Source organism: Haemorhous mexicanus, chromosome 4 (assembly GCF_027477595.1).
Source record: "Haemorhous mexicanus isolate bHaeMex1 chromosome 4, bHaeMex1.pri, whole genome shotgun sequence".
NCBI classification, from domain to species: Eukaryota; Metazoa; Chordata; class Aves; order Passeriformes; family Fringillidae; genus Haemorhous; species Haemorhous mexicanus.
The window spans coordinates 5,546,282-5,690,460 of record NC_082344.1 but is presented as its reverse complement, the minus strand read 5'-3'; the positions used below and the strand labels follow the sequence as shown (position 1 = coordinate 5,690,460).

At 41.7% G+C, this 144,179-nt stretch overlaps 1 protein-coding gene across 2 annotated transcripts; it reads left to right on the top strand.

The window, feature by feature from the left end:
* Positions 1–55,741: 55,741 nt before the first annotated feature.
* On the top strand, positions 55,742–95,869 carry ANKRD50 (ankyrin repeat domain containing 50). 2 transcript variants are annotated; one of them, XM_059843750.1, is made up of 5 exons: positions 55,742–55,894; positions 56,711–57,996; positions 78,161–78,390; positions 87,158–90,705; positions 92,869–95,869. In XM_059843750.1, exons 2-4 carry the CDS (start codon positions 57,518–57,520, stop codon positions 90,700–90,702), a joined length of 4,254 nt encoding a protein of 1,417 aa, XP_059699733.1. In that variant the 5' UTR covers positions 55,742–55,894; positions 56,711–57,517; the 3' UTR covers positions 90,703–90,705; positions 92,869–95,869. The 2 variants fall into 2 exon arrangements, with proteins under 2 accessions (XP_059699733.1, XP_059699734.1); XM_059843751.1 differs by having other exon boundaries at positions 55,854–55,998.
* The last annotated feature ends 48,310 nt before the right edge of the window (positions 95,870–144,179 follow it).

The following is a 144,179-nucleotide window of genomic DNA, read 5'->3' as shown; positions in this document are numbered from 1 at the left end:
TATGGGGGGAGTCTCTCTTTTGCTTAGAGAATTCCAGGCAGGGCTGGAACCCAGACAGCTGTCAAAATTCATGTTTTTGTAAAAAGCCAGTGGAAAACCCACACTCACTTCCTTACCCTCCTAGCCCCCATCCTTTCCCCACCTCTCCCCTGACTGCCCTGCTGGTCAGGCTGTCTCTTTTACACCTACTGAATATTTAACCATTCTAGCAAAGCCCCAGCAAGGCTCAAAGAGGGAAAGAGAGTGACTGGCCCTGAGGGCCAGCAATTAGAGCTCTCCTCTGGTGTGGCAGAAAGGAGATGGTTGTTTCTAGCCCAGGGAATGTCTAATAATAGCTTATAAAGCAGAGCATTGATCCCAGCCTGGACTGTGAGAGCCAGTGATCCAGATGTGAGAATTCACAACCCAATAGATACAAGGCTCTCTTTCCTAAAATTGAAGCAGTGCACAAGCTCAGCTTTATTTCATGTCAGCCTCCTTCTCCCCTTGCACCACTGGTTCTGTAGGAGGCACTGAATAGCCAGCCATGGCATCATATAAAAACACAGGCAATTCCAGATACCCACCAGCCTGTATGGCTTCTCAAAGCCCAGCCCTTCTCCAGAGGACATTTGTCATACTTAACTGGCAGAGATAAATTTTATTATTTCTGTCAGGTTTTTTGCAGAAACCAGGATGTTATTCAAACAGTAGTCTGGGTTTGTAATCCTCAGGAAATGGCCAGTTAGGCATTTATGGGTGATCATCCTGGCATGCCACATTACTACACTTGTACCTCACACCACTCCATCCTTTCTTTGCTGTATCTTTTCACCCAACGAAAAAGAAATTTCTATTGATTGAGAAAATATAGCTGATGCTCTGACATGAAATTCTACATCCTGTACAAACATTTCATTGATCTAACTCATCTCACTGCATTTTTTTATTTTATCACTGTGTGCTATTATTCTTGTTTCACTGCATGTGTGTTACCTTCCTGAGAGTTGTGCTCTATACAGCTTATGTTATTCAGGTAATACAGGAAAGGGAATAACAATTAAAATTTACAGAAAGAAGTCATAGAAATGGATTGGTCCTAACAGAGAAATCCTGACAGCCCCAATAACTCTCAGGTTTCCTGCAGGGTACACTGCAGGAAAAGTAAAATGCTCAATGAAGGGGAATAAACGAGTTTGTCTTGGCACCACACAGCTCCATGAGTCACCTTTTCGAGGAAAAAGAAGCGAAACTTGCAGGGCATTTAACAGCCCAAGTGCCTGGTTCTTGTACTGTGTATGGAAACGAATTTGGGACATGAAAATAGCATTTCCTGTCTCGTTTCCTTCACCTTCTGCTCCCTCTGAAGCCTTGTCAAGGCAGCCAGTGACTTTCTTCATTTCAAGGAACATATGACTCCAATCTCTGAGTGTGTTCATGGACTATTTTCATTTTTGGAGCATCTTTCTGAGAGTAGTAGCTTTTCTCTGGACTGAATCTAAACTTTGATCCTTCTGTGACTTTTCATTTCTGCAATAAGAGAACAGAGTCACAGATTCACAGAATGATTTTGGTTGGAAAGACCATCTTGTTCCAGCCCACCTGCCACGGGCAGGGACACCTTCCACCAGACCAGGCTGCTCCAAGCTCTGTCCAGCCTGACCTGGAACACTTCCAAAGATGGGACATCCTCAGTTTTTCTTGGCAACCTGTGCTAGGGCCTCACAGGAAACATTTTCTTCTACCCCTTGCCCTATCACTTGTGATGTATGCCCTTGTGAATTGTCCCTCCACCCACTGCACCCTTCACACCTTTACAGAGGTGCTGAGTCCAGTCCTTGGCCTTCAGCTTTGTTGCTTTATCCTCCTTTATCCCTTTGAAACCCTTTTCTGGGTTTTAAACAGGAATGCTGTGTCAGTGTGGACTCCCTCACACTCACCTACCAGCCTGCCTCAGTTCTTTCACCTGTAAAATCCCTGTGGCTTCCCACTCCTCTGTGTTCCAGAGATGAAATCCCCCAGCTGGGAGGAAACACAAATGTCTGCAAGTCCTGGCCTGACTTCTGTTTTGGGACACTCCTCCTCAGCTCTTTAGCTGGAAGTCTGGATTCTCCATAAATCTGGCAGGTCCTGGCCTTTTCACAAGGAGCAGTTTCAGGAGTGGGAAGATTTGCCAGGCACAGACAAAAGCTGAGGGTGTGATGGCCCTGAGTGTGCTGCCCAAAGGAGAGGTGCAAGGACTGCTCAGACTTCCTGAGCCCTCCAACACTGCTGGGAGGGATGCAGGAATCAATGGATCACAAAGCTGGGCATTGCCTAGGAAAAAAGTTTAAAACAAGGTAAGTTAGAGACCAAGGAAAGGAAAGAAAACAACATCAGTATCCTTTAATCAGACTGTCTGACTCTTCTGACAGCGTTGTTTCATTTCATGTTATTTTCTGGAAAACTCCACCAAATGAGGCTGATCAGCAAAAGGAGAGCTTTGCACTTCTTCTGGATGAGTATTAGAACTCACAAGCCATTTCAAAAAGGAGGGTTGAAGTCCACTTTGACTTCAGTTTGTCATTGCTGGAGGTTCCAATCTGAGCTGGTCTCACCATCAGGTTTAAAGCCTGCAATTTAGGTGAAGCAAGCTGAATTTGGCATTCCTGGAATGACTATAGTGTAAACCTAAATGCTTTCATGTTGTGTTTGCAGTGTAAATGTTAAAAAAAAAAAACCAAAAAACAACAAACAGCCCAAACCCAACAGTCAGCATGTTCCCAAGCCCATTTGCTGAAGAAACACAAACACAAAAAGGGGGCAGAAACATGCAGATCAAAGAAAATACATGTATTCATCTATTTCCCATCATCTGCATGCTCTCATGCTTGAATATGCGGCAGGAAACATGGTGTGGGGGGGGAAGGCAATAATTTTCTTCATTTCATATTTTGTTTTATTTTACTTCCAAAAACATCCTGTGAAGAAATGAGAGGGGCGAAAGGAAAGCTTTTGATTAATGCAGGGATTTGCCTTAACACACAGGAAGCCAAATTTGATGTCCACCTTCCAAATCAGGCAGAGCATGGATGGGAAAGTATCTGGAGTGGGGTGACAGGTGCAGTTCCAGGAGATTGCTTATCAGATTTTCTTCCCAATATGTTGGACCTTCCTCTGTCTCTTCCATTGCTACCAAAACCCCGTGATGGGCTTTTTCAGCAGAGCCCTGCAGGATTAATGGAAAAGGGAAAAGGGACTTTCCTCTTCCCACCAGGAGGAGAATGGGATTACAGGGGCAGGCCCAGGGTCTGTTGTGAACAGATTCTGTCAAGGATGTGGGCAGTGAAGAGAAATGCATAAACTATGGGAGCCTCTGCAAGCTCAGGAATAAGAGAAATATAAAGACCTGTTTGGGTTTGCCAGGTGAAATTCTCACTAAGACAGTGGTGAGTATCCTGACCCATCATTTCTCTGGCTGCATTCTCTCTGACACTAATGGGGCCATGATTTCATTCCTGGACTTTACAGGGAGAGGGAAGCAACAAAAAGGATGACTGTTCCCCATCTGCAGACACTCATCTCTTTATAATAGCTTCATTCATCTTTCCACAGAGGTCATCTGGTTTGTGCATTTCTTAATGTTCCCAGGATTTGTGGGAGGAAGGGACTGAGGGGGAAAGGATTCCATAAGAGAATTCATATTCCATCAAGAACAAGCCTCGTGACAAGCTGGTGGATGCTTCTGACCTTTCATGCTGTAACACCTTCAATTCAGACCCTGGACTAGGTTTAGGTGGTGGTGCCTCCACAGCCCCAGCCTGTCCAATTTGCTCTGTTTCAGCTTAAATTAGCATTTATTATGTCTTCCCTGAGTTGTCCTATAATGTGCATGTTACTGTTCTTGTTTTACAACAATTTAGCAAAGAAAAAAAAAAAATATCAGTGTTTACAGTGGGTTAAGAAGCTGTTATTTCCAGTCTATAAATGCTTTAATGCATGGCTGCTCCCTGATTGCTAACTTGCTCTTGAAAATAGCTGCATAATCCCCATGTTATTCCACTGCTATTGACACACCAGGCCATAGATTTTCTTGTTGCCTTCTGTCATGGCCATGTCACTTGGGTGAGCTTAATCCCATTAAGAACACATTCTGAAGGGAGCTGTAAGCCCTGTTGAAGTCCCTTTGTGGAGCCAGGTCCCTTGGCAGCACAGCCATCACGGTCCCCTGGGTCATTCTGTGTCACCTGGCAGGATTCACTCCTGTGGGATGCTGGTAGGATCCAGGATGCTTCTTTAAATTGCATCCAGCCACTGCAGCTGGATGCAATTTAAAGAAGCCCTGGGGGGGTGCTCTAAACTCACAGCTCCTGCAATTCTGGGGCATAAGGAAAGCAAAAAAAAATCATGGTTTGAAGGCATGTGTTCCTCAGCTGTCCCCCTGCTTCCCCCAGCACTTGCTCCCCAAGCCACAAGCCAAGCTTTTACACAGACAGCAATCTGGCTAAGCATGGGAAAAGAGCAGTGTACTTGGATGTGGTGTGTGCTGAGTGTAATGTCCAAATGCCCTCCAGCTGTATCTCCTGACCATGAAGCAGAGCATGCAGAAGCCACATGGTCCCTCGTGGGTCCAGGGAAACACAGTTGTACAAAACAAACTTTTATTAATAGTGGGTACCGAGCACTGAGCAGAAGGAGAGTGAGTGTTAAAGCAGATTGTGTTTATTCAGTTTGGCATAAAAGCAGAGAGCATCAGGCATGGCAGAAGCTACACTTTTCAAAGCACCAGAGACTCCTTGAAGGGGACAAGACTCCTATTAAAGGTTCCAACTAGCTAGAAGTTAAATGTATGAAAACCAAATTTTTGGCTTTTGGAGATGAAACTTGCTGCTGGCATGAGCTGATGAAAAGCAGCTCTCAAATCCCTCGCTCACAGAGAGCAGGTCCATATCCCAGCCTGCCTGTTCTCCTCTCCACTGCTCTCCTTTCAAAGGTTTCTGGCTTCTTTATGAGAACAGCTGACAAAGATGCTGCTGCCTGCTTGCACTTTGTATTATTTCTGTAATTATTTGTATTATTAAATTCTGTGGGCGAATGGTTAGCAGCAGCACCAAGTTTTTCCTCATCAACTTGGGCTGTCATTTAAAGCTTTCAAAATTAACAGCCTCATTTTCTTCAGTTGAAGCAACAAACAAAAACCCCAGGGCAGAGGAATACTTCCCCCGATAAAAACAGTCTCCACACACACATATTAAAAGCATGTTTCCACACCTTATACTCTAGATTAAAGCTTCACATTAAGTTTATAACCCCACCTGCAAAATTCTTGACCTATCTTTAATGCTAGATTTGGGAGAAAAGGAAGAGGGGAAGGGAAAAGGTTAATAATAGGTTGAACAGATTTATTTCCTTTGTAGATTTGCAGCACACTGAATGACCAATACAGTGGGATCCTCCAAATATCCAGGGATGTTGATCTGCTATTGCATTTCTTTATGTTGTGCATTTCATGATGAGTAAGATATTTGATGTTGACACAAGTAGTCCAAGAGGAATCAGGAATGCAAACTCCTCAGGTACTTTCCAGCTGCTTCACTTCCATTTTTTTAAAATGGGCACACCTTTCTTTTTGTCAAATGTTCTCCTCCTGTTGAGCCCTGAAGTCTCATGTATTTTTTACTGATGTTATTTCTGAAATACTCTAAATGATTCAACCTTGTTTGTTGAGGAAAAAAATTACAAAAGGTGAAAGCTGCCTGCTAAGCATCTGCTGACCTGTGTTTGGTCAATAAACACTCCCAGAACATCGGCGCAATGTTCCTGTGTCTTAAAATGCAATGCAGATCAATATCACAGCCTGACAAAATGCAAATAAAAATGGACTTAATGAATTTATTTTGACTGAGGCACATCAGATTTGGCTCGTTCTACACCTCCCATTAGGAAGTAATGGAAAGGATGAGGACATGTGTCAGCCAGCACTCATCGTTTTGAAAATTCACAAATACATGCTCAGCTGATGTCAAGCTTTGACCAAGTTTCAACTGAACCCATGCCAATTAATGGGTTTGAGTGGAAGCCATGTAAAACCCAGTGGTTTAGACTGAATTTGGAGGGTCTCCAAAAACATAACAATATCTACACCAGTAAGAATTTGAGCAAAGCCAATGGAGTTCCACCCTTGCGAGGTGGAGCATGGAAATCCGACCGAAGGGCAGTAAATGTCTGCAGGCTAAAAAGCAGGAGGAGACACCACCCTTGTGCTTCCAGAGGCCAAACCTGGGTAGCTCTGCTAGGTAATTACTGCTTCCATCTGTCTGCAGGCTCCTTACTTACCCCTCTCTTCCATTCACCTCCACTTCCCCAAGAGGGGCTCTATGGAAAATTTTTAGGAAGTGTCAGGATAAGATGTGTTCGCGCAGGACAAGAGGTGTTCTTGCAGAAAGGATGGTGTCATCTCCACGTTTTCTGAGAAATATTTATAAGAGGAAAATATCACCTGGCCCATTCTGGAGCAGTCTGTGCTTTTTGCCTGTCTCCTGGAAGACAGAGGGATGACTGCAAAGGAGCTTTTACCTCCAGCTCACAGCATCCATCTCAGCAGAGCTCGGGAGTAACTAAACATTTGGTAGTACTCTGACAGCCTGTGTCAAACAAGTTATCAGCCTGCATAAATCTTTTGCATGGAAAACAGCCACTTTTGGGAAATCATTGTCAAAAACTGCACCTTCAATGACAAACACTTTCCAGGGAAATACATTGTTCCTGGGGAATAACATTTGAGTATATCTAGAGGTACAGTCTCTCAATATACAGCACACAAATATAAGCACATTGAGACAACACCTGGTATTGGAGGAACAATTTTAGCACAGAATCTGAAAGTACAAACCATTGCTTCAAGCAATTTTTTCTGAGCCTAGTAAAGTGAAGACTGCACAAAAAAAAAAGACTGAAACAGCACTGAAAACATACACAACAAACTTCATACAGACCAACTTTTAAAACTCATTATAGACAACTTTCTGAATTTCAGGTTTTGAATCTAAGTAAAATCTAGAGTTCTCAAGTTGATTTCATTTCATTTTCTGTCCAAGGTCTATCTGTTTTGTGGTATCAAGACTTCAGTCTTTGAAGAACTGAAATACCCATGCAGGGTTTGGAGGTTTTCCCTCTGAAAAAGCAAATCTGAAAGGTAAAAATTATCCTACCTATTTTTCTTTTTCTCCTTTATTTTAGGGAGAAAAGAGCTTAAAGATGTCAACTTTATTGCTGACTTACACTGTAATTCTGTTGACTTTCCCTTGACCACTTTGATTCTTCAGTTGCACATTCCTTGTGAGAACACACACAAGGCTGGCACCCAGGAGTACAAGGGTAGCAGCTGGGCTCAGGTTCTGTGCAGTGCACCAATCTGAGCTGTAGTTAATCATCTGAGAAACATTACAGGATCAGACAATTCCTAACTGCTATGGGTGTCAAATATACATGGCCACCTCTGCATTTGGCATAACGTAATTGCACTCCAGGAATTTATCTTTTACTGTGTTTTGATTGTTTAATGTTATTCTAAGCTAAAACTTTTCCCACCTCTCATACCAATCCAGCTTTGCATTTTTTATTGGGTGCTATCTGAATAACTGACTAGGGGGAAAAAAAAATTGAAAGATTGTGTGATTCTTTTTCAGAGCCCTGTGAGCCAGAGATGTTTAATTTTTCTTTTTTTTCATTTTTGGAAGTATTCATTTAATTTATTAGTTATGAAAGTTCAGAGCTAGATACAGAAGGAAATAAATCCTTCATTCCCTCCCTGGAACATGTGAGGCTGCCCTCTGGACCACCCTCAGCTGCAGCTTTCCAGTAGCAAGGGTGAAGCCTGCTCTCCCTCTGCCTCATCAAAGTTGTCTCCTCCAAAGCAAGGAGGGGTGGCAGCTCTGCTGGAGTGGTTTTTCTGCTGCTGCTGGGACTGGGGAGAGCTGAGAAAGCAAGCAGACACTGAGTGTCCCACCTCGCTCCCAGTGCTGAGGGGAGAGCCCTGGCACGGGCTGGGAGGTGCTCTCACAGCAAGCCCAGATGCCATTTCTGCTCACATTCCCCCTCACAAGCCTTTCCTCCCTATAGAAGGGCACATGTGGCTTGGGAAGAGCATTCCCCCCACCAGCTGTAAGCAAGGGAACTTCTTCTTGTGTCACAGCCTGACAACACAGGGGTTTATTTGTGTTTCATGGGCAGAGCACAAGAGACTGGCTCCAGAAGAGCCTGGGCACTCCTAGGCACAGGAAAATGCTCTGACAGAGCCCACAGATGCTGTTTCTCCTGTGGGAATGACTGAGGCTTTGCTCAGGTTCAGAAAACTGTGCTGTAAGATTACATCTCTGCCTGGTATTATCCTGCAGAACTTTTCCATGACATCCTCCAAAGCGGGCACCTCCTATGGGGCCATGTTTCTGTGAGCAGCAGAAAGGAAGGGAGGGAGGTGGACTAGTGACAGCAGGGGGGAAAAAAGGAGACAAGTCAGCTTTTCACAGATTTCCAGCTTGATCTGTGTGCTGGGTTAAATTTCCCTCCTCTTGCTGTGAGTTGTTAATAATCCCACCTCTGTTTAAAGGGCACCTGGATCCCCATGGAGGCAGGTAAGAGTTACCTGGGCTATGGGTGGCTCCACACAGCCTGGGAGCTTGGAGGAGAAGAAAATGAGAGGGAAAAAATGAACTAAACTCATTTGGACTCCTATGGAAAAGAATAGTGGCTTTTCCCATTGAGTCATGGATCAATCCAGAGTCCTTTCCTCAGGGAATGGAATGCTGGAGGAGGAAGAAATGAGGAATAACTTTAATCTGCTATTTTATGCCAACAGCACTCGATCTGAGATGAGCATTAGCAAGGGCTTGGCACCCTTGGCAGGTACCAGAGGCACAAGGCCACAGGACGTGCCCAAACCATGGAACAGCAGCCTGCTGGCACCCTCCTCTTTGTTATTCCTGATGAGACAATCCCAGAGAGAAGGCAAAGGAGAATTTCCACACCAGACAGAGCCACCCCAGCTCAGTCTCCTGGAGCGTAGAGGAAGAATCAGCGCCTGGCTGAGCAGGCTGCCCTGGTTCATGGAGGGCACCTGGAGATCTCCCTGCCAGGGTGTGGGGTAGGGGCTCCTCAGAGCCATGCCCACTGCTCCTCTGGCACGCTCAGACTTTCCCCCTGGTTGTAACCTGTCTTCCTAAGAGAGGCAGATCTTGTAAGGAGCACCAGGGTGCTGGGTGTGAGCCAAGTTCCCCTGATGGCCTTTAAGTGGGGTTAAAGACCTAAAGGTGGCCCACCAACTCAGTCTGGAAAATGAAACTAAACAAAACACTATTTTAATATAGGCAGAGAATACTTCTGAAAATGCTGCTACTTTACTTTGCTACTACTTTACTACTTTATTTTACTAATGCTACTTTCAAAACCTGCTGAAGCATCAGTACCTTCGTATTTAAGCACAAGAAACAGCTCAGCCTATGGGAAAGGGAAAAGTGTTGTGGACTTGGAAGTGATGGTTTAACAATTGGAGTCAATGACCTTAGAAGTCTTTTCCAACCTAAGCAATTCTGTGATTGCAAGAGAGGACTGGACTTGTGGCAAGATGCACCAGAATCTGTCCCTGGGAATGCTGTAAGGATGGTCCCTGCACTCCCTTCTCAGTGACCTAAGCACTTCCTTCTGTGCCTGGGTCAAGGAAATAGCTGGGGCTCTCAGGGAAAGCATGGATCAGGGATGGACTTTGGCTGTGAAACCTGGTGTGCCATCAGCCCATGAGGAGCAGTATTGAGGAAAACAACTTATAGCTAAGCTACATCACTGGGAAACTCGAAGTCAAAAGCTGCTGGGTCTTTGCAATGGATTAATGGACAAAACACCAGGAGAAAATCCCAGGGATAAATCTATGCTACAACAGCAGTTGTAGTTCCATATCTGAAGATTTAGTTTGCTATTAAAAAACACCATAAAAGCAGTATATCTCCATGTGTTTAGGCAGGAGCTAGCACAGAACAAAGTATAAATATGTCTCAAAAGTTCTACAGGCAGGGAATAGAAGGAAAAGGATTTGCTAATGGAGCAACACCTTCTAAATATAGTTCAGCATGCAGAAGAGAGCTTAAACATCTGCCAAACTCTAAATTTAGGAGAGTGCCAGGGCATGTCCATGCCTGCACATCTTGCATGTGTGCTCTGGGATGGGGTAAGGAGTGCATGGCCAAACTGGAGCTCTGCAGAGCTGAACTGCAGCGTTCTCCTGAGGCAGAGCCATGCCCTGCTCCTCTGCACTTCCTTACCCAGACAGATATTTCTTCAGCCCAAAACCTTTCCTGGAGGGTCTCCAAAGCACAAATGAGTGCAATGTGTAAATACCCTACTGGCCTGGCTGGGTATTAATGGCTTTTTACATCCCTGTAAGCACATTCATCTCGCTAGAGTGAATTCAAAGCTGCACCAGAGGCTCAGCAACCAGAGGCAAGGTTACAGAAATATTAGCACTCCAACTCATACACAGGGGAGAAGATGAAGGTTCAGGGAGCCTCTGACAGGAATTGTCTCATTAAACAAGCCTTTAAAATTTCATTCAGTGCTTTTTTTTTATTGGTATTATTATTTTAGTTTGGATGTGCTTTGAGCCAAGGTGGAAAAAAAGCCACAATTAAATTGTTTCAAACTACATAGGACACTACATGAGCCATTTGAGATGAAAAGACAATCCTATTTGACCAGAATTCTTCCACCATTCTCATTCCACGCAACTAAAGCTTTAAAATTATTTCCTTGCCATACATTCACACTGCTGTGCCAATCTTTCCTAGTCCTTCTTCTGGGATGAGGAGATGAATCCCACAAATAATGGTCCTCTTCAAAAAAAACGTACCAGTGTGTGCATTGCTGGATTATCCTGATCTTCTGCAGGCTTAGATGAGAAAAAGCCCCAGAGGGCTCACCACACCCCATGGAAATGCAATCAATATGCAATGTACAGTCTATGAAGTGACAGCCAGGGGGTTGCAATAGCCACACAGCCTCCTGGTCCATAGCATATTTTAAATCCCTTCCTCTGTGAGCAAAGTTGGTGCCCATGAAAGCAGGCTGTGCTAGGTGTGACCACACTTCATGGCTTCACAAGGCACGTGCTGGTTTTAGCCTGGCTTCTCCTTCATTCCTCTTGGACACACTGCCTGTTGTTCTGCTCCACATCCTCCAGGTGACTCTGAGGCTGCCAAGTGTTGATGACAGCCTTTTGCTTTAAATCCACCTTGTCCCACCCCAAGTGAGCTACAACAGACTCTGACAGCCCCTGGGCATGGGGAGAAAATGGGAATGGTTCAAAACCATTTCTCCAATGAGCAGAAAGGAGATGCTGTGAGGGAAGAGAGCTCATGAAGATGAAACACCACATTCAGAGCAATGTGAGTTAAATGTGGTGTTGATGAGGGAAAGGAGAAAGGAAGACTACTAAATTTTGTGGCATTTATTGTCCTGAAAGAGGCAGAAAGGTGCACTGGCAGTGTGATGGCCGCATGAAAGATGCTGTCTCCTTGGTGCACTGTTTTTCTCCTCCAGCCCTGGTGGGTGCAGATGTGTGGGAGTGATTCCATCTAACACAGACAGCTGGACATGATCCTGGCAAAAGCAAGGGACCTGAGGTGTCACAGTGTGAACTCACCCAAATCATCCAACAGCTTCCAGCAGACCTGTCTCCTTCTTTTTCTTTTCCTCTCATCTTTTACCAGGCCTAGTCCACCACACTGGAGGGGCAGTGCCCAATCTGCCATGGAACATTCCAGAGGGATCAGTGCCTTTTCCCTGCACAGCCAAGGAGGCAGACTAGGAGCAGTCTCCTCCACCCATCCACAGGAGATCCAGACTGAAGGAGTAATGCTAACTATGGCCAAAAATAAAAAGCGTTTAAGCATAAGCTTTGCTGGTAAACTGCTCATTTGTCATCTGCTCTAGAAAAGGGGATTCATCAGACACAAGTGCACTTTTTTAGAAATGCACAAAAGTGAAACCTTCAAAGATTTTTGATATAGCATCATCTCTTTGCTGTAAATCACCTCTTATGGAAATGAGCTACTAATTACATTTGCTTTCCTAGCAGCAACTTGACTCTGCAACATGATAAACATCTTGCCAATTTTGCATCACCTATCTTTTGGCAAAAATGCTGCTTTTTTTGACCAGAGCTTTTGGGAAAACTGGGATGACAACACCTCCCCGAGCCCCATGTCTTATCCTCCAGCATCAATATCTCAGGATGCAGAGACAGGAGCAGGCTGTGAGCTGGCTTAGCACTTTATAGCCCTTCAAACTATAGCTGGGCTGCCTTAAATTATGTCAGAAACAGCAGTTCCCAGAGATAAAAATATGACCAAGACTTATGGGGCTACCCAGAAGCTTCTTCCATGTCCTTTCCTTCTGCACCTTCCCATAAAGAAGGGAGAATGGATGTGGAGGCTGGCTCAAAGCCTCCTGTGGATCCATCCCCTTGCCAGAGAGGGGATAACACCTCCCAGAGCCCTGGGGGAGCTCCTGCAGAGCCTTGGTGCTGCCAAGGTGTGCAGAGCAGCCTTCAGGGAGCTGCGGATGAGGCTGGGTACCAGCTCACATGGAGCTGAACTTTTGCTGCTGGCAGGAAAAACCATCCTTTTTGTGGCTCTGCAGATGCTTGGGGTTTGTTTTGTGTGCAGTAACAAGGGCTCTTCTGGAGTTCAAGGCATGAGAATTTATAGCAGTGCATTAAAACATCGATGCTGAAGCACTCAGAGCAGAGCTGCCCTTGCTGGAGGGCTCCCAGCTCTGTAATACACAAATTGCTCAAATGGTGCCTCCTCAGCCCTCCCCTGTGCCCCCAGCCCCCAGCTGGACCATAGGGATGGAGGAAATTGAGGGGAATGCAAGAAAGGTTTGGAGTGCCCCAGCTCTACTCCTAGATGCTCTGTGGCTTTACTACATGTATTCATTGTTAACTTTCAACATCAGCTTATTATAGAGAAAGTGGATGTCTTGAGGGCTAAATTTGGAATTGCTGAAGCAAGAAAATCCTAAAATTGCAATTGCAGCCTACTGAAACATTGGATTTGCTCTCTAATTACAATTTCTCATATAAACTTGAGCTACTTCAGCATGCAGAGCTTTTTTCCTCTCTCTCTGCTTAATGTTTATACATTCAGCCTCTGCAGAAGATTAATAAAGTTTTCTTTTAGGAGACCACCCCATTTTAATTGCAGCGTGGTCTTTTTCAGCTGTAGTCTGTGCTGCCAGAACAGTTTGGGTGCTTCCATCTCCAAGTGACATAAACTTTCTGTAGTGCAGGGGATTAGGAAGTTTATATATATTAAGGAGTTTATATATATTAAGGAGTTTATATCTATTAAAGAATTAATACTATATATGTCTGTGTGTATCATATGAGTTTATATATATTTGCATTTATAGCTATACCCACACATACACATGTATGCAATATTCATATTATTTATAGCTAATATGAAGACCACACCTGGGAAACAGAGACACATTTTTTTTCTTTTTTTTTTCTGTCCAGAAGGGTGTTTGTACCCTGTGTGCAGCTGGATCTCCTTCTGCAACAACCAGAAAATGACACACTTCTCTGACAGTGATGCCACAACTGTGATTCACATCTATTTATATTCCATCCTGTCTTCTCTCAGACTTTAGCTTGCCCTTCCCCCTCCCCTTTCAGGTGGCCTCAGCGCTGATTATTGCCATTTCCAATGGCAGAGGGAGGCTGTGGGAGGCAGCAGGAGAGCAGCAGAATCAAAGGGCTTTAATGAACTGCCCGTGCCACCGAGAGCTGCCTTGGCTGCGGCGGGAAGCCAGGGCTCCAGGAGATCAATTAAAACATTCCCGCCGCAGAAAAATTATAGGAAGGGTGCTTTGAGTGAGGAAGGGAAATATCTGAGGGGATTACAGGACTGCAGGCTTTGGTCTGGAGGAGCAAAGTGAAGCACTGGAGTAGTTGTGCGGACGCGTGCGGCTGCTGGACGGGGACGCGCACCAAGGCCGTCCGCGAGCGGCGCAGGCAGCGGAATAACCCCGACGTGGTTTCTGAATGTATCATCTTCCCACAGCAATGCACAGCCACCAGAAAGGGATGAGGTCTTAGAAATAAGAACTGCAGAGGGACTCCGAGGGCGTCGTGCAATTAAGAGTGGTGAATGCTCTGGCTATCCTGTGAGCTGCTCTGGAGGTAAAGCAGCAGAAAGCTGATGAACGGCAGCGGTCCTGGCCATAGCTGATACAGGTCCTCCTTCCCAAAAAATCCTGGACACTGGCATGTTATAGCTGGGCTTGTATGCAGAAACATCATGGAATCATGGAATTGTTTGAGTTTTAAGGGACCTTAAAGACCATCTCATTCCAACTCCCTGGCCACGGGCAGGGATACCTTCCACTAGACCAGGTGGTTCAAAGCCCCACATCCAACATCCCTTGGACACTTCCAGGGATGGAGCATTCACAGCTCCTCTAGGCAGCCTGTTGCAGTGCTTCACATCACTCATTCACCTGTACTTTGTACATTCTCTGGGGTGACTGCTAGTATTCTGTGAACTGGAAGGTTTGGGAGGCAGAGTCTTGCTGTCAGTTTGTTTCTCCATCACTGACTGGCACCCTGGCAGTTATGGAAGTGCTCCTGAAGGTAACTCAGAGAAATGTCTGCCTCCAGCAATCTCTGCTGAACTCTGACTGCTCAGGAAAAGCCCCTGGCTGTGGAATTTTAGGTTGGTTCCCTACCCATGACAAGGGATGACAACTGATTCAGATCCTGATCCCAGTCTGGACAGGAGCACAAGCATTTCTGACACATCCCATGTTCAGTCTGAGATCTAGAAATGCTTGTGTAGGTACTCTGGGACATCATTCTCTGGCCACTAGAAAATGTCCACTGCCCAGATTTCCTAACGAAGCAAAGGAGACTTGCTCTGCTTAAGCCAAACTCAATTTACTAAAGCTTATTCTGAGCTTGTAAGTACAAAATTACCCTTTTACCGGAGAGAAGAGAGTGAAAAACACCAACGTGATTGTTTTCATAAATAATGAAAGCAAAACCTCACCAGGCACTCAGCAGTGAACTGTTTTTATCTGAAAGAGAGGAAGATTTGGTTGGTGAATTCATCGCTATAGGAGACCTATAGAGCCTGTTAGAGACACAAATAAAAATGCAGCCAGAACACACAGGAGGCAAGGCAGAGGAAACAGAGAAAACAGAACCAGTTATTTTTAACTGTCATTAATATCACAAGAGGGACTGTGACAAAGGGAGCAGCTTCAGAATTCAGAGTGTTCTCTTTAATGCCAGTAAAATAGTATCTAATGAGAGATGTCATATCAAGAATAACACAAAATGAAGGCAAGGACAGATATCTTATTAAGAAAACCACAGCACCAATTATATATAAAAAAGTATTATTGTGAGACTGTGAATAAAATCTTGATTTCATACAAGTAACAGACATTGCTGTACTTCACGTTTCAGTCTCTTAGTTCTACAAGAGCATAAACATTTCCAAGAAGAGGAGGTGGTTTACTAAGAAATACAAGCCCCTGAGCATTTATTTATTCTCAGCTCAGAACCCCAAAACAGACTTATTTGCTTCAAACCACTGATTGGGATGACAACTTGAAGAATCAAAAATGCTTTACAAAACATTTGCAAAGAATAAAAAGAGAAAACCATTCCCATCGTCTCTGAGCTCTGATAAAGAGGCTGTTCAGAAATTCAGATGCTAATTTGAATAAGTGGCATCAAAACCACCTGCATATGTTTACTTTCTGGGTGTGTGGAGAGACAAAAAAACATGACTAGGATCATGTCATCTGAACATCATTTCAAAGCCCCAGATGTCCCTGGAAAATGCTCCCAACTGGAGTCTGGCCAGCCTCTCACCCAGAGAAGTTAGCACGTAAATGGTGTCCCTTCCCTGTCAAATCATGCAATTTAACAACTTCTTGTTGAAAGGGTTAAGACAGAGCAGGATCCAGATTTTACAGGTGGTGTAAGCATTTCCTAAAAATTTCCACCAGGAGCTGTGTATTTCTCAGAGTTCAATCAAAGCTGATCAATCAACCAATTCATCCATCTTTCTCTATCTGTCACAAAACAGCTTTTGATAACAGAAGCATCTGCTCTTCCTTTCTTTCCAGCTACTGTTCCTGAGAGATTATCCCAATGGGCTTTTCTTCCCAAACACTTGTGATAATAAATTTAATTAATATCACTAGACTACAGGAAAAAGGCAGTATCCTCTTCGATAATCACAATTACATAACTCAAGTATGAGCCAGGCTGTAAAGAAGCAAATATTCACAGCAAGATTGGTTCACAAACCATCTATTGATGAAAAGATCATGATAGTCAGCTGTGAATATTCATTTACAGGCTATCTGTGAACTCAAGGACAAGACTAATTAAAGATGCTTATCTCCTGAATTACTTGCTCATCTCTGGCAATTCCTGTTCTTACTGTCAAACACAACAGTTGTACAGGCAACTTCCTCATTTCAGGCCACTCCACTGCAAAAATTATCTACCACTGGTGTACAGCATGAAAACCACAATGCTTCATAAACACAGCACTTTTAAAATAACAGGAAAACAAATGCCTCTGAATGAAGTAGCCCCTTCCCTAGGCTCTCATTTCTGAGGTGAATTAGCATTTATTAGCATAAGTGTTTCTGGTGGTCACTCAGTTGGATCAGAAAACTGATTAAAACAAACCTTGACAAGGAAAACAAAATTTCAGCATGGATTTTAAGGATTATCTCAATTTCTCCTGGGTGAGGCACTTCAGCCTCTTGAAGAGCACCAGCCTATCTACTTGAAAGGAAGAAAATTTCTAATTTTTACTCTAAAATAAAAGGAAACTACTTAAATCTCTTGCAGAGAAGTGTTATTATTTTTCAGCTAAAATATGCTCAGGTTTCAAGAGTTGATTTTTTTTTCTTCCATAGCTTTGTAAACCTGAAACTCCATCAGACTCCAATCTCCTAAGGATATGCCCAGCATGGGGGAAACCCCTGGCCAGATGAGTTTTTCATACAATATCTCAGCCCTGCTGTAGTAGAGGGAAGCAGCCAGAGGAATGGATTTCAGCTCAACCTCTACCTGTCCTTCACAGCCTCTTGCTGTGTGCACAGCCCCCGAGGAGCCAGGCAGGTAAACCCAATTTACAGCAGCCCCAAGGAGGTCCATAATTGTCACAGAGGCCATCCCAGACTCCAGACACTCCTGATGTGAGAAAAGCAAGGAGGTGGCCATCAGACACCTTTCCCTTTTTGCTCAGGAGGAGACTAATTATTCCTATGGAAGCACTCTGAGTTCTGAAGCAACAATCTCGTAAATGGGAAACACTGAAGTGAAAATAAATCATAATTATGTTTTTGTTTAAAACCCTGACTCTTTACAAGGCTATGAATAAGATCAAAGAAATCAGTGAGGACAGAGCACTAATTCCTGAGTAACAAACCATTTCTATGTGGTATTAGTTTCTGTGAATGTCTTCATACAGACACACTTAAGGGTGACTTGTCTTCTCTAATTTTTCTCACATGGGATCTAGATTTAATATGCTTTGAAATATAAATAGTAATGAGGTCATAAAAGATGCAGAAATGAATGAGAGTCAGAGAAGGAAGCATAAGGAGAGGATTCAGGAGGATGAAAAAGTTGGTAATTTCCAAATGACATGGAGTTGAGCTTGACAGTAACAGCCCTCTAAAAAGAAGAAACCCCCACGACAACCCCAGTAGTTTGTAGTTAAAAATTCCTGTCAGAAAAGGCAGATGATGAAAAAGAAGCTCAGCACAAGGCAAAACCCACTGCAGAGAATAATTCAAGGCAAGGTGAGGCAGAACAGAGCCTTTAGCTTGTGGACTCCAAGCCCCAGCACTGGAGGGTTGTGCCTCTTTCCCTCTCAGTGCCTTTTTTTTTTCCTGTTTGTGCCCATTTTAAGCCTCCTCAGGGTACAATCCCTTCTGGGCACTTCTCTTGCAAGTCTTTCTATGATCAACTAAAGTTTCCCAATAGGAAATGCTGGTTTCTGCACAGTCAAATTTGGAAAAATTCAGTTTGTTAGACATGATTTTATTCTGTTGCACTGTCAGGAGTATTCCACTCCCCAAGTTTTGCATGGCCTATAGGCAGCTATGAAGACATTCCTTAGAGATGTTGCTACAAAATGTATTCAGTTCCTGCATTTCATTTTAAAAATCAAGTGCAAGAAAATCTTATTTTATTATTGAAGATGCTACTGAACTAGTTTTCCTACAAATGGCATGCCAGTGTGCTTTCTAACCCAACACTTACACTGGCTAAAAAGGGAAATGCCTCCCAGCACCCCCCATTCACCTTCTCTGGCCTTCCCCATGGCCAAGGCTGGCAGCTGCCAACCAGAGGCAATATGTGGGGATTGTTTTGCATTTCACACACAGTTCCCAGCTGGATCTTTCCCTCGTGGCCAGGTAAAACCCCCGTTCTCATCATCCTGCTCAGAACTGGTTCCCCAGAATGCAGGTTTCACTGCAAGGTTAAGGCACTAAAATGAGTACACCAATTTCTCTCTTCCACTGGAGTATGAAGACATGGGCTACCACAACTCCTCAGTGTTATCCCAAGCCATAAAAATAAAAGAACTTTGCAAGGAGAGAGTTAGGAGGGGTAGTTGGGGTTTTTTATGTTTGGTTTAGGGCTTTTTCTGTTGTTGTTTTTTGGGGTTTTTTTGGTTTTTTACTTTGAAAAACAATCTCTGTGTGTGAAGATGGTGATTGGTGACTTGAAGAATATTTTTTAACCCAGCTAATGTAAAAACAACATTCATTCTGCATCAAATCAAAGATAATTCATCTAACTCAGCTAGGATATTTGCATCCATTGGAGTGATAGTTACAGTGTGAAATGCCATAAAAAAATACTTCCCATACTCTTCTAAATTAATTTCTTGAATTTAATTGTCTTCTATTAAGCAAAACAAGAGTTCATGACTCACTTTTTTGATATCATACTTTGGTTTATATTTCTTCTCCTCTCCAAATGTAATTAATATTAATATTTTAAATTGCTTCCAACATAGAAGACCCCTGTGTCTTTAATCATGCTCATTTCTGGGTCTGTTTAAATTCTTCTCTTTTTTTTTCAGTCACAGGACATGACTGAAATTTTAATGCTGTCTGAAAATTGTGTGAAGCCACTGCTTCATCACATGTAATGATGTTCTGCTTCCATGCCAGGGACAATCCTCATATTAAAGAGGGATTTTGAAAATGACCATGTCTTTTGGCCCCTGCTGAAACCAATAGATGGCTTCTGTTTTGTCATCAGGGACTGGGGAAGAGGCAAAAGCCAGCTCCTGGACAGACAAATGCCCAAGAAAAGGATGATTCCAATTAATTCAAAGAGTCCAAATTAATGTCTCCACGCCAGGAGTTTGGGAATTGCCTTGCTCTCTCCCTTTCATGTCAGGAGGTGTTCAGGGCACCTGGCAGCACAGCAAAGCAGTAAATGTGGGGGGACACAGAGGGGCATGCTCTTGTCTTTTCCTGCTATGGCATCATGGAATCATTCAGGCTGGAAAAGGCCTCTAGGATGGAGTCCGACTGATAACCCAGCACTGCCAAGTCCAGCACATTGTTTTAATTTCTAAAACATGAAAAAGCAAAGCTCCTAGTAATATTTTTTTTCCTAATTTCTGACAGAGTTTGGACTGCTGGGAAACGTGCTTTTCATTAGCTTTATCTTTTTGAGAAACTAATGAAACTATGGAGGCCTCAAATTTCACCAGATGCCAGCCCAAAATTATGGTTTCCATGTCCAGCTGAAAAAATGAAGTGGCACCAGTGAGTGCACCTCAAGGCAAGCTGTTTGAAACTGATTTGTATGGGAAGAAACTGCAGCAGTGCCTGTATAATTGTTCAATTAACAGCACAGCAATTAATAGCACCATCGATTCACCAATGACAAAAAAAATTGATATGGTTTTCTGTCATTCCAACAGAATGAGCAATTTTTGTTGGTGTGGGAACTCTTGCCTTGTTTTGAGCTAATTATTTTCTGTCTTGAGATTCTCCCATCAGTCTCTTTTTGGCACTCCATTTCAGGCAATTATGATGTCTGTAGCAAAACCAGGCGGCCAAAAATGGCAATTGGTAAAAATACCCTCCCCCTTTTAGAGAAAATGACTCAGCAAATTCTGCTCTTTTGAGTATTAAAAATCCTCATTTTTCAGAAATGCACAGTAACTTTAAACTACCTGACAAGAATTCCTTACAAGCTTGATGCTCAGGAACAGCCCAAGGAATGACATTTTGTGTGACAGGGTTTAGTATTTTTGCCTGTGAATATGGGAATTTTGTCTCATTTGTCATCTAAATTTTCATGTGAGCACCAAAAATAGCAGTCATTGCCAAAACCAGCAATTTCCTGATGGACATCCATACCTTGGCATTCCATGACTTGGAGGTGGCTGCCTTTACCACCTACCAAGTTTCACAGTCACTTAACAACAGAGGATTAGGATATAGAATAGACAATATAGAATCCATTCAATATTTCTATTTTTATATAGATATAGATTATATAGATAGCTATATATATAGATTATATTTATTTAGATTAAATAGACTGTATAGATTGTATAGATGATATAGATATATAGATTATAGATATACAGATATAGATTATAGATATATAGATACAGATATAGATATAGATATAGATATAGATATAGATATAGAGATAGATATAGATATAGATAGATGATATAGATAGATGATATAGATGATATAGGTATAGATATAGATATAGATAGATATAGATATAGATATAGATATAGATATAGATATAGATGATATAGATATAGATATATGTTGGTGTGTGTGTATTCTATATTTGATGGGGAACAGTGAGCATGGCAAAATTTCATTTATTCAGACCAGCAAGACATTCAAGCCAAGGGGAAATACCACTGGCTACATTAAAGTGATGAGATACAGTTCACTGCCTGGCTCAGGAAATAAAAGTCAGATTTTTCTGGGAGTTTGCTCAAGTAAGAGCTCTCCTATAAGAGCTGGGAATAAGCCACATATTAACCTGTTCATCAGGGTCATTCAGACCTACCTTGTGCTCCCTGGGATTCAAACTGCTCAGCAAATTTTCTGCAATGCAGAAAACCCTTCAGACACAGCAGCAGCGAGGGGTGCTGCTGTACAAAACCATTCAGATATGTAACAATTCCCTGAAAGGAATTGCAGTCACCTGCATTATGCAGCCTGTCTGCCATTTGATAGATGGCATGCTGCAATGAAATATAGACTTGTCCATGTAATTTTATAACTTGAACAATGATTATGATATGCAGTGCATTTCCAATTATCTTCCATTATGTTTCATGTGCTGTACAGATTTCAATTGGCGTTTGCAAGGCAGCCAGAAAATTACAGCAATTATTGAAAATTATTGTGATATAAAAGCAATGCTTCCCCCTCCTCCTATCAATTTTCTTTGTATTGGTATATGAAACAGACTGCTGCTTCAGCACCTAGGAAGACAAACTATATTTTGCCTTCTTAACTACACAAAGAGAATGAATGCTACTCTAGTTTTAGGGTTTTCATAGAAGATATACAGTCAATATTAATTCTGAGATTTTCTTAGTGTTACACTTTTAATTATATAGTCATTTACTTGACTTAGGTTAGAATTAAATCCACAGTTATATAGATATAAGTGCACTCACATATATTGCCATGTGTATAACAGTCAATTCTTTATTCTTCTTTAAAATCATAATCTATTTTTAATTTCATTCCTGCTGCTTTCATTCAGATTAAGGAGATTTTAACAAGAACGTCTTTGACCAACCTTTTTTTATTGCTTAATTTATCTTAATGGCAGGGACCTGTCCTATAAACTCATCTACCCATGGTTATTTTTACATTCATGAGTGGTTTCTTCAAACCCTATGGGTATGCTCATGTACACCAAGCTAAACATTCATTAATTTATAAGAACAAGGCCTTATTTTCGCCTGGGCTTTCTTAAATACAGAGCACTAAGACTTCATTGTGTCCCTTTAAGGGGAGAAACAATTCCAAAGTGTTTGAAAAAGAGGATTACTGTTTTTCATAGCATATATAAACAACAGTAATAATTTTTGTCATGTGTGCTTGACTATAAAGCAAAATTTGTAATGCAAATGTCTATGCTATAGCATAACAAACTTGTACTTTCTGTGTTCCTCTGAGTTTAATTGAACCTGACATTGGAAATGGCAGGAATTTTAATTACTTAAAATAATATCTGTATTCTGACCTAACATGCTAGTTAAAGAGGATGCTGTTTGATTTTAATTCAGTTCTACACGTTTCTTTCTTCTTTTATTTTTTTATGCTTAGAAAAGAAAATACATCCAATGTCTTTGCTGTGACAAGAATGTGTCTCATGCTAGTTGCTGGAAAAACAAACCAGAAAATAATACAAGTACAAAAACTGTGTTAATATCAAACAAAATTTCAAAACAAAAGCACAAAAAAAGGAGAAGCAATTCCTGTTTAAAACCTTGATTTGTCTCTGTGTTATATGCACTGCAGGACTGCCCCAAAAGGTCCCTAAAAAAGCTCTCAGATGTGGAATGCTGGGTGTGCTATGTCATGATAACACCAAGTCAGGGCCTTAAATTAAGCAGGACTCTTATTTATTTACCTTTTCCTTCTATTGTGGTTCTCTCTCTGAACTCCCTTTTTTTTTTCTTCTCAAGTTTTGACTGTCAAAAAAAAAAAAAAAAAAAAAAAAACACCAAGGCCATTAAGAACACAAACACAGCACAGCCTATCCACAAAGTTAATTTGGAAAAGCCAAGCACCTCTGTTGTTTGGTCAATATCAGTATCCTAACCTGGAAACAAGAATGCTGTGACAGCAGAAAGCAATGCTGTCACATTATACATATACATATATATATATATATTTATTTATTTATTTATTTATTTATTTATTTATTTATTTATTTATAAAGAGATTTATATAAGATATATAATAGTATATATTATATATAAAACATATAATTCTATATAATTATAGTATATAGTATTATATTATTATAATATATATAATCATATCATTTATAAAGAGATTTATACAATACATATAACAGTATATATTATATATAAAATATATAATTCTATATAATCATAACATATAATATTATAATAGTATAATACATATATTATAATTATATATGGAATAGAATATATCTTTTATATATTTATAAAAAAGATATATTCTATTCCATATATAGTTATACTATATAATGTATAATGAATAATGCATAATGTATAATGTATAATGTATAATGTATAATGTATAATGTATAATATATAATATATAATATATAATGTAGAATATAGAATATAGAATATAGAATATAGAATATATATTTTCTATCGTATATTATATATTATATATTATATTTTACACATTAAATATTATATACTATACATTAAATATTATATAGTATTATTATATATTACACATTAAATATTATATATTATACACTAAATATATAATTTATATTATATATTATATATTATATATTATATATTATATATTGTATATTGTATATTGTATATTATATATCGTATATATTTTATATATGATAGCTGGAGGGCATTGTCATGGTCTGGAGGATAACTGGAAGCTACAAGCAAGTCATCTCTAACATTACTGAACATTTCAGCCTCCACTAATTCCAGCTGATTGTTTTGACACCATTTGTGGCACTAATTACATTGCTTGAATTGCTGGGCTTCGTCGTGCACACGTTTCAAGGTTTCTGGAGATTTCCTTTCCCTCTATCCCCCACTTCTTTCACAGTTAGACATAGTCAGACCTGTGTCCTGCACAATATAATGTCAGTTGTTGCTTGCCCCAGTGACTGCTGACCAGTGTCAAAGCAATTCTTAGCATTGCACTCCACTTTCTCACTGCTTCTGAAAAGTGTTGAGCTAACAAGTCCCGGGAAGATAAAGCTCCCAGACCAACAAGTTTAATCACTCTCTTCTCTTTCCTTCATCACTCCTCACCATGCAAAAAAAAAACCACCCCCAAACTCCTATATTGGTGTAATATTCAAATCTTATTTTTCCAGTGGTGTCCTAAGCATTGGATGGAGCATGTCAACCTAAAAACAGCAAAGAAATGAAGCACTGGCTCTGAGACACCACTCCAAGCAGTGAGTGTACCCAAGGACCTGTGCTCACAGCATCTTTCCTCTTGTGGAAAACTAAACTCCCCTTTTCAGGGCTTTTATTGAACATTTTAATGGAGCTGGTGCAGCTCCCACTCCTGCTGTCCCTCTCATTTCTACAACCTCATAGGAAACTTTCCACCCCCTCATGGGTTATTTGGATAGGGAGGAGTTAAAGGACAGATGCAATGCCTGGGTGGTTATTACTGTGTTCAAGCAGAGGAGCATATGTTGCAGAGCTGCATGATTTAAAAATAGACATGTATTTATGCCAGCTTTAGTTGTCACAGGTAAGTCTAAATTGTGCTTTGTTTTCTTTTGTTTTTTTCCTAAACAGTGCTTTGAGTTATGTGAACTCAAAAACCCTAAGAAAGCAGAATCCAGCCATGTTGCACTAAAATATTTGGTTTTTTAAACGTGAAGTACTGCTGACAGAAATGCACAGCGTGGCACATGCACAACCAGGCAGTGTGACAAAGGCTAAGCTACCAGTGTCCTGCATCTGTCACCCACAAAGGAAACCATCCCCACTTTTTTATATCAATATAGGTTACTATAGCAACACAGAGCTTTTATTTTTCCTCAGGTTTATTATGTAGGAGCCAAGGAGCATGTTCAGACACTGCATGCATTCATAACCCCACAGAAGTGTCTGTTGACTGCACTCTCCAAGGCACCTCTAATGGACTTGTTAACTGCTAACAACTGCAGCCTGCACTGAACAACTCCAGCAACAAAAAGCAAACACCCCCAGCAACAATAACACCCATCCATCTCTCAGGCTTGTACCCCTAGCTCAGCAAAAATCAAATATTTTCTTAAATGTTAATAATTTGTGTATCAAATAATTATTGTTTTATCAAATCTATTTAATTATTTCATTTTAATTATTTATATTAATTCTATGTAATAATAATTAAATAAAATCCCTGGTTTCATTTTTACAGGGTAAACTCAGGGGACAAGCTCCTATTGCCAGGACCTTTTCATACTTCCTTACTTCCAGCAAATGAGCAATCCTGAGGAGATGTGAAATGTGGAACACCCTCACTTTACTCCACAGACAGCTCTGATCTTGCTCCCTGCATCTTGGTTTTACAGCTGGGTGCCACAGCTTCAGTGCAAAAGTCACAAACAGGTTTTTGTCAGCCTCCTCTTGCAGAGCTGCCCAGTGCAATGGAGACTGGGGAGCCACTCGACAGGAATGATGAAATACCCTGGAAAGATGACTCTTCTACAAACACATCCATCCTTTTAATGGCTCGTGTCTTTCCACATCACTTTAAGCACCATTTAATTTTAAAACTGAAAATTTTATAGGCAGCTCCAGGGCATCATAGACAAGACAAACAGAAAGCAATGATGCCCTGGGATTCTATTTGCTCTTACCAAGGGAGTTATGGAGAACCCATCCCTAAAAATACAAGACCAGCCTATTTAAGGCATCCCCACATTTGCTCACTCTTTGGTCTCCACTATGCTGTGGCTGAGTTGAGAAGAAAGCCCTCAATCTTGTGGTGCCACAAGAAAGGCAGCTGAGGGTCAAATTTAAGTTTTATGCAGCTGTATACAACACTTTGGGTGCTCTGGAATTAAAGGGGAAAAAATCAACCTGACTTTGATTTCCTGCAGTGAACTGTTTTATGGTGGGCAGGAAGGATAGTCCAGGGTTTAGGAGCTGGCTGCACACTTAGAGGATGAAAGTTCAGCTCAGAAGAACATTGCAAGAGTGCTTGTGTTTCCACAAGGAAATATTCCTAAAAATTAGATTTTATTACTGTACATATTCTCAGATTATAGAATAAAGCCTAGTTTAGCAGCTATGACTGCCTGGCACATGCTGGGGTAAGAAAAATTCAAACTGCAAAGTTTCCAAAAGCCTTCCAAGAACTACTGACATGGTGGCACCTTGCCAGGCTGATTTATAGACAAGGCTCATTTTTATTTTGCCTGCTATCACTCTGGACACCCAGATGTCATACATTTATGAGTCCTGAAGGAGTTCAGAAATAAAAACGTGAGCTGCTTGCAAAGATATGTGATCTCTCATTAAAAACAACCTCGGGTTTGGAGGACTTGTGGATAGCTGATATTTAAAACAAGAATTCAGAGGTCAGCAAATCATTAGTGTGGGTAACCCTGATGTCTGTATGTTTGAAAATCTGGTCAAAATGTTAGTTATAAGCAGAATATGGAGTTGTCTGGTATTGTAGCAGCAGTGAGTTAAACCAATAGCCTTTGCAAGGAAAATGTCAGCTCATTTTCTATCAGAAGATTCAAAGTGGAAAAATCAAGTAATTCATAAAACAAAACCTGGTTGACACTACAGGCACAGGCTTACCAAAACACCTTGTCCTGGAGCATTTGCCACATTAAAGTCAGAACATTCTGATGACTCAGAAGCACAGTAGGAAATTGAGGAGTGGTTTAGGTTTACTTTTTAAAAGTACTCCAAGGCTCTGTGTTAGATTAAATGCTTAATATATTTCCTAATCATGTGAAAGGAAGGTGAGCAGCAGAGTAAGGCTGCTCACTGCTGATGGAAAGTTATGACATGAGAAGTGGCAAAGTTCAGTGCCAGAGGGAACTGTTTACTTGCTGAGGTCCAAAAGGCTCAGTTTAAGAAAGGGACCTGGCAATAACCCTGCAGCTGTTCTTAATGATGCAGAAGTATCCCTTTCTTCCTACATACAGCCATACCCATCCAAAAGGGAATCAATTTAACTAGTGGATCAGATGACAAAGTACACAGGGAAAAACAATATCAGGATTCAGAGCAGGGCTTCAGCTACAAAAGTTGTGTAGAATATTCATTAGGTGGTTTTAGAAAAGATATTGCAGACTGAACATGAAAGATGCTGAGAGAAGGGTAATAAGAATGGTCAATGGGATGGGAAAACCTCTCCTTTTAAATGACTTTAAAATATTGGGACTGTTTCTCTAAAGAGGTTTTACAACACTGGATACCATAGAAATATTTGAAGTAAGGAGTCATAAGTAAAGAAGCATATGAGAAACTTCTACTTTTTTTTTTTTTTTTCTGTGATTATTTTAAAGTTATGACCATTTTTGAAAATGGAAAGCAGAGAATTCAGATTTCATTAAAAAAAGATACTGGAAAGTTGAATCTGGCAAGGTGGATTTATAGGAACATAACTTAAATATTGGAATATTTGACAGCAGAGATATTTTTCAGGTATTTTCTAAACAGCATTGTAAAAAATTCAAGTACTTCAAAGTTTATGGCCATCTTCAAACAGCAGAATGACTAAGACAAGAGTGTCCCAGACACTCATGATCCCTCTGAGATGTTTTCTGCACATTCTCCAGGATCTGGCTGCAGTTTGATGTGCTGATTCTGCATGGCAGCCTCTCTGTTCCTAAATTATCTATTGCCACGAGTGAATGAAAACAAACAAAAAAGAAAAACCTCTTCCAAGACACTTAAGTGTAAAAATTAAGTCCAACTACTAAAATAAGATGACATCAGCTTCACTCAAGGCACATGGTGAGGCATCTTCTAATACATTCAACCAGTTCCTTAACCTTGATAAAGATGCTTTTATAAATGTATAATATATATTTAGTTATTGGGTATTTATTTTTTGGCTCTGCCAGGTGAGAATAGGATCAGAAATCAGGAGCCAACATGAAATATTTATGGCAGGCATCCAGAAATGCACAGCATAATTGATAGGGAGAGCAGGAACTATTGCTCATTTGGTTTTTTTTTTGGTATGAATGCTGGTCCTATATTTAGGAATTTTAGGGCTGGGATGAGTGATCTCATCCAATCACTGGTTTCCTGATTGCTCTTTGGATCAGGGTCATAAAGGATCGATGGATGCAAAGGTATAGCTGGAGGTACAGAGTGCTAATGTAACTTGAGGAGAAGAGCTCTTCTGGAATTCAGGCCAAGAACAGCCCAAGATAATAAAAATAATATATGCAATGCAGGGGTATTATAGAACAAAGCCTATGCTTGGCAGTATTTTTGAACCTATTTTTCTGTTAACATATTTAAATATCTGTCAGCCTGAGTTCTTATATACAGTGTCACGAGGCATTAATCTCCTCAATAAAATGTTATACTTTCCCACAGAAGCCATCAACATAAAAATAAAAGGGAACCTGTGCTCATATTTCACAGTAAAAGTGATCCTAAAGAATTGCTGAGTGCAGGGTTTAAAGAGTGTAAGTCTGCTGGCTAACCCCCTCCTTGGAGATAGGGGCTGTACTGAGGATACCCCGTGAAAATCAGAGGTGGGAAGAGCATGTGAGCTGAAAACATGACTGGAAGGGTTAATACATGATTTTTGGAGTGCTTTTGTAGACTTTTGGCTATTGCAAGTTCCCGTGTCTCACTGCCATCAATAGAGGCACCAGAGTGAAATCTGTCCCTGGCTGCTCACAGAAAGGGCTCTGAGGGTTCTATGTGCAAAAAATTCCATGAGCTCATGGTGGCATGGCTGTGCCTACATTGACACAGAAGTAAACTCCCAGTGTGGCAGGAGAGTTCAAGAAGTAGCTGCAATGCTCACTTGAGGGTCAAGAGTTTTACCCTTTGAAGCTTTTCCCCTAAGAAACTCTTTTTTCCCCCCTCTCTTTCTGGCCATCACCCTGCTGTGTGGCTTAGCCACTTGCAGGCTCCATCAGAAATCCCTCCTGGCACACAGGGAATTATCTCAGACACTGCAGGGAGCAAAGAGAGGACTAGTGCTGTGCACAGACCTTCTGTCAGCTGGGGGCTGCTCCTGTACAAAACCAAGAGCAATGAAAGCTTCCTGACACATCTGCCTGCTTCCTGATCCTTGAATACTGTGGCAAAGCACAGAAAAGTAAGAATGACCATAAATTATTCATTTCTGAAGTGGATGAGTTTGTCAATGCCATACATAAGATGCTATAAGGCACAGCAGATTTGTTGCCCTTAATTCCACTGTGCCACATTCTGCTAGGGACGCTCAGAGACCCAGTAAAATGTGTAAAAATGGAATGGGACTGTGTGACCTGAACAAGGCAAAAAACCACATTTGAGTCATCATTTATATTAGATGATAGATCCTAGGGTAGTTTTCCATCAAAGAAGTCATTCTTACGCTCCCTGAGAGAATGCTTGTTTATAGGAGCCTGTCTGTTCTCCCCATCTCTTTTATTGATGCAGCAGGAAACAGGAGGAGGTTTGCCTGTGACCAAAGTATTCACTGCATATGCAATATGTGCAGGTCACACACAGGGCACAATGTATGGCAAAGCATTCTTCTCCAGAATTTAGCAATGTGAAATTGCTTTTCAAGTTTCTTGCTTCCAACAGCCTCTGGTAGAGATTCATGTGTTATTTCCCCGAGATTATTTCTGGGCACAGATAATGATGCTATAAGCATTTGAAAGCTGTCATTTCTGGTTAAATCTCCACCCTGAAAAGGATTATTGCACATTGGTATCTAGGCAGCTTTTGTCAGCATAATTCAGCTGATTGGGGACTGGATATTCTAATTCTGCAAATTGTCACAGTCTCTGGACAAGTCAGCCTGACTTTACAGCAGGGTGTTCATAGCTAGGGATGCTTGGGCTTAGCAAATCTTTTCCTTCCTCTTTGGTTTTTTTTTTTTTTTCTTTTCCCCTCTTATTTATTTTTTCCATCACAGGACCCCTGCACAAGCAACCATTACCTCCCAATTTCAGGGAGTAATTTCACAGGTATTTTCACAGCCAGACCTATTGTGACCAAGGAGACAAAGTGATCTCCAAAGCTATCATGAGCAGCTGCTAGCTATGCAAAAAAAAAAAAAGTGAAATATCTTTTGCTACTCTCCTTCTCTCGGGAGGAATGGCAGCTCATTCCCAGTCTGTAGATTTAAGTAACAAGTCTCTAAGCTGCAGATTTGCTTGACCCAAAAATCTACCCTGCTGTGTAGTGAAGCACAGTCAAATGCAACAGCAAAATCAGGATGAGTCCATAAGGGCTGGCCTCCAAGATATTTTCAGAGAGATATTTGGTGTGAGCCTTAAGTTTGAAAAATCAAAAAATATTCATTGATTAGACTTGACTTTTTATGACATCAGAATGACCAAAGCTACTGACATCTTCTGCAGCCCATTACTTTTTCCTTTAAACATACCACGGCACTCATATTTCTCCACCAAGTAGAAATGGCATAATTCCCCAAATGGGTAAAAAATTCTGCACAGTTACTGCTAAAAATTCTCATATAAAAATGAAATTATGTTTCCAAGTGCCTGGGGATTGGATACTATTTTCCAGAGTCATTCAGACAATCTCCCTTTCCTCTAAATCCGTGCGTTTGAAATCAGCCGCACAGCAGGCTCTGCCACAGCATCCTGGATCTAATTATTCTCCCATTTACCAGAAGGTGTGAAACAAACCTACAATCTCTTTCATTGCTCTTACACTTCCAATTATATCTGCAGCTCGTTATCAAAAGCACAAAGAGGTGAGGTGCAGCGGGCCCCGGAGCTGGGTGGGGAATTGCGGCGGACCAAGGATCCGCCCGCGCTCCGCTCCCGCTCACATCGGGGCTCTTCTGGGAATTCCACCCGGCCCAGGGATGGCTGCTGCTTCCACACCACTCTGTCCTTTGTTTGCTCTACTCCACATAATTTACCACTCCCCTTCAGGAGAGAATTCAACTGATTTCAGTAATAGCTGCCTCTGCTGTTGCCTCCACAGTCTATTAAGTAAGAAAATACTCCAAATCTCACTTCCTAACTTTAGCAAGTTTGAAGTTAGCTAGTTGGATGACTGGTCTCTTTGGAATAGAAACATGGACATGATGCCAGGGTGGAAATCCAGGCACTTTTTGATTAGTTTCAACTCATTAATCACCTGCATGCAGATGGAAATCTCTGAGCTTTACACTCATTATTACTATCATCATCATTATTACTACCACCATCATCATCATCATTGGTAATATTCTATTAAAAACTCTTTTGTTTCTGCATAAATCTATGATTCTAATATTGATCCATGAATATCCAAATGACGCTTTGCTGTATTTATTCAAAATTCAACTTTCACTGTAAAACATTGTTTCTGATTCCCAACTGGATTGATCGAATTTCCTCCAGACCTCTTGTATGTGGAAGTTCAAGTCACGCTCAGCTTTTTTAATTATTCAAATCATCTGAGCGTACTCAAGAAAAATGAGATTCAGAGTGGACTTCTAATGGCTTATGCTGCCAGTGTGAAGACATTGTTTCTAAATTGCATTTCTCATCACAATATCTTTGCATAACCTCAGCTGAAAATAACCTTGCTTACCCAAACGTGAACAGAGAAATGAGCCACGAGAAAAACATATTTTTATACAGAATATCATTATCTAGGCAAGTTGCAAATCCAGCTGAGATGTGTCAGCCTCTTCTGAGCGTAGCAGGAACCTGCTGAAGATCACCGTACATTCCATAAAGATGTCATGCTGCTAGGAAATTGCTTTGAAATACGTTCTGAGAGAGGCAGGGAAATGGAAAAAAAGGAAGGAAAGCGAGAACTTCTACAAGGGAAGCGCAGCTGAGATTCCATCCGTCCCCAGAGAGGTGACCCATCAGATGGCACTGAGGTCCCGACTGATGTCTCGCTTTTCCGAGCTCCCAGCAAACAAAAAGCCATGCAGGGAAGTGCCTCCAAAGGATTTTATTCCCATGCAAAGATAATTGTCTGTCCTCAGTGAAATGCATGTCCCCTGGACATTTCTCTTTACACTGGGACTTCGAACAGCTTTAGACAGGTCCTAAATGACTGGCTTGGCTCAGGGACTTGCCTTTCAAGGGGATGAAGGTACAGGGGAGCAAATATCATTCTCAATGACAGGCTACAGGAATGAAGTATCTGTGAGATAGCATATCTATCTGTCTATCTATCCAAAAATACTAATCCCTCTAAGCAAAGGCTCTTTCCTTTTTATTTTCTTTGTTTAATGTAAAAGGCATATTGGAAGCAGAGAGCAGACTCCAGCCTTTTTCTCCTCCAGATGGGTGTGTGTGCCTTCAGCCTTCCTTCCCCTGTCTTCTGCCCCACCATCTTCTGCCTCCAAGCTGAAGAATAAAGAATATTCCTCACCTCAGACTCTAAGCTGTATCTCAGTGACCATGGCAGATATCTATAAAACATAAAATAATATATTTAATGCAGAATGCCCAGTGAAATGAAAATAGATTTGCCTCAGAAAGCAGAAGCAATGAGCTCCTTTAACAGAACAGTTTTTCCTCTATTATAAATACAGCAAAGCATCCTCAGAGGCCCTTGAGATGAAATCAATGGTCCCAGGTGTCCTCAAGACTTTTGAGAACACTGAGAAACTTGAAAGATTTCACACTGTAGAGCCAACAAAGGGACAAAACTGTCCCTTTTTGCTCTCTCGCATCTACCCACAAATACACCTCCCCACGTTTGAGGGGATGGAAGATGGATGATGGGATTATTTGTAACATAATACTGGATTCAATAACTCACAATGCCTTTTTCAGCTGCAGGCCATTTTATCCTGTGGTCCTCTGAAGCCAGAGAGGAAACTGGGCTATGGAAATAAATTAACCTAAAAAAGAATACACCTTCCACTAGGCAAATAAGAAAATTATAAGATGAAACTGCCAATTTTCCTCATGAAAGTATCCCTCATGATTTGTTTGATGACATATCATGAGTTAATTTTTAAGGCCTGTATCTTTTTTTTTTCTGTGGGAAGTTTATCTGAAAACAAAACACTAATAAATGTGGTGGGAAGTTCCTGAACTTCCAGAGCTGCAGCAGGAAATATTTGACCTTAAGGGCCCCCTAACTGTGATGTTTTCATCAGGGAGAAATATCACTAAGCAGTGTCTACAGTAAAACTGTCTTACAACAGCAGTGTGGAATTTTAAACAAAATATGTCAGGAGTAATTAAAATCAGGAGAATGATCAAGTGTCTCTTAGCGTTGCTACATAAACAGCCACTACCAAAACAAGAAGCAAAAACCCCCCAAAAGATTATAGAGACAGCAAGCATCCTGTTTAAGAAATTGCACAAGTTTAGAGGTTTTGTGTGAATACATCCATCATTTATTCAACTTAAATTTAAGCTGTTCATATTTGCCTTTTTTTTTTTTTTTTGGTGTCTTTCATGAAGTTTAATTACAATACAGTAAACTGACAGAGACTGAGAGCATTTCTGTTGTGCAATAAAATTCAATTACTGACAGTTTTAAGAGGCATACTTAGACCTGTGGCAAGTTTGAAAGGGAATTTCCTTGCACATTTTGCCAAAAGCAAAGAGTGCCTGCACTCAAACCATGGCAGCACAAAGAGGCTTTTTAAAGCCTGGTGATAAATAAACAAATAACAATAAATAAAGTCATCTCTTCCAGTTTGAACTGCCTTGCACCTTTCAAGATCACAGAAAGCCTTTGCTATGGGTCAAGCCACTCTCTGGAAGAAAACAGTCAGAAGAGCCCAGAATAATTTTGAAGAGGCAAAACAAGAATGCATGGGATTGTCTTGGAGAAACAATTCTTGTCTGGCCCAAAAAAGGCTGGGAACACCAAATCCATGTTACAGGTGTAGTTTATGTTCTGCTCTCCTTTCTGTGGCTCCCACACACTTGGGGCTGATGAGCAACTCAGTGGACATTTGGTTTGTTTCTTGGGATTGTCTCCTGGATGGGCCAGAGCAGACACACAGGACAGAGGAAAAAAAAAACATAGCACTTGGAAAAAACAAGTTGAAATTGGCTGGGGAGCTGGCTGTACGTTGTGCTTGGATCCAAGATCTGATATTCCATAAATCCAGGCCAACTCCAGGTCCTGATGCACTCCCACTGTGATACTGAGAGGTCTTTCAGACTTAAAGGGGCAAATCATCTGAAGCACCCAGAATTTCTTTAATTTCTTCTATTTGCATGCAATCAGCTTGCAAGGCTTCACAGGTTAAGGATGCCAGCTAGGACGGTTGAAGATAAAATTAAAATGATAAAATGAAATGTGATACAGACAGCAGAGGAGTCCTACAGGCTGATTGTGTAAGTTACTGTCCCTGGATGGTTTTAATAAGGCTTTGCTTGTACCATTCACAATTTTAGCTCAAAGAGTACCATTGCAGCTCATTTTCTGGTGGTTTTATGAACATCTCATGCCTGACTTCCTAAATTAAGGTAGGTCCTTAAAAAAGACCTTTTAAGTGAGCTCCTATCAGAACAGTTTCCCTGATGTTCAAGGTGATAAGTCCTACTGTCCAATTTTTCCACTTGGAACCTTACAGGTCTTCTAAGGGAGTAGCCATTTGCCACTTGCTTCTTTGGGAAAAAATTCCATTTTTTCACTGGCATGAGGAAGAGCCTTCTGGAATCCCCACATTGCTTGAACTCTGAAGTTCCTTGCAGTGACTCTTTGGAACGTGGAGTGTGCTGAAGGCAAATTCAAACCACATAAAGACTAATGTTGACTAGTTTGACATGATCAAATTATTGTTGATATCATTGCTTAGATTCTCACTCCAAAGCATCAAAGGAAAAGTCATGGCTTTGTTGATTATTTTTAAAGGCAAGACTGACTAATGAGAAAAATAATCACAGCATAGGAAATCTTGGGGTTTTTGGGCTCTACATGACAAAAGCCTCTTTAGATGGTTTTGTGTTTTTTCCCCAAGGTCAGGTTAAAGGCTTTGCTTTGTACAAAAGGGAGAAATAGCAACCCAAGTTGTACAGTCTCCAGTGCTTGAATTAAAACAAGATTCTACTGGAGATCTTCCCATCTTCTGTCTGGAAAACATGTAGCTTTAAGATCTTTTTCATTCTGTGTGTGTTTTGTTTTCCTTTGACTTGTGCTTGCTTAATGGAGAACATCTTATTGCCATAAATTGCTTTATGAAGTAATAACCTATGGATGTCATGAACTGGTGAATCAAACCAAGAATTATTTAAAACCTTCTGTAGGTATAATGCTTTCCTAGGTCTCATAGAAAGGAAGCGGGGTTCAGAGGTGAATGTCATCATTTGCTCATCTGAATAAACCATAAGACATGATAAAGGAATTTGAGAGAGAAAATATCTAGACTGTGGGTGCAGATGGTTGATTAGTACAAAGACAAAAGCATGCAGAAAGTGTATGGCAAATTCTGTTTTCTTTCAAGGTGTTCCTAACACAAACACTATCAATAGGACATCATCAGGAGCACTTTCTGAAAAGGAGCCCCTGAGATTTAGAAATTAAATCACTTTGTGGTTTTGAAAGAACAAGTATTAAAGCTGGAACTCATAAAATTTTGGGACGCTGTTTCTGTAAATAGAGGCTGAACTCTTCCATGCAGAGGAGCTGATTCAGAGGTGTACAGGAGCAAGAGAGGGGGTGTGTGTGTTTGATCAAAAGGAGCTTCAGAGGTCTGGTTGCTGTGCTGCACACTCCCTGCTGCAGCAGTCCTGTATTGCCTGGGGGTGCAAGCACCCATTTAACCCTCCTGACAATGTCTGTCCTGTCTGAAGTAGAGAAATGAGAAGCAGTTTATGGATCTGTTGGAGGGGGTCCAGAGCAGACCATGAAGGTGCCTGGGGCCAGCAGCACCTCCTGGATGAGGACAGGCTGGGAGAGATGGGGTTCTTCAGCCTGGAGAGGAGAAGGCTTTGAGGTGACCTGAGGGCACCTTCCAGTACCTGAAGGGGCTACAAGAGAGCAGGAGAGGGACTTCTTAGCGGGACAAGAGGGAATGGCCTTAAAATGAAGAGGGTTAAGTTAGTTTAGGGACTGGGGAGAAATTATTCTCTGGGAGGGTGGTGAGGTCTTGGCACAGGTTGGCCAGAGAAGCTGTGGGTGCCCCATCCCTGGAAGTTTCCAAGGCCAGGTTGGATGGGGCTCTGAGCAACCTGGGATAGTGGAAGGTGTCCCTGGCCATGGCAAGGGGGTTGGAATGAGACAGGCTTCAGGGTCTCTTCCACCCAAACCATCCTGTGATTCTAGAATCGTGTCACATGGACTAAAAGGCACATAGGGGACACTCAGTACTAAAAACAAGGCTTTGAAAGCTGTCCTATTGCTTGCTGTAAATGGTGAAGCAGGGTGACAAGTGATCATTTGTCACTGGCCTGGATTTTCTGGTAAGTGGAATGTCAAAACTGTGTATCCCTGCCATAACACTTCAGTCATGGCTTGGCTTGTTCCCTGTTCTTCAGGAGGTGAACCAGTGGACAACAATTTTATTTGCTTTCTAGTACACCCATGCCTGTGGTAAATGACTGTGTTTCAATAGATGGTCAAACTAAATGAGAAAATATGTAATTAGTGTCTCCCTCTGCGTCCGTCAGGGAGAAGTGTTTTGGTTGTGTGACTCTAGGAAGGAAAAGCTGCCAAAAGAGCTTGGACTGGAAAGTGCTGGGGTTTGAAAGAGGCTTTAATTCTTCTGTAAATGAACTTCCCTCTCTTTGGAGTACTTTCCAAGAGGACTGCAGCTCGAGATCAATGCCTTCAGCTGGCTGCAGTTCTGTGGAAATGCTGCGGGGAGTGGGAGGAATAGCCCACATTACCTCATTCCTCACATGCTTTGGATAGAATGACTGCACTTTGCCTTTGCCACCAGTCCTTGCCCTGGAAGATCCTCCTTTCCTGCCTGCTATGCCAGCATACAGAACCCTGCTTCCAACTTGAATCTGAGGAAAGCAAATCAAAGGAATCTGGAAGTGCGGGGAGTACACAGGCTGGAGACTCCTGTGATGTAGGTGCAGATGTGGAGCCAGCTGTGCTTCCCACCAGCACCCAGGCACCCAAAAGCTGTCTCCTAACCCAAAAAACACACAGAGACACAAAAACAAAATGCTGCAGGAACACAGGGGAGATCAGGGGCTGGGGCAAACTGGGAGGAAGGAGCCCTGAGATGCTCTGAATGTGGAGGACCCACCAAACCAGCCTGCCTTCAGCTGGTGGCATCGCTTCCTGCCTGGAATATTCCTGTCAGGAACGAGGTGACTCCATGCTTTCAGGGAAGGGCTGACTCTCCTTTGAGCACTAGGACTCCTTGTCCTTCCCATGGCCTGACAGGGCACATCAGGGGTTTAAAGAAGAGTTTTGCCTCCTGCTTGTGTGCTCCCCTGGCTGCTGCCCCAGCCCTGCAAGCAGGGCCTGGCAAGGAACACCTCACACCTCCTGCTCTCCTCTGACATGTAATTGTGACCATTCCTGCTGCTTTTCTAAGGTTTCACAGCATGGATTCAGGCAGCCAAAGGATCAGGAGCGATGTCATATGACATAAAATCTGTCCTCTTCAACCTTCCAAATAAGACTTTTGAAAAATAACCATGACAATTCTCACTGTGACAATTCTTCATGAGGGTTTTGGGAAATTTTTTTTTTTTTTTTAGGTACATGAGCAATTTGTTTTTTTAATCAAAAGGTAGTAACTTCAGCAAGGAACACTCCTTGTCTCCTGAAGATAGTAACTTTGCTAAAAAGCAAATATTTGCTTAAAACAGCCTAAGGGATATTTCACCCTTCTGAAAACAGAAGAGCACAAAGTATCTGATGGGACTCACAGAAACACCGGAGCAAGCAGGTAATTAAAAAGGAAATTTTACCAATTGTACTTTAAATTCTATTTAATGTTTAGAAAATGTTAGATAACAAAAGAAACCCAATTGTTTTGAAATAAGTCAGTAATATAGCTGCATCTGGTTTACATCATGCACAGGATACAACTTCTAGGAGTTAACCCTTCTAACCCTTCTAGGGATTATTTGAAAATGGATTGAGTTTGTGACTTGTCAGGCAGTTTCTCAACAGAATGCAAAAATGCAAACCATTTATCTCTTTCTAAATTTTTTTGCATGTTTTGGGTTGTTTTTATTTTGGGGGGGGGGAGAGAGGTTGTTTTGGGATTTTTTTTTTTTTGCTTCCTTGTAGTGTTGTTTAAAAAGAAACATTCAAGCATTTTCATTGCTTTTGATGTGCCCCTGCAAATTGCTACAACACAGCTTGAAACATTTTGTGGCTCTTAATTTATTATTGACAGCAAAATTTCAACTTGCAAAATAAGAACTTCTTTAGAATTCCAGGTTTAGAAACATGAACTTTTTGTTTGATGCATGAACTGACCAAAAATGAGAAGTAGATTGCAATAGATGTTTAATTTGGTTCTTCCACGTGAGCCATTCAGATTAGTACATCTAAATTTTTCTTATATTAAATACTATTATATATGTGTCAGTGAAGAAGCCAAACTGATTAATTTTTGTTTTCTTGTCACTCTTCAAATTCTCACTTTTCATATCCTTTTTCTCCATTTACTCTAAGTTTGAGGTAGGGATAAGGCCTAATGACTCATTCTTACAACTGACTATAAAACACTTACTCCACTTTAATGGAACCACCTGCAGAATAGAATACAATTTATTGCCAGAAAGATTATTAAAAATCAAGCTTTAAGTGCCTTAGTCATGTTCAAGACTTGCTTTTGTAGATAGACAAGAAAAATCCATTCTCTAGTAGGTTTTGTGAATCCCAAAACGTTTTCCCTGAATTACTTTTCCAGTGGGCCTTCTAGTATGCCACAGGAAGTTATAAAAGCACTCCAATACTGAAAATACCTAATTCTTAAAGCATCTATCAGTGTGCAATGTTAATTAATTTCTGAAGTGTTCATACATATTCTCAGAGATACCTGAAAAATGAAACTTTATCTTGTTGCAGGGACAGACAGGACAAATGCAAAGAAGGAAGGGAATTTTCCATTATTCTCTGGGGATTCCTTTCATCCTGGAAAAGGGATTTGTACCATATAATAGCATTAAATCACCTGTCCCTGCAAGTTAACTCATAAAACCCAGGCCGTTAGAAATGAAGGTTGTAGACATTAAAATAAATGGACAGAAAAGGTTTTTAAAATTATTCAGTTAAACGTAAAAAAAAATTGCTGTAAAATACTCTTTTGTCCCATGTTTCTTCAGGGCAAGGAAAAGTGAAGAAAGGCAGAAAAGTGCAATTGTTTCTATGAATTCCTACTCACTTAGGGTTTTTCCTTAGGAAGAAAGGAGCCTTGCCTTGGCAGAAATTAGTCTTTACCCATCCTTTGCACCTTAAAAACTGCTGGGTATGGCCCCACTGGGAAAGCCTTGCTTATGGCAGCTGACAGATTTAAAATCATTCAGCAAGCTCCTTTCACCATTGCATTTCACATAATGTCATTAGATGACACACTTATTAGAATTAAAAACTGGCAACTATTTGGAAAAAAAAAAAATCTGCCATGTCTAATGAAATGTGGTAGTTTTAAGAGAGGCTTAATTCACATGCTGCACCATAGCAAGGGGATTCAGTTTCTCTGGAGGAGAAAAGCAATCAAAAGATTTAAGTATGGTCTTCAAATCTTGGAAAGGTCAAGATCTAAGGATATTTATCTTAGGACCCCCTGCTAAGGCAGTAAGTCACATTAACACATGATTTCATAGTAGAGGGGTTATCTTGCATTTTCATTTCCAAAGGGAGAAAATGAAGCAATTCCTGAACTAATGCTCTTTTAAATATTTCTGTTGGTCTTCTATGGATGATGGTTTGATTTTACAGAATTCTGTGAGTCTTCAGTTTTAGCTGCAGTTACTTTATTTACAGTGAAACTGGGAAGCACGTTTTGCTTTTTATTTACATTGGGACTGGAGAATATGTTTGCTACTTGTCTTGAAAAGAACTGTATTTATTGAAGTTTTTAAACTCCACATTTGCTATAGACAAGAAGATCTGTGCTTCTTCAAAGCAACCAAGCACACCCCAGCTACAGCTCAAAGCCAGAGGTGATGGCTTTGCATTCCAGCTCTGCTCCCTGCAGTGAAAACAGGTTTGAAGGAGAACACTTCACCCAAGAGAATGGAAAATAAATGTTCATGGCAGGGAGCAGGTGCAGGGATATCTGTGCCATGAGGGGAGCAGAAATGCAGACCTGGCAGATTTAGGATTGTAGCTGAGATGTGATGCCCTCTGTGGCTGTCTCCAGTCATGGGGGATTCCTCAGCCTGGCTTCCTCTCACTGCTGGGACAAATGAAATGCACGAGGTTCTGATGACTGCAAGAGGCAAACTCATTCTGAGGTTTCGTTTTTCTCCCCTGCCTTCCATCCTGACCACGCATTTTGCTTCAAAGCTGCAGGAATCTGGTGAGTGATTTGTTTCCAGATGTTTGATTCAATGTCTTTTCCCTCAGTCAAAAGACTTTAGCATGTCCTAGAAGTAGCTGACCGGTTTCCCAAGTATTTTTTTTTCCACTGTTAAATGGCTTGTAGAAAGCTTTGTTGGAAAATGCGGAGTCTTCCAAACTTAGATCTCTGTCCAGTCCAATAATTCCTTCTTTCCAGTAACTAAATATGCCCATCAACACTGAGCAGCCAACCAGACACGTGAGCCAACAAAGAAATTGTGAGCAAACGCTGCCATGCCACTATCCCATGGCAGATGGTACATGGAAAACCTTAAATATAAAAGATGCCTTCTTACCTACAGATTAAAAGTTATTTTTTCTTTTTTCATTGGACACAGCTACTTGCATGGGGTGGGGCTCATGTCAATGAGAAACAAATGTTCATTTAACTAGAAACAGACTAATTTTTTAAGAATGTGTCTAAGCACTTTGCATGCTTAGAGAACTTTATGTTTACGAATTACCATAAATTTGTGCAGAGCTGGCAAGATGTACATTTTTGTAACTCTTCCTGACTGAAATATGGGTGTGGATAAACAACAGTTTTATCCTGATTCCCTCTGATCTTGTCAGAAAGCAGCAAGCAACTTTCATGCTGGAGGGACAGAGAGAACTGTCTGAGAGAGCTCATGCTGAAAGTGTTCACAGGTGGAGCTGCACTTTCACAAGACCTAGGAGGAGGTACAAAGATTGTGTTCCTGTCACAGTGGATTTGAATCTTGCTCATTTTTGGCCTAGTTCTGTTGGATTCACTGAAGTTCAGTGTCATTCTCATTTCCACAGCCCCTCACAAATCCTAAATCTAAGAGCTGGATGGTTATCTCACAGGATCCATCCAGTCTCCTGCTGTCCATGCCAGAACTATTTTGTCATGTCTTAGTTTCATCTGCTTCCTCACCCAAATCCTGTTCCTGTCATGTTTGATGTCCTCAAGTCACAGCTGGCTTCTCCTGATTGTGGTGTTGTCACATTGTGCTAGGACAAGGTTCCTGGGAAGCACTGACTGGAAACATAACTCCAAGAAACAGGGAGGTGCAAATCCTTGACTGGCAAGTAAAAAGCCTTCCTGGTGTTCCCTTCCCCACCATTTCAATGAGAGGCATTTACAGACGTCATGGCCAAGAACCTGTAGTCTCAGAGCTTAAAAAGAAATGCTTTTTGCCAGCTTGCTTGCAAAGCCCCAGTGCTGGTTGATGACCAGGAGCTCTGCTCAGATGTGATTTTTGCACAAGGACAGTGAGCAGACTTCCTCATCCTCTGGCAGATTGGTGTTTCAGACCACTTCCCACCAAAGGACTAAGATCCTTGGCTGAAGTCCAGGAAGCATGTTCCTGCTCATCTTTATGGATATTGGCATGTTTAAACCACATCAGGGGCTGGACCAAAGTTTTAATTGTGGTTAAGTGTGCAAGATGACCCAGAGAATCAGTCTTTGCATGGGAAGAAAGCTGTTCTGAATTGCCCAATGTCTTCATTTTTACCTGAATCAGACTATCAGTCTGTTTTCTTTCCAATACTTCACTCCAAACCTGGGGCAAAAATAGACTCTAAGCCTTACACATCAAGATTTCTTTTACACTTTCCTTGGATGCCATGAAGTAATTTTAATTTTTTTTTTTTGTTGCCTTTGGGTTCAGCATAAGGAGAAGTAGTCCCACTCGGCATCTGTCAAAGCATTTTCCTCTGAGAAATCTGCAGGGCTGTTACCCAAAATTCTCTTCACACATTTGCAGGGCTCTGCACTTGTCCTTGCCTCCAAGAAATAATGATTGATTTAGAGGGCCAGCTCTGTGCTCTGTGTTTAATTAAAGCCTACACCGCCCTCCTTTTTCCTATACTGTCTTCCACATCCCAGAACCCTTTACAGAGTGTATAGTTGGTGTTGTAATTAAATCCTTCCATTCTGGGGCCTTGTTTTTTACTACTAACCACTGGGTTTTCACCTTTAGAGCACAGTTTTGCTACTGCTAGAGTATGGGGCTTCACCCTTCCCTGTCAAGGCTTCCTAACTTTCCTCCCCTGCCAATTTTCTGACTCTGAAGAGCCTCAATACATCAGTGCCCTTGGTACACTGCTCTTGCCTGGACACGTGTGACATGCTTGTGGTTTTATGGCCATGAACCCCATCTTTCCCGATATTTCTGTCCTTGGGGTCCCTGTAACTCCTCAAAATGCTTCTCCAGACCCTCAACAGCAGTCACAGCATTTCTGGTCTCATGTTTCTTGCAGAGGTCCTTGTTTTCAATGCTGCACTGTGTGTCCTGCCTTGCTGCAGGGCATACCCACTGCATTTTCCCCAGGCAAAGCATTTATCAGCATCTATTTAACAAAGGTGTGTTGGTGTTCACTGAGTGCTGCTTCTGGAACATTTCTCAATTTCACAGTGCTGATGTGGCTATGTGAAGGGACACTCATTCTTATCCAAAGATTTGCTGGTGAGTAATCTTTTTTCCTTTACCCAGCAGTTTATAAAGTTTGCCCATTTGTGTTATAAATAGACCGTGACAAAACAAATTTGATATTAAGTGATGGTTCAAAGAGGTCTACATTTCAATGAAGACTTCTAGTGGGTTTTCCATGTAAATATATTTATTATGTAGAAATCTGAATGGTTGCACACACTGAATACCTAAAGGAAAGCAATTCAGCTTTAAGGATCAAAATTGTAATAGGTGTCCAAGTAATCCATGGTATTTTCCTTGCATAACTTGGGTTCTCAGAGGCAGACAGGCATCTGTGGGGTAGAATAAACATGTGCTAAATGTCTGTATTTACACACCTTCCTGTGGCACAAAGGTACATCTGAAACACATCAGTGGAAGTTTGAGATTTAGGTGAAGGTTACCTCAGACTAATGCTGCCATTCTTCAAAGCCACCTCCATAAAGAGGTCTGAGAAAAACAATTTGAATATGAAAGCTTTATTATAAAATAGAATTTATGGCATTTATATATCATCAGGCTCCCTCACTGAGCACAAATATGTGTAACTTAATCCATTTTTCATCCACTTTTATCTTTGTCCCCTGTAATCTGGCTCATTTCTTCAGTGTGGGGAGAAACACAGGGAGTCAATCTGCTTCACCTTCTCCTCTAAATATAGGATCTGTTTAATGCAGCAAAAAGAGCAAAGCCAAGAATGGATGCAAATATTGACACATTTGAAACGTACCAGAAATCCTTCCTCTCAAAGTATCCCATAATTTTGAAAAACTAACTTGAAAAAATTATACTATGTGGAAGACAATTTGGATTTTTCTCCCTTCATTTGCTAAATGGGACCTTTCCTAATTGCAATGAGCACAGTTCAAATAATCTGAAAAAAAAACCAATTTGATTAAAACAAAAAATTGGTTTCATTTCACTAATTTAAATGAAATATTTGAAGTACCAAAAGCTTAAATAGGAGAATGCAGATTTAAATTAGCATAGATGCTATTAGTAATAGAATATAAATTTGCAAATCACTGACAATGAGGATCATGCTTCATTATTAACTCAGCAGGATTTAGTCCAAAGTTGAACAACATTATTTGATGTGTGTGCTCAACACACTGACAACTTCAAGGTGTGATTTGAACAAACTGAATTGGATGTCATAAAAATGTCATAACATTTTTATGGAAATAAAGGAAATGTTGTTTATAATTCTAATTTTTTAAGAAGAATCTTCAGTGACTCTTTCAGTTTTTCTATATTAATGATGACTGTTTCTCAACAGTAATGACTAAATCTTTTTTTTTTCTTCCTGGATGAAGTAATCCAAAAATACCTGGCAACTGTGAAGAATGGTATGACTGAGCTTCCTCCTTCCCTGGGATTTTGCTTCTGTAGTGACAGTAATTAATAATTATGAAGTCATTAGGATTAAATGGAAATGTCACATTGATGTTATTATTAATGAAGCAGGTTCTCCTAGAGGTGACAATGTGCCTCGCTTACAAACCAGCGTGATGACAGCCACTACACATTTTTGTGGCAACTGGTGTGGTCCAAATTTTCTATGCTCCCAGGAACAGCAGCAACATGTGTTGGAGTCATCTGGCTCTATAATCAGAACATGAATGTAATTATAGACACACACACACTGCTCTGACTCTGTGCCCACGAGGGCTGCTGCTGCTGTGCTCTCCCTGAGGCACCTGTGGCCAGCTCCCACTTCCTGCTGCTTCCTGGGCAGGGAATGGGTTTATCCTGGGGTTTTGTCCCGTTCTGGAGCTGGAAACACTTCCTGTTCAGCCATAAACTAAGGAAAAGTCTGGGTTTCTGAAACACTTGGGTTGCATTTTCCTAACTCTGCTTGTGCTTGTCATCCCTGCTCCCTCTCAAAAGCTGTGTATAAAAGCAGGCATTGGATTCAGAGTATTTAGGAATCTGATCTCCAGAGTTGATTGTAATTCTAATAGAGTTAATAATGTTCCTCAGAAAGCCAAATTACCCAACTCATGATTATACATTTGTAGTGAGATAACATTGAAGCTGTCAGTCAGCAGCCAGTGATGCTGTATTTATTAAAAATGAACACAGTTTCTGCACTCCTCTGCTTGCCTTTAAGTGGTGGCTGGCTTAGTTTTGTTTTGTTTTAACTGCACAGCTTCTACTAATCTACTTCTCATTAACAGCACCAAGGCAAATCCTTTCTTTCTGCTTTGGCTGGCAGTTTCAGCAGTGTCTGTACATAGAGTGCAAACAAATTTTGCCTCATTAGTACCGACCGCCCACCTCCCGCGCGTCTGACGGATCCGCCTGATCCACGGCGCTCCAGAAACACCTATTGCCACGGTGTAATTACATCTCCAGATTAAACAGCACTTGATTTCACTGGCAGGGAATTACTTTTCATGGCATGGGTGGATCTCATGGAAGGTTTGGAAGAAGCTCCTTAATGAGCTACTGGGGTTTTTAGTGGTGGTAACTCTCTGCCGGGAAGGCAAAATGCCGAAGAACGTAACCAGCCCACGTTTGTGGCTTGAAGAGGGAGAAAATGCAAGGGTGAAATTAGTGAAAAAAGATGCCTTGCTGCAGTCCCCACCATCCTTGTGTACTGCTCACATCTGACTTTGGTTTATGCCAATAGGATTATAAAGCTGTTGATACACATGAATGCTATTACCTCCAGTAATAAGACGCTGAATTAGTAGTAAAATACTTAATCCTATTCCACTGATTTTAATGCTGGGAATACAGTGCAAGAGAAAACACAGACAAGCCTAAACTTCCTTGGAAACAGACATCTAGATATTGACTTCCCTTAAAGGCACCTACTTGACTTCCAGGGATTTCTGAAATCTGGAACACTTGTCAAAGGAGGGAAATGATTGTTTTCCTATGTTGGCAGTGGCATTAATGAGTCCCTTAACGTGGACAGTTAATATAGTGGCTTCATATAGGGCCATAATTTATCATTGTTAATTAGAAAATCATTGAGTTTGTTTTCTATTTTTCTGACAAAACCTGACGGAACTTCTGATAAACATGACTTAAATCAGTTTGGTTTGATTTACTGTAAGAGTAATAGTGATTAGTGGTGAAAGGGGAAGAGAATAAATAGCTGCTAAAAACTGCAGAAAAGCACAGCAGATATGACACTAAAGCCCCAGGCACCAAATGGATTCTTACCCCTGAGAAACACAGATTAATCTGAAAACAGTTGCAAAAGTATTTTAAAATAAGGCTCTCGGCAACGAGATGGAAAATCTGTTGATGTCATGGATACACTCTGATTTCTAGTGCAGGTTTACCTGCTGTACAGGCAGCTTCCTCAGTTATTTTCAGACTACTTTCAACCCTCTCCCTGATAGTAAGATTGTCTTTGCCATGGTGACTAATGACTTTTTCCTACGTTTGTCAAGGTTGATTTTTGTGCTGCCCTTCTGTCTCACTTCACCGAGTCTCTAGCGAGACACTGAAGGTTCCTTCTCACACTGAGAATTCTTCCCCAGGCCTTGGATAATATGTGAGACACAGCTTCAAGCATTTCCACCACTGACTGTGTCACCTGAAGGGAAACTTAACCTGCACCAGCAAATACAAAAATCCCTTTAGTCCCAGCACTTCTCCAGCAATTCACACCTGACTCTCACCCAGATAATTTAATCTGTGGAGGCTTCAGAACTCTATTTATCATTCTCTCCCTCTTCTCATTTACAAGACAGCTAAAGTTATCTCCACCTCCTTCTGCCTGGGTCCCATTACCCCCTTAATCCATTTAAATCCTTCCATTATTTTTTTTTTCCTCTGCTAAATCCTCAGCTTCAAGGTCCTATGTGCCACCCCTGAATGTTTCCAAGAATATTCAGCACTAAAGTACTGGAGTGGGTTTTGCCAAGACTGGGTAGAACCTTGCTGACAGTTTATCTTTGGCTTTTTTCCTGCTGCTTATGACTATGCAGCAAAATGGACTTTGGGCTTTTTTTCCAGTCTTCTTACAGGTTCAGGGTCTCACCTATAAGGAAGTGAATAATGATTGGACTCAATGATCTTAAAGGCCTTTGCCAACTAAATGAATCAGAGTGTGAATGGGTCTAACTGGTAAATTTGTTTAGTTAAATACAGCATTTCAACAACAGACCAGTTTTTTGGTTGGTTGGTTGGTTTTTTTCCAGAGGAACTGTATCATCAAATTCATGCTTTTTTACTCTTTTAACCTCGATTCCATTTGTATTTTTCAGATCTTTCTTTATGAGACCTGTTTCCAAGAGAAAGCTAAAGTAGGAAGATGCATGTTGCTCTACATCTAAATATCCTTTAATCCTTTTGGGCAGTGTACTCCATAAAACAATCTCATAAGCCCTCTGCTGCCTCAGCCAGGCCTTTACCTCCTCTCCCAGGTCCCATTTCAATTGTCTGTGTTGTAAGAGCGTTAAAAGGATTTCATGAAGATGACACACGCATGGAAACAGCCAGAACCCAAACCCTTTGATCTTGTGTCCTAGATTTTGACTTCAGTTTGGATTTCTACAGCGTGCTAATGCCATGGAGAAAAGGCAGAGAAGGGTGCTGGGTAATGCAAGCTGAGAGGTAGGAGATCAGCTCATGGAAGATACTCAGGAATGCACCACCACACTCAGGGCTGATGAAGAGCTCTTCCAAAGCTGTCATCATGTTTGTTTTCCACGTTCCCTGACACTGACTGGGCCAAACCAAATGCTACTGAAATCCAGACTGCTTTGGAAAAGTCTGCATCTGTCAATTCAGGGGAGATTTTTGTCCATTACCAAAATATAGGAAATCTGTGGGAGCTGTTCCTGTTATTGATATTACTACTACTATTATGGCTCATGACATTTCACAGGAACTGCCAACAAATATCCAAACTTAGTATCTGCCCTGAATCAATTTTATGTACTTTCTGCATCTCTCCAGAGTTACCTTTACCTTCTGAAGTGTCAGTAAATCACATGGCTTATGTGTTTGGTAAGTGCAGAAATAACTGGTTTTCCCACTATGACACAACAAGTTCAATTTTACTCCAAAACCCCCTTTTTTTTTCATGTGGGAAAATAGTAAGTGGAAAAGTTAGTTGCTTTGATGCAAGTATGTGTCAAAAGTTTTGAGTTATTTTGCTGTGTTGCATGAGGAAACATAATTTGATTCTTTCCTTTTCATTCTCTTTAAAAGGGATTTTTTTGGATTCCTAAAAATCCATTAGAATAAACAGTCTGGATGATGAAAAACAGAGCGAGTTTCTTATTTCGGGGAAGGGAATGAAATTCTGCTTATCAAATGACACTAATGACCAAACTAAATTCACTTCCACACAAAATGCACATGCTGTTTTTCAATCAACATTAATTTGTCTTTCTCATTCTATTTTCAAAGTCTAATGGGACATTTCTAAGGATATATTTTAGCTGCCTCTTCTAGATTCAGAAGATTTGCAATTAATCTAAGCAAACTTATCCAAAATATGCTCTAAAAATTCTTCATCTCACTATGTCTCATCTGTGTTTAGAAATGTGTTAGAAGGGGACTAATCAAGTGGTTTCATAGATGCAGTGAAACAGATTAAAAATCTTTCATATTTACCCCTGTTGATTACAATTTGTCACGAATAATTTTATTTTCTGAGTGTCTATGAGAGTTTAGTAGCCTCAGCCTGGGAAAAAAATATACATTTTATTTATGTATAAAAATATACAGTTTATACTGCAATTTTTTTTCAGGATTATGCTGATTACTTGTATTTACTAACTTTGTGAGCACAAAAACAGTTCCACAAGCAATGGGGATGACTACTCAACTAGACCTTGGTGGAGCAGTGGAAGATGCTGAAGCAGTTTTGCAGGGACAAAGACCACAGCTGTCCTATGAGGAATTTTGCCAGCAAGGGCCACCAGGACAGCTCTGAACTTGCTCTTTCTGCTCCTGGCTCCTCCAGTGCTCCCACTGAGCTCCTGCAGGTGCTCCATGTTCCTTCAGCCTCCTCATAGGAAAGGAGGATCTGTATTTGCTATTTTGAGCACGCCTTATGCTAAGGAACAAAGATGGGCATGATTGCATTCCATACTATCTTCCAAAGTGCTGATAAGTCTGGAAGCTGAGCTTATAGATAACCCCAAATTTGCATTTGATAGATGTAGCACCCATACAGGTAAGGGGATGGAAGGCAGAATGCTGCCCTGGCTTCACAGGAAACAGACTGGGTGGGTGACGTTTGTTTAAAAGGATGGGCAACATGAAATCAGATTTTCTCCCTTCTGAAGTGATGATTTACTGAGAAGAAGGACAGCAGTCACTGCTAAGCGACCTGGACAGCCTGCCTGCCTGCCTAAGGACTGCAGTGGAGTGCCTAAAATGCACAAATTCACAAATAACATGAAACTCTTGAGCCAGGGTGAACTAGATGGAGAGAAAATGTGTTTAAATGACTCATTATGGTATCACAGTGTGCCTTCTTGCATAAAAGCTTTTGAGCTACTACAGGCCTAGGGCAGAAGTTTGTAAGAGCTTATAGAGCAAAAAGTATTTTGGTTATTTATTACTCCTGGTTTAGCCTGAAGAGTTTGTGCTGATTTAATAACATCAGTCAAACTTAGCTGGTTGGAGCAAGTTTATGCCTATCTTGTGTTACTGAAGTGGTACAGAATATTTTGGCAAACCTTACTTTAGCTTGCCATTTGACCAGGCATAAGAAAAGAGATAGGAAAGATTTACTATTTTTATTGTACTGATGGAGAAATAGAAGCAGGTAAGGTGTCATGAGTTGCTAAAGATCACAGAGCAGGTCAGGGCAAGTGTTCAGACACTGCCTGCAACAGACTGATGAAAACACTGAGATTATGTGAGAAATATACATATATATATATATATATACTTACTTATGTTATTTGTACACAAAACTTCCCAAAGTTCACAGCTTATTCACGTGTCACATAAAGCAAATATTTTGTTAGGCTTCACTAGGTTTATACAGAATCTTGTGCCAGCGTTAACATCTGTTATTGTAGTTATTTTGAATATTCACATGAGAATCAGTTGCCTAAGAATGTAACAATTTCTTTCATGCCTGGTCTGAGAATGTTACTCAATATACTTCTGGACCAACTCACATAAAAAGTCACTTTCATGATTTAGTTTTCTCTTTTGACTTACTGCTATGGATTTTTTTTTTTCTTTCTACTCCACAGACATTTTCATGCCATCACTTAACAGCATCTAAATTCTTCCCTTCCCAAGGAACAATTATATTTTCATCCAACAGGACAACTTATCAACTGCAACACCTGTTTTCAAGAATATCAATTGCTTTGGTGTTAATTTTGGCTTGTGCATTGTCAACTGTTATTAAATGGAATGGTGATGTTCTACACAATTCATATTGCACAAATATTGGGTAACATGTTACTTCAAGGTTGTAGGAAGCTGAAGAAGATTCATGTTCCTGTACACACAGAAGTACTTGAAATTAGAATGACACAGGCTGGACAGACCACAGCACTCCAGAGCACTACACCAACACGCATTTCTTGGATACTAAAAGCACTTGTTTGGGATTTTGGGGGGTTTTTTGGTGTAGCTGGCTAAAAATTGCAATGCATTTTGCAGACACCCAGCTAAACCCCTGCCCAGTATCAGAGGCTGAGCATCCATTATTAATCAGAAGATTCCTATCTTCCTCTGTGAAGATGCACATTTGTGTGTGTATAAATATTCCACATGCATATAAAAAAGATGCTGCAGCAAATCTTTAAAGCCAATGCCTGGGTTTTGCTCAAGAGGCATAAAAAGTGCCTCCAAGCCTATCGACTAAATTTAGTGTGCAATTGGGAGGACGGGGCTCTCACGTCAGCACAGAGCAAGAAAAAAAAAGCTACTCCTGAAGGAATTCAGAGCACTTAGACTGATCCCCTATTTTGAACAGTCACCTGGCAGAGTGTTTTCCTTGACAGCACAGCAGTGAGGTGCAATGGTACCAACAGGATGATAGTTGGTACCATTGCACATGCAGCAGTAGATATAAGCACAGTTATAACTATATGTGATACAAATTATACTTTCCAGACACGGACAGCAGGTCTTTTGAGTGTATCTTGGTCCTGTTATAAAGCTGCAAAATGAACATCCATCACTGCTGGGTATTCAATGCACACATGGGTTTGTACAGAGGATGAGGATATGGGGATGCAAACCTCCTGCTTTCCCTTTTCTGTGGCTACAGGACAGACCCTGCCCGCTGTGTACCAAGGGACAGAGAATTGCTTTTTCCAACCCAAAGCACAATAGCCATTCCTCAAACAAAATGCAACTAGATTATGTTGTGGTGGCAGTTCTGTAATGACCTAGAAATGAATGCTGTCAGCCTGGAAACTGGAACTATTTCCTTTTCAGGGAAAATGCGAATTCAGCTCCCTCCTCTCCTGGCCAACTGTTCCAGCCACCACATGATCCTATCCCAGATCTTTTGTTTAATTTTGCTTCAACTTAGTCATTCTTGCATCCTTTGTTCACAGAGCTCCAGTTTCAATAGATGGGATAGATAGTACTCCTACCCAAATTACCTGGTAATGAGGAAGGGTGAGGAAAGAGCTGAAAGGAACTATTATGCTTCCTGGCTATATTCTTATGTAAAAGAACACTATTACCTTCAACTATTGAAAATTGAAATTGTGAGTGCAAGTCCCTGAGAAGTTGGGGAAAAAAAAAAAAAAAAAAGCCAAACAAAACCAACCTGCATAATGTTCCTCTTTAAAAAAGACAAGAAGGAACAAGATGGTCAGCCTCACTCAGTTCCTGAGCTCAGGAAGCACGTCCTCGTGGAGTCCATTCCCAAGTACGTGACTAAGTGACCAGGTGACTCTAAAGGATCTAATAATTGTGAATAAGAGCTAACCAGCCCTTTCTGAGGCCTTTGACATCCATCCCCTGTATTATCATTTAGGAGCTGAGGGATTCTGACCTGGGGCAATGGATGACCAGAGATGGATGGATGGATGGATGGATGGATGGATGGATGGATGGATGGATGGATCAGAGACTGGCTGTGGCTGCCAGACTGGACACGGGCCACTCAGGAACTTCCAGGTGATTTTGTGGAGGCATCTTACATGATACTGACAGTCCCAAGTGCATCTCAGCCTAGACAGATTTTAGGACTAAGACCTGAAACATCAGTATCAAAGCCTGAACACTTCATGTGATAAGATTTCCACTGTTTGCTTGGCAAATCATATTTTTTTTAATGTTCATGTTCGTATGTAATCCTAAGTCTGCACTATCTTTATTTACCATCAACCTCACTAATTTTACCTGTCAGAGAATGAAAGCATCTGAATTAAAAGATAATGATGCATGGAAATCAGTAACTCCAAAGTTACAAAAGCAGTTAAAATGACTACTCCGTGCTTAAGCAGATAATCACGCCTCAGGCCCACCCTTGCAAAACATTTCTTTCTGGATGTGAATCACTGCCTGCCCAAAGCTCTACCCAAGACAGGAGGAGCTCGGGAGGATGTGCAGCCCCGGCTCCGAGCTGGCTGGGACGTGCGTGCACCCCGACCAGGGACTCGCACAGGCTGAGTCACGCACCAGCCACCAGAGAGGGAACAGCGCTCCCAGCTACACACAGAGCCAGCCAAAGTTTGTGCACACACGGGATGGCTCAGATTCTGATGACTCCAAGGATCAGCCTGACGCTGCCTTTCTCACTGCGATCCGTCATGCTCTCCCGTCCATCAGGACTGCCTGCTTTCACACCCCAAGAACATCATACTGAAACTGGTGAAATAAGTGAAAAGCACGTAGCAGCCTTTCCTAATACTCTGCAAAAGATGTGGCAAATCATTTGGAAAGATTTCTGCTTAACCCAGCCCCTCAGGTTTTTCCATTGTTACTGCAGACTTCTTAATGTTACAACTTTTTGTGCAATCTATTCACTCAAAGTTTCTTCTTTTGTTAGCCTTAACCGGCTAAATACCAAACCATACCCAAAATCATGCACAACACAAACATCCCATCATTTAAAATCAGGTGCCTCCATGGGGCTCAGATTAACCAGGAAGGTTCCCACAGCTTCAGACCACTGAAACAAAAAGTATAGAGTGCTTTTGAGTTGTTTTCTTTTTCCATATAGGAAATTTTGCTCTGTTTCATCTCCTTTTAGGCCTTATCTGTCAGCCCTGTAGCCTGTAAGGTTGCAGCCAAATAGATCACGGCTTGTTTGCTATCTGTGTCAAACTAAGTTATACAAAACCACAAAAATAAGGTTTGGTTCTTATCCTGATACTGTCTCATTAACTACAACGTTGCACAATTGTATCAGAAATATCTGACCCTCAGCTATAATAATTCACCAGGATGATGTCATCTGAGCTGTCACCTCAGGTATAGGAGGTACTACACAAATAATCTTGATAACAAAATGCCTCCCTTGCTTTTGAAGGTTGACTTCAGGGTCTTAGTTTCTTGTGTACAGATGAAAGATTGTGGCTGCTCCTCTTCATGACAACCTTGGTGTTTTAGCCCTTTGAACTTATTTTTAGGATTTTTTTTTCTTTTTTCTAAAAAAAGGGATTTACCATTGAAAGTGTATATGCTGTTGCCTCCTAGTAGTAATTTGAGGGGAGGGTCAGTGCAAGGCCATTCACCTTTAGCTTGTACATAGAAAGTTTTTGAAAGGTCATGCTTTGGACTTTGCAAGATTTTGCCTAATTATACTTTAGGCCTGCCACATTTTTTTCCCTAACTTCTGTTCATCTCTCCCTTCCCCTAACCTTCTTCCATTTGTAATTCCAGCAAGTATTTCAGACTCCTGAAGTCAGCTGTAGGAGTGATATCCTGAAGGGAAACTTAGTTCAGATGCAGTGCCCACCAGCCAGTTTTAGGGGATCAATTATTTCGTGTCCTCTGCACCAAGCTAAAATCAAATTATTGTCATCTGGTTTGGGATTTATGTATTAGCACAGAAAGGTTAATTATTTTCAGAGTTATTATCTATAACTCATCATGCTAAATATCTGCTTTTAGCAAACCATGCTGTTATTCCACCTGCTTCACAAGATTCACGCCGGATGTTGTGAAATCTGACAGCGCCTTTCCACCTAAATTGAGTTCTCACTTGTGTCTTGGTCATGAGAAAGATGAAGTTGCACTTTCCCCTGCATCTCATCATTGTCCAATTTCTTTTTTTTTCCTCCTTGGGTCACCTACCAGTCTAATGCTTGTGCCAAGATCTGCTCCTCAACATGTTGAATCTGCAATTATTTCTTGTGGGTTTATTTTACTTTTTTTCTCTCTGTCAACTTCTGTTTTTTTCTCTAGCTTGCTCAGCAGACTAGAGCTGCAATCCCACCACTCCAACCATTATCTGTTTCTATCCCTTTATTGTTTAAAGAAAAAAAATGAAAAAAGAAAATATTTTACAGTTCAAAGTCTCTTGAACTTGTATTAGCATTAGTTTTGGAAGTCTTGAGTTTCCACAACATTTCGAAATGGAAGGGTGGTGCAGCTAGGAAGAAAAAAAAACAAGCCTAGAGAAGATTATTTGCCTAAAGTGTAGGGTTAAAAAAACCCAGGTCAGAAAGCTTAAAAAACCCCAAACAAAACAACCACACAGCATTTTCTTACTACTAATCTTATTTCTGTTTCTCCCCCACTCCCAATTGCTCTGCAAATTTGTAATTCACTGCTTCCAAAGGTTCTTCAAACTTGTTCTACTGGTTTTCAGAAGCAGACAGACCTGTTTTTCTAAGCTCTTCAGTACACCAACTGAATTTATTTAATTTTTCATTTTGCTCCTGCAAAGAACCCCGGGATGCTCCTTGAAGAGCCCTAAATCAATCACTCTGTTGTATGCTGTGGATATATTCAGTGTGTACTCCACAATGCCATAATTACCTGGTGCACAAAACCATACAGAGCTGTGCCCAAGTGAAGGCACTATTTAGCAACCATATAGACCTTGATCCTTGATGGAAAAGTGCCTTATCATAACTAATGCAGCCGGCTGCAAATTGTAATGAAAATCCTTCCTTTGCTCTATCACAGACAAAATAAAGGAGGAGAGCGGTTGCTCTGTGGTCATGAGTGGAAGGGGCTTCACAAGGGCCTCGTAAAGGTGTCCTGGAGTGAGATCCACCCTGTTTTCTTCCATATCAAAGTTGTCCTGGAGGAAGTTCTACCCCGGTTTCTCCCATATTAAGGTCCCTGGTTCCAAGGGTTTGCAGGGATCCACAAACTGTAAAGCTCAAGGGTCACTTTAACGTGGTCTAAGGGAAGGATGTGGGGATGGCCCTTTGGAGCTCTCACAGTCTTGGAAACATGATTTTGGGATGTGTGTAAACCCAGAAGCATGCCTGGGAAGGTGGAAAAGGCTCAGAATTGCTGCTACGATCTGGGGAGGCTGTCAGGGTAATTAATGCCAGTTCTGTCCGAAACGGGCCAGTCCGGGGCACGAGCAGAAAAGGCAGCGAGAAAATTTGAGCACTGAGCTCCGTGCTTGGTTCGGAGAGCCGACTCAACCAAGGCGATACTGCGAGGGCCCATGCCAGTCCCGCGGCTAGAGAGGCTCGCCTCCACGCAGGACCTTTTCCACCCAAGTCCCGCGGAACGGAGCGGAGCGAGGCCGGGCAGGGCCGGCGCCCCGGGCCCGCGGCGGGAGGCGCGGCCGCCCCCTGCAGGGCCGCGGCGGGAGGCGCCGCGGGAGCGGGCGGGACGGGGGCGGCCCCGGGGCCGGCACAAAGCCCGGGGCGGCGGCGAGGGGGCACCGCCCGTCTCCCTCCGCCCCGCACTACTTCGCCCCAGATGTCCCCGCCGCCGGAGGGGAAGGGGGGCGGGCTGAGGCGGGGCCGGGGCGGGCGGAGCGGGGAGCGAGGGAGGCGCCGAGCAGGGAGAGCACCGGGCGGGCTGAGGCAGCCGCGGAGCGGGGTAGCCGCGGCCCTGGCACGGCGGCGCCCGGGGGCGGGAGCCCAGGGGCCGGGCGGAGGAAGAGGAGGGGCGCGGGCAGCGGCGAGAGGAGCCGTCTGGAGGAGCCGCCGCGCTGAGGCGGCCACGGAGGTGAGCGAGCGGCGGGAGGAGGCCCCTGCCCGGGCGGGGCTGACACCGGCCCCTGGCAGTGGGGGTCCCCGCCGGGCGCGGAGCGGGTGCCCGTGCGGAGCCGGGTGTGTGCGCGGTGAAAGGCGGCGGGCACGGGGCGTGCGGAGCCGCGCCGGGGGACAGAGCTGAGGAAGGGCTGGGGCGCTCCCCAGCTGCTCGGGGGTTCCCCGGAGGGAGGGGGTCGCGCTGCAGGGCGGCTCCGAGCCGTGCCTGCCCGGGCGGGCAGGGCGCGGGGCTGAGCCCGGGCCGGCTCAGGCGGCGGCCGGCGTGCGCGGTGCCGGCAGGGCACGGGGCGGCGGCGCGGGGTGTCACGGCGTGACCCCGGGGCTGCCGGGCGCCGCTGCCGCGAACAAAGAAGCGTGCGGGGAGCAGCGCTGCCCTGCTGCACAAACTCCCGAAAACGCCCGCAGCCGGCAGGAGGGAAATGGGGTGAGGAGAGGATTCGCTGGTGAAGCCTGGCTAGGAGGAATGTTTCTAGGATGGAAGGATACAGTTGGTTGTCCTCGGGAGAAAATGCAAGACTTGCTGTGGTTTTGAGGCCACTGTCATATCTGCTCATTGTTTATTGTTGGTGATTTTTTCTTTTTTTTTTTCGCATGTGGCTGATCACACCTCGTAACGACAAATTTTCTTTAAAGCGGCTCTCTTGATTAATTCAACTGTATTAGGAAGAATAAGGAATACGAGCCCTTGACTTTGGTCTTTGTTGTCTGCGTTTGCAGCTGACTGAATTATGACTTGCATGTAGGGTTAAAAGTGCTGTCTCCTTTATTTCAGAGCTCTAGGGGAAGATGTTGTCTCTTCTGACATCTTGCGATTGAGATACCTGAGAACAGGTTCAGTAAGAATCAAGTTCCTGAAGAAGACACTACGAATGTATTGAAATAAGAAGCTGTAAACATTTTTTTTTTTTCCCTGTCGCCTGTGCTGCGTAAGAAACCCGTAATGTGAAGCACTTCTCGGACACTCTCCCAGATGTATGAAGTCTGCAAAGCTCGCTGGCCAGACTGGCTGCTTTAGTCAGTGGTACTTGCCACGTTTGTGGTGTGTATATAGTACTCTGAAGAGAAATCACTTTTTTTATGAAATTCCCAGAAGGAACATTTTATTATGGACAGCTTTTTCTGTATGTATATCCAGAGAGATTAATGCCTAGAGTTGAAAGGCGTTTAGTATACACTGCAAAGTTGGCTTTCCCTCAGCTTTTCCAGATGTATTGTCTCCCCTGTACGCTGGGAACACGCACAACTGCCTGAGCCACAGATGCAGCCATGGAGCTGCGTGAACTTGTGAGCCACCCCAGGAGTCTCACCGAGGGCTGGCCCCAGCCGCCGCTGCACGATGTCAGCTGAGCTGTGATTGTGCCGTGCTGATCCCAGCACAGCACACAGATGGAGTGACACCCGTCCTGCAGAGGAGAGGCTGAGGAGTTTTACCCTGAGGAAGGGTGCCCGGTTGCCGTCGCCTCTGTCAAGTTCTGCGCACAAGATCGTCCCGTGCCCGGTGAACGTGGCTCTCCCCGCTCCTGAGATGCTGAAGATGTGCTGCAGCTTATGACACATCCAAGAGAAGAAGCTTTATAAAATGGCTCAAACCAGCTTGCTGCAGGGAAAGCAGTTTTACTGTAGGGAGTGGGTTTTCCACAAGCTTCAGCACTGCCTCCAGGAGAAAGCGAGCTGCGGCGGCAGTGCTGCCAACAAACCATCTCTTGTAGCCAATCCTGGGAATAACAGCGGTGTTGTCTCTGGGAAAGGAGCTGCCTGGGGTGTGTTGTTGGTAGGAGGGCCCGGCAGTGGGAAGACAGCCCTGTGCACTGAGTTACTGTGGCCAAGCTCACCTGCAAACCTGCAAAGGGGCTTACATCGCCAGGCCCTGGCCTTCCATTTCTGCAGGGCCCAGGACTCTGACACGCTCTGTGTTGGAGGCTTTATTCGAGGTGTAGTCACACAGATATGCCGCAGTGGACTGATCCCGGGATATGAGGACAAACTAAGAGATCCTGCTATTCAAAGTCTCTTGCAGCCCGGGGAGTGTGAGAGGAACCCTGCCGAAGCGTTTAAAAGGTAAAAACAAATAAATAAATTAAAAAAAACCCCAACAAAACAGCCCTATTGAAAACAAACCTAAAATAAAACAAACAAGAAAAATCTGCTGTTTAGGTCTTCCTTCCAGTGAGCCTAAGGTGCAGATAGTTTAAAACATGTTTGTTTCATGGCTTGTTATCTCTGTCAGAGCGTGCAGACTTACCATGGAAAAATCTAACTTTGTCCTTATAGCTGACATAAATAAATATTTACTTTTAAAACGAAGTTTATTATTAATAGTGAATTTATTTACATTTGTATGTTAGTACCCTCAGATGTAACTGGATGTTTTGGAAAGACTTGAAAGTAATTGACTTCAGAGTGGAAAATATCTAGTCCATGGTCTCTTTGAGCCATAAAGGTAGGGCAGTTGTCCTTCACAGACCTGGAACAGACCTTACAGGACCCTTGGAAAAGCTTCCAATAACGTGCTCTGTCCAAGAGGAAACTGGGCTAATGGATCTCTGGGTCTGATCCAGCACATCGGTTTTATGTTTGTCTAAAAATATGTGGTAGGAAAATGTCAATTAACTCCTTATGTTTCTTCTCACAATATGCACAGATTGTGTCAAATCTTTATTGCTGCTTCTTCTACAAGTACTTCAAAGTGTTGATGGAATCAGAAATTGATCAAGAAATTGATCACCCTGCCACTTATGAGGTTTGTCAGCTGTCTAAGCTGAATGGAAAAGAAACAGACTTTTTTTACTGGTGTTCCCTAACAAACCATAGTCTCTTGAGTACATCTCTGATCATTCTGTTTCTGTGAGGATAAGGGTATATGAAAGGATAAATTACATGTATATCCATAGATATACTTAGAACAATGTAGTCTTGAGCACAGCCTGTGTCTATTGGTCTTTATTCCTTTGGGTCACAATGAAGGAAAATTCATGAAGGGTAAGCTTGTCTTCATCAACAGAGCTTCAGTTGAATGTGTTGCCAGCATTAAACTTCTCTGGAATATTGGTTAAACGGAATTTTTTTTTGGTACTGTGTAGTGGTATAACTTTTTGTGGTACTTGAGGGCTTATTGCCTGTTTCCAGTATAAAATTCCTCTCCTCTATTTTTTCTTTCCTGCCTACTAGGATTGTGGAGACAAGTACTGAGGTTGAACTGTGCTGCTTGCTCTCATTGTCATGGTGGTGTAAAAGATCCTTCTAGTTCTGATGGCTGTTATGTCCTTGCCTGCTGAATAAACAGGATGCATGTCTACATTGTTCTCAGTGTAGTGTCTTTAAAACAAATAGTCTAAACCAAGACTAGTTCTGGATTTTTGTTTGCTGCTAAGTGTGTATGCAACTTCTAACAGCTATTAGGGTCCTAATTTCAGAGGTATTAAGCCCTCTTAAATTCTAATGAATAAAAACTGGGTGCAATTAAGTGTCTATAAATGGAATAGCAGACTGGCCATCTAGCTTCAGGCAGTCTTTTAAAATCATGAAAGTGGATTAATCTGGTGTAAGAGCCTGTTTATGTTTAAAAGTCTATTACAGGGAAATCTGACTAATTTAGTACAGCCAAGTTCTCAGTAAGAGCTGGAATCCTTCCTCTTGTGAAAGTGATTGCCTTACTGCACAGAACAGGAGCTAGGTAAATGTCTTTAGACCAAAATGCAACCTAGAAATATAAAATATAAGAGATATTTGTTTAGACTGATTTTTATAAACATAGGGTTTGTAAATGATGGGCTGATTTGAGTAGGTCAATATACATGGTTCTTGGTTTTGTACTGGGAAAATAAAATAAGCACAAGATCCAGCAATGGTCTTTTTCTTCTCAAATTTTGCAGCACTGGTTGTGAACTCCTGTTATTACACTAGAAATACTTATGGGGTAGTACAGCAGCTTCAGTCAAGGAGGTTTTCCTTTTCGCCCTTCATGTATTCCCTTGCTCCCACTTATCCTGATCTCCTGCTCTCAAAAGCAGCTGTGGTGGCTGGTCTTGGTTCTCCTGTTTCAGATTTAAGGGAGATGAGGTGTTGGAGACAAGGGGCTGTGCTGGGAATATAGGTTTTCAGCACTGTGGCAGGGGACCAGGAGGTGGCTGTTGACAGCAGCACCACGAGCTTGTTCTGCTGGGTGATACAATCTCTGTCCACAAACAAGAGGCACTTGGCCACCCCCTTGCCACCATCAGACACCTCAGTCATTTGTTTGATGGAACCTTTGCTGGTGTATAAAGCGTGCAGGGAATGTTTTAACAAAACTACCATTTAGGATGTTCTTGCTGCTGAGCCCTTTGATCCTCTGCTCCGGTGTGTTCAGAGTTTGTGTTAAGTGAAGGCTGTTGTGATGTGAAATGAGTTCTAGGAAGACTTTCCTGTCAGATGATTGCATCTCTCATTGTGTAAAGGCACTGAAGAAACACAAAGTGCTTCATTGATTCTTGCCTTATTTTAGTTTATTCAGTAGAAGAGGGGAGAGATTTTTCTTTAAAGGCGCTGTCAAATTTTTGCTCTGCTTTTCACAGCTGCTCCAGACCCAGCCATGTATTCATGGCCTAAAATGGAAAGACTTCTCTTCATAAGGGCTAAACAAGATGATGCCACTCTATTTTTGTGCTGATTGTCCTGGAAATACTGAGAAAGAAAAGCTTCTTTATGTCTGGCAACATGCTAGTTTATAAACAATTTGTTTATAGTTCATTAGCTAAAATGGTGGCATGTTTTCCTGAAGGATGTTTCTTAAATAGATTTTTAGCAGTCCTGATGATCGTAGTGATACATGTGCAATCAGTGACCCTGAGAGTAAAGACATTTCTCATGCTGTTTAAATGTCTTCTCTTAAAAACTTCTTATGCATTTATAAGCTTTAAATGCCCTAAAAATTCTTTCAGAGGCATATCTTGAAATTTGGAAGAACCAGAAGGGCTGAATTATACAAATGTGTTTAGCATTTTGAATTTGTTTCTGCACTGACAGCTGAGAGAAAGAACAGCTACTTACAGCACTTTTCTTATCAGGCTCTCAGTGCTGGAGCAGAAAGCAGCTTAAAATGTGAGGGAGAGTGCTCTGAACCCTCACACTCAGATTTTCAGTGAAAGTAAAGCAGAAGGGAAGGAAAAGATGCTATAGACACCAGAAGTTAAGAAATAATGTGATAAATAATTTAATTCAAAAGGTCCATTAAGCTCTTAATCCCTGTTAATACAGAAAAGTTAAATTCTGAATAACCCAAATTTTGAAATGCTATCTCTAGGGTTGTTTTGGTTTTGCTGCAGCAAGTTGGTGCTTCCAGTGATTTGGTAGGAATACAGGCAGATACCACTTATCCAAGGCCATGAGGGCAGAGAGCAACTCTGATATAAACTGTGGATAATGCTGAGATTTGTGTAAACCAGGCTGTAGAAAGGCATTTCCCTTACGTTCCTGGTTTATGTTTTCCAGACAGAGGAGATGACATGAAGCACCTTCAGACAGTAGGGAAAGGCACATCATTCCCATGTGTTGTGCTGCAGTTGGGATTGTTGGTGGGAGGCAGAGTTTGCTTCATTCACAGCCCAGAGAGTGTCTGTCACTAGAAGTGTGGGCATGGTTTACCCTGCAGAGCTGATTCTTTTTTGCAGCCATTGCTCTTGAGTTTGACCAGACCAAAGCTCCTGGGACAGAGAATTTAGAGGTGGAAGGTCTTAAATAACACCATGTTTTTAAACTCCTACCAAACTCACCTTCAGTGTGTGTTGGTCTGGTAGAAACTTTAACCAAACTTTGGATTTTGCTTGGGTGTTTTGCTGCAATTAATAAATCACCAAAAAATGGTAAATTTCCACATCTCCCAGCAGGCTGGTGCAGGTGGAGCTGCCTCGTTCTCACTCACAGGTGAAATTTCTTTACATCTTCTAGGTGTCTTTTCAGGAAATTTCAAATCCTGTGAGACTTTTCACATCTTTATTTCTCACATACTGAATTTCGATCAATGGTGTCCAAGAGGTTTTTTGCTTGTGAGATATCCTAACATTTTATTACTAAAGTATTTCTCATACAACTATTTTAATGTAAGGGGGTCGAAGTGATTTTTATCAGGAAAAATAATGAAGCTGTGAATTCAGATTCCCACTTACTTCATTGCTAAAGTTGCGTTCCCATGCAAGTAGATGTCCCTGATCAGTAGAGACCCAAAAACCCCAGAAATTTAAAAGAAATAAAGCCACAAAACCAAACCAGAAAGAGCTGCTGAACAAATCTTATTACTCTTAAAGAGCTTCATAGATGTTTTCTCAAGCTGATGTTACACCCTCTTTACAAAAAGTGAATATAGGGAAGCTCTACCCCAGAGCTTAAGTGTGTGTGTATATATGTGTGTGTATTTATATGTTTTTTTGTTTTTTTTTTTTGAGAAAGGACACTAGATTCTATGCATGCTGGTGCTAAATTCAGTGCCATGATTCCTTTTGCAGATTCCCAGACTATCAGAGCTTTTCTTCTGTTTCTAATTCCTCATCTCTTTGGTACACAACAGATTTGCCTTGTGATTTAACATGACCCCAATAGTGTTAAGTGATGTGAAAGGCCAAGCAGTTTTATAGTTCTCTATAATATGCAAATACCTGTAGACTTGAGTGTAAGAGGTGTGAGAGTTCATGTAAGGTTCTCTGCTGACTGCAAGTTTGAAGCAGGGGTTTATGTTGATTAAATTTGAAAGCCTTGCATGAGTTGTGTGAGTCACTCCCTTGGACAGTGTTAAAGTGCAGCAGGGCCTGTGCCAATTGCTGTTATCTATGTAAAGTTCCTTCTGCCTGCTTGGAGATCTCCTAAGGGTTGAGCCTCTGGTGTTTTGTCTTTGGCAATGTAATGGAAACCTCATAAAGGGCAGAATTCTGAGGAAAAACCTCTGAGTGTCAGCCAGAGCTAACAAGCATTTCCTTCCCCCAGCCCTTCACCTGCACTGCCTTTCCATGCTACTAAGTTATTTATCTTTTCCTTCCCTCTTCCCTCAAGAGTCCTGTGTCATCAGAAAGTTGCAAATGGTAGGTGATAGTTTTTACTCCTATCTAAATGATATGGGAGTAACAAGTTTTATTCCAAGTTCTGGATTCTTTGTCTGACAATGTAGAAAAACAGTGGTTTGTTCAGCAAGCCTTCTGTGACTTTTGTCCAGGGACTTTCAATCTGCGGTACTGAAATGCATTTTTCCTGCTTAGATGAAGGAAAAGATTCAGACATTGAGTTGTAAACAATGACAGATGAAGTGTGAAGAAGCTGCTCATTTTTAGAACTCTTTGTACCATCTTTGAAGTCAGTAATATAATTAAAATTATAATGGATTGTGTAGGCTTTATTGAGCAATTAACTAGTGAGCTTTTTGCTGGTTTGGAGTAGCCTGTTCTTAATTGCAAAAATCTGAGTGCCTTTTGGAGTAAATTTGAGATGAATTAGGAGTATCCTGACTGTAATGGGTTTTGATATTGCACCTTCAAACTTGGGAGTTTTCCTTGCTAGTGAATTAACCAAGGTATGTGCTTCTACTGCAGTTTGCAGCACCCCAGTTCCAAGACTGCTGTGAAAAGGTGAGAGGCAGCACATTGGAGACAGTTAAAGATACCTGAGCTTGGGCTACTGGAAACCCAAAAGCTGCTGGGATTTCTGTCAATTTACTCTAGAGGACATTAGTAATTCAGTATTAATCTTTCATAGATGATAAATGACTCAGTTTTTCTCACCCAGGTCTCAGACTGTCTGGGAGTGATCCACTTCTTTTTCTCTAATCTACTTCCTTCTGGAAAGGGCTGCTGCAGAGCCTTTCTCTCTGCTTCCAGAGTTTCAGTGCAGTCTTGGGAGCTGTAGCTCTCCAGTGCTTGCAAGAAGGGTGTGAGTATATAGATTTTGTTAGACTCTCTTAATAAGATTTTGTAGAGCTATAAATGGTAGAAACAAAGGCAAGGACTAACTGTATCCTGTGTCATGCAACGAAGGATCTGAATGCATAATAAATCAATTGACAAGATTCTTTAAAGAAGTAAGCTAAACCTCCAGTGTGTTCATTATACATTTACCACGTGTAAAGTTCAAATGTGCAATTGACAATTGAGATGGTTGGAAAGGGAGCTCAGAAAAATCAAGTCCAGCATCTCCTTCACCAGACAGAAAAAGCTGAAGATGCTGGCTTCATCTGCTCTTATGCTTCACAGTTCTTCTAGAAAAAAGAATCCATATGTTACTCTGGGTTGGTTTCTTCTTGCTATAATCCAAGTTTTTTACTACTTAGGGTGTTCTCCAGAAACATGGAGAATAAATTTTTTCTTTCCTTTTTGGGACAGCCTTTTACATCTTTAAATACAGCTTTATTCTCTTTCATCTCAGCCTGAAATTCAATAATTCATTTTGTTAGTGTGTCCTCAGAGGTCACACCTAAGAATGTGGCATTAAAAAATCCCTTACCTAAATAAAAGGGTTCGGTTTCTAAGGGGAATTTTTCTTACCAATGTTTTAGATGTGTAAATAGGCAACATTCTACTTCTGTACTTGCCCAGATTTTTGTCCATTCCTACATCTTTCACTTATGCTTGACTTGAGTCCTGAAGCTAGTTGGACCCTAGCCCAGAAGATCTTGATCTGATAGAAGATTGAATTCTCCTTTTAGTAGGAGTTTTCAGTTAAAAACTATCTCATTGCAGTTAAAATCGTGTTGTTTTGTTTATCTGTGATTTATTTAATACTCAGAAATGATGGAGGCAAGTTACCAACTGAAAATCACACCCATTTATGGGTGAGATGAGAAACTGTTTCTGTAAGATCATGGCACAAGAGGGTTAAAAAGAATCTGCCAACTCAGCCTGTCTTTCCAATAGAGTTGCAGAAGGTAAATTTGCTTTTGTGAGAGCATCTTGACTCTGCAGGAACTTCTGAGTATTTTTGTGTAACTGGGCCTTTAGGCTTTTAACTGGTGCTGTGTTTCATAGGAAACTCTGTGTTCTGGTGTTCTCCAACCCTTTAGAACCGTTGAGCATTGCCTGAAGCTTAAGTACTTTGTGGCATGTTTCTCTTTAGGCTTTTCCCTTAAATCTGTGGAGTTAAGGGGTCACATAGCAGCAGTCAGTGTTCCTGCAAGAACAAGCTGTATGTTCCTCTTTCATTGTATGGAAGCACAGCCTAGAGACTGAACATAATACCGTTTAAGGTTTTAACCTTTTCAGATTAAATTACCATAAGAAAGTTTCCCCGAGGCATTTTAATAATGACAACTTACATAGACCTTTTTGTCTTCTACTTCTATAGGCATTAACATTTTGGCTTTAATCAATGTGGCTCAGACTTAAACCTTACAGGTTTTCCTATAAGCTGTTTAGTTAGATGGACCTTCATAGCAATTCTGACTTGTTAATTATTTCCCTTCCCTTCAGTTTTCTGTGCACATGTTCATTGCTTGTGCAAGGGTTTAGGTTTCTTTTCCTGTCTTCTTTTTCAATGAAAAAATGAAAAGGATTTGGTGGATTGTGAAGTAGAAAGGATGTAGTGTGTCTTATATACTGGGAGAAGATACTATTGAAATACTGCCTCCTGAAAGCCATGACTTGAAGAGGTTTCAGTTTCTTGAGTGTGATGATGTGTACAATACACTGGGAATGGTGAGAAATCTTCTGTCTTTGTCCAGGAGCAGGAGTGTTTTCAATAGTTAATGCAAAGACATTCTGTGATTGAAGAATGACTGCTGAAAAAGAAATAATCAGGCCAAAAAGGCAGGAAAATAATTACATTGACCCAAGGGTTGAGTTGTATAGAGGTGTTCAAAGGTACTGCAGAGGAGGTACCAGATAGAAGGAAGTGGGTTGGTTCCTGGTCTGCTTGTTGACATCAAAATGTGAGAACATAGCATGAAAAAAGAACTGAAAATGAGATCGTGAAAAGAAGGCAGCTGGGGAAATTTACATAATGAGGAAATAAAAGGGGCAAAACAATTGCTATCAAATTCCTCCCTCTGTCATGTTTGCAGATACTTTCACATAGAGTGAGGACCGTGCAGGCAGGTAGGAGGCATCAGACTTTTGAGCTCAGTTGTGGATGCTGCTTTTTAAATTGATGGGAGTGAGAGGAAGGATGGAATAAAGGATCATATGTGATGAGTAGACTTGGAGTCCACAGACCACCAGCAGTGTCTTTTCCTTGGGTTTTTTTCTTTGGCATGTCCTAATAAGAGCTGACAGTGCTTATGTGGAGAAGGGAAGGTGGGCACCTTGCATAAGATGCAAGTTGTGTGCTACAGATCTGTGATATCCTAGAACATGAGAGAAGGAAGGGGCCCTGGCAGCTCCTTATTTAAGGTTATTTGCAGCATCATGGAATTGTCCTGGAAGAAATGGAGCACTGTTCAGAAGTTCTAGGTCATTTAAGGAAAATACCTGCAGTGTAGAGATGACAGTAACAGGCAGGTAGGAATGAACCTCAAGAGGAAAAACTGTTCAGAATGGGATTACAGCATGATCTGCATCTTAGAACAGTTAATTAACAAGTCCTGGTTTAACTACATCAGCTCTCCTGCAGTGATAGTGAGCATGATACACTAAGCTGTCTGTCCTTTCTTTACGCTTTCCTGGAACAAAGTTCAGCAGGACATTAGGAAAAAAGTTCAGTTTGTAGGCAAAGTGAAGCTCATCCATGATAAGAGAAATAGTGTCTTACAGGATTTTGGATTACCTTAAATGATCAAAGTCTAACAGATGGAAACTTCAGCAATCAACAGCACAACACCAAATCATTCTGTGTTTCTATGCTTTTTTTATTAATACCTTCTTTAATTTTAAATTGTGGTTTTCATCCACAGTAAACAATTTGTGTGTGAATAATTGGACAAGAGGAAGTTGTAGTTTCTGTCACTTGTTGTATTGTAGCTAAGGCTAATAAATATGAGGCTGCAAAAGCAGTTCCAGGGCTAAATGCATCAGTGCAGTATGATTATAGAATCAGGGTTACACAGTGCTAACCGAACAGTGTTTCTTGAGAGTAAATGATGGTGACAATACAGAAAGCATCAATTGGAGTTTTACAGGCAAAACAGAAAAACTGTATCTGCTTGGAGCTGGGGATGAAAAAACCCAAACCACAAGGTAGCTGATGAGGCCCCAGAGTGATGCACAAGGAACATATGCTGTGAATTGTGCTTTGGGCAGTGTGGGAGAATAATTTTGAATGGGACACACGAAAGCTGCTCCATCTGTTGCCTCTTCAACTAAGTGCAATAAACATTAGGGCAGTCCTTTTTACAAAGATGGAAAATAAGATGGATAAAGATATGTGGTAACAAACAGAGCAGGAAAGCTGCCTTAAGTGTGCTTGACTAGGAAGGTAAATTCTCAACAGCTTTTCATCTGGTATTTGTGCAGGGGATTTTCTCAAGATGAGGTTGGACAGTATAATCCTGCAATCAGTTCAGCAGTGGAAGTGTGAGGTGCTTTATGATGGTGTGCAAGACATGAGGCAGGCAGGTGTGGAACAACTTGATTGGGGAATGATCAGGATTTTAAAATGTCAGTTGTTGATTAGCCTGATTCTTCCAGGCTGGCATTTCAAGAGCCCCCTGTTCTGAAGGAGCAGCTTAGTGCTGAAACAGCCACTGCAGCTCTTCTTCTTCCCACTTCCCAATCAGGAATGTTGGGGTTTTTTCCCTTTGGAATGCCTAGGACAAATCTAATTAATCTGGGAGTTGTCAGACTGAACTGCAGTAATGATGGTGGCTCTTTTATTGTGTGTATTAATCTACTGTATGCTTTTTTATGGTCATGGAATAGTGACCAAACATTGTAAACAAGCATATAGCCTGACAACAGGCACACAACTGAATTTATTCAGTGCAGTTTTCTACCTGCCTCATCTGGGAGTTTTTAGGTTTCTTTTTGTGCTTAGCCTTTCTCTCATGCCAGCAAATACAATCATATACCTGGAAAGAAATCTCTGTTCCTTCAGTTGTGTTTATGCACTGCATAAATAGAAGGAGAAAAAGAAAGGGATTTTTTGTCTATCTCCAATAGAATAGATTTGAGAATGTTTGTAGAATAATACCTACAGATTCAAATGCTTGTAAAGCTACAAGAATTTCAACTCTATTGTGTAGTAATGTGTTCAGATTACACAGCTTATAGAAGTTATAGTTTTGTTTAACAAAGAAATATTGGTTTTGCTACAACTAGGGAATCAGGTAGTTAATAAGGAAAGCTGAAAAGACTGAATATGTGTGTATATATATATATTTCACTCACTGTACCTTTAATTTCATAAATGATCTAAAACTAACCTTGTAATTTTGATACATTCTGTTCATATATAAACTTGGTCATTTTCTTATTGTGGTGTCCCACTCTTACATGTTGCATTTCAACCACAGGCTTTTGAATATTTGCAAAGTAAGTCGTTATCTTAACTTTACATGTATGCAAAATAAGGAGAAGTATAGGCAATTCTCTCATTTCTACTAATGATAGTTTTCAGTGAGTCTGATTTGATGCTTTCATCTCATGTGTTTGATCTAAAGTGTGCATTCTTTGGCACCTCCTACTTTCTTTTTAAAAAAAAGAGAGATGGATTTGCAGGAAAAAATACCATTGAGAACTTAACTGATGCTTAGTAGAAAGAAAAGCATTGATTTTTTTGACCCTAAGTAAAGAGCTTTAAAACAAAACCTGGTGGATGACAAATTCCAGGAATAAATCTAAATAACAGCAACTTAGACAACAGCTCAAAAACTGGGGATGGAGGAGGAGGGGAAATAGGCTTAGTCATGTAGGTCATGGGACAGACAAAAGATAAGTCAGGGAGTAATCAAATGCCTTAGGTGTCTTCATACTAATGGAAAAAAGGTAAGGGGTGAACAAGCAGAACTGGAAATTTTAGTGTGCAGTCAAGATTGAGTTCAGTGCTCTAAAAGATCTGTCAGGATAACTTGTATAACAGGTATGTGTTTAAAAAAAGTAGCTTGTTTTGTACATAACGTGCTTGCTTGTAGTTCAGGACGAAAGTAAAGAAATTAAAGCCACTGGGAAATCTGAATAAAATACATATATCACATGTGGTGATAGCCCTACATGTGGGGTTTCTATTTGGAGGTTTGTTGGTAAGCCTGATCTTCCATGGACTGTAAATCAAACTACCTCTCAGACCACCTTGTGTGTATAAGGGTTTACCTGCTTTGTCCCAATAGGGTTTGTGGTAATTCAGAGATGCCCTCACCTCAAAACCATGTCTTTTGTAAAATTGTAAGTGCTTTACCCTACCAAAGCAGCAAGCTCAAGTAAGCTAAGCTGCTTTAAGATAACAAGTGGTGTCATCCATGGCATAGAATTTGGATGATAATGTTGGCAGATAATGTTGGCAAAGTTAAAAATTTGAATAACAAATAGGAGATAAACATCAGCTGGGAAGGCATGATAGAAGCAGGAGTCTGCCAGTGACCATGCTTCTGATGTCAAAGAGGAGAAAATAGTTAGTGGAGAGACACAAATTAGCTTCAGTCAGATTGGAAAAAATCAGCTGAGGAAGTGAAATCTCTTGGATATAGTGACTATGAAATGATCCTAAATGCATGTGTTGGGTTAATGGTTGGACTCAAAGGTCTTTTCATAGAATGCTAAATGATTCTATGAGTCTTTGCTTAGAAGGGGAGGAGGAAGAAAGACAAACTAAAAGGATGGAGGTGTACCATCTCAGAAGATTTGTGAGTAAGATCTGATGAAGACAAGTATAATGAAAGCAAGGAACTGGCTGGGGAGAGCACTGAGGTCTCAAAGCATTGTATTAAATGTCTGGCTCAGGGAAACTGAGCTCCTCCTCACTCACGTGTTAAACTCCATCAGGAAGGTGGCAGGAAGAAAATAGAGCAGCCACTAAATGTGAAAGTGAAAGAGTAATATAAAAATGAGAGCAAGACTGCAAGTTCAAGGTGCATTGATCGTGTTTCCTGTGAGGTATGTTTTGCAAGAAGTAACTCCATTTATGTTGGCAGAAAAAAGACAATATCCACCAAGTGTTGGTCTGCTATTCCTTGGGGGGAAAAAACTAATAACAGCAGGAAAGCTAAAATTTCAGTGCTCCTGTATATTGCCCTTTTTTTAAAAACAGTCATTTTGCAGTCAGCTAACATAGTTAAAAGTAGCAAGAAACAGGAAGATCAAAGAAAAATATAGCCCAGGCCAAAAACCTCAAACAGGTATCCAACATAGAATAGGTGAGATGTTCTCAAACTGTTCCTGATTGTCTGCAAAGGAGAAGTTATCTTTATCAGGATTGCTGAAAATTCAGAGTTGCAAGAAAAATTTGTGTATTTAGTGCCTTGATTTAAGAAGGGTATAAAAGGTGTGGGGAATTAGAAATGTGTCAGTCAAGATGAAAAATGCCAGAAGAAATAATCAGACAAACTATTTGCAGACAGCTGGGAGATAAGAAAGAGGTGGAAAAACAACTAACATGGTATGACATGGTTTGGTTTTGATAAATTTAATCTAATGTATGTTTGGAAGAGTCACAGGACTGGTGGATAAGAGATACCCATAAATGCCATCTTGTCTGCAGGAAGGCTTTACTTGCATGGGACTGGTGCAGACAGGCCATGTGCAAGGTAGAACTATATTTGACTACGTGCAATAAGAGATTAGCAACTGTACTTAATTATCAGTACTCCACTTTCAAACTGACACAGCACATCAAGTTGGTTTCATACCACCTTTTGCTTGTGGCTTTTTTTTTCTTTTCAATCTGTTCCTTAATTCTGTCAGGTGACTGGAGAGAAATGGTTATAAATTTTGGGTACTACTGGCTTCCTTGTAATGATGCTGGTGTTATCTGTGGGGCAGGAGGTACAAGGTTTGAATTGCAGGAAAGCAGGTAAAGGTTAGACACAGGAAGGGAAGGAGAAAACTTCCCAGGTTCAAGAATATTGAAGCACTGGAATGGATTGCTTAGGGAGACAGTATTGATTTGTGGAAATCTTAAAGAATGCTTAGGCTTGTATCTCAGGGATGGCAGATGTAGAGCTGATCCTGCTGAAGGCGTGGCAGTGGACTAAGTGACCTCACTATCACTATAAAACAGAACTGTGAGTTTGTTTTGGATACATTGCCTTTTTTTTTTTTTTAATTACATGTTTGGGGAAAATCTTTTCATTGTCTTGTTCCCCTCTTTGCCTTTGGGGACACAGATTTTTGTATGTCAGACTCGGCGTAATTTAGAATATATTTTATATGTTAGGACATATGGCAAATATATTCCATTTAAAATACAGTCAGCCTGCTCCTGGTAGCACTTGGGAATGATTTTCAGACACAGTTGTCTGTCCTTTATAATAGCCAAGTTGTTTGCAAACTGCTCTGGGCAGTCCACTATTACACCAAAATATTTGCTCTTAAGGCTTCTATTTTCCAAGGTCTCAAGTAAATCCACGAGTAGCTCTGCTGGCTGTGCTTTGTAGCCAAAAATCACCTCTGTATTTGTGTGAGACTGTAGGAGGGCTCTAATCAATACTCAAGGTCCAGCATGGCCTGTTTCTGTGGGACCAGTGGCGCTGGTTCCACCATCAATTCTGCTTTTGTCTGGCCTGATGCCCTAGAGCTGGCTTTTGTGCTCTCCTGCTGGGGCTGCAAGTCTGCCTTACAATTGCAGATAAAATCCAGGTTGCTACAAGACATTGCAAAATCAGGTATTGAGTTGCACAAGACCTGCCTGCTGTTTCTAATTCACCACTTCTGAAAAGGCCAGACCCTCGATTTACATCTGTGTACTTCACCTAGAGCTTTCCCAATAGGTGATTCTCAGGGTGGGTTTTGTTTGGTTTTTCTGCTTTCTGCCCCTTCCTTCATAGGATTAACCATGGTTGGGTAGAATTGTTAGGGCCAGTTTGTCTTCCTGTGCAGCCTGCAAATAAATAATTTACTAGAAACAATAATCTGTATTACACTGTAGCCCAGGAGTGTGCCTTAATTCCAGTATTACACTTAGCCAGAAAGTGATAATCAGCTGCAGGGCACTTTATCTTGTTGAGAAAGTACAGAACAAGTACCTCGATAACCAGATCAGATCTGTCAGTGTGTACACAGGTGTGCCCACGTCCAACTGGCTCGCTTCACTTTTGCCTTATGGGTTCTATTTTGCAGCTTTGTTAAAGTGTGGAATTGTTCTGTGCTTCACAGCCCTCGTATTTCATAAATATTCCCAGGTAGTTAAGGGTCCCGTGTGTCTGTTTTGCTGGATGTTATTACCAGTATGAGCAGCTGGGCAATTAGTAAGAAGGAAAGGCCTGTATTCCACGTGTGGATAGTGCCAAGAGTTGGGGTGGTGATATACAGAAAGCAGCTATTGATTTGATCATTAATTTCCCTTTTAATCATTAGCCAGAATGCATTATAAGGCAGGTAAACAAACCGTTTACTGTATATCATCCATAAGATGTAAATGCCTTGTCACAGGACAAAATAAAACTCACTCTCTACAAACAGTGCTACAAGCAATTTGTAAGGATGCTCTGGTTTTTCTTTCTGTGTGAATACAGCTGCTAAAAGTACTTGGAAAGAAGGTAATATTTCATCAGCTGAACAGCAGGAATTGTCAATTTTATTAGAAGTTAAATTCACCTTTTCTTTTTTTATTGCGACCTGTGCCCCAAATGCAGTTTGGAAAACAAAAGAGAAAAATGCGGCTATTGGTGTAAGTCTGGCTTTGCTGAAGCTTCTAACAGTCTTTAACAGCTTTATCTTCACTGGCTCCATGCTTTTAAATGCAAATTGAGAACTGGGGGTGGTGGGGACAGACAGCTTTAATGGATTATGCTCCTTGCTAACCAACCCCTGGATTATTCCAATATACAAATGAACATGTGTCTGTAAGCATAGGAGAAGCAAGCTCTGGTGTTTGCTGTCACTTGTGAGAATTTTTCAAGTAGGGATGATTACAAAACACTTGGGAGTTTAGCATTTCGTTTTCTATTTTGAGGCATTTAGAAGCTCTTAGGTTTACTCCATGAGCAGTGGAAGTAGTGAAAACCCCATTGTATAGATTCGTGCCCTTGGGTGCCTCTGTGAGGTGTCCTGCAATGGCCTGAGCTCCCCTCTGTAGTGTCTGTCCAGCATAATTCCTTCCCCTTTCCCTGGCATGCAGCTCCCCCAGCTCTTAACTGCCCTGCAGAGCCTTCTCCTTGCCTGCCTGCTCCCCAGCAGTGGCTGGGCACAGCAGAGCTTCTGCTGCATCTCATTTAGAGGCAGCAGCATCAGGTTTCCCCTCAGTGGTTAAGATTTTTGCTAGGTCTCAGCGTGTGATTTTTAGGCAAAAATCCCACTGCTTCTTATGTTGCTGGCAAAAATTACTACAACATTATGTAAATATAGTTGGCTTATTTACAGTCTCACTGTGCCCTTTATTTTCAGTTTTTGCCAATGCAACATAAATGGAAGTAAATTTCTTAAAAATCACATTGTGAAGGGCTGTGATATATCATGTTGTAAATCACTTAAAAGAAGGGAGATGCTTGTTAGCTTTTCTGAAGTTTGAGATGAGTGCTTGGAGAATTATTTTGTCATACACCAGGTATTATTAAACTCTTTATATATAAATACATAATCACAAAGACATCGATCCAATATATATAGAGGGCATATTCCTGATCAATATGCAGGGTTTAGGAATATGACAAATAGCTGGTGAATTTCTTCAAGGAATCTGGTGTAGAAACGTGGGAAAAAGCAGGAGGAAGCTGTGTGTGGAGTAACAATGTTGTCTGCTTCTTTAGCAGTTTTCATTGGAAAGAACAGAGTTTGTAAATGCCTGATGCAGACCTCTGGGATGGTGCTTCTCAGGAATACAAATTGGAAATACTGAGATATAATCCCTTGGGAGGTGTCCCAAAAAGCACTTTGTTGAAGCATTGTTACACTGTTTAGAAAAGGAAAGGTAAGGGCTCAGTAGTAGTAGTACAGCAGATTTCCAAGTATGTAATTTCTGTCAGAAAATTTGAAGCCTGTCATGCTTTGCTAAAAGTAGCAGCACTTGGAGTCTGACAAATCAGGGGGTAGTGGTTGTGTTTTCCTTTGGGGTTTTTTTTGTTTTGTTTTGTTTTTTTTTTTTTGGTTTTTTTTTGGCCCTGTGGCTTCTGGCCTGCTTAGGAGATGATTTTTATACACTTGTTCTGTGTCCTTGTCAGTAGAGAATGCTGGCAGCTGGGTAGAGAAACAGGAGCCCTTCTAGGATGCTATGCTCCCAGTTTAAGTGGGACATAGCTTTTTTTATACACCAGAGACAGTCAAATATGAGGAACACATTATGATTTCTTTTGCCTTTATTAATTAGCCACTCATTAATTTCTATTTAGCAATTAATTCCTTTTTTTCTCTTTTTTAAATAAGTATGTGCACTCCTCTGTGACTCTTTTCAGCTTTTGAGGACAGTGCTGCTGTCTTTCTGCTCTCTTCTGTTTTTGTGGATCCAATCAAAATCTCAAGGCCAGCCATAAGCAGAACTTCAGCATAGCCTGTATATATTCCTTCCATGTGTGGAAAATCATGTTTGCATGGGTTCAGTCAACTCAGTAGCAATCCTGAAGAATTCTATGGGATGGCTCATTGTTCTGAGGAATTCTTGTTTGCTGCAGAGCATGTAAAACATCTTTGCTCTGCATAACTAAGTCATGAGATTGCCATTAAAATGAATTCCATCTTTTAAAACACCTAATTGTGCTGTTTTCTCTGGAGATTTTGTGGTTTTACAAATATCCAGGTTAACTCGGGACTTTTTTAACATTCACCACTTTTATATCTATATTAAATATAAAAGTTGTAAAGATAAAGCTGTTACCCTTTCCGAAGGTAAAGAAAATCAACTTCCAATCTTTTGAGAGGCACTCTGCAATTAAGCAATCTGTTACAACAATCTGTAGATGAATCACCCTTGAGGGAAGTGCTTTAAAGACCTTGTTAATTCCGTGTTGATTTATGTTATTTTCCTGTGTAATCAAGAAATGGTAGGGGAGTGGAATTACTAAGTCATGTTATGGAGGCAAACACAGACTCAGGATGGTGTAGAAAAGACCTTTGAGATCATTGACCCAGTACTGCCCAGTCCACCACTAAACCATGTCTTGGGAGAAGAGACTGACTTGGGGAGGGTTTGCTCGGTGCCCCCATCCAGATCAGTGATAAAGACACGAAACAGAACCAGCCCCAAAACTGAGCCCAGGCAATGCCACTTGTGATGTGCCCCCAGCTGGGTTTAACTCCCTTCCCCACCTCTCTTTAGACTCCACCATCCAGCCAGTTTGTCCAGGAGGGTGATGCTGGCAGAGGCTTTACTGAAGTCTGGGTAAACAACATCCACAGCCTTGCCCTTATCCCCTGAGCAGGTCACCCTGTCCTAGAAGGAGATCAGGTTGGTCAGGCAGGACCTGCCTTTCCTAACCCTGTGCTGTCTGGGGCTGATCCCCTGGCTGTCACATAATGGGACTTCTGGCACATTAGCACAGCACTTCCCAAAAAGTTTCACTGTAATGTTCCTTGGCATCCGCTCTGAACTCGTGATGTAAAGTGTCTCAGAAGAACAGAATTTTATCAAACAGTTTCAAAGGGCACTTAAAGAGAGAGCCTGATCAATATCTTGTTAATGCCACACTTTTATTAATATTGCTCTAAGCTGGGAGAAGTCATTGTGCCTCATTTCTTATGTGCATATATTTTTCCTAGTGGAATTTAAATTGTGTTAAGATTCAGAAGTACAAGTTTTGTGAAGTGGAAAGAAGCAGAGCACAGGGAGACAAGGGGCTGTGGAATGGCATTTTGTGGAGCAGCTTCAATGTGCTAGGACTCGTCTGCCTGGAAAAAAATAGCTCAGAGAGGCTGTGGTACAAATGGCATAGACAGTGGGAATATGACATTACTGCTCACTGTCCCTTCCAGTCAGAAGTTGAAGGATATCAAATGGAACAAGGACATTTTGGGTTGTAAACCACAAAAGGAAGGGTTATTTCATGCAGTGTGCAGCTAAGCTGCAGACAGCCTTGCTGTTGTGAATGCCAGAGCCTTAAACCAGTTCATACAAAACTTGGACAGACCTGTGGAAGGAAGTGTGGTCAGTTAAGGGATGCTAAATGCAAAAGCTGAATCTCAGAAAGTCCCTGGAAGCAGTGGTGGCTGAGAATAATGGTAAAATTTGGTCTTCTAGTGCTTGCCCAGTGCTTACATTATTCCTTAGACATCTGCTTCCAGCCCTGTTTGGAGGCAGAGTGATTTGGGAATCTTTCCCAGACAAGACTTTTTGCTATTCTTAGTGGTGTTCCCAACAGGTAAAAACTGACACAAAAATGTTTCTGGATGCTCCTAAGGTATTTCATAGGCATTTTGTTAGGTCACATGGATTTTAAGTGAGATTTTTAATTTAAGATAACCATTACCATTTCTTCATATCTCCAAGTAACATTCATTCTCCAAAAGTAATTTCATACAGGGAACTATGTGAGAAGAAAATTAGTTTTGATAGGGAAAGAAATGTTGCAGGAAAAATGCCTTGACACAAATAGCTGAGGGGGCAAGGCAGCATTTTGGTGGGGGAAGGGGTGGAAAATGTGGTCATTTCCAACTGCCTCCTTTCATTGTGGGATTGGCATCACTTGGGAAAGTAATTTTAACCTCATGGCTACTTTAATTTCCTGTTCTGTAAATTGGTAGCTGCTTAACTTCCCAGCCTAGTGGGCAGTGATTTCAGTTGGAAGTCAGGCATCCTCTGAAGGAGTACCTAGCTGGGCAATTACCAGAGTTCCAGAAGTCTTGTGCTTCTGAAAAAAAAAAAGGGGGGGGAGGCCGTGTTTTAAAATCTATGTAATACTGAATATTTTTAGATCACAGGTATTCTGTACTTCCTTTTTATACCTCTGAGGAATTTTCCCCCCTAGTCTGTTCTGCTGGATTCTGCTGTTACTGTGAGACGTGAAAAGTGCACCACTGTTTCCATTTTGCTTTTTTCTCTGTCAGAAAACCAGAAAATAACCAACCTTCCCCTAACAAGGCTTATGAATAATTTCTGAAGTGGGTTAAATTCTTGCATTAGCAGGCAGGATTTTCCTGTATTTCCCATTTGAATGCTTGGTAGGTGATAGTGTGTTGACCAAAGTCTTCTGAAGGTAAATTTGTTCAGTAAAATAAATGAAAAAATATTATTACGGTCTTGAGTAAAACAAAAAATACTTATGATGAGCATGCCTTCTGGACATGTGCAAACAGCAAATTTACAAGAGAGTAAACTGTCAGATATGTATTTTTCTCACCTCGTTTCATTTTCCAAATCCTTGTACTATAAAGTCAAAGTTTACTTGCCAAGTGTATTTAAAGATAATTTAGTCAGTGAAACTTCCAGGCCTAAATCACTATGAGGTTTCCCAAAAAACAGTAGTGTAGTGTGGAAATACTGAATAGATTCATGATGGTTCTGTAGTGCTATTTAAAGATACATGTAAATGCAGTGAGGTATATTTTTAAGAACCACCTGCTAAAGAGAGCAACAGTAGATGCAAATTTAAAATTTTTAGCCACACAATCAGATGTGTTGTTAGAGCTGCATCCCAAGGATGCAGATAATCCTTTCCCAGTAACAGGAGCTGGGCAACTTCAATATAAATAAAAGCTAATACATCAAAGTCACTGCCGAATGCCTCCGTCTGCTACTAATTTGCATTTTATTTGTGAAGGTATGGCAGAAATTCTGTTCTTTGTAATAGTGTTATTCATTCTGACTTGAACTCTTGGAGCTTTGATATTTCATGTGTCTTTCAGATTTTTGTTTCGTGACCAGCTTTTGTTCACTATTAGTTTCTGATAAGCAGTAGCAACAGCTTTGGCAGAGTAGTGAAGTAGTGAAGTTCTTAAGCTTTTGGCCAAGTAGCTTCTTAGTGAAGCAACATTTTTCCAAGTCTTCTAATTAGCCTTGAACACTATTACAGAATTTTCAAGTATTGTTATAAATTAGAAGTTCATGAAAAAGTAATGGTGCCTAAGCCAGAACTACATCACTACCTGCCTGTTCAAAGTATTTCTTTTAGTTTAGTCTACCTCAATATTTTCCATGGTAACTATTTTTAAAAAGTAACTTTGCATTTTAAGTTGATCATGGTTTCGTCCTGGCTGCCTGTGACAGTCAGTGTGTTGTTAAATGCATTTAAAACACCAGTTTTGTGCTGTGTTCCTTCCAGGTGCATTCTGCTGCCTCTCCTGGGAATGAAGCCCCCTCAGCAGAGCCTCTTCATGCTGGTGGACTCGGTGGATGAGGGCTGTAACGTTTCTGAGGGTGAACAGACTTCCACAAGTTTGTCTGGGACAATAGCAGAGATTTTAGCCAGCCACTTCGAGTTCTTCCCTCCCTGGCTGCTCCTCCTGTGTTCTGCCCGCAAGCAGAGTAAAGCTGTTACCAAAATGTTTACAGGTGAGCACAGAGCACAGGAATTCTTTGGGACCTGTACCTAGGATGTTGCATTTACCAGGCCCTGGGGATGGTGGGAGGCACTGCTACATGCTTAGTTCTAAAAAAATGACAGTAGCAAAAACAATAATTGTAAAAAACATACATCTCTGTGTGGTATTTGTGGGGTCCCCCGTAGCAGGAAGGAACTGATGAATCTGACTCCATGTTCTTAGAAGGCTCATTTATTATTTTATGATATTGTATTAAAGAATGCTATACTTAAACTATACTAAAGAATAGAGAAAGGATACTTACAAAAGGCTTGCAAGATAATAATGAAAAACTCATAACTCTCCAGAACCTTGACACAGCTTGACTGAGATTGGTCATTAAGTTAAAACAATTCACACATTGGATAAAAAATCTCCAACCATGTTCCAAAGCAGCAAAACACAGGAGAAGCAAATGAGATAATATTGTTTTCCTTTTTCTATGAGGCTTCTCAGCTTCCCAGGAGAGAAATCCTGGCTAAGAGATTTGTCAGAAAATATGAGGTGACATCCCTGTTTCCCCAGGACTATGGAAAGCTTAAATCAGCCAAGCATTTTAGAGTTAAAATTTATCTTTGTAAAGCATCGATATTCTCTTCAGTGTGTTGGATTTTCCTTTTGCTTTGCTCATTTTAGGAAGCTTCAAACAGCATAGGTGATGTGTAAGTGCAGAAGTATTTCAGCTGCATACACCATTTCCTTACAACCTCAGAAGGTTTTCCTTTCACCTGCCATTAAAATCTCTCCCCATGTTTGCAGAAAGTGGCTAATAGTCTCTGAAGGTGAAATTGGAGAGAGGAACAATGTAGATGTGGATTCTTGGACTGTGCTTTTGGCAAAGGTTGCACAACAAAAAAAATTTTTACAGCTTCTTCATCCAGGCTTTACTGTGTCATGAGAACATTTCTTCCCTGTAATGACATTGTTACTGGAAGTTCTCTGAAATTTAATAAAAGGCAATATCTGGACTGGATTCCAGGCCTATGTATAAAGCCTGTGTGTATTAAGGACACAATTAGGACAAAAAATGTGATTATAGAACTTAGACCCATAGGCTTGCTCGCTGCCACAGTGGCAGAAGGTCAATGGGATAATTGCACTTTGGAATGAAGTTCTATATTAGTCAGAGGCAGGCATGAAGACTGGTATTTGGGAGTATGTGACAACTAACAGAAAACTTGGGGTGGCTTCACAGGGCTCCTTCAGGCATTCATATGGGAATAGTTTTGTGTGAGTTTGGCTGATTAGATATCTTGTTATTGCCAAAAAAACAGACAAGACTTTCTCACAACAGTCCTTTTTCCTTTCCCTTGAATCATACAATGTTTCAGACTAGCCCTAAAGACTTGCTGTTGTCTTTTAAGCATATTTCCAGATGGAATTCCTGACAGGAAAAATCAGCAGAACTAATGGATATGCCTTTAAAATAAATTTAATTCCAGTGAGTTAATTTTTCATTTCCACAGAGTATGACTTGATGAATAGCATAAAGGAAATTGGTGTGTGATACTATAATCCCATCTTCACTGTGGAAAAGGTACAGCAAAGAAAGAACTGGGTATAAATTGAGAAGAAATTTTAGGGTCTATTTGGAGGCAATTGTGGTTTAGCCACTATGAAAGGAAAATGTGACATTACAGCCAATGTGCTGGCTGCCCATTTAATTCACTGTTGGAGGATTTTCCTGTTACCAGCCAATATTCAGGTTTGCAGAAGGTGTAGTGAGGATATGGGAGCATGGCTGAAGCTTCTGTTAACTTCAGAAACTATGCAACTTGGTGTTGTAAAACTGCAAATAATGTGGATTTCTTTTTGGGTTCTGGCCTGCAAAGGATTGACTGACATTCACTCTTCTACTGGGGCAAACTCTTCTCCTCCTTTGTGGTATTTGAACATTTACTTTTAGCTAAGCCAATTTTTAAAGCTACTTGTATTTAGTTGGTGGGCAGGCAGAAGTGGAGATAACTATAACTATTTTGGGCCAAGTAAAAATCAGTTGCACTGTAACTTGATGAGAAAGATTTGGATCCTTTCAGAATTGAAATTTTCTGTTAAAAAAGTTTTGGAGTATGGTATGAAATATACATTGACCACTATTAATTTGTTTGCAGTGAGTTTGTATCTGTTTTGACTTAAAATTTTCATTCAGTGAAAAATTCTTCTGAATCTGTCTGACAAATAGGTTTAGATCTCATGTCAGCAAAGTGTTCTCAATGACTGGAAGCAGGCTTGCTGCCGTGGCCTTCTCCTGATGATGCTCTTTTTTGGGTGTGCAGTACAGATGGGCGTTGTGCAAGCAGCTCCTGAGCCAAAAATAGTGATGACATGGAAGAGAGAGTCCAGTCTTTCTCACCCACTGTCATCCTGAGGCTGCCAGTGGTGAATAATCATCCCTAGCACTCTTAAGAATGAGAAAAAGAGGAGGGGTGTTTGTTCTGGTCCTCTTTGTTCTTTCACTTCTGGTGGCAACTCATTTATGACAACTGAATAGCTGTGCCTGCATCTGCTGCAGCTTGTGCTCTGGGCCCTTCTGTATTCCCAGATTCTGTAGTAGCACAATGGGCTACGGATTTTTTCCCCTTGCTCAGATTCTCAGCTTTCATTAATTTAAAAAGAAAAAGTAAAAAAAAAAAAAGGTTTTGCCTCTTGTGGCTCCAGAGACAACCTCAGAAATATGAACCAAATGTGAGATGATGCCTGGCTGAGTCTGCGGTCGCCCTCCACAGTGAGCAAATGCCAAATGAGTTAAAAAAAGAGAGGGACAGATAACTGCCTTCTCTTCATATGCTCTGTCACCAACTGCCACATGCTGCCTGCTTGCTTTTCCTGATGGCTTTTCCCCTAAATTTAACAATTCTGCCTTGCACCCATAGTTATCCACGTTGTCTCCCACATCATCATTTATTATTTGACTCCAAGTGTGGGCACTCAAGCAGCTACATCAGCACAGCCTTTCCAACATGAAAGTGGCACAGAACATAAAATGTACCACAAAAAAATATTTTTCTTTCATTTTTAGCTAATGAGCTAATTCTAATGCTTCTTCTAAAATGAGACTAAATCTTGAAAACATAGGAGTCATGCTTACAAAACTGATTTCCTGTTTTGAAAATCCCTCATATTAGTTGGAGAACTTGAGGTATTTTAAAATCAGACAATTTGACAGATAAGTTGGAATGAACAGCAGATAATTTCTCATTAACAGCATAAAGGTAAATAGGTAAAAATGCATATGTGCAAATGGTTTTAAAAGGCTTCTTTTTAATAGGCATTTACCTAATTTCTTCTTTTTTTTTTGTTAGACACATAAATCAAGTATCTGTGGCATGTGGCTTGATTATACCCCTCAGTTCAGCACTGACATTCTTCTGAAGAATTCCTTCTCATGCATGAGGCATGAGTGCCCCAGTGCAGCACAACCTGTGCAGGGTCACAGGGAGCCATAGTTCTCATGAGGTTAATGGCAAATACCAGAAAGATACTGGAAAATTCAATAAAAAACCGAAAGTGGAGGTGAAAGGGTTCAGTTAAACCTCAGAGGCAACTTTTAAGTTTAATTCACCCACTTGTCCATAAGCAGGAACTGACAATGTCATCCATTTTTCACTCATCCCTTTACTTGTCATTCAGTTCCAGACAGACAGGAACTTTTAGGAGTTGGTATTTATCCGAATTTGTTCTTGATTGGAAATCTCAGGAACATGTCTTTCTCATGTTTCTGCTGTTTACTGGTCTGAATAGATGTGGAGGGTTGTTTTCCTTATAGCCTTTCCAAAAAAATTTTAAAAATTAGCAAAATTTTGAAAATTTTAGAGAAATAGAGTAAAAAAATCATAGTGCAACTTCTCTCACAAACCTCACTGTTTGGTGATTAGAGCTACCAAGGTAATTCTATTGCTGAATCCCCAAACCAAATTAGTTGCCAGATTTGAAGCTGAGCCTTTCTGCCATTCCAGAAAATAAATGGCGTGAGACTACTTCAGGAGAGATTGCTTCCAAAATAAAAAATCTAAGTTGTCCTTTAATTTTTCATTGTAGGATGGAATTTGTTTGGGTGATTTCATGTTTCTTTGAAGTCTTTATGGGAGTTGGAGTCTTGCTGTAAAAGATAAACTATATATTTATGTGGTTGTAAAATTTACTTCTATAATATTGAAGCTTTGCAAAAGTTTATTTCTTGTTTAGGTTTGGAAAGAAAAACTCTTTAGAATGCTTGGGAAAATATAGGGAGCTTTTAATTACTGTGTCCTTTCTTTTCATTACCACTTTGAAAGCATTGTACTAGGGAATTTCATATTTCCTTGTAAAAAGTTGTGTGTGAACTTGGAGTTTAATTGCCTCATAATTAAAGAGGGAAGACTGAATTGGTTTAAATGGACTATTACCTGTAGATCTAATTAAATAAACTTCTGTGCAGTGACACGGACCAGTGAGAGCAGCAGATTTCAGCCTCAGCGTCTCGTAGCACCTGCAGAAGAGGCAGAGAAATTTGCAATGCACAATAGGCTGCAAATGCACTAAAAGCTAAGTGTGCTGCCTGAGTCTCCAGGTGCCCTCTACTCTGCTGGATGAGTTATTCTTTTTGAGCAGGTGTGCATAAATGGCCACAGAAGTACCTAATTCAATACGTGTTTAGATCAGCAGCATACATTATTAATGTCAAAATTACTGCCATGTTTGGAATAATTTGGATTTCTCTAAAGCTTCCAATTCAGTTAAATACATTAAAATGCATTTAAAACTTCTGTTATGTGCTTATGTAAATCCATTTAAAGATATGAAAGTGGAAGGATATTTTGAAGTATTGAAACTTGCTAGTTAATAGCTTTTTTACTATTAAAGTATAAAAAGGTTGACATGCTGTAAAAGTATTTATAACCAAGATACTTTTTCCCCCCTTTTGAATGGCCCTAGGTCTTGCCAAGGAATACATTTGGAACAGATTTGTTTACAGAACTGCCAGAAATGTCATAAATTAGAACAATCCATATTGGAGCTCCCATTGGGTTTAAAGTGATGTGTTGTAAGAAAAATTTTAACAATGCAAGAAGCAGGGTCGTGGGACTGCAAGTTCTGTCTACTGTAACTTCTGTTTTGCTGAGCTTCAGTAGTTCATGGGAATGCATCTGAAACAAAATGAGCTTTCTCTTCATATTTTGGTACTTCTTGCCCATGAAAGTGACTTTATTGTGTGGGGCAGGGTTGAAAAGCAAGTTTGCAGGAGCTTTGTTTGGAAATGTAAAATGACTTCATTTAGGCAGATATTTGGGGGAAAAAACATAGCTTTGTTTTCCTTCTTCAAACTAGCAACAAAAAATTCAGACTTTAAAAAATTCAGTTCTATCTATAAGGCTTCTTTTGAATTGTTTGCTTATTATAGTATGGCCTGATGCAGTGGTTAAAATTAACATCCTGATTTATGTCCAGAAGTCTGTTACAATGGCAGTTTGTTAATCCCAGCCCTCAAAGGGTGTTTCATCCTGGGATGTGTGAAGGTCTGTATGAGTGTGGTGTGCTTCTTGCTATCTAAGCTTACTTTCAGATACAATATGTAGGATCTCATTTACAAAGAATGTATGGAAATACTGAAAAAAAGGGGGGGAAAAGCTATTTTTTGCTTCCATAAACATGTAGCAAATCAAATAGTTTAAAACTGCTCTGAAGCCTTCTGAAATTTATTTACCTGTCTGAAGTGCTTAGATATTTGGTGTATCTCAGGTAAGAAGGGATCAGGGTAATATTTTTAGCTCTAGTATGGAATAAAGCAATCAGAGCATATTGGAATGTTTTGTGTTAGAAGAGACCTTAAGACCATCTCATTCCAACCCCATGCCATGGGCAGGGACACCTTCCACTATCCCAGGCTATTCAAAGCCCCATCCAACCTGGCCTTGAACACTCCCAGGAATGGAGCATCCACAGCTTCTCTGGGTAGTGATAACTCATTTAAAGGAAAAAAAATGCTAATCACACAAGCCCTTCCTTTTTTACTTTTTTATTTGGAGGGCTGAGGGGTTTTTTGTTCACTTTCCCACCCATTTTGGGAAGCAAAATGAAAATTGTTTTTCAAAGAATGCAAAACAGGCAAGAGTCTTGTTTTTAAAGCAGAGATACAGAGACTGAGACAGAGGCACTTAAACAGTTATCACTGCAAGTTTTCCTGGGAAGGCTGGGAGTCAGGGGAGGTGAAGTGTAATCATTAGTCAGGCAACACTGAGCATCAGCTGAAATCTCAGGGTTGCTGTTGTGCCAGTCCATCGGGGGTTTTCTCATCACAGGGAAATGAAATCCACTACTGAAAAAACAGACCGTGTAAAAATAAAAATAGCTTATGTTTGCAGGTATATATTGGAAGGCAGGATGTGAGCATGGGATTAATGTGAGAGGTTGGGGATTTTGGGAGCTGGGTCACTTGGGTCTAAAGACCTAGAGAATGATTTTGAACAGCTCCCTGCCTGTTCTTGTTCAGCCAAGAAAAAAGGGACAGATCTGTGTGAGGTGAAGCAGGGCAGTTCAGAGGAAGGTGAGTGAGTGTGTTTGCTCCAGATTGAGCAAAACAGAGCTGTTCCCTGTGCACACATGAGCCAGGCAAAGGGACACTTGTCCCTAATTGCAGCTCCTTGGATGCATGTGACTGTGGGTCCATGCACCAAGCAGGGCCCTGGCTTTGGTGTGATTTTATCAGTGCTGTGTCTTCTGCAGGATCCTGACCTAGAAACAGCCTTTCACTTCAAGTGGGAGCTTGGGATCTGTAGAATCACAGGGCACTGTCTGCTCTTACTCAGCAAAGTTTTTTATTTGGGTTATGTGCAAGAATTAAGGGCTTCACAAAGTTACATAGAGGCTATTTTAATAAAATAGATAGTGAAGCAATTAATTATGCCATCCTACAGGTCAAGTAAGGACATTAGTTGAATTTGTGGCACATTATGGTGGATAAAGCTGTTACTGTGTTTCCTTTTAGAGCAAAAAAAGAAACAAAAAAGCCTCTGGAATGGAGAAAGATTATTTTCTTGTTCCTGGCCTTTTGATTAAAAAATCTTCAAGTAGTCAATCTTGCTTGTGTAGTCTTATCCTCTGAACTGACTGTGCAAGTGTCCTCTCCAGTGATTTCATTTCATGGAGAAGCATGATTTTGTTTTGGGTGTTCTATTGGTTCAGTCCTGTTTGTAGTGCTTCCATAATTACTAAGGGAAGCAGAAATATTTTAGTAGCACTTCCATAGTTGGCCTCTGTGTTCTCATCTGTGGTGTTTGTACAGTGCTCATGTAGACTAAACAATTAACAGAGTGACCTTAATGGGATGTTCAGAACCTCTGCTGAAGCCAGTGGGGAGCAAAAACCACAGCTCTGTTACCAGCCTGAATTTGCTGTCAGAACAACCTCACAGACTGAGCAGTTTGATCCACAGAGTGTTTAAATACAATAAAAACATAGATGTAGAAGCAGCATCCTTCAGAGGCTCACTTAAAATGATTTTTCCTGTGGAGATGGGGTCGGAATTGAATTGAACACATTGATCTATGGTTGCTTTTCCTTCAGTATAATTTAGAGATTGGTAACTCAGCTGTGGTTTGAAGAGCAGAGTTGGTTTTGTGTCTGACTAGCTGAGCTGGCTGCAAGGAAAGGATCACAAGCTGTCCCTGGAGAAGTGAGGTGCAGTTCTGGCCTGAAATGCAGTCACTGGAGCTGCTGCCTCCGTGACCTCTGTGGTTTTCCCGTAACTTCCGCAAGAGCAGCGTTCAAGCACACGGTGTGTCATCAGTCAGGGAGGGCAGGTCCTCATCAAGTGCTTACCTTGGCCCTACCAGAGCAAATGTTTGAAATGGCAGAGGCAGCCCTGTATCCACACGGCTCTGCCTGGGTTCAGCCCCATTCCTGAGAGCCTTACAGCTGCTAAGGCAGCACAGGGAACTTCCCTGCACGTGCTGCTGGGAACAGTGTCCCTTTCCTTGAGTGGGCAGGGCACAGACACAGTCTGTGTGTATGAAATTATGTCCCTTTTTCCTCTAAAGAGTAAACTGGCTGGAAAAACAAAGAGATATGACTATGAGAGAACCCGTGTCTTTATACAATGAGTCACCTACCTGAGAACCAGGGTGTTTATCTAGAACTCAGCCCTCACTTGCAAAAAGTAGGTAATTTCGGTGTGCAGAGGTCTTAAGATGTTTAAAACTATTTTTGAGTGTCTCTCCTGTATCATAAAAGCTTTTAAAAGAAGCTGTCGTGGTCAAGTTAGTGATTTCTATACATTTAATCATGCATATGCAGTAGGTGTGAATGCTCTCCTCTGTAATTAGATAAACATAATAATTGTCTTAAGTGAAATAGCTGAAAATTGCTTAGAATTCCATTGTTAACCACACTGGAGAAGGGATTGTTCCTTTAATAATATAATAATAGTTAATAATCTTATTTCGGTTGCAGTTTTGATGGTTTTCTTAGGTGTTTAGTGATGTCCAAGGCAGATACACAATGTCTAATTCAGAGAGATTTTCAATATTATTTCTGTTAATAGCACCTATTTTTTAATATAATAGATGATGATAACAGTGCATCTAATTATCAGAGTTTTCTGCTATTATAACTAATTCATATTCACTGTGTTTATAGGGGAAAATATTTTATTGTGGGTGTTCCCCACTGAGAAATGTCTTGGCTCTTATTTACTCTTCTTTCAACACTGAGTTAAGCAGAACTGGATCAGAAATAATTACAACTTTCTCTCCTCCCAACAGGTTTTCGAAAAATAAGTCTGGATGACCTCCGAAAGGCTTACATTGTGAAAGATGTGCAGCAGTATATTCTGCATCGTTTGGACCAGGAAGAAGCCCTGAGACAGCACCTCACAAAGGAAACAGCAGAAATGCTGAATCAGCTTCACATCAAAAGCAGCGGTTGCTTTTTGTATCTGGAACGCGTCCTAGATGGAGTTGTGGAGAATTTTATCATGTTGCGGGAGATCCGTGATATTCCAGGAACATTAAATGGCCTCTACCTTTGGCTCTGTCAGAGACTTTTTGTGAGGAAACAGTTTGCAAAGGTCCAGCCCATCCTTAATGTAATTCTTGCAGCCTGCAGGCCCTTGACCACCACGGAATTGTATCACGCGGTGTGGACCAAAAACATGGCGCTGACGATGGAGGACTTTCAACGCAAGTTGGATGTCCTGTCCAAAGTCCTTATCGATGGCCTTGGAAATACAAAGATCTTGTTTCATTACAGTTTTGCAGAGTGGTTGCTGGATGTGAAGCACTGCACACAGAAATACTTGTGTAACGCCGCAGAGGGACACAGAATGCTGGCCATGAGTTACACCTGCCGGGCAAAGGATTTAACGCCGTTAGAAGCTCAAGAGTTTGCGTTGCACCTCATTAATTCTAATTTACAGTTGGAGACTTCAGAGCTGGCTTTGTGGATGATCTGGAATGGCACACCTGTCAAAGACTCCCTGTCAACCTTAATTCCTAAAGAGCAAGAGGTGCTACAGCTGCTGGTAAAGGCCGGTGCTCACGTCAACAGCGAAGACGACCGCACGTCTTGCATCGTCCGGCAGGCCCTGGAGAGGGAGGACTCCATCCGCACCTTGTTGGACAACGGGGCGTCCGTGAACCAGTGCGATTCCAACGGGAGAACGCTGCTGGCCAACGCGGCCTACAGCGGCAACCTCGACGTGGTCAACCTGCTGGTGTCGAGGGGAGCGGATCTGGAGATCGAAGACGCCCACGGGCAGACGGCGCTGACCTTGGCTTCTCGGCAGGGCCACACCAAGGTGGTCAACTGCCTCATCGGCTGCGGGGCCAACGTCAACCACACGGACCACGACGGCTGGACGGCGCTGCGCTCGGCGGCCTGGGGAGGCCACACGGAGGTGGTGTCCGCGCTCCTCTACGCCGGGGTCAAGGTGGACTGCGCCGACGCCGACAGCCGGACAGCGCTGAGGGCGGCGGCGTGGGGCGGGCACGAAGACATCGTGCTGAACCTGCTGCAGCACGGGGCTGAAGTGAATAAAGCCGACAACGAGGGCAGGACGGCTCTGATCGCGGCCGCCTACATGGGGCACAAGGAGATTGTGGAGCACCTGCTGGACCACGGTGCGGAGGTGAACCACGAGGACGTGGACGGGAGGACGGCGCTGTCTGTGGCCGCGCTCTGCGTGCCAGCCAGTAAGGGCCACGCCTCGGTGGTCAGCCTCCTCATCGACCGCGGCGCTGAAGTCGACCACTGCGACAAGGATGGCATGACCCCGCTGCTGGTGGCCGCCTATGAAGGACACGTGGATGTGGTTGATCTGCTCCTGGAAGGAGGAGCTGACGTTGATCACACGGACAACAACGGCCGGACGCCGCTTCTGGCAGCGGCCTCCATGGGCCACGCCTCGGTGGTGAATACTCTCTTGTTTTGGGGTGCAGCTGTTGACAGCATTGACAGTGAAGGTAGAACAGTCCTGAGCATAGCATCTGCGCAGGGCAATGTTGAAGTAGTACGGACTCTGCTGGACAGGGGGCTAGATGAAAATCACAGAGACGATGCGGGCTGGACACCTTTGCACATGGCAGCTTTTGAAGGTCACAGGTTGATCTGTGAAGCTCTTATAGAACAAGGTGCTAGAACAAATGAAATTGATAATGATGGACGGATACCTTTTATATTAGCTGCGCAGGAAGGTCACTATGATTGTGTGCAGATGTTACTGGAAAATAAATCCAACATTGATCAGAGAGGCTATGATGGGAGAAATGCTCTCCGGGTTGCTGCCTTAGAAGGTCACAGAGATATAGTCGAGCTACTGCTCAGCCATGGAGCAGATGTGAACTACAAAGATGCTGATGGCCGGCCGACGCTTTATATCCTAGCATTAGAAAACCAGCTTACAATGGCTGAGTACTTTTTAGAAAATGGTGCAAACGTCGAAGCCAGCGATGCTGAAGGAAGAACAGCGCTCCATGTTTCCTGCTGGCAGGGCCATTTGGAGATGGTGCAGGTGCTGATAACCTACCACGCTGATGTGAACGCTGCAGATAACGAGAAGAGGTCCGCTTTGCAGTCTGCTGCATGGCAAGGCCACGTGAAGGTCGTGCAACTTCTCATCGAGCATGGTGCTCTGGTTGACCACACTTGTAATCAAGGTGCTACTGGACTCTGCATTGCAGCCCAAGAGGGGCACATTGACGTTGTCCAGATCTTACTGGAGCATGGTGCTGATCCCAATCACGCTGACCAATTTGGGCGCACTGCTATGCGGGTTGCAGCCAAAAATGGACATTCCCAAATTATCAAGTTACTGGAAAAATATGGTGCATCGACTCTGAATGGTTGTACTCCGTCTCCAGTCCACACAATGGAGCAGAAACCCTTACAATCAGTCTCCTCTAAAATGCAGTCCTTAACCATGAAATCCAATAGTTCAGGGAGCACTGGAGGAGACATGCAGCCTGGGATGCGGGGATTATCCAATGGGCCTGCACACGCCTTCAGTTCTCCTTCGGAGTCTCCCGATTCTACGGTTGACCGTCAGAAGTCATCTTTATCAAATAATTCCCTGAAAAGCTCCAAAAATTCCTCTCTCCGCACCACGTCCTCAACGGCCACCGCTCAGACGGTGCCCATCGATAGTTTCCACAGCCTGTCGTTCACGGAGCAAATCCAGCAGCATTCCCTGCCACGCAGCAGAAGCAGGCAATCCATTGTTTCCCCTTCTTCCACAACTCATTCCCTAAGTCAAAATCACAATTCACCCAGCAGTGAGTTTGAATGGAGCCAAGTGAAACCTAGCTTGAAATCAACTAAAGCGAACAAAGGGAGCAAAACAGACAACTCCAGCAAGTCTGGGTCAGCTGGAAAAAAAATAAAGCAGAGTAGTTCCTCACAACCCAAAGTGCTAGAGTATGAAATGACTCAGTTTGATAAACGAGTACCTATTGCCAAGTCTGGCACAAGCATGCCACTGAAATCAATGCCTCCAGAGCCACAGTGCAAAATTTTGGTCCCTCCAGCTCAGCAAGAAGTCGGTCGATCTCAGCAGCAGTTCCTGATTCACCAACAGAGTGGGGAGCAGAAGAAGAGAAATGGCATCATGACAAATCCAAATTACCATCTTCAGAGCAATCAGGTTTTTCTCGGCAGGGTTTCTGTCCCACGAACAGTGCAGGACAGAGGGCATCAGGATGTGCTGGAAGGCTATCCCCCCGCAGAGACAGAACTCAGCCTTAAGCAAGCCTTAAAACTTCAGATTGAAGGTAGCGACCCAAGCTTCAACTACAAGAAGGAAACACCATTGTAAAAGGTAACCTACCCAGTCACAAAGGAACCAAATGCCTGCATTTCATTTAAAATGTGCTAAAATTCCATTTTATTATCGTTTACCATCATAATTGCTGACGTGATGGATGTTAAAATCTTAACCTGTCAAGTATTTCCTTTGCTGTCATTTAAAAGCACCAGCCATAGAGGAGTTGGATCACTGTCGTGTTATCTGTTGAATTCAGTTGCTCAAATTGTGCCCCACTGTCTTTGATAAGTGAGTTTCACATAGCACTGATTTGGAATTTCATTTCCAAACGTAGAGACAGATGAGAATTTCAGTTCGTTATATTTTCAGATACAGTCTTTATTTCATTATTTACGAAAACGCTCCTCAGAAAGTTTCTGAAGGTTCTTAAAAGTTATGGGCAACCACTTTTCTGAATGTGGATTTCAAGGATGAAGCATAAAATACTATTCTAAAGCTTTGATTTTATATTTCTGTTACTGTAAAGGTAATCCTCCTATAAAAGAGGTGGCTTTTCTTAGTGCAAGATTATAATCAATGTTATAGTACCAATTTTCTGACCATTCTGTTGTTCTTAATCAGTGGAGGTCGTTTAGATATCTCACCTCCTCTCCCATACTGAATTTTAAGCTGAAAAAGTAATTATAAGTCTCTTTTTCAGACATGAATTGTCAGTGAGTCAGCTAAAATAGTTCTATTTTTCTTCCTCTTCCTGTTAGGTGTATGTTTTTTAGGGTATTTGGAATGTGTTAATATATTTTCTACTGTAATTTCAGAGAAGCAGAAGAAGAGGTGTGCCCACCTCGTAGGGCTTGCTCACTTATTTTTGAAAACATTTTTTTTGTGTGTGTGAATGCAGCATTTTGGACAGCTCAGGCTGCTGCTCCTTAGAACAAAAATGTTCTTGCCAGTTCTGACTCAGTTCTGCTGCAGGTCATCAGAGACAGAGTGTTTCTAGGACAGGTGCAGAATCCACACATGGAAGGTTTTCAGCTATCAAAAACACATGAATAGGTGTTTTCCCAAAATGTCCTGGAAATTGATTTTAATGGAATATATCTGTAGACACAGCTGAGGTCCCTGGAGAATTGCAGAGCAATAGAATATTGTGCAGGATCTTGTTGGGCTGGCATTTTGGTTCAATTAAAATGTTTGAAACAATGCAGTGTTTTAGAAACATCTGCACTAGAGCCTGCACGTTTGTAAAATGCAGATTTTACCAAAGGGTCAGATGAGCTGTGGGGCAGGACAGCAGGAACAGGCATAGAGAGGAATCATCAGCTGGGAGAGAAAAGTCCTTAAATCTTCATAAAAGTTACAAGGACTTCAGATTCCCACAGTAGTACATCATGCCCAAACAGGAGTAGAATTTATTTGTAATTTTTTCCTGCTTCTGTAAAACTTTAAACCGTGTAATTAAGGATTGTATTTCCTAACTCTTACGTGCCTCCACCTGATGTTCATCGCTTGCTTTCATGTTATACTTTATTGTAAATCCATTGTGTGGTTCTGATGTGTTCATCTGACCTGACCTGTCATCAAAAGACTGGTTTTGGTGAATTTTTCCATCTTCCTTTATTTTAAAATATAATCAGCATATAAAGAAATCTGAACATTCCACATATAGTACTAAAATTTGGCTTTGCTTTGTCTGGAACAAATGGTGTGTTACTGAAAATTCAGGGTTTCTCTCAGTGAAGTTCTTGGTTTTGCAAATGACTTTTCTCTTAACACTTTCCAGAGCGTCACTTTAAAGATGGGAGTTTAGAACAATTCTGTGTGGATTATCAGTTGCTTGACACAGGCTGTATTTTACCTCCTCTTTTGCCAAATCTCAAGCAGAAAAATGGGTGATTTCCCTGACTGGTGGATAAATGAGTCACCTGTGGGGAATCACATCAGAATACTCCATGGGAGCACCACAGGAATGGCTTTCCTTCCCTGGCTGCTGCTTCCCAGCCTTTCCAAGAAGCTCTCCTGTTGTGGGGACTTTGTAGGGGCTTGGGTTGGCAGAGGGCACAGGGAATCAGTCACGGGACCAGGGTTAGGCAGGAAGCACTTTTCCTCATCAGGTTGTTGCTGTGTGCTTTTGACTTTAATTAGGGATGATACAGCTCCATTTCTGACAGTGCTGTTTGTGTTATTTCAAAGCTCAGTGTTTTTATTTTCTACTTCCAGGCCAATTCCATGATGCTGTGAACAGAAGCGCTTCTGCTCCCGATGATTTATCAGCTGGCTGGGATGAAAGCAAACAGTGCTTGTTTAGTCCACCTAGAAATTCAAGAATGTGATTCCTACAGTTCAGTTACCTTAATTACTGTAACGTGCCTACATTTTCAGGCTGCCTTCTCAGTATAACCCTCTGTGCTTCGAAATTTTATTTTGTGTACTTTGTATTTAATACACAGAATGAGCACTTTTTTTAATTGCAGAAAGATATATGCTGTATTTCCCTGACCACAGCTGAAAATGGTAAGAACCAGGAATTCTGATTTCCTATTCCAGATCGCTTGGTAGAGGTGCATGTGCCACAGTGAACTGTGCTATGGAAAAGGCAGTGCTTTTTGTATTTATTTTTCTGTGGCTAAAGAAAACAAGCAACGAGTTTTGTCACATTTGCATTGTTGTCATGTATTGTCAGTTCCCTGTGTACTTCAAAAGGTTCCCTCCAGAATTACAAGTCTTGTAACAGTATTTTATAAATACTGTACTTGTGTGTTCTGTCTGTGTAATTGCTGTTCAGTGGTGGCAAGGAAGTCGGACTGCAACCACCTGCAGTGTCTTTGGGATTTTTAAGAGGCAAAAATCTACTCTCTGGTACTACAGCACCAAATCTGGATGGCAGACTGGGACCACTGAAAGCAATAGGCAAATTTTGGACACTCGGTCTTCAGTAGGTTTTGTTATTGCTACGGTGATGAGGTAACTAATATGGGTATGTCTGAGGTGCTAAAAGGTCTGATCCTGCTTTCTTGTATATCTCTATATGTTAGAAACAGCTCTTTCTCTTTTCCAAGGTAAAGGACTATTTTTGGGAATGTCAGTAAAGCAAACCATGGAAAATACAGACCCTTTGTGAGCGAGGCTGAGAGAATACCCAGCAGGAGTGCAGTGGAAAAGCACAGCGACAGCATTGCCTGGGGAGTACAGAGATGGCTGGGTTGGCCCTGTCTTGAGACAATAACTCCTTAAAGCACAAACTTGTATGAATGTGGTTACTGCTTCATGGGGATTAGGTAGAGCCAGTGTGTCTCTGTACCTGGAGCACGGTGAAGGAGCAGTCAGGAGAGCCCATCCATGGATAGTGGAAAGCTGGTTTCCTGCTCTTACAGCAGAAGTATTTTACTTGTGTGGAAGAGAGCAAAGTCAAGGTCATTGTTGTGAAAGAGAGCAGTGTGAGTTTTCCCTTTGAATGTGCACATCTTACTTGCACAGTTCTGCAAGCGATAAAATGAAACAAGTGGGTTCTTTTCTCCTACAAATGCAAGCTATATTCTGCTATATTCACCATTACACAGCCTTGCTCTTTAGAAAATAAGCCTATTTTTGTATGCAAGTGTTTCTTCTAAAGGCTTGGGTTTCATCTTTTTCATACTCTAATTCTGATCATTCCAGAAATAAGATGATGGAGAGCTGAGGTTATCTTTCCTAGATGAATAATTTGGTCCTTAAGCTTTGATGAATGGCCCCTGGATGTAGATGTAGTGCATATTCTGAGGCACTGAAGGGCTCCATGTCTGGTTATTATGATCAACTGTCATCAGAATTCTTTTTTGCTTTTAAATCTTGCACCTCCATTCTTATTTGCTTTTTCCTAAATCTCAGAAAAGAATCTTTTATAGTCAGGCATTCAGCATATAGTAAAATTAGATGTTAGAAGCTGACACACGGCAATATGGATTGTTCTGAATGTTTCATGTATTGAATTTCTTGTCCCCGTGGGACAATTATAAAATAAACATAACAGGAGTCTGGCAGAATGGCCTTAAGAGGGTTAGTGGTTTAGAAAAGAGAAAGTACCAAAATGTTCTCAGCAAACTTGTTCCAAACCTCAAGTGTGGTACATTTGCAATACTGTGCAAGAATACGACTTTCCTTAGTGATTAGATGTATGTTTTGTTCTGTGGAAAGGGATCTCTGAATGCCAACATTTTTTCTACTGACCTTGACTGTCATTGGGATTATATTTATTTAATTTTATTGTGTTGTTATTAGTTGCACCTTGTGGACAGAGGACGTAAAAATATGGCCAATTTCACAAGGGGCCACAGCTTACAGATAGTCTGGTGGGTTTTGTGTGAATAGTATTTACATTTGAAACAGTCACTGGGGAAAACCTCTCTCCAAATGAGCAGAAAGTAGACCTGTCAAAAATGTTTTCAGAATGACAGTTCTGCCACATTTGAATATCCCTTTGGAACGGGGCAGGAATTGCTTTAAATCATCTATTTTCTCAGATGGTCTGTGTAATTCCACATTGCTGTTGTGTGTGATTTTTAGCATCACCATTTGTGAGGGGTTTCTGTGCCAAGCAAAGTTGCTGTTCCCCCATTGTTCCCTCTGCCCTGCCCTTTTCCATCTGTAAATGGAGTGGAGGTGAGCAGAGAGGTGCAGCTGTGACTCAGCACAGCTCCTTCTGCCAGGGCAGCGCTTCTCACCACCCATAAAACCTGAATAAAACAGGAATCCTGTTTCTCTTCATCCCATTTCGCTGGTCCTTCCAAGGTCATCTCCACGAGACATCCAAAATTCTTGATGGGAGAGCTGGGAAAAAAAACTGTTTTGTGGACTTGGATATCAATACTGTGTGCATGTGGAAAAACTCATCTGGAGAGAAATGCATTAAGAGATACCGAGGCACAATTGATGCATTTTTGTCTTCTCTGTGATCAGTATTGAAAACATCACCATTTCTTTAAAACTAAAAAGGTGTTTTCCCTCCTCAGTTACTCTGCTATGCAAATGTCTGTTATGCTTAATATTCCCCATCTGAACTCCTCAGTTAACTTGGTTTGCAGATAGACTGTTTTTTCCTGGAGTGGGTTGTAAATAGCCTTTAATGTACATTGAATGAATTTCACATTGTAAAATTTTTATTTTATTCCTTGTATTATATTAAGCGAAAATCCCTGTGTATATTAAAGTGCATAATAAATATATTTGCTTTTCAGCAGACATCTGACTGTTTTAATTTTTCTACCTCATTTCCTGGGACATTTCAGGAAAAGGTTATTAAACTTGATTAACTTTCATGTAGTACTAAATGAAGCATGATGTATGTTTCCAGTAAGCAGCCCAGGCTAGCCAACCTCAGATCCTGGCATTAATTCCTGTGGCTTTGAGCATATGCAGGAGAAGATTTGCTGCATGTCCTTCTGTTTAAAGTGACCATTATATACTGTAAATACCACAAGGGCCAATAAATTAACTATTTCAGTTGCTGTAAGTGCTTAACAAGTTCAAATGGGTTTTGTTAATTATTACCTTGGTGAGTATTTCTCTATAGTATTTTCAGCTTAAGGAAAAGCTCTCTTACTTTGAGTGGCTACTCGTTTTTCTTGAATGTATTAGTAGAAAAGGTAGGGGAGAGAAGTTTTCTGCTCCTTGCAATAATACCCTTTGTCTCTGTGATCTTGTCTCAGTTCTTCAGATCGTAGAGCCACCATGATTTCTCTGCAGAGGGTTTTTGAGTGTGCAGGAGGAGCTTGGTTGTGCCTTCTGCAGATGATGCTTCAGCTTTACCCCCCAGGTATTCTGGTTCACACAGATCCCAGCAGCTGGTACACACAGCTCAGCTGATTCCTAAGATTAGGTGAATGGCAAAATTGTCATTATCTGCTGACTTGTTTTCTGTGGATTTCTGTTGTTTCTCACAGCATTTATAGACCCTCTTTTGTTAAGTTCTCCATCTGAAATAACAAAGTATGAGCTGTGTTAATTCAGTGGCTCTTTTTCATTGAAGCAAAGAATTTTCACTGAATTAATCTCTGAATAAGTTTTATTATGTCCCAGAGACAGACATTTTCTCCAGATAAGCATTGTAATAATATTTAAATAAAATTATTCAACACCTCTTTTAAATCTCTTATTCTATGGAATATACACAGTCCCATTAAATACTGCTTCACCTCCTCTGTGAGATCCCTGCTACATTTTGGCTTGTGTATTACATATATTTTCCACAAGAAAGCTGAGATTGCTTGGCACAGCAAACTAAAGCCTTTCAGTTGGAGGCCCTTGGAGAGACAGCAATGAGAGTTTGGCCTTGATCTAAATCCTAATCATCTTGTGCTACAAAGAGTCACAGAAACAGGGCATGGGACTCCATATCCTATTGGCAAAAATCTAGTAGGCAAATCATTTTGATAAAGAAGTCTCCAAATGTATAGGTAGGCAATATAAACAGATTGACCTTTGGAATTAAAATGTAATTTGCTGATTGTGGGGACAGAGTAAGGCGTTGGGGTCTGGTTGTTGGTTTTGGTTTTTTATTTTCCCCAATAACTTTTTTAATGTAACAACTTTTAAGCCTGCATCTCCTAGGGGAAAAGTTATTTTGAAATATTAAGATAAGTAATAAAATTCTCTCCTCTTAAAGTTGAGGCTGTGAGCAGAGCTATTGTGTGTTTGTTATGTCTTGGTGAACATGAGGCAATCTCAGAGAGAGACTTTAAAACTCAAAACTTTATCCATAAATGACAAAGACAGAGTGGACCTTTATTATGATTTATTCTGTCATTTTCCATTATGCTGTCTATCTAGTTCCCATTGTGTTTTCCCCAAGAACAACACATTCCAGTTTTGCTCCAGCTTTAATAATAGTGTGATAGTTCTGTTGCTGTTTTTTTCACACTGCTCTCACGAAAGGTGTTACTATTCGCCAGTAAATCCCAAAGCACTTGACAGAAAACACAGGAGAAATACTGAGATGAGGATGCATTTGCTCTGTCAGTCACTGAACAGGCTCAAAACAACGTCAGGAAAAGCCCCTGGGCCTCTCCCAGCACTAGGCAATTCTGCTGCCTTGAATAACCTGTTGTCTGGCATTAACTCATCTCCTGCTTTTTTTCTTTTTTTTTTTTTTTCCCCTGTTGCTTTTTTTAGTTGCTTTTTGTGCATTTGCAGTGCAGCTCGCTGGAGGCTGTCCATGCAGCTGGGTGCTGCCAGCTCCAGCTCCTGGCTGGCTGCTGGAGCTGTGGGAGAGGAGTCAGCTCCACTCTGGAGGCTGCTCTGCCAGCAGATTCCTGCCTGGTTGGGCTGGGGACCAGGGACCACCTCGCTGCGTCTGGCCCGTGCTGAGCAGCGTGGCACGGGGGGAGAGCCTGCCAAGCTCTCTCTGGAGCTGTGCTCATTTCTCCTGCTGCAATCAGAGCTTTCAGAAAAAAAAAAAGAATAGAAAAAAAAGGCAGGCTTATCCAGGAACCTTGTTGACAGGTGAGAGCTCTGTGAGAGGCAGTACTGAGCATGCATCCAAGCCTTTGTGTCCTGGTGCCAGTTTTCTGCTAATGTAACACTCTGAATTGAAGGGGAGATAAAGCAGTCTGAATGTTGCTGTCTGTGCTAACATTTCACGTCTCCCCTGTGCCCTGGTTAGCTGTCAGCCTGCTGAAGAATTAATGGGGATGCCTGCTTCTGAAGGCTGTCATTTGATGGTATTCATGGTGTGGAGAGACAAGATCCTGCTACAGGCACAGTGCTCAAAGCAGAGGAGTTTTTTTCAGAAGCTGGGTAGGACCAAGTTGCATACTGTCCCTTCCAGCTGGACTTCTCCCTGCAGGAGCAAAAAGCACCTGGACCAGTGATGAACAAAGTTTAGTTGCACGAGAAGAAAGCAGGGAGGAAAGGTTCACGTCATCTCTGAAGCTTCAAAATGCAGCTCACTCTTTGCCACGTCTAAAAACTTCACTGCTAAAGCAAATCTTGAGATGATTAGAGGGTGCATAATTAAGAGTCCTCCCTCATTTGGCTGCCAGAGCTGTTCACTGCAGACCCAGAGCGAGGCAGAAGCGCATTTGCTCTGACTCTGTTGCAATGTTGGCCCTGGTAACACCGTGGTTAATTCTCTCTACTTGTGCTGAGATTTCCCACAAGAGCACTGGATGGAGTTGGTTTTGAAATGCTTTTGCTAATTACTTTTTTTAACATGTGAAATTAATGAACAGAATTATTCAGGGACATTCTTATTTACATGGGGTCGAGACTTCAGCAGTTCCAATCCACTTCCATAGTAGTATTTGAAGAGTGTGGTTCCCTTCACCTGAGGAAAGGTAGCAAAATCTGTGCTTAAATTGATACTAAAGTGCTTTTTGGCTCACACTGCTGGCTCATTTACATGAAGCCTGTTTTCTAAAAAGGATAAGTCTTTCCTCTTTGCCAGGATGGGATGATGGATTTAAGAACAGCCTTTCAGGACACACCAGAAGTTCATCCAGCCCTGCAATCTGTCAGTAGTAATGACCAATATCAGATGTGAATAGAAAAGTACAACAACAGGGTACATTTTCAATGATTTATTTCCTCTGAGTGTTCTCTAGCTGTTTGTGGTTCTGGGATTTCCCAACCCAAAGACAATGTTTTTATCATTAATATTTTCTGTGTCAATCAGTGCTAACTAAACCAGGAACAAGTGGCTGAGATTGAAAAAGTGCACTGTAACTTATAAATAATATTTGTTTTTAAGGGTAAGACCACTGGACGATCAGCTGCTGAACACAAGTTTTAAGCTTGTGAGTAGATTGATACCTGGTCTCTGTATGTCCAAAAGAATTTGGTCTGGAATAAATGTGGAGCAGTTCATATGAGCATTATACAGTGCAAAAATTGAAGATACTATTTGAAGCATAAGGATTTCCTTGCATCTGCTGAAAACCTGTTTTGCAACAAGCTAGAAGGAGCATTTCTGTGCCCCAGATCTGTGTAGGGAAGTCGGTTGATCTTTTTGCATGGAGAAGATGATCCCAAGAACATCAGAGTTATTCTTCCCTTATTAACAACATGAACAAACTTGAGTACTGATTCACCACTTCTCCAGCTCTTAGCCAAAGCCATCAGATGCTGGTAATGGGGAATGCACACTCTCAAAAATGAGTGGTTTCCAGATTAAAAGTGGGCACAAAGGAGAGCACAGGTGCAGGAGGGTATTTCCATGGTGCTGTTCGGCACTGCCGCTGTGCAGCACGGCAGGAACCAGGTGAAAAGGAAAATTACTGCAGCAGATGTACTCCCTCCTGTGTTTCCTGAGCTCCCAGGTTGCCAAGCCGTATCCCCAGGATAAAGCATTTTCCCTGCAGAAATAATGACTGTGTTTGCCTTTTCAATCTGTTTTCATTTAACTCTGGGGTTTTCACAGCTCACATGGACAGTGACTAGAAGTTGCCAAGTAGTGTCGAGCTGCTTTAAACTTGATATTCCCCACACTCCTAATCTACTCCTTCAGGAACAAAACAGGTTTCCACAACTTAGGTAACACCATGGTTGAAGTATTCCTTGGCTCCTCAGTTTTCCCACTCTGGCAGGACCGCTAGGCTGTGGGCACGGTGCCTCACATGGAAAAACCAGTCTCAATTAAATCTGCTCTGTTCTCATTTAGGCATCCTAATTATCAGGGGGTGGGGTGGTGCTGAGCGTGGAGATGGACAAACAGAGGATGGATGTGGAAAAGAGGCTCGGTCTGTACATGTATGTTTGTTACATCCCAGGGGGAAGCATGGAATGCCTGTCTGAACACCCAGCTCCACGGTGGGCAGCCCTGGCTAACCAGAGAGCTGCCCTTCAGCAACACGTGAGAGGTGAGACTGGCAACCAAAGCCTTCAAACACACACCAGGGGTGTGTCATTTTTGGCACATCGAAGGCTGTCAGTGAAGAGCTGTACTAGAAAAGCTGTCCTCGGGATGGATACAGCACAGGATGTGAGGTATGGGAGCTTCCCCTTGTGAGAAGAGAGCATTGCTCATCTGCCCAAGAGGTTGCTACAGAAGAGGGCCTGCGAAGTTAGGTGTGATCTGATGATCGAGTCAGCAACAGAATGTCTTCATCCTCCTCCTAATGTAGTCTGGGCTGTCCCCTGCTTGGGAACAGCTGGTGGCAGGACTTTGTTTGGATGTCAGGGCGCTGCCGTAGCCTCAGGGTGGAAAGCCGGCTAACGCAGCGTGACCCCTCCCTTCGGAGGAGGACTTTAATCCGCACATGTATTGGTTTGAAATTACACAAGGCTATTTAAGTGTGTTTCTTCCATTCCCGGGGACGTTCGCAGTTGGGCTCTGTTGTGCAATTAAGGCAGCAGTAGCTGGTTGTGTGCGGCTCTGCTGGGGCTGCAGCGTGGTCGCTGCATCCAGGGCTGGAGCTTCCACGGGATAACTCCAGCCACCACCCGGAATGCCGGCTGCCAGCAGGCTTGGCTCCCCTGGGAACAAGCTGAGGGCTATTCAAAGAGCTTGAATCTCTCTCCAAACATGAAATGCAGCCAGGTTATGACACACAGTTCATCCTCTGTTAGTTGAGATTAACCAGGGAGTCTCCAGGTACACTCCCTCTCCCATCAGCGCTGCGGGATGTGCGTGGGAATGCCGTGTTCGCACATCCACACAGAGAACAGGATTACTGGCCCCGAGGCAGCGCTGGCTTTTCCTGACCTGTGCTGGCTCCTACAGGGCACATTGATGCAGGCAGGAGGAGGTGGTTAAAGGCAGCACATCATCCTCGGAGGCAGCAGCAAGTGGAGAGACCCAGCGTGTCTCAGCCCAGGGCTGCCATCAGCACAGTGCCCATCTCCACATTCTTCCCGGGGAAGGATTCCCCCTCCAGCACCCGGTTCATAACAACATCTCTGCTCGTTTTCCATAACCTCTTTAATCCCTAAATAACTGTGCAAACTGAAGTTTACTGTATAGTGAGAATTGGTTTAGTTTAAGGTAATCCAAACGGAGCATGATGGAATAAATAGAGCTTCACTCACTGTTACTATTTCATCTGGCAGTGGGTGAGCAGCTGACTAAAAGAGGAAACCTACTTCACACAGCAAGAATTTCCATATTGCTTTTAAAAATTAGTTAAATAAAATGAAAGAAAGCAACCCTGAGTCCCTTTTCTCCCAGCAGACTGCAGCATCTCAGAAAGAACAATGCAATATCATGTGTGAAAATGCAGGCATAACTCCCAAATGCTTTCCCTATCTCTGTTTTTATTGCTTCAATAGCAGCTTATGAAACATTAGTGAAAAAAGACTCAAAGCATGACTCTGAAAAGAGGCAGAAAACAATAAAGTAAATCCCATGGGAACAACTGTCACTGTCCTTCAGCATTCCATTGTTCAGTGTATTGGACCAGAATGTCAGTCATTTATCATTTATTGATCACTTTAATACTAGGCATTAGTATAGGAGTTCTGTGGCTGAAATTCCACTGAAAGAACAGTGTTTTATTGCCCAGTTCAAAACCCATGAAAAAATACTCCCAGAAATATTTATGATTGCATGTAATCTGTGACAAATCACAGCGGAATACGGTTTGGCCAGTCCTTGGCTTTAACCAGATGCAGAGGCATCCAGGCTTCTCCATTGTACAAGAAAATGACTCACATATTCCTCTTTCATCCTAGGGGACAGATGAAAAACTGATTGCAGGCTTTCTTGCCACTATCCTTTTTTTGCTCTTGGACCAGTCCAGTGCTCAAGCTGGGTTTAAGAAAAATAAAAGATGTTTATGTCTAAGAGATTAAATATGCTTTGGCTGTAGCCATGAGTTAGTCCCAGCTGTGGCACTGTGCTAAAGTTGTGCTGTATCTCAATCCTGAGGCATGGTGACAGAGAAGAACCTTGAGCATTTGCCCCATCCCATTTTTATGCTGTTTTTCCTCCACTGGCTTTGCAGACTTTCATAACCACAAGACCTTGGAGATTGTGCTGGCAAATTGCAATACAGATTTAAAATATATCTATATGTATACACTCTCTTTACAAAATCCTTACATCCAATGGAAGTTTGGCCCCGTGAAATGATGTTTATAGTACAGTATTTTGATGACTGTAAATGCTGTTGAGACTCGGAGCCCAATACAGCTGCTGTCATTACAAACCCAGAGAGATTGTTTTCAGGCTCATGCCAACAAATTGTGATTAATTTCTTTGTTGTGGTGCAGGCTGGTTTCTGAACACGTTCCCCATTAGCTCTGTGAGCAGCCTGTGCAGTCACTGGCACGCTCCACAGGGCTCATCCATCCTCCCTTCCACATCCCTGCCTGCAAAATGCAGTGGGCAAAGCTCTGCCTGCCTTCCTTCCCTCTACCTTTACCTCCAAACTGGAAACTGCTTCTTTTTTAACTCCTCTGAGGAGGCATTTGGGGCCAGCAAAGATGAGGGTACTGCTGTCATTTATAACAATTGCATATATAATTATATACATAATATATACATTTTTATTATGCATTGCTGTATATATGAAAATAGCAGCAGTTCATCTAAATTGAAACTCTTCTGTGGAAAGAAGACTCAGAGTCAGCTCCAATTTTAGTTTTCTGCAAAGTTTGAAATCACTGAAGCGTTTTCTTTTGCAATTTTGTTACTTCAGTTTTTTTAAGTAAAACTTACAGAAGGAAAAGGCAGGCATAAAACTGGGGGGCTTGAGATGAGCAGACAGCATTTTTCAGCTGATTTGGTGTAGGTTCCTCCCCTTTAGCTCTCTGGGTCATAGTGGCTTTCAGGTGTTGAGACTGAAGTCTTTAAACACAAAAAGTTTAATCTTCACCCAGCTTTAATTCTCCAGTCTTTTCACCACATGAGCTTGTAAATATGCCATGTGCCAGCTTTTCCAAAGTGTAGGTTTTTGCCTGCTTTTAACTTGTTTTATTCATCAAAAACACTCGGAAGTATGAGCAAGCATATTCCAGTCTCTGTTGCTCTGCTCCTTGGCTTTCCTCTGGCTGCCATCCATCAGGGACATGGGAAGAGGCACAGACACAACTTGGCTTTGTGGGGAGCCGTGGTGAGGTTTAAAGCAGGTGAGATGACACCAGGGAGCGTGGGGGAGGAAGCTCATTTCCTCCTCTGGCATATTTTTCCCTTGATTTAATCATTCCAAGCACCCTCTGGATCTAAAACCTGAGCACGGGCGTCTCATCTGCTGAGGTGTAACATTTCAGAGCTTCTGCTCAGAATAAACAAAATGAGCCATGGGTGCTTTCACAGAATACATTAATTTGTATTTTTTGGAGTATTTTTGGTCCAAGTGAGGGGAGTTGGGTTCATGGTCATAAAAAACATGTAGGCCTGGAACCTGGTGTGCCCAACAGGCAGGGATCATAAATCCTGATGCCTTGGCCAGGAACAAAGCTACAAGGGGAGGTCACACATATGTAAGGGAGAGGTTTTTAGGATGAGGATGGTGAAACAGTTTGCCCAGAGAGGTGGTGGAGGCTTCATCCATGGAAACATTCAAGGCTTGGTTAGATGGGACCCTGAGCAACCTGAGCTAATTGAGGACGCTCCTCTCATTGCAGGGGGATTGGTCCTTTCCAACCCACACTGTTCTGTGATTTTTTGTTTGAAATTGCCCAGAAAACCCATCAGGTTTATAGTCCTCAGGTATAACCAGATTTCCTTTACACCTGGAGTAGCTTCATTGAAGTCAACTTTAGATTGGTGCAGTTGGAGCCATCAGGGGTGAGGAAATAAAAGGTAATCTCTATTTGTAGGAAAATGGTATGGTGAACTGTGCTGAGCTGATTAATAAGAACAGAAATAATGCCTTTGTTCCTTCATAAGAGTGGATAATTATGTTTATTTTACTCACAGCAAACTGTTTGGAGCTGACTGGAGGAGATGAAGTAGCTGCTGTGTGATCTCACTCTCCATAGGTCAGGAGTTACATTCCTCTGTCTTAAAACCTCCATCAGTAGCAGCATCTGAACAGTTAATGAGCCTGGTAGAGGATCACACAAATTTGGCATCTAAGGCAGCTTTAATCAGCCTGAAAGTCATGTTGTACAGAGCTTCTGGTGCTGTTATTTACTGCACTACAGTCATGCCTCTCTTCCTTGGAGCCACAGCTCTGCCTAAAGTCATATCACCTACTGCTGTGATCAGATTTCACAAGTCAAGCAGAGTCACCCCAGATCTGTAGGTGATGTAAAAAATCCCTTAAAAATACATCCAGTGCTGCAGGCAAAGGCATCTGAGTCTCAGCTGGATGCCTGTGCTGCTTCTTGGGGGTCTCTCTCGAGGGATTAAAGGATATTTTTTGCACACAGCATGACTGCAACATGAAGGAAGAAGGGTGCAGGAAATGAGCCTTCTCTTTTCTGTCTTTTTAATCCCCTTCTACTTTTGTCCTCCTGTTGTCCCCATGCCTTGTGAATGAAAACCTTCTCCTGAGATGTTCTGTAACCTCATCTAGGGGGCAGGGGTTTGTTGTGATGCCTCCCCAGAACTGATAAGGTGCCTCTCTGCCTTACTCTTCTTCACTCCTCACCACCAGCTTTTTGACAGACAGAAATGTCACTACTAAACCAAATCTAATAATGTTTTTATTATTATTGTTATTGTTATTATTACTATTATTATTCATGTTATTGTTATTTTACTTAGGGGAACAAGAGCGTCTTTCTCCCTAGCAGAAGGAATCTAGCAGAGGTTCCTTGAGTACTCAGGACCTGCAGAAAATGATAGTTCACATCCTCCTGTATCCTTCTTTTATTAAAGCAAGTGTTAAAGCTAATTATATAGACCCCAGGGCAATTGCTGGCTCCATTCAGACACGATGATTGTTAATGAGAACGATGCCTTTTTTTTTAATTCACCATAAAACAAGGCCTGGTGCCTCCAGCTCTCTGCTGCATAAACCCTGGGATGTATTTTTATATCTTTCCATTTGGTTTAGCATTGTCTTGCAGAGAGTGTTTGACAATGACCTTTAATTTGAGGAGATGCTACTGCACTCTGTAATTAAGGCAGCCAGTTGGGTGTTGGGGTTTTTTTTATTTTTTTATTATTTAAAAAAAAAGGCAATAAACCATCAGCAGAAACTTTTTAAAGACCAGGAGACCTCCTCCTTGCTAAGGTGTTTAGAAAGGATATCTCCTAGAGCTTTTTTCCTTGAGAAAATAACCTTCTTTTTAAATATATTAAATATATCAAGGTATTCTATAGATTGTCTTCTTAAAGGTGACTTCTTAAGGTTTTGCTGATGTAACAAAAACAAAACTGGGAAGTGTTTTGATTGTAGCTGAGCTCAAATTTCATTTTGAAGGGGAAAAAAGCCTTTTAATTATTTCTGAAATAATTGCTTGTGATAATACAGTCTCCTTTGTAATGTTTAGACAGAAATAGTTTCTATATAAATAGAGACATTTAATGTAAGAGTAACCTAATCTTTGTTTTGATACTTCAAGCCCTATTATAGGATCAAAAGGTTTTCATATCAGCAGATAACTGTTAAAAAAACAATTTTAATGATAATTGAAGGCCTAATTAGTTAGTTTGTAATGCTTAACTAATATCTTTACTACTTCAAGACTTGCTAAGAAAGAGAGACAATTGCTCTGCCAATTTAGGCTAAAGGAGCTCATAAAATATGAATTTGAAAGGGCTGCCTAAAAACAAAAAGTAAAGGTTCTCTTATTTAAAAAAAAAAAAAAAAAGAAACCTTTTTAAATTGAGCTAAATTAGAATGTACTTTCAGCTTTAAGGAGGTTCTGAGAGTGGCAGTAACTGCATCAATGGATTTCCAGACAAACCACAGAGGAGGGCAGCAATTGTGGCTCTTGTTTTACAGAGAGGAATGTTAAAGAATGGAGAAGGAGGTGCCGTGGAGGGCATCTCATCCAGATGCCAAGGAATGGCCAAGTTCTCACCCTGTCAGTGTGGAAAAGAGGATATCAATGTGATATTTCCATTTCTTTTGCAACCATGGTTCCATCTGTGAGGTTTATCAGTGGTTCTGACAAGAGAAGGAGGTTTCACAGCAAACAAATAAAAGGGATGATATTTGCTGTCACTAGGATGCTGTCTGGGTGGAGAACAAGGGAAGGTGTGAGATTTATGGCATGGAAACCAAAATCCAGGCAAAGTTTTCAGCTTTGTTTTATCAGTGCTGCTCAACATTACACTCTCTACTGTGCATCACCTGCTCTCTCCAAAACAAGCTCATCCTCATCTTGGAGATACGAACTGGTGGAAAACCACAAACCTTTTCTGCAAATGTTTTTATTTGTAGGGCTCTATAACAGAACCATGGAACATTTTGGGTTGGAAGGGACCTCAAACATCATCCAATTCCACAACCTCCCCCTGCCCTGGGCAGAGAACGTGAGCTGCATAAGTACCAGATGAAAAAATAAATCATCTTCAAATATACTTCAAGAAGCCTTTCTGGCCTGCTAGGAAAATGGTTTAAAGCTTTAAATCTTCAGCTATCTTCAGGATTATACAAGCTGAGCAGCTCTGATGGGACTTCTGGTCAGTGGCTTAATGGTTACAGTGTCCTGTGTCAGGGATTATGGACTCCCACGTGCATGGTGCTAAACTGCTTGAGCCTTGGTTTAGCAGAGGGAAAAAAAGCTCTGACATTGCACCAGCTACTTTTGATAGAGTCATAACAGCTCATGACGGCCAGCTCAGAGCCATTGTGCAGGGAAAATGGAAAATGGGATGGTTTAGATGGGATAGCAGAGTGCTGAGGAGAACTAGGCACAGCAATTATGATATATGTATTTTTAATTAAATTTCATAGATTTTAAATGTCGTTCCAAGCGGGGAGAATTCCCAAGGCTACCAATCATTTTGCATCACTTATAATATCCATAAAGTGCTGCTGCCTTTCATCAAGTCACTAAAAAAAAAGAAAAAAAAAAATCCTTGAGCAAAATGTGGAAGATTTATAGGTCTGGAAAAGTTTGCAAGAATGACAGTGTTGATATCCAAACTTTTGGCACTGTTTGCTGTTCATTTAATCTCTCTGCTTTAATCTCAGCAAATGAAATTGACTTAAAACCTCTGATTTTTGTTACTCTCCAAGCTAATTCTAGGGCCAAAAAAAAAAAAAAAATCTGTGATGAATATGCCTGAAGGATAATGGAAATTGCTGTGCTTGGTGTTTGCATTAGTGTAGGGTGTGCTTTGTACTATATATGCAAAAGTGCTACTGCTTTATCATCATATGTGATCTTCTGCTATAATACTTCCCTAGTGTTTCTGTTTGTATTTAATTTCTCCTTGATATCTGCAGAATACAACTTTCCAGTGGCAATATCCTGGTAAAGAAAAGCCCAGGGATATATTTCTACTGAGCAAAACCTCTGAAAAGAAAGGGAAAACAGATAAAGTCCCCCCACAAGAAACAGCTCCTCTAGAAGTTCTGCTATTGGAGATGTATAATTACCTAATCACTCCCATCCTGGAATGAAGCATATAATTAGCTGACATCCTCCCTCCTCTTGAAAGGGAACAAATGCTGCATATATTCAATTAGAAAATGATTAATTAAGGTATTGCTGGAGCTCAGTGCAAGGAGGAACCTGAAGGACTCAGATATTTCCTCTCAGTATCTCATCACCTAAGACAATCACTTCCATTGAACCTTCTAAGTTGTTCAAAGCAAGGGCTCCAGCAATCCAGGGAGGCAAAACATGAATCAGGAAAAGCTGTTGTGTAAATAAGCTGGCAGACAATGCCAATGAGAATGCATTTTAAATAATAAAGGTAGGAATGACTCCTGTTCACCTCTGAACCTGAGCTTTTCTTTAACACGGCCAAGAAAAACCACCTGAGCAAGTTCCATGGCCTCTTTAACAACAGTCATTAGACAGTGTTGTTTATATCCCTTTGAATGGAGCTATTGTGGGAAGGCTACAGTAATTGTTAAAAGCTAATAATACATATGGTATTTGATGATTTGTTAAACTAATGACTCATTATATACCTCAGATGTGCAGTAACTGTGACTCTGGCAAGTATCAATTTATAACTTAACTGTAGCAAGATTGAACTTAATGGAAAAACTATTAAAGTAAGAATGTGAAATCTTCCAGAAAATAATGCTACCATGTGCAGTGAAGACTGCAGAGCCTCCAGCTTCTAATCTCTTCCCTGGCTTCCCCATATCTGAAGCAGATCTTTTGTTAAGTCAATTAATGAAATTAAATTATAATTTAAAGAGAACTGCAGGAGAAAATATTCTTTACAAGTCATTTATAGGTATGTGATAGATAAAAAAAATGAGGAAACTTGAGCAATAATAATTCCATGCACTCTGCTAAGCAGTTGCAGCTGTGGTGAGCTTTCGTTCACTTACGGAGGTGCAGCACGTTAAAATGCCAGCTCCACACTTGATCCACAGATGAGCAAGGCCAGCCCTGGGTGTTTGTGCCCAGCCACTCTGCAGGGGCACAGGTGGTGGAAATTGGGAGCATCACCCCTGATGGGCTACAGGTGTGCAGGACAGGTGAGCAGCATTGAAGGTAAGGAGTGCCCAGGGGCACTGAGGGCACACAGGTGCAGTGCATCAGCGTGAGGGGATAAAAGGCTGGGATAAGGACAAGAGGAGCAGAGGTCTGTGGCCTTCTGAAGTGATGGGATGTTGCTCTGTGAGGGCAGAGACCTGAAGCCTTCTGCTGAGGTGAGTTGTGGCTCTGTTTGGGTGAGTGTTTGAAGCCTGCTGCGATGCTTTGGTGGCCGTCTCAGCGGGACACAAATCCACCTCTGCAATCCGGAGTCAGGCCGTGCAGGCCGCAAGAGCTGTTTTCCACAATCACTGTTATTTTTTTCCAGCACACGAGCCCTGAATCTGGCTCTGATTTTCCTGGCTGTGTGCATGGAGTGTTTTTCCTGAGAAATGCTGTGTCTCTGAGGGGTTTGGGGCTGGCCATGTGTCAGCAGGAGCCCTGTGGCCCACTGCGGGCTCCATCCCTGGCCTGGTACCGCCCTTGGCACTGCACAGCCACTGTGGGAAATGCCAATTATTTCCACTCCCACAGCACAGATATACAGCTCTCTGTAAATCTCCATATCTCTGTGGGTTAGGTCTGTGGGGTGCACAGTAACAAGAGAAACTGGGAAAGGATTTGAGCTCTCAAATCCTTTCCTCTAAACTCAGGGATGCACCAGCCTGGCAGCACTGTGTGACACCTGTTTATGGAGACAGCTGTGGGATTTCTGCTGGCATTGTGCTGATTTACTAGGAAAAAATTACCAAAAAACTACCCATATCTTTTAAAATGGGTTTATATTAACCCTAAACTTCAAAGAACTTCTAAGCTGGTAAACAGAGTTAACTGAGTTACATCATGGAATTTCTGTAAATAACATCCAGTGCTGGCACAATGCTATCTGTTCTGCTGTGGGTTTAAAACAGGCTTTGTCCTGCTGTAATTCCTGATTTTTCTCTGCTAGCATCCAGATTTTTTGCTTATGGCAATATACATAGGAGAGGTAGAGGAATATTAGCAGGAATGGAGTTTTATGGCAGCTGTAAAAATAGTTGATTCCATATACCTTTGTGCCTTGCAAAGCATTAGTAACTGGATCCTGGCTACAGCATGTAATTACATTGCTTGATGCATTGTTGGGCATTAGTAGGATTCCTTCCATCTGTCTAATATTTCCCATCCAAGAATACTATCACATTTTATTACAGCCATTCAAAAATTCCTGATCCTTTTCCAGGCTCACTCTGGGTGTGATGATACAGAATTTCACCCAAAATATTTTAAAGGCAAACTAAGCATTAAAAACCAGGCATGGGTAGTATTTTTTTTATTACTAATGTCTCAAATTTATGCTTTTGCATTAGATATGACCAATTCTTTTATTTTTATTTTCACAAAATTACCAGTTAAATGCAAAAATGTTTGTTGGGGACTGAGGACTTCACAAAATAAAAAATTGAGTCCATGTTCTCTCACGTTAATTGCCTGTTAAATTAGCTAACTCCATAGGCAAAGGACTTAAAATCTGATCTGAAGAGGTGTCAGTTGCATCTAAATAGGAATTAATTTAACAGAGGAAGGCAAAAGCACAGCCCCAGATCACTCACCCTGCCTCATCCTTTGTTCCTCAGGCAGCAGCTGGAGGTACCACAAGTGCATGAGACAAAAAGGAAAGATCCAGCCTTTGCTGCTGGTTTGAGGCATCCCTGCACTTTGCAGGGCAAACACAGGTTGGGTTGGCCTCTAGGGCTGAAATGCTCAGTGCTGCTCCCCCTTTGGCACAGCTCCTCCTCTGCAGGTGCCCTCAGAGCCTCTCTGGCAGGGCTGGCAAGCATGCAGAGCACTTGGGGCTCACCTGCTGCCAGCCTTGGGAAAGCCTGGGAGCTCCTGGGCAGGGGGTGCCGGGGCTGGCTGTGTGCCCTCCCTCGGGGAGCCGGCTGCAGCACCCCCTTCCCTCCCTGCCCGCCTCCAGTGCCTTTATTGCTGTTGTCCTGGTAAAAGCCTGCAGTGGTTTGGTCTGAGCTGCAAGAGATCTCAGATGGTTTTGTGAAAAAGTTGAAGGTGTGGTTTTTTTTGCAAATGTTTTGGTTTTAAATGTAATGATTGAATGTAAAGGAAAGAAACCTCACAGCCTATTGGCTTTCTGTTGATCTGGAGGAGATACAGCTCCTTAAAAAATCCCACATGTCAGCTCTTTAATGTCTCACTTTTGGGATAAACTATTTCAAAATTACCCATTCATCCCAACCCAAATTAATTTCAGGATCTAATTCCATTTTTTTTTTCTTAACACACCTCCCCACACACTTTTTTTGCTGGCCATCACACTTGATGGCCCAGTTGAGAGAAATAGGCAAAATACATTCCCCTTGCATTTTTTCCCTGCCTGGACAAAAAATGGCAAATATCCACAAACTGAAGGATTAGGCAGCATAGAATATTGTCTAATTACAATAGGCTGAAAAAACTCTCAGGAAATTCCAAGACAGAATCTGCATGTGGCCTGCAGTTGATTTTCAGATAGTGGGATGAAGATTTCATGAACATATTGAAGGGGCACCATTCTGCCCCAGATCAGGGAAGGCTGGAGTAAGAACTATCTGTTGCTGTCTTCAGGCACAGATTAGCCAGAAAAATTTTTTGTTAACTGGGGGAAGAAGATATTTCAGGTTTAGGGAGATGGAGGTGCTGAATTTCCTGCACATAATCTTTTTTATGAACACTCATCAAGAAGTACCATTGTGTGGCTCCATTGAAATCTGAGCAGGAATACTATTTCCTGCCCTTCTCCTCAGTACTTTTCCTATTGTTTCAGCTGTCTCCAGCATCTTGCTTTGAATCCTTGATTATAAATGACCTAAATTCTCGAATTACCATTTTTGTATTTTCTTCAGGAAGCTTCTGTCAAATTCCAGGACATAATATTTTAGGATGAAGAGTTTAAAATAGACACATATGATTTTGATAAATAAAAGCGCTGCAGTCTACAAAGCCATCTGAATATAAAAGTGGTTTGTCTTTTGCCCACTCTAATTAGGCCATCAAAAATAGAAATATTGAGCCAGGCACATCCAATTAAGTTTGCCATTCACCAAGTTTGAGGCTTTCTTATGGAGACTTCTACCATAATGATAAGGAGGTGGAAAAAGAAAGCAGTCATTAGCAATGCTCAGGGAATTTGGTTTTCTTGATGTGACCAGCAGCCGTGGTGGATCTGGGAGGTGGCAGGACTTAGTGGTTTTTTCTTAGACAGTTCTCCTGGTGGTGCAGAGTATAATGATGGCCTTCTAGTGGCATCAAAGAATGTTGGTGCTGCTGCTGAAATGGGTTTGCAGGCTGGAGCCATCACCATGCTCACGTTCATGAGGCTGTGTAAGATTATGGGGCTGGGAGGAACTGCTTTACTTTGATGGCTGCCAAAGAGCTAGGGGGTGTGGGCGGGTCTTGTAGCAGCTCAGAAGCATTCCAAGGGCTTGGATTTTGTGTTTACATGGAGATGAGAGAGGGAGGGTTGACCAAATTCACTCACAAGGTCCCTTCTATGCCATGGTTTAGTTGAGGGATCAGGGAACAGGTTGGACTTGCTGATCTTGGGGGGGTCTCTTCCAAACTTGTGATTCTGTGATTCCAACTTAAACTTTTCTATTGTATTTCTGTTAGATCTTGAGTTGATAAGGATTGCTTGGAGATAATGGTGGAGGATTGCTTGGGCTTCATAATCATCCTCTCATTCCTGTAAGATCTTTTTGCCCAATGGAGTTCATTCAGCACCACTTTAAATGAGCAAGTATCACTTTCTGAATGGTGCTGGCTGGTGCCAGAAAGCTGTCATTCCCTGGGGGAACCAGGGCTTTCTGAACAGGGTGGTTTTTGTAGTCACAATCTTCAAAGAAAGAAAACCAGTGTGACCCACACGTGAGTGAATGAAGTGTTGTTACCCCCAAGACAGGCTGAGAATCGTTTTCTAGGAAGTTTCAGGAGGTTTTGGAAGATAACATGTCACTGAGAGATTAATTATTACACAGAGAGGAAAAAAAATAAAAATTAGGAGGCCAGTGTACACACATTCTGGTGAAAACTCACCTGAGGTAACCTTGATAAGCTCTAAGACTAAACAATTCATCAGTGCTCATTTGCTGAAGGGAATTGGTAAATTATTGGGGTAATTTCTCTCTGCAGAAGTAGTTCACCAGTTCACAAAGAAGAATATATCATTCGAAGGGCTGGCTCACATTTCCAGCTGTGGATTAATAACAACTGCATGCATGCTGGCACATAATTTAGATTCCAGCCATGAAGTCTCTGAATTGTGGGCTGGAAGCTGCAATAATGTATTTCATAAATACAGCTATTGTTTTTGCTGGCATGGTGTTGCACGTAGCAGTTAAGAGAGCACAGTGCAACATTTAGCAAACTGAAAGGCCAGGGAACTGTCTGAAAATCAAGTTTTTGCATTATTTGGGGGATCGAAAAGCTGTTCCAAACTGAACTGAAATGCACAGATCAAGTTGCTAAAATGGAAAGTGTGCGTCTGTGGATTTGAAGCGTTCTCTAATTTGAGGCTTATAAGGGAGTATTTTATTTTAAAAGTTATTCTCAAGATTGGATATTTATATAAATATCAGGCTGTAGTTCTTCCCCACCCCCCAAAAAAAAACATTTGCAGATCTTGAATATTTGGTGTCAAGCACAAATTCAAAAGGAATCAAAACATACCACTGAAGTGAGCAATTGCTGAACCCAGGCAACTTCATTTCCCCCTTCCAATGACATTCTCATGCACATCCCTACCAAATCACAGCTTTTAGAAATTAAATAAATTTATGTTAGTTTGGGTTAGGGTTTTTTTTTTAGGTCTGGGAACAGAATCACTGCCACTGAGCCTTAAAGCAAATTTTAATCTAAACACCATGAATTCCCTTTTAATTGTAGGGTTTGTAGGTGTAATTCTTTATTCTGACTAATGCAATTTCATTTTAGGTATAAGATATATCTGAATACTTAGATCAACAAGTACGCCTTCTTTTGTAAAAAAAAAATTTTGGAGCATGTTGTTCTTGGATTTTAAATCACATAAAATAATGAGGAGGTTGAAATTCTTTTTCAACTTTTTTCACAGCATGATTCCCTATGGCTAAGCTTTTGCTTATTTATGTGAATGTAAAATGGGATTTAAAAAAAATAATGTTTTGGTTTTACTCATCCATATTCTAAAGCTGAAGAAGGAGCTTAGGAGTGAATCAGATGTGCTTAATTCAGAGCAAACAGAGATAAGGAGGAGCAGCAGTTCTGTCCTCTGAGCAGAGATTAAATCAAGATTAGCCTAGTAGGTGTTGTCCATCCTACTCAAAAGGTTTCTGTTGATTTCTGAGGGATTTTCCAAAAAGAAAACAACACATGCTGCAGGAATAATGCCTTGACACCCATGAAGGCTATTAGGAGCTTAATGACTCAAATAAAACAGAAGCTTTGAGTGGCCACACTGCGGGCCCAGATTCACACAGCATTTACGTTATTGGTGGTTTTACCAAGGAACTTTGGAGTGAGGGGGTTACATTGACACAAAAAAAGAAGCTTTTAAATTCACCTGGTCTATAAGTCAGGCTCAGGGATGCAGCAGGAACACGCAGAACTCCCCACTCCTGGAGTAGGTACGTGCCCACTTGTGGCCAACCACGCGTGGGAAGAGTCAGATATCTGAGAAGGAAACTGAGAGAAGGCTGAGCAGGAAAGGCCAAGATGAAAATTTCAGCTTGCAGTCCATCTTTCAAAGACACTTGGAAACCTCATTCCAGACTAAAGAGATGCATTTAACCTTAAAATGAAATGACAGCTGTGAGTCCTTCTCTGCAGTTAATCACTGGAGATGGCCTATCTCAGCATCCATTTCAGTATTCCAGGAGGGAGGAATGAACCCTGTTCAGCAGGGTTCTCCCTTGGGTTTAGATGCTGACTGATGAGAATACAAAAGGAAAATTGAAACAATTTTGTGTATCCATTTGGACATTCAGCATGTGCAGATTCAATCTCCTGTGACCATTCCAAAACTGTTAAATTTCCTTAGATTGCCAGGGGGATTCCTGGCACAGGTCAGAGCTGTAACTTAAAGCAAGTTAGTTAGTTATTTATGCTTGAATACTCGAGTGAACAACTGATAAACACATCTGGAAATATTTATCTCTCAGTAACCACTGATCTGCTCCTCCCAAGCATAAAACAATATTTGTTGCACTCTTGTTTATTGAGGGTTCTTACCAAATTCACATCACTGAATCATGGGAGTGAAGTAGTCAAGTATAAACTTCATTGTCTGTGAAAAGCCACACTTAATTCACTGATCTTCCCAGTTGCTGTGTCCAGGGCAGGATTAATGGAGCAGTGCTTAGGAACTTCTCAAAACCACTTGGAGATTGTTTTCCCTTTGTCTCAGTTAAAAATAGGAGTATTAAGTTTCTCAATAAGAGTATTGATTTCCAGATTATTTACAGGTGGAACTTGCATCCTTATGAATGCATCCATAATGAAACGCGAGAACCATTCAGAGAAGCTGTCTGGAATTAACACTGTTGGGAATCCAGCCACTTCTGCTCAAATCTGGGATGTTTAAAGCCTTTCATAACTGATATCATCTCTCTCACAAGGCACGTTCTTCCCACAGGATGTTGTGACTGCAGGGCTCCCTACCTGCTGCTTCTCCTCTCTTCTTTCCACAGAGAAAGCTACTTCTGTACATCTGCCCTCCAGACCTTATACATGCATTTCATCCACAAGAAATTATGCATGAAGCAGAGTGCTTGCAGACCTTGAAGTCAGGGGACTGAGTTGTCTGATGTGTTCTTGTTTAGTCTTGTTTACTAAACACATCATCACACAGCTACGGCTTAAACATTGATTCTTCACGGGCCAGGGAGCACTCCCAGCCCTTCCTGTGACATTTGGACAAAGCCAGAGTGGTTGAAATTGATGGTGTCAGGCTGCAGATCTGTGATTGATCAAATAGCATCAATCCATCAGAGCGCAGGGAGAGAGGGAAGGACACGTCATAAATAATAGACATTGCCTGTGTTGTAAAGCATGCTGGGAATTGACCTGCAAATGTAAATCCCTTCCTCCCTCTGCATGGAGCTCCAAAAGCAAGCAGTAATTGGAATTATCTGATAAGAGTTATTAAAGTGAAGAATTGTTACAGCTTTCAGTGCCTAAGTCTCCCAGAGCACATTCTCTGTGGGCTTACTCAGCCCTAGAGAGGTCAATAACCTTTAATGCAATCCATTGGGGAAACAGAAATGTCAGAACTATAAAGTAGCCTGTATCCATTCCCAAATAACTGGTTTGACCTATGGATCTAAATACTGGAAATAAATAGGAGCCTTGAGCCACAGAGATGCCAGCCACCTCCACACTGCTTGGCCTGCAACAGAAATGACCATTTTGGCAAGGATGCCAGTTATCACTCAATAGTGATGAGTGGCCATTTTTCATTATTATTGCTTTTTCAGCATTGCAGGACTGCTGTGCTGCCCTCAGAGGCAGTGACATGTAAGTCATTTGGCTGACATTTTAATAAACATCTGTTATTTTCAGGGCAAGACACAACGGTCATCTTTGTTAGGCATTCTGATGATGTCTCCATGGATATTTGCAGTCTGTTCCTGCAGAAACAAAACAAATATAAAACCAACCAGCCCCATCAGAGCTTGCAGTGGGATGGGAAGTCCTTGAGAGCTTTCACCCCTCTCCATCCATGCTCTGCTGGGGTAAGGGCTCACAAGAAGTTAGCACCTGCTTCCTTGAGTGATGTCTTCCTGATGTACAGCAAGGTGTGTGGACCCTGCAGGGTTAGAAAGCTTGGGAAGAGTGACATTATTCCTCATGATCATTGATGAGTTTCCAACAGCCTGAGGGGCTTAAAGGGGATGCCTCAGGAAAAAGGGTTTAGCTTTAATTTAGTTATGTCCATATCAACTTGTGTTTAAGGTTTAAATGGGTGAAGTTGTCTTGCCCTAAAAATGCACATATTTTTCATAGTGTGGGATGGTGGCAGTAACACTGTTTGAGGTGGTGCAAGAAAGAGAGAGAGGGAGACTGCTTTCTCATAAATCGCCAGCTTAAGCAAATAGTGAGAGTGCCAGACAACCAAACCTGTGAAAATAGTGTTGTTTCACTGCTTCTTAATCCCTCCTGGCCAGGAAATATTGAGAGTTCAGTAGTGAGAGTGGTGTTGTGCTGTGGAAATATGCTGTTATGACTTAGAGTTCCTGTCAGAGAAACTGAAGTGTTTTCTGAGGTCACAAGGTGAGAAACTTTAGCAAGTGAGAAACTCTCTTATTTATGAAAGGATATGGGCTCATATTAAATGTTTTCATCTGATAACAAGTATAATTTAAAAACCTGGGTTTGGAAACCTCAGCATATTCTTTTTGCATTAAAGGGCAGAAATGCACACTGAAAAACTTAAGCAGGCTATTTAATCACTGAGCACATGTGAATTTGCATTGTCTTTGCTTTTATCAGAAGTTACAGAGGACAGGGGTAGCAGCAGCAAGAGTGTCTGGACTAAGCAATCTCAAAATATAATTCAGTCAGCAGTGTGCCTGGAGAATTGTAAATAACCTCCTGCACGCACATACAGAGCAGAAACTAACCACAATTTGTTGTATGAAAATGAGTTTTACTCCATCACCAAGCCCGATCATCAGAAGGTCCTGCAATGTTTTGCCTGAAGCAGAAAATCAGACAAGACACTGCACCCATTTTTTAAGGTTCAACCAGATTCCTAAAGGAGGTCTAAAGTGGAGTTTTTGTTTTGTTGTGTTGGGGGATTTTATTTATGTTAATTTTTAGGATATACCACTTGGCAGCTGCCCTGTGGAGCTGGGTCTACCTGAGTGCCTTGGAGCTGTGCTGGGTTTTATGGCAGATTCAGGAAGGAATAGAAATAGGCCAAAACACTTAAGGCAGCTGGAAGATAAGAAACTTCAAGGAAAGGGGAATCATTAAAAAAAGTCAGAAAGCAGGCAGGGCCCCAGGTTATCCTGAGAGTAATTAAAAAATAAGTGCATTGGACTTACAGGTAACTCCTTGGCAGTGGATTGAAATGTGCCTGAGGAAAAGGTCCAAGACTTAATCCACATTCCTTTTTAGATGGAGAAGCTGGCATGGTGAGTGGCAGGGGATTTGCACCATCTGTGGGCAGTCAGGGTGCCTGTGCAGCCTCACAGGCACTGGTTGGGTGGGGTTACAAGTGCTGCCCTTCACTTGTGGGGCAGTCCCTTGCTCCAGACACAGCCAAGTGCAGCTCAGGGCCAGTGGAACACAAACACCTCCATCAGTGACACTGCCCAGCTTAGAGGGAAATTAATGGTGGGGTGTTAATTGCTGCTTTGGCAAGTGTTTAATCTGGAGCTCTCCTCCAGCTCCCACCAGTGCTCTGGGCAAGCTTTCCTCACACCACGTCTCTGCTGAGCCCTTGAGCTCTGCTTTGCACATTGCAGTAGCCAGATCCAAGACTCCCATGCATCCCCTAGGAATGCCATTGCTCATCCCTATCTCCTCACATGGCAAGCTGTGAGGTTACTGTGAAAGCTGCCACGTTTTCTGTTCCACTCAGGCTCTCCATCCTCTCAGCACTTTTCCAGGATGTCCACCAAGATCCAAGGAAAGGCAGATGTGTGTCAGTAGTAACACAGCTCCAGCTAAAACCCCTCAGCTGGCCCAAAGCACAGAGCTCTGCCTCTCAAGCATTTCCTTCTCACTGGCTCCTCTTCCAGGGAGAAGAAATTGAGGGCAGAGGGGTTGGAACTGGGTGATCTTTAAGGTTCTTCTCAACCCAAACCATTCTGAGGTGGTTCCATGATTTTGTGCATTGTCCTGGCAACTGCAGTAAAGATTATCTTTGAAAGTCAGTGTCAGCAGGCACAGACTGTGCCCCTGCTCCTGGAGGAGAGGTAAGGAGAAAAGACACTGAACAGCTCTTTCTATGGGTGCTGATCAGACAGAAAACAGAAATACTGCCATTCTAACCTCTGATTAGTTGAAGAAACAAAAGACTCTTGCTATCAAGAATTGGCTTTAAAACAGTTTAGGACAGAGGAAGGGTACAAATGGGGTAAAAATAACTGGATGAGTTGGCACTACCTGACACCCTTTCCTCAGCTACAATTTCTGCTTTACAGTGCAAATACACCCAACAGCATAGATCTAGTCAATTACTGCAAAAGCAGGTATTCCTGATCCCTCATCTCAGCCCACAGAGAGGTTCAGCTCCACCACATGCCTGTAGTGAGGAATGCCTACACCATTGGAGTTTTGGAAGAGGAATAGCTGGCAGCAGTACCCTTCAGCATTTGTTGAGCTATTATTCTGTATTCAGCCAGGAAGTACAGAAATACTGCACAACCCCAGTGTCCACGTGGCACGAAGGGAGAATATCTGGAACAAACACACTCTGCACTAAAAAATATTTTCCTACTCTGCAGCAAGGGTTTGTGAATAACAAACAGATTTTTCCCTCATCTGAGCAGCTTGAAATCACTTTCTGATTCCGAAATAGCATAGACATTTCAGATAATTTACATGCAATAAATTAACCAATAGTTCTGCTTCCCTACATTTAAGGAGTAGCAGACCCCCTTACAGATCCAGGGTGTGATAACTTACTGCAGGGAGTGATAATTTCAGATAACCTACTTATATTGTAGTTATTATAAGCAGAATATGGACATAATATAATAAGTTTGAAGCTGAGAGAAGTTTGGGAAGATAGAGGTCTGAAGTAATTTTTCAGTCAGGAGAAACCTGATGGAAACCTGTCCTTCTGCCCACTAACCATCTAAAACTACTGAATTTCATGGCCAGAATTAAAGCTGCTTTCTCCTTTTCAGAGTGCCCCTTTGGCTAGACATGCACTTTTGTCAAGTGGCAAACAGAGCAGCACTGAGCAAACAGGACCACTCATTGCTTAATTTCTCAGTGCTCTGGTGATTCTACCCACATCTGCTCAGATGGGTCTGAACATGATCCAGGCTCCACTGAATCCCCAGCAGGAGATTTTTTAGATCAGGCTCCACATCTAGCTGGTTCCCAAGACAGAAAGAGCATTTTTGACCTGTGCTCTTAAAGGTGTTAATGTGATGTAATTGCAGCTGCCCTGAGACAGAGTTTAGGAAGGTGAAAAAATCTTATTCTGTGGCTGAATTCCAAACTGAACTGCAACAAACCTGGTGTTATGTTAAGATGTGAGCTCTACACAGTGAATCTTCTCTGCTGAATTAAAACCAGCTGCAGGACTTTGTGAAAATTGTTGGTTAACATAATGATAAAAATTTGAGTGTTCTCACTGCCTTGTTTAAAAATTGACATTTTTTTCAGAGATCTTCTTTTCTATCGTACTTAGATATCCCCATTAATGTGCTTTAACATGGCACCTCTTATCCATGGGTGATGAATCTGGCAAAATGATGACATTCCTGGAAGACAAATGGCTTCTGGTTGGATTTTTTTTTTTGTTCCAAAACCTCACAACAAATAGCTGCATAACCTTCTGTAATCTCAATATAGTCAAAATGGACATCTGAGGATTCAGAGCAAAAGCCAATTTGGCCTGGTCTGCAGCTGAGCTTCAAATTCTGCCATTAGTCTCTCAAGCAGAATTCAAAGTTTACAGAGTAATCTGGAAATTATCAAAGCAAAAAATGGACTGTATTTTTGGGACTGGACAAAACACACTTGGGTTTCATTTTTATTTTTAAAAAACTGCATTTTCATCAAAAATTGTACACAGACAATTAATTTTTTTTGGTGTCACTGTTAGAATTCTGTATTTCTTAATTTCTCAGCGTTAAGAATGTTACTGATTTGGGACTGGCAGGAAGCACATTGTGTTCACCATTTTCCCTTTGCAGGGCCTGGAGTCTGGCAGGTTTTACACTGTGGCTTTCCCTCCTTGGTGCTGTTTTTGGGGTGTGCCTTCCACGGCACAAGGCAGAAATGCAGAACAAATCTTCTGAATGGAAAAAACTGGGCAGGCAAGTCTGACGTTTCTGTGGTTTATATTACCTGTTAGTCAAAACAAATAAGCAAACCCCAGCCATGTGATGGAGGGAAAGAGAATAATTTATGCACAAATTTTCAGTCTCTCAGCATTTTTAATTTCCTAGGTTTAGCTCTTCACTTCTCATTTTCCTAGACTGAAAAAGCACACTCTAATGATCTCTGCTAAAGACAACTGTAAACCCTTCTAATGGTTTTGCATTTGCTGTAATGGCATCAATTATTTATGGGTTGTTATTCCTGAGTAGAAATGAGGAAACCTTTCATTATGCTTTTGTATCAATCCCCTTCTGTTATGTGGTTCAGTACATCCTTGCAGCCTGTGCAGTAGCAGGAAGGCTTTAGCCCTCATTTCTCACATCCTGGTTGTATTGATCTGAAGGCTGCACTCCTGCAATGAAGTGGATCCTTGTTTTTTGGGAGAGGGAAGGTTGCCAACTGATTAATAAGGGGCTGACTGTAATACCTCAGCAATGTTAACTTTTTTTCAGAAGCTCAAAGTCAACATTTGAAAGGCAAACACTGCAATATACAACCTGCAGCTCAGAAAACATGTTCATAGCAAATATCCTGCTAACTCATACCAAGTTATACCCAATAAGAACTCTCACTTTGTGATCTTGGCAGCTTTAAGACTTCAGAAATTAAGGTTTACTATGGAAAATGCCAAATGTTTTCATGTATGAAAGACACAGTGCCATTTCATACATGGGGTCATTCAGACATGGGAGATGTTTTGATGTTTTTTTCCCTTTTTGAGACCAGCGAAGTACAAATGCATTCTGTATTTATTTATATATTTCACATTTATTTACAATACCTTATATTTTTCATGTGTAGTTTGTTTCTACCTGTCGAGCTCTAAAATGTCCTTCAAATTCACTCAGTTAGGTGTTCCTTTGAAAAATAAACGAGGGCAGAACTTCAAACCTTTATGCAAAAAAAAAAAGAAAAGCTTTAGTGTGTAGAAGTAGAAAATAAAAAGGGTTTCTGTGATGTAGAAAGTCTGGCCAAGATCCTTGCCTTGGGTGGAGGAGCCTGTCACCCCTACCTATGACAGTAGGGTTGTGTGGTGAGGTCTGTGTGGATGTCCAGGGCCACTGTCACTGCTGCAGACAGAGGGAATAGAAATTAAGTGTGGTTTTGGTGTGTCAGCAACAGAGCTGCATCACCATGGCAAATAACAAATGTTTCTGCAGATGTGTCAGGTTCAGTGCCTCACCCCAGCCAAGCTCAGAGCCTTTTGCAGCCCAGCAAAGGCCACGTGAAGCCAGTGCCACACACAGCAGCTGCCCTTGGAAGAGGTGCCTGCAGGCTCCATCCAGGGCCCCCCAAGGAGGGACAGGGCAAAGAGAGCTGAGAGCTTTCCCTAGGGGACAGCAGGGACCTCCACCCAGGCACAAGGAGCAGGAGTCATCCTCCACCCCTTTCAGGTTAGGACAGGTTCCATGCCAGGGGAGAGAGAAATAGTAGCTACACTGCTAATTCCTAAGCTTATGTCCCATTTTTTCCTCATTAAAATTGCCTTTTAGCTGTACATAATATTTGCTGTCAGTGCAATGGAAGCAGCTCCACCTTGGAGAGAGGATAATTCATTTTCCCAGACTCTGGGAAATTTCTTGTTTGTTCTGGCTTCAGGAGGACCCTGACCCGTCTGCTGCTTTGCTGAGCAGAGAAGATAATTTCCTCTGAAAACTGCCCTTATCATGAAACCTGCCTCCAATGTTGATCCAGTCTGTGTCAGGCAATTCTTATAGTGCAGAAGGAAAGTTGGAAAGTTATCTACAGAGCTCCATCATTTGGAGAAGCTGCCATGACCTTCTTTTTGCAGAAATATTTGTTCCACTGGATAAGTATTTTGTGCTATAGTCCACCATGTCCTCCAATTCTTGTATAAATCATAGGGATAATGTATTTTCACTTTATCAGAATATTGTAACTACATCTCTCAGCTTAAATTTGTGGTAATTTTTGTTTTCAACCCAAAGTACTTTTAAGTAGATTTAGATTAAATTAGACAGCACAAACAAGTCCTAAATATGTGAGGCAGCTGCTCTGTCTGCTGTGATAAGCAAACCAGAGAGGTCATGTTTGCATTTGTCATAGCCCAGGATCAGGTGGCAGGGATGGATTGCAAAGGTGGGATGGTTTCTTCCCTGGCAGATGCAGATCATGAACATGAAAGAACGCCACCAAACTGGTGACATCCTTAGTGTCACTAAAGTTAGTGACAGCATGGAGTTCCTAGGCACAGGAGAGACATCTCCCAACCATGCTGGCAGCAGGAAATGTGCATGCCAGCAAGAAGGATGCCTCTGAGTCTTGCTTGCACAGAGGTGAAAGCTGAGCATAGGCAGCTGGGGCAACTACTTGGTGGGTTACCTTAGGGAGAGTAGATGTGTTTTGGGGGGAAAGGCATGGAGAAGGCAAATTACAGATGGTCTAATACCCTGTTCATGAAAATAATGGCATTGTTATGGGCCTAGAAATCAGGACATAGGTCCTCATCCACAGTTTGATCCATACCCAGCCCTGGAGGAGTTTCCATCCAGGGCTTTGGTTTGGTCCCTTGTGCAGATCTGCCTCCAAATTGTCAGTCTTTACCTGGATTCACTGTGTGTGCAGACCATTTCTCCCCATCACACTTATATCTTCAGTTTGAACTGTTCCTCTTATTTGCATCTGAATTCTGAGTCTAAAATCAAGACCAGGGATTTTTTCAGATTCTGTTTTCAGTGACAAAACAGACTGCAAAAGTAAAAATGCTTTAGTTTCATTGTTTGGAGAGAGGAAGGTTCTGATGCTGCTGCTCCTAAAGCTGGAATGTAGCTCTACCTTTTTTCCCTATTGCTACCTTTTTCCCTACTGCTCTACCTTTCTTCCTCTTCCATCCTGCAGATGTCATTAAGCTGGCTGTGAGCTGGAGATTTCTAAAAAGCAGGTCTGGCTGACTCCTTCAGTGCCAGGAGAAGCTGTTGTATAATTGAGTCTCGCTCTGTTGGTGCATATCCCTGTAAGGAATCTGTGGTTATCATGGATGGGCATGTGCTTTCTTGCATGACTCTGAGTATTTAAGGGCTCCCTTTTGTGGTTTCTTTTATTAAAATAAATTTTTAAAGCCCCCAAAAACTTCCTTCCTTCCTTGGCACACATTAAGAACAATAGCTCTGTTTAATTTAAAAGGGTTTTCTTTCTTAGATGCTGAAGAGAAGATATTCTAATGAGAAAAAAGCATACTAAAAGAAGAGAATTTCACATTTGCTTCTGCATGCAGTAAAGTCATAACTGTTTTCTGAGAACTGAATTTTCTCTTCTGGTGAAAAGAACTCTCAAGAATGTTTGAGTATAGATGTCTTTAAATGTACTTTATTATTCTATAAAACTCTTCTAAAAATGAGGACAGTAGATATGACTGTACAGCATCTTTTTCTATATTATTTTAGTACTTCCTACCTTAGGATTTGCAAAAAAAAATTGCATCCCTGTCATAATGCAATCTCCTGACAGCATTGGCAGTGGCAAACTTTAGAAATGTACCAAAACTGTGTCTTCACATTGTGGACGGTGCAGAAGGTGATAAGAAGCTTAGAGGATAAAATAGCTTGGGGGAAAGGAGGATTAACCTCTCTTACTGAGAGTGGAACAGATACCAAGAAATTTTATTTTGCCTGAATTGCATTCCTAGTTTGAATGCATTCAGATTTGTGGGAGGATGTTCTGGGGGAGGGTGTGTGGGAAGGAACGGTAGTTCTTGAATTTTGTGCTCTGGCTGCATTGGCAGAGCAGACTCGGGAGCTGATAGGGAGCTCTTTCACTTAAGTAATGTGTTTTTCTTACTGGGAAGGGTAATTTATTTTAAAAAAAAGGAAAAGGTTAAAAAGGCACCTCCATTCCTAGCAACTTTCTCTTCCTGTTCTCCCCTGTCTTTCTTTGGGCTGTTCCTCAGGATCAGCACTTGGCCTGGGTGAATCCACCAGCGAATGTCCCAGGCAGCCACAGCTGACCCCCAGCTGTTGATCTTGGATGGGACCAGGAAACACAATCCTCCTTTGTGGGGGATCTCGAGTCTGATCATTTTGGTGCTGCTCCAACTCAAACCAAAACTCAAACATTTTGGAATTCTGCATGAAAGGCAGCAGTGCCTGAGGGGGAAGGGAGCTGTGCTGGCTGTCCTGGAGCTGTGGGTCTTCAAAGTATACAAGCATTGAAGGGAGGAGGTCAAGAAGATGGAGCCAGGCTCTTCTTGGTGCTGCTGAGCAACAGGATGGGAGGCAGGGGGCAGAAACAGATGCATGGGAAGTTCCACCAGAATGTGAGGAAGAATTTCTTTGCTGTGCAGGTGGCTGAGCACTGGAACAGGTTGTCCAGGGGGACTCCAGAGTGGAGATATCCCAAAGGCAGCTGGACACAGTCCTGAGTGACAGGGGTGCTCTAGGGGATCCTGCTTGAGCAGGTAGCTTGGACTAGGTGATCTCCAGTGGCTCCTTCCAGTTTTCCCCTTCCTGTGATCCTGAGCTCTCCAAGACTATGTGAAGCAGGCAGGCAGGGAGCCGGGCAGATCCCTAACAGACCTCTCATTTCCATGGAACCTGCAGTGGGAGATTCATAGTGCTGAGAGCATCTCTGCCAGGGTTGGTCTGATTAAACCATCAGAACAAATCAGAGGCTCTGAACTGGCACCTGGAGTCAGGATGCCAATGCAAAGTGGGGGTTTCAGGCATTTTAGCTGGAGCTCCCCAAACTCCTGACCCCAGCTCTCCTCCACCTGGGCTGGAGGCCAGGCTGTCCACATGGGTGACTGGGACACCACAGCCCCCTCCAGGCTCAGAGAGACCAGCCTTGTCCTTGCTCAAGATGGTCAGCAGTCTCCTCTTGCTTCTTCTACTCAGGACTTTTTATCCCGCTCATGGCACAGCTCCGGTTGCCCTACTGAATGTTTTAGAAAACATCACTTCAAATAAAATCTCCAAGGCTTAACTTAGACAAGAATATTTAAACTTTTCCATAGACGTGAAGTCACCAGTTGGCACTAAGCTGTGTTTATAGAAATAAAACCTGCTGGTTATTATTTGCTCTTCTGTTGGTTAAGCTGCTTTAACCCGTGCTGCTTCCACACTGGCCTTTGTTCAGAGGTAGCCTGACAGGTGGTGAACTTCTAAAAGAGTTGGTATTTCAGAGGCTGAGTGAGTTCCACTGCTAAATGGCTTTAAATTTGTCAAAGTCAGAACTGAACGATACTTAATGTGCTTGGCTTTTAGATTAGACATCTCTGGCTGTGCCTGAATCCCTCTCCTGTGGGAGTCCCTTTCCTCAGCCCCTCAATTTAGGGAGAGAAATAGCTGAAATTCAAAGCAAATATTACAGATTAATTGTGGGAAACAAAGATTAGGTTTATAATAATTTATTGTATCAAGAAAATTATTTGGGAGTGGTATTTTATCAGTCAGCAAAAAGAATTATGTATTGAGCTCCTCTTACCCATTGGTACAAGTTATATTTCATGGGCTTGAGCAGAGGAATTGATCTATTCACGGAGGAACTCTGGTTCAACAGTTAAAAATGGAAAATATTTGGAAGATATTGTGAGAATAGGCAATTTGTGATGGAGAAGAAGAAAGCTGGAGAAAAAGATCACAGTGCAAATGATTTTCACCTACTTGTAATAGATCTCTAGATATTTGTGACAATGAAACTGGGAGAGGTAATTAAAAGACAAATATTATAGAAAGATGATCAAATGCCAATATTCCAAACTGCTGTTCGAAAAGATGATGAGAATCATGAAAACTGACCCCTCAAAAAAAATCTTTGAATACAAAGACCAATCTTGAATGGGTGTCTTGAATTGCATATTATTTCTGTCACTTTCAGGAACACCAAATGGTCCTGGGGGTTTTTTGTTTTTTTTTTTTAATGATGTCCAAAGGTAAGTGAAAGGACTTCATTGTTAATGTTTGTGGTGTAAATGTTTCTAAGCATTAAATGGCAGCCTGTGGTGTTTATATTGGATTTAGATCCAAAGCAGCTCTTGAAGCTGTTTTGTCAGGTGTTAAACTGCACAGAAAGACACCACATTACTGACTATTGCAATTGTACCATAAATTATCAGATTATAAGGAGAGGACAATACCCCATTATTGTAGGAATCTTCTACAGTTACCAATGACAGTCACAAAATAAAAGTCTGAATATCTTTAGGTCTATCATTCTGGTCTGGCCCCAGAATGCAAGTTTATTTTAAATGTATTTTCTTGTGAGATGTTGAAGTGGGCAAGTATTTACAGTCCAGTGGATCTGAAGCAAAAACCTGCCAGGATCCAAGACCTTGGAGGTCAAAGGAAAATCGTCTTCCTTCAGTTTACCACTAGTTTTGAGGATGTAGATATTCACAGATGTAAGGGAGCACAAGATTTTTCCACTATAAACTTGTCATTTTCTAGAGGTATGCAGAGGTGGTTGTTTACTTTCAGATGTAAACCAGAAGGCATAAAATAAATAAGAATTCTAACTGATAGATTCAGTGAGAGACCAAGCACCCAGGATGGGTATTTCAAAGCAGACAAAAACTTTTGATCCATATTTAGCTGCAGTTTATTTAGAAACTGCAGATGAATTGGTTAACAGCTGATGCAAATAGTTATGAGCAGGCAATGGGCCTTGACTTCTCATAGCTCTTCTGAAACACAGAAGAACTCATAGAAAATCCTCCTTCATATTTTGAAGAAACCATCCTGTGGCCTTTGCTTATTTTTTGTTTTAATCTGGTTTACCTTCCTAGCCCTTAAAGGCAAACAAAGTTAAGCAAATGGGAATGTTCATCATTCTCCTCTGCAACTGTTATATGATATTTTTGGATGTGTTGGCCTGGAAACCTAAGTCATGGCTTACATTCCTAATATCATACAAGAGACTCTTTGGATGGTTGTGTTTTTACTGGCTCAAAGTGCACAGATACTTCGAAGTGGCAGCATCCAGCTGCACTCTCTGTAACCAGCCAGGAGTACACATCCCAAAGGAACCATGTCCAGAATGAAAACCCATCGTTAAATAATAAATAATATTACTGAACCTTCCACATGTCATTCTAATCTCCTGGGAAACATTTAAATTTAGCTTAACACTCTAACACAGTCAGCACAACTGGCCTTGCTTACCCCAGGCTTTGGTGGCAGAACTTTGGATCTGTAAATTGTATTTCTTGTAGCTCTGACCTTTCGTTTTTATGCAGCAGGTATGATGAAGGTATATACTGCACAAGACTATAGAACAATCAGGAAAATTTCCTTTTTTTTTTTCTTGCCAGGGGTTGTGGTATCATTGTTCTTATCTCCATAGTACTGAATGGCTAAAAATGGGAAAAACCTGTGCCTTTATGTTCACACACAGAGAAGATGTCCACGTCTGACTAACAAAAGCACATCATTCTTATAGTGTTCCCTCATCACTATTGGGCTCTTGTCCTTGTTTGCAAGATGAGGATTTTCTCCCAGGATTTCACAAAGTCAGGCACTTGGATTTCAGGTACTCCACTTCCCACCCTGACTAGGACATGAAACCTGTGTTTTCCTGGTCAAATGGATATCCTGCCTTTTGAGCAGGCTCACTGCACTGTACCAAGGCTATATTTGCCAGCTCCAAACCAGGGATTGCTCTCTCCAGGGAGCTCAAACATGAGTAACCAGCCATGAGTAATGTCACCTTGCACTGGTACATAATGCACGTGGGAGTGCTAATGGCCCACTGCTGACCCACTTAATGAAAACTTGTGTAGGTGATGCTGCTCTGAGCCTGTTTGCAAACAAACAAAGGGAGATCTACCCCCGAGGCAGGCTACAGCCTGGGAATGAGGCATCACTAAGAGTGTGTAGGCAGGGAAGATATTTGCAGTGGAATCATGGCCCCATTGAAGTGAGTGGTAGCACTCCCAGTGCCTTCAGTTTGGCCAGACACTTGTCCTTCTGTCGGTGCTGACCCACAACCCTTGACTGAGCTCAGTGGAGACTAAGCAGCATAAAATTCAGCACTGCAGTGTCAGAGCACTGCAAAACCAGCTCTGAAACCAGTGAATATCTACAGGGTTTGCAGCAGTTCTCACTCAGCTTTGTTTAAACCCAAAATATGTGGAGATTATCTGTAAGTACTCTGCAGGCATTCATGGTTGTCTTGCTAGGCAGTTCTCTGAGTAATAAGTTTAAATGATGGAGTTGTGTTATCAGGCTGGATAAAGTCCAGTAATGTGGCAAAGACCATAGGTTTCCAGAGCAAGACAAGCTACAGATGCAGGATGGACTAAAACACATTTTTAAAGCCTCTCACTGCATGTTTCCCATTGAATATGATTGATAGAAAGAGGAAAGCCTGATTTTCTGTATTAAGCATCAGCATCCTTGTATTTTGTGAAAGCACAGCCTGGCCCCATGTTTTTGTGTTGATCTGAACGTGCTGAGACACTGCAGGGCTCAATTTCAGGCGAGGAAACACTCTCACATGAAGTCTATGAATTATTACAACTTTATAACTGTGGGGTATAAAAATCCTGGGCATTTCTGAAATTTTTAAAAATTGCAGGCTTTCCAGCAGTGTGTAGGACTGGGTGAATCTGTGTGGTGAGGGCACATATAAGAGGACTGTGCAATTATCATCCTTAAAACTGTTCAGTAATGCTGTCCCTACCATGACATATCCATCTCAGATTTTAAGATATATAACTGTGCTTTATCATCAAAATCTATTTCAACTGGTATGGCTTGGATCACCCTGTTTTCTCATTTGTCTCTGGTATTTCCTGGTCTTTAAATCTCCAGACCACCTGGGGCTCTTAACCCTCTTTAATAAATAGGTCCATCACATTTTCCCCGTGTTCAAAAATGTCACAGCTGCTTCCAATATGTTATGCAGGGATCATAAAAATAAGTACAGTATAAAACACTATTATAGCCCTATTTCTAAGTTTCTCCAGCACAGCTCACTCAGTTCAAGACATCAGCCCTTCTGCAAATTCTGGGATGAGATTGTTCCTTCTAATCACTCTGCTTTTAGACATCCTGAAGGGATGCTGGTGCCTTAGTGCCTCAGAGTAGCTGCTTAATAGCCACAAACAACTCTGCATGTTTTAAAAAGGGGGGAATGGCTTTGAACTGAAAGACAGGAGGTTCAGATTAGATATTAAGAAGAAATTCTTTACTGTGGGGGCAGTGGAAATGTCCGTGGGGATTGGAGCAACCTGGACTAGAGGAAGGCGCCCCTGCCCCTGGCAGGGGGTTTGGAACAAGAGGATTTTTAAGGTTCCTTCCAACCCAACCCATTCTGTGAGCAAGCTGCACAGCACAAAGCAAGCTGCTGCTGTTCCTGCCTGGGAGGAGGGCCCAGAGCAGTGTCTGAGCACAGCCAGTGACAGCAGGTCAGCAGCTGCACCTTTGGTGGCCGTGGGCTCTGTCTCTGTGTCCGGGAGTCTCTGCCACTAATGGGTCTCGACAGAAGGGAGCCAGGGCTCCCAGGCACCATTCCTTTGAAATACTGCCTGAACCCGTGCTGCATGTGTGACCTGAGCTGACAGAGGGGCTGTCAAACACTGATGCATGTTGTTTGGGTTTGCTATTACTAGTCCTGTCATTCTTCTCACATCGACTGAGCTGATATAAATGTCTCTGCAGAGCCCAGGGTTTTATTCAAACACATTTCAGGCTGCTTTCATGAATTAACAGGAGCTGGATGATGAAACTCTATTGAGGCCCAGCAGCCAGGCTTGCAGGGGTCAGGGTTTTACCCAGCACAGTTGTACTGTACATTATTTACAAATAACTTGAACACATGGAGTAAACAGCCACAATGTTCCTAATTTGTATTTAACCTGCATTACAAGCAGACATCTGCAGAGCATTGCACAGAAAGAAGTACATCGAGTATTGGATGTACTAAATGTAATTCTCATCCATAATTTGTTATGGTCTGGTTTCTTTGGGGTTTTTTTAATCCCTCCAAAGGTGCCAATACTTGCACTCAGATCAACATTGTGTGCTAGTCAACAATAGGCATTTTAGCCTGTTGTATAGATAGTTCTTCCTCCTGGAGAACAAGGTTGTATATGGGATTTAGGAATGAGAAAGTGCAACAACTTCCCTTTGTTGGCTCCCTTTAAGGTCCCCTCCAACCCAAACCATTCTCTGATACCATGAATTTTCACCCTGACACATGCTGTTGTCCAAGTAGTTTGGAAGTTCCAGAAATAAATGTTTCCAAGAAGGAGACTGATACCTGCTGTCACTGTAAAAGCACAAAGTGCATGCAAAAGCCCTATTAATAACAAATATTAATAACTGCATGCAAAAACCTTATTAATAACAAATTACCCACAGCCTTTTCTGCTGAGGTAAGCTTTGAAGTACACTCTTCTGCAGATAATTCCATCTTCTTTTCACAGGCCATTTTTCTTTCTTGCTACATTATCTGTTTTTCAGTACTATCAGTGATTAAATAACCCTCACAGCCAATCTGGCAGGGGGATCACGTGGGGTATCTCGATATAGTTTAATCACAGGCAACATGGAAAACAAGACATGAAAATTTTTTTTTATCTCCTACAGATAATTTTCTTTCCAGCTTGCTTCTCTGTATGGCAAACTGTTAAAATATTTTGAAAAACTGAAAACCTGTTCTTATTTCAGTCCATTCAGGCTTAAGTATTCCTGCAAAGGAAGATCATAACAAAAGGGTAAGAAGATGATCCTCCCTCCAGAAGCACTTCTGAAAGTTTACCTTGAGAATGAAAGGGATTTCAAATTAACTTTGTAATCTTTAACCTAACTTTCATCATTATTTTAATGTTTTGCTTTCCTTCATGCTGCTAGAAAGCACTGGTTGCAGATCTGATCACAGGTAGATCAGCAATGTCTCCACTGAGAAAAAAAATCAGTTCTTTGAGCTAAAATAAAAGTTACAAGTTTGGCTCTCAAAAATGATGACCGATAAATTGGCAAATGGGTGAAGTATTTTAAGAACCCTTAACAACCAAAGAGCCAGATGATGTGAATGGATTTATTTTAGATACAGAGATCATCCACAGCCCTAATCTGGCCAAAAAATTTTCATTAGTTTTTTAAATAAGATTTCTATGAGTTGTCTGAAGTTTGTTTGCAGGATACATTCCCAGTAAATAAGGCTTATCTCCTGTTCTATTTTCTACTTTAGTCTTTGTTTCCTAGACTTGTGTTAGGCCTGTCTATAAAAACCCACAAAAGGTGAGATTATACTATCAAACATCCTGAAAATTCCATGGTCTCTCAGAGTTAAGCTGGTACCAAAGCATTTCCACCCCTATCTCTGTTTTCCAGAGCACATTTTCACCGTTCAGCACAAGAAGTGCAGCTCATGAGCTCATTGTTACGGCCTCATGCATCCATCCAGCAAACCTGGCCCCTTTCCATGGGCATGAATCATTCCCAGCTAGGCTTGGATCTCTGGGAAGGCGTGCAGGCCACTTATTTTTAGCCAGCTCCTTGTCAAGAAAGCGTTGACTTCTGTCCCTTGGGTTCTCCTGCTCTCAGGTGCCAGCAGAGCTCCAGTGCCACCGGCCGCGGTGCTGCTCTGCTGCCTTTGCAGTTAGCAAAGGTTCTGCCATGAGAAACCACTCCGGGGCTTCAATCCCAAAACATCCCAAACTAAATCAGCTGTAAAAGCTGAGACTTCTTTTTCCTGTTAAGCCCAGGGAGCTCTGGGTTGTCTGGACTTCTTCTATGTCACTAGAGATGGAGTTTTGTCTCACTTCCAAAGATGGTAGCGAAGCTGGAAAAGAGGATGGGTTTGCTCTGACAGGATGATAAAAGGGAGAGATTTGCTATGTTTGCACATCACACTTCTATTCTTGAAATGACTGGTTTATGACCAACAGTAAGGAAATTAAACAGGACTTGGATTTGCCCTTTAGGTTATAAACAGCTCTATTATTTACAAGGCACTTTGCACTTGACTCAATTGTAGCAGGATTGTTAACAGCAGCTAAATTAAAGTTCTCTGAAGATTTCCATTAGCACAGGCAAGAGAGATTCATAAGTATGTGTGTATATGATCTTTGACTTGCATGAAAAAGTCAAATAGTTATTTGTTGTAATTTTTTCCATACTCAGTTTTAGATACCTTAAAAAGAAGCTCAAACTTTTCAGTGCAGGTCAGCTTTTGGCTTCCATCTCCTACCTTTTTTCCTTTTTTGGCTTTTTTTTTTTTTTTTGAGATTGGGGATTTTAAGAAATCTCTGGTGTCAGGCTTAAGCTTTGAACAGCCACAGTTATATGTGGGATGGATCAGCACAGAGCACTGGGAGAAGCCCATTAGCTCCAGCGTCCTCATTCAAGAGTCTCTGCTTGACAAACTGAGTCTGAGGGTCCAAGACTTTCTAGTGCCCTGGTTTTTCAATTTTGTCTAATCAAGAGAGTGAATATTTGTAGATGCCATGGCTTTTTCTTTGTTGTCTATTTTTTTTCTTGAAAAAACCCTGAAAATAATTTTGAAGACTGCTAAATTTTTGACAGCAGAGATGCCCATCAGGTCAGGCCCCTGACTCCTAACCATCCTTTTTTTCTTGCAGCTGTACACCTAAACTTTCTCTTAAGTGCCTGCTATTTTGTAATATCCAATTTTAAAACTGACTGAGCAATCACACACAAACCAATCTATTAATTTGACGCTAGAATGTCCCCAAATCATTTTACCCTCCATTAATTGCATAAATGCTCTTTGGCCCAGATTTCTGAATGAGACATGGATCACGTATGTATTTTTCCCCCCTGTAGTTTACACTACCCCAGTATTTGCCATTGTAGCAGCAGAGACTCTGCTGCTACAATGTTCAAGTAACATTATGTGGCCCAAAAATGTGATATACAGTCGCTTCCCCACTGCAGGTCTTGCAGGTGTACAAGTAACCATCACCTCTGCAGCCCAAAGGCTTACTATAAGATTCCTTTTTCAAAAACATGACTTTATTTACAAAATAATTACATCTTGAAATGCATATGTCACTGGAATGTGTATTTTTGACAAAAAATCAGGTTGGTCCAGGGGAGTTTATTAGGTGTATTAGCTGTGGTGCCTTTCCTCAGAGTAGTGGCATGGAATGGGAATAGCATTCATGAAACTGATGGACTGGGAGGAAATGCTGCATTTCCTTTGTTCTTTACGTGTTCTATAAATACTTCATGTGTTTGTTAAAGCTCTGTTATTTCTGGAAGCCTACTTACTCTCTTGTTTAATTTTTCCTCAATCCTTTGAGGCTGCAGATAGCTTGGGATACACAGAGACTTAACATTCCATATTTATGCTCAGCTAATAGGCACCACATGAAGATTAGGAATGTAAACGGGTTGTGAGGGACAGAGGGGGAAGTTTTTAGCATGTCTAAAAAAGGACTAGACTTAGACTTCTATTACTCATACTTTTGACTTTCAACTCTTCTCACAGAAAAAAAAAAAAGAATGGGAAAGGTCATCGGAGCATCCTAAACTCGATCAGATATTGGGATGGTCCTGCTAACCATCATTTGTCACAGACAGTGTTTGTCTCCAGCTTGTCTTGATCATAACCAGCTTCTTCCCCTTGGGAGAAAGTATTGCCAAATATAAAAAGGTTCTCCCTTTACCTCTGAGAGTAAGTGCAATCTTTTTCTTGCACCAAGACTCCTATCACACCCCCAGAAAATGAACAACTGGAATGTTCTGTCTATGGCAGTGTGTGGAACAAAGGTGCTTTTTAAATATCAGAGATATAGAAAACTTTGTGTCTGTAAATATACTTAGAACACTGAGTGAAAAAGTTGAAGTGCTTTCAGAAATGATTCAGGGCTTTTACCATCCATTTAGAAACACAGGTCAACTGGTGAAAATTTGTTTGAATCACAAGCCTAAAATTGTCGAAGATGGTTTTTAGTGCAGTCACAATGTATAAATCATTTTTTTAAAGCAGAGTGTATCTCCTTAGGACCTAGGTTCCTTAGGTGCTTATGAAAATTTTACTCATTATGTTTCTATTTTTCAGGCTTCTCTACTATTTGTCTGTTTAAATATACATATTTGGAAGTCAGTGAAAAATGAATCATGTACAACATTTCTTTGGCCAGTCAAATATACCAAAAATGCTGTTTTGAAAGGAGTCATCCCAACAAAAGCACTCCTCTTGAGCACCCCCATTTTGCTTCAGGGCCTCATATCTTTGCCTGGAAACTCAGCAGTGATGCTGGTTTGGTAATGTCTGTTGGGAGCCGCTAGAAAAACACAGAAAACCTGGGCATGAACAGATTTTCCAGTGCAACTGGAAAAAGAATGATTTCACCTTATGCTGTGTGAAGAGGTGAAGCAGCCCAAATGTGTCCTGAAGCCTCAGAATCATAGGCCTTCAGAGCACGTTTTCTTTTATTACTGGCATCTTTGAGCTTATAATGCACAGGATGTTTCAAATGGCAGCAGATATAGGAAGGGTGAGATTTTTATGGCATGGCACATCCTGAAGAACGAACGCCTTTCTGCATGAGGAATTCCACTTACAGCAAAGAAATTCCTCACAGCTGAAAATGCTGAGCTGTGCTATAGGGCTGCCAGAGTGTGGTTTCTTCTGTTTTGAACTCCTCCTCCTCCTACCAGGTAGTTAGGAAAGGTCAGGTGTATATTGGGAAAACAGGAAGCTGGTTGGTTGAGCAAATCCCAAGGTGCTTTTTTCCCATTCCAAGAAATAGAGCCGGGCTCCCGTGCACAGCCCAGAAAATAAAAAGTCCTCAAAATAGAGACCAGAACCTTCTAATCTCCCTGGGGATTCAACACTTTTATTTGTAGTGATGATATCTCTAAGAAAGTAAGGCAGCTGCTGATTCACAAACCATAATGGGAGTTTCAAGGGTATTTGCTCAAGTGAGTGAAATCCTGAGATCATGACTACAAATCTTGGCAATTGCTCAATTGCTTTTACTGCAGCTCTGAAGCTCATCTCTGCTATTTCCCATGTGAAAAACAAAGCCCACGCAGGTTCCTTGTGCTGCATTAGCATTCTCCCACTTGAAGTTCCAACTTCATCTTGATGTCCCACATATCAAGATGGAAACTCCAAAGAAAAATCAGCATTCCCTGTTTTTATAAGGCAATAAAAAGATATATATATATATATATGTAGATAGATAGAGATGTAGATATATAGGTATATGTGTATATATATAGTGACTGAAACTGAATTTAAAACAAACTTCTGAAGCAATCCAAAGCTCTGACTTCTTCAGCCACAGGAAACTATTCAGAGTAGAGACACATTTTAGAGTCAACAAGAAGTTCTGCTGCCAACAGAGGGTGGAGGAGGATCAAGCCATAAAAGAGGGAAAACAAATTTCCTTGTGCCAAGACTTGCTGGCAGTCACTGTGCTGGAGTTAGGGCCCCTTTCACTCCTGTCACAGGTAAATGAGACAGATGTTTAAGGTGTCAACAGTACCAACACAGCTGTAACCTTCCTGGTGATCACCTCTACTGCTGCAGAACGTCCCACAGGAGCACAGGCCCTTTCAGTGTCATTCCCTGGGAGATTTCCTTCAATAAATTGTCTGGATACAGTAGCTCTGAGGTTTTATGTCATCTGTTTAGGTTGTTTTCATGGGAGTGAATCTTTCTTGTGTTTTAACAACTCTTCATTCATGTTATCTTAGTTTATTTTGGTCTAAGGATACCACTTTTTTTTTATCATTTGTTCAAGGGAGTGAACTGAGAACTGCTTGAATTTGATACTCTTTTTTCATTCACTTTTAGAGAGACTTTCCATCAAGTTCAAAACATTCTAGTCAATGCTGTTTAAGTGTGTTCACTTTGTTAAAATGAGTGATTTAAATATAAATATTGTTTTTTAAATTACTCACCTTGAAAGCTGAAAGAATTACATCATTTCAGGCTTTACCCACTTCTTTTAATTCCCTCTGAGCTTTCAGACTGGCTTTGGAAATATGAGACAATTTTTTTCCTGCAAAATCTTAGGCCTTTGCAATCATTTGTATCATTGTTTGATCTGCAAAATCTTGATTTGGACTTCCTGGCAGATTTGTACTGAACAGCATCTCTAATCCCTTTTAGAAAACATTTCATAGGCTGAAAGAAAGGGATTTTTTTAAATATAGGCAAAATTTTAAAAAGGGCTTTACCCAAAAGATTTTCCCCTAACCCAATCCTCTTTAAAACATGAAACCCAACACCAAGTAGACACTAATTCCAATTTGTAACAAAACCAGGGAAAAAGGGGGAGTGCCAGTGGTTATGCATAATTCTCCATATGATCCAGACAACTTAATAACACCACTTATTAGAGAAGCCTTAAAGGTAATCCCATTAAAGCTATTCAGCAGAACACTGATATTTTTCTGAAATCTGCTTGGAAGCAGACAGGATTACTCGAATGAAATGTGAGCAGCTTTCCAGTAAACCTCATCCCCCCACCTCTCACCCCTAAGGGCTGCAGACCTTGACACCCCATCGTTCTCTCCCCGGATGGGTGAGGCAAAATTACAACTCGGGAACAGGGAGTGATGGAGAGGTGGATGCACAACCTACAGCTCTTCTCATCCTGGTAGGATGTGAGCTCAATGGCCCTGCCACAGCTTTCTTTCCTGGCTCTCTGTAGGGGTAATTTGGATAAAATGGTCACACAGTGGGGCAATTAATTTCCAGCAGATAATTGGCCAAACATATGGGTACAGCAACAAATGTTAGGGAGGCCATGATGTGCTGTCCAAATGGTCTTGCATGGATGTTCTTCCTACTTATTTTCTTCAACCCTACCTGCCTTCCCATCCAAGGAAATGCTGCTCCTGGAAGGTGTGAGGTGTTCCTGTGATGATTGGTGGTGAATCCTCACTGCTGGGAACAAGCAGTCGTGGTTTGACAGAGCTACAGAGAAGCTTGGAATGACAGGAAGCCACGATCTTGTTTGAACCTGAGGAAGGGTGAATTTCTGTTTTAAAGCACCTTATCTAAACAGTACTTAAGGAGGGAAACCTTGTGAACCCTTGTTAAAAACTTATAGCTATAATTTAGAAATTCCTTTCATCTAGCATGAAGGGGTTTTTTGCCTGGAAGAAACAAGGATGCAGTGTTCTCATTTGCATGGACTGTGCCAACAAAATAGGGATACTTTTGGCAATGCTGTTTTCACTTCTTAGTTCTACTCTTTTAAATGTCTGCATTTCTCTTGGCTCCTCAGAACTCTTGAGGATCCACACATTCCTTGAAAATGAGTGGGTTTTTTCTGATTTTTATGTTAGCATTGTCTACTTTGTGTTTAACAATAAAAGATAACTGTACTCTATGTAAACATTCTGCAAGTAGTTTAATCCAAATTTACAAGGATATCTGGTTTCATAAAAGGTGTCCATAATTATATAGCAAAGTTCTGAAGAATGTAATTCATCATTTTAGAAACTGGGCTGGATTACTACACGATTCTGGTATAGGTTTGGAAAAGGGGATGTCATGGATCCAGAGGACTCTTTTTTAGTTCAATTTAGCCTGCTTTGGTTTAGAGTAGTGTACTGGAATGACAGCTGGGAGGAAGTTTGTGCACCAGTGAAACCACCAGTCCAGGGCTTCCCTCTAGACATTATTCAGCCACCTCTTCAAGGCTCTAGAAGTGGAATTTTACCTGGCATTTGGCTAGGTGCTGGGACTTGTTTTTTCCATAATTAAAAGCAACTCTCTGCTTCTAGCAGGATGATGGCTGGATGGTTCTTTCCTTTCATGGCCCTGCTGAAATTGGCAAGGTACTGGGAAGACTGGAAAATGTTGTTAAGCCTTTGCAGAATGGTTTGTCTGCTGGTTGAAACAGATCAGAAGGTGCTCGTTTACTGATCGGTGATTAAAAAATAAGGAAGAAATGCTGCTGTATTTCTGAATGGTACCTTTTAGTCATGAGTTTATTGTGCTTTAAAAATCAGTGTTTCTGTGTATTTGTTTGGACTGACTGGATTTTCCTCACTTGGACTTGTCCTGACACCAACACCCCTGTGGCTGGTGGCTTACCAGGTGCTTCTGTCAAACAGTCCTGATGCATGTGGCACACTCAGAGCTGCTTTCAATGCTGTAGTAGTGGCTCAGGCTTGATAAATTAGAGAGAGGATGTGCTGATCATTTTCCCTCTTTTGCATGAAAACATGGACTTTCTATGTCCTCTTTTAATTCTGACCTGTACTCTGGCTCTGACCTGGGTATTTGGGCAGCCTGAGACCACATTTACTGATCTGCACTTCCTCCTCCTGCTTGCTGTCTCTTCCTCAGTCAAACTTGATTTCCTTTTGGCCTGAGGGAATTGAAGTCAGGGCAAGGAACAAAAGCTAGCTTTGCCAATGTTATAGTGAGCAGAAAGGAAGGAGGGGTTTATTTGGCTTGAAAATAAATCAGCTGTGTCCATCTACAGGCTCAGAGCAGGACTCCTCTGCTGAGTCCATCCATGCTGATCATCTGTACCACACTGGAAACATTCCCATTTTGGTGGCTTTAGTAGAATTTCTCAGCTCATTGCAGACCATGTCTTTTCCTCTCAGCATAAGGATTTTACTTCTAATTTTCCCCGAAGCTGTGGATGTTTATTTGTATTTATGGCAATTTTTCCTTTACAATGAGCATTTCATTTTGCCTCAGTTTGGCCATCAGATTTCTTATAGCTGGAAGGAAAGTGGTTCTATCCATGCAGAATTAGGCATATTTCAAGTGAAACTGATTCTTGCTACTGAATAATACTTGATTCAGGATCAGGTTGGGTGGGGCCCTGAGCAACCTGGTCTAGTGGAAGGTGTCCCTGCCCACAGCTGGGGGTGGTGCTAAATGATCTTTAAGGTGCCTTCCAACCCAAACCATTCTCTGGTTCTGTCATTCTGTTGTAGATAGAGGAGAATCTCACCCCAGATTCAGATTTCTTTTTTTCTAACTGTCAAGCAGCTGAATGACCTGGAAGTGAATGCCTCTTGTCAAATAAATTGATGTCTAAATTATTGTTCTCCAAAACAAGAATGTACCAGGGTTTCTGGGAAAGTTAATTTCATTCATTGGTCACACATGGTTCCTTTCAAAAATATAATAGATAAAGTGCTGCTTAGGGATGTTTTTCTCTACTTGCCTTCATGCTATGCACTTTTGATTAGAGGTGATTGAATAATTTATTGCAAATTGCTTATTGGAACAGTTTTGCTTCATTTCCTATCATCCAGAATAATGTATTTTCAAATTATTATTAAAATAATTGTACACGTGATCTCTGAACAGTTTCAGTGAAAAATTCCTGGTCTAAAGCTTACTTGGAAAGAGGTTTGACACAAAAGAGGTAGAACCACCACAAGAGCATTTTGATATTCAAGACTGTAGGCTGGTTTGGAGTTGAAGAACAGGTCTCTTGTTTTCTTCCACGCCTTGACTGCCTGTTAACCAGTCTGTTATTGGTTTTCTAATGTAAACACACTTGTGTTTTACAACATTCACTTTGTAAGTATTCTCCACAAGTCATTGAAAGTGTGCTATTTCTATAAACATCCCTGCTACTAAATTCATTTGAAGTGATATTCACCAGTAAACAAATGTAGACCGTGCAAGGAGACATGAAAGAAAAATCCCTTGGGGAAGGAGTGGGGGTAAATTGCAGAGATAACATATCTTTTGGAAGCTTTTATATAAATAGTCCTACAGATTTCCACATATTTATCACTGGAGGAGATTAAAACGTTTGATGTGCAGTTACCATTTCACATGAAAGCAAAAGGTAGTTTTTCAATTGCATTTGGCCCTTATAATTCAAGTGCTGACAATCGCTGCAAACCTAATTTAATGAACATTTTATAAGATCTTCAAGTGCTCTGTGGAAATTCCCCCCTCCCTTTGTCTGGCTGTGGTTTCATGTCCGTGGGCCCATTCCTAGCAAGCCCTTCACATGCCAGTGGCTCTCCTCTCCCCTGTTTACCCTCTGGAGCTGCTCCCATCAGCACAGGCACTCGACATGCCTGCAGCTGCTCCAGCAGGGTGTTTGTTTCATCAACACCATTACCTGTGGCTTGGACAACCCAACAAGGTGAACAGGCTGCCAGTCTGAGGGCTTGGCTCCTTGTCATCCTGTCCCTGCAGACATGCCCCAGGCACAGCGTGAACATCAGTGCCTTTCCGAGTGTTTGCCAGGTCCCACCCAAAGGCCAGCCACAGGTCTGTGCTGCCCACAGCCCCCACAGACACTTCCCTGACAGATCTGGATGCCTGCTGCCTCTGTCACCACCTTTTCAGCCCCTTATCTTTCACAGAGCCCTTAGAAGGGCAGACACCCTCTGCAGCCTTCTCTGTAATGCCCTGATTTTGGGTGTTCTTAGCAGGTTTTGCTTTGTCTTGGAAAGGTGAGCCACAGTGTCCCAGTGAACTGTCACTGACCAGTCTCCATCCAGCCACAGAATCACAGAATGGTTTGGGTTGGAAAGGACCAAAAGAATCATCTTGTTTCAACTCCTCTGCTGTGGGCAGGGACACTTTCCACTATCCCAGGTTGCTCAGAGCCCAAACCAACCCTGCCTTGAACACTGCCAGGGATGGGGCATCCACAGCTTCTCTGGGAACCCTGTGCCAGGGCATCACCACCCTCACAGGGAGGAATCTCTTCCTAATATCTGATCCAACCCCACCCTCTTTCAGTTTAAAGAATCTTCCTCTTATCTCTTCCATGCAGAGGCTCATGATAGATGGGAAGGGCATGTGGTGGAAGATCACAAAAGCATGGATCACTTTCCCTGCTGTTGCCCAGCAAGTTTCCCTCTTACCTGCTTACCCCTCTTCTTCCCTGGACTCAGAGGGACGCAAAGGTGCAGTTGTGGCTGTAGCAAAATGTTCCTAGGGAGCAAATTCCTGAGAGTGCTGCTATCCCATCAGGGTCAAGCAAGAAGTTCCTGACCCTGAGCACTGGAAGAGTTTGGCAGTGGTCAGGAAGCGTGCTGCTTTCAAGGGGGAAGCTTCAGGAAAAGTTTTTATTTCTTAGGGGTTCTCTGCAGCAGGAGCTTCTGAGCAGCTCACTTCCCCAAGGCTGAAATCAGGCCAGTGCACTAGGAAGAGCACAGGAATGGCAGGAAGCTGGTGAGAGGGTCAGGAGGAAAGGGAGGCTGTTGGTTTCCTGGATGACCTTAGAACAATATGATTGCTTATATTAACTTGAGCATTTGCCAAAGAAACAGTTGCAGCAGCCCACAAGCACGGCATGATATTGCAGAGAGGATGGTTTAATGAGAATAACAACCTTTCCTGTGATAGCAGGCAGGAATTTTACCCCACCTCCACCACAGGACAAAATCTGCTCTTGGGTTTTTCCATTTCATCAGTATGACACGGAGAAAGCAGCAGGCCTTGAGCAGAAAAAAAATAATAATGTTATAGCAGTTCTTTCAAAGAAAAAGGGAAGGTTTGCTTTGCTCTCCTCTTCACACCACAGTTGTCAGCTGTGCTGGGCCAGAGCTGCCACCAGGCAGGGTCATCTCACATACCCTCTTCCAATTAAAGGAACGATGTCCTAAATGCAATTAACAATTATTGATTTATTTATTTATTTTAATATCTGGAGAGAAAAAAAAAAAGTAGAAAAAGTCTCCCTATAAATATTTCACAAAAGCTTCTTGGCACAAGTGCATAAATTAAAAGAACAGAAGTTTTTCACATCTCTACACTTTTAATGAGCTCACGATCCACGACCCTGAACACAGATTTTATGTGGAGATTTCAGTAATTCCTTGCAGTCATTTCAGTAGGAATTTCACAGTGTAAATTCCAGATACAGAGGGAGGAGGAGAGGGCTTTAAGTACAATCACTGCTTTCCAGCATATTACAGCATCTCTCTTTTTTAGAGTGGTTTTCTTTTTTTAATGCACTATCCCTGTTCAGGTTTCCTTCTTTTGTTCTCTTCCTCACTCCACCCTTACCTTCAAAACTAATGTGCTTCTGTGCCTTTGTTAAAGTGATATGAAACACAGAGAGCAGGCTGCACAGGGTGTGATAGCTGATGGTCATCTGGGGTGTGGTAGTCAGGTTGTGTACAGCCTGTTTCTAAGTTTAGATCCATTGCTAAACTGAGTGGCATCTCCTCACTCAGTTTAAAAGGGGAATATGAACTCAAGCCTGAGAAAGTAATCCCAAAATTTCCAGCTTCATTTTATAAATATACTTTACATTCTTTAATGCAGAGAATTGATTCAAATTCCTGTTTGATTCAGTAATTTCAGGGATATTTCAGGGTTGTACCATGTGTACAACCTTCTTCACAATTATTTTTTCAATCTGGATCTTCCCAGTTTGTACTCAATTCCTTCAAGTTCAGTAAATTTATTTCCTGCACTGCCCCATCAATCCATTTTGTCTCAAAACTAAGAGAAGGCATGAGACAAGAGCAGCTGTGGTGACAGATCCTTTTTGTGATGTCTGTGCCACCACTAGCTCTTGTGTGCACTTTTCAAAGTTTCACCTCATGTGAAGGTTGGATGGGCCCTGAGAAACCTGGTCTAGTGGAAGGAGTCCCTGCCAATGGCAGGGGGTTGGAACAAGATGGTCTTTAAGGTCCTTTCCAACCCATACCAGCCTGTTATTCTATGAATGCACAGGTTGCATGTTTTCCCTGGCAGATCCTTGTTTTATTTCAAGTCCAGAAAAGGCACCAGATCTACATGAAAGCATTGGCCAAGCCAGTTGTCAAACTTAATTCTTTTTTTCTCTTCTTTCCCTTTTGGCCTTGCAAAATACATGCAACTATGTATGACTGCTTTTTTATAAAATCATTTGTAAAGTTATTTTAAACAGCTGAAAGTACTTTGCTTTTCCTTCCAAGAATATTACTCCAGTCAGAGATCAAGCACAGACATTTTCAGCAGAAAAGATAAATATTTGGGACAAGAGCCCTGCATTTTGCAGAGGGGTCAGTGAACCTCACAGCCTCGGTGCTTGATGACACTTGGTGACTCAAAACGGGCTGTTTTAAAAGAAAGCCAAAGATCCTGGTGAACTCTTACAC

Bases quoted from the DNA above. Each gene is read 5' to 3' on its own strand.
- ANKRD50 (XM_059843750.1), top strand. From the start codon at position 57,518: ATGGCTCAAACCAGCTTGCTGCAGGGAAAGCAGTTTTACTGTAGGGAG. The intron at 57,997-78,160 runs GTAAAAACAAAT...TGTTCCTTCCAG, and splicing joins CCTGCCGAAGCGTTTAAAAG to GTGCATTCTGCTGCCTCTCC. The intron at 78,391-87,157 runs GTGAGCACAGAG...TCCTCCCAACAG, and splicing joins TGTTACCAAAATGTTTACAG to GTTTTCGAAAAATAAGTCTG.